At 41.9% G+C, this 144179-nt stretch overlaps 2 protein-coding genes and 1 pseudogene across 2 annotated transcripts; 2 read left to right on the forward strand and 1 right to left on the reverse strand.

The window, feature by feature from the left end:
* Positions 1-23582: 23582 nt before the first annotated feature.
* LOC147463799 (uncharacterized) lies at positions 23583-78899 on the reverse strand. The gene is made up of 2 exons (XM_086529552.1): positions 78196-78899; positions 23583-23781 (listed from the first exon to the last, which is right to left on the reverse strand). Exons 1-2 carry the CDS (start codon positions 78796-78798, stop codon positions 23713-23715), a joined length of 672 nt encoding a protein of 223 aa, XP_086385678.1. The 5' UTR covers positions 78799-78899; the 3' UTR covers positions 23583-23712.
* Positions 40119-42131, forward strand: LOC147463800 (uncharacterized). The gene is made up of 2 exons (XM_086483146.1): positions 40119-41626; positions 41732-42131. Exons 1-2 carry the CDS (start codon positions 40119-40121, stop codon positions 42129-42131), a joined length of 1908 nt encoding a protein of 635 aa, XP_086339272.1.
* LOC147463801 (uncharacterized) lies at positions 42258-42839 on the forward strand (annotated as a pseudogene).
* Positions 78900-144179: the final 65280 nt, after the last annotated feature.

Here is a 144179-nt window from a genome sequence, read left to right on the forward strand (position 1 = left end):
ACACTAATCAACATCTTCTTTACAACTTGGAGATCTCCGACGAGAAAAACCTTTTAGTTTACTAGGTCAAGAGAAGGGTTGTCAGAAACAAAGTAGTGCCAAATCCTCCAACTAACAACCAGCTCAACTCGATCAGATCAGTATTATTTTTTTAAGCTACATCGGATTTTTGTGCATCAGGACAGGTAGTTTACTCCACACTATCAAAAAACATCAGCTCATTGTTCAGTAACATAAAAAAACCATGATAATGTTATCGTAACTAGGGCCTTACGGGAAAGAGACCAAACATCTAAGGTGTTGCAACTCACCTAAAACCATTATTCTTACAGCCAGCACCCAAAAATTTCATCAGAAACCAACAAGACCCAAAGTTATCAAGAAGTTATCCGTCTCAAATGGTGTAACATACCTCACAATGCTTTCATCAAGATGCCAACCAATGAAGCCACCTTTATAAGGTGATGGTAAACAAAACCGTAGGCTTATTCTTATATAGAAGCTCCATTAAACCCATATGTGAAGACCAAAGTCATCAACAAAATGTCACGAGTTTTTAGTCAATAAATGATACCAACAGAACAGAGGTTTCTTTATCTCTTTCTTTAAAAAGACTTTTTAATCTTTCCAACACTATGTATCAGTTAGCAGTGAAAATTTATCCATAATAGTCGTAAAAAACTGTGTTAATGCCCCCATTATTTGAGCCAAAATAATCATCAATGGGAGCTAAACATCATCCCATAGCCTTTTTATTTATAAACCAAACTTTAATTGAAAAAACCACATGTCGAGGAACCATCATCAGTCGCCTATTCAAGACCAGACATCGAAAAAAAAACCTTCTGCTAGTCATACCTTATCACCACGCTAGGAATCACTAGCTAAATGCCCAAGCCACATCAAGTTATTATATGCGTAGTATACCCCAAATTGTCTTCCATATTAACATAATGCAAGAAAACAAACCTTCAAGTAAAAAAACTGAGTAAAACCAAAAGTAGTCACATTAGTTGAATGAACCTGAGAAGCATCATCTTTAACCACCAAATCCATGGCCAAATGAGTGAACACATTAAAAATGCCCTCAATACTCTCTTTCATAGCACACACAGTGCTCAAAGACAAAGCTAAGTGAGGGGCAAGGAGCCAACCTCACCTCCCTTTTATACTAGAAGATGTAATGAGTATGGGCAGTGGGGTGGGTCACTTCCTGATCTTTCCTATCCATTGCTTGATTCACCAAGCTAGATATGGAAGCTACCGAGGTAACTTCTCAAAGGGGAGAGAGAGGGGGGGAATCATCAGAGAGCATGAAGGTACAGAGAAAGCAAGCCATGGTTATGAGGTAGAGAGAGAGAGAGGTATTTGGAGTGATGTAGTTAAGAAGCACATTACCACGTCTAAGTTATTTGAGTGAATGTCACAGAAAACTAGGATAAAGGGTAGGCACCCCCGCAAGCATAGTTAGTAGAGGATCCCATAGGGTATCAAAGAAAATCATTGAACCTACTTGGGCCTATCTTTTATCAATAAAAGTACGTGTGTGTGTGTGTGTGTGTGTGTGTGTGTGTGTGTGTGTGTGTGTGTGTGTGTGTGTGTGTGTGTGTGTGTGTGTGTGTGTGTGTGTGTGTGTGTACCCACCCTATCCCAAGCACCATACACAATGGGTCGGTAGTAGGCCCATCGTGTACGGGCCTACTATCTAATCAAGGAGATAAGATTAGCATATTTTTATTTTGAGTTGGGCCAATCTTTTAGTGAGATGGCTTTAGTGATGGTGTCAATAAGTTCTAACCTTTTAAGTCCATTAAGATAGAATTTGTGAATAAGGAGCTTGATGTCTTCCCAAGCCACAAAGTAGTTAGAGGAGGAATAGAGGATCATATATAGCAGACTAATACATGTATTGAGGGTCGGTTAGACTTCTTTTTTATAAACTCAATGGAGAAGATTTTGAGCAGGCCCCTTTACCAAATGAAACGGTAATCATGATAACCATTATAGGGACTATGTAGCATAATTGAAAAGTTAAGGAAAATTGTATGGAAGTGGAAAAGAATCCAAAAACTCTCTCAAACCCGTCACCATAGGTTGGTTCAATTTTAAGACAGGGAGGGGAGGGTAAATATGGTTAATCTCAATGGGAAAAGTTATATTGTTGAGACTTAGGATATCATTCATGTATTTGTATGTATATTTAAACAGCAAGAGTTTACAACTGGTGTTACTATCTCCCATAGTTTTCCAAAACCATTTGTATTCAAAAAAGGCTAAATATAAATTACACATAAGAGTTGAGCATGAGAAGCCCATGGGGATGCCAAGGAATTGGTTAAAGCAGTGTGGCCACCAAAGTGGATTGAACAATTGTCTAGGAGCCAGGATATGTAACTAACCAAAATTTCCTCATCAAAGTGTGAGGAGTGAGAAGAGCTTGTCTTTTAATCCATCTAGGCTTGTTAAGGAGAGAAATGTAGGAAAATCTAGTTGACCTTGCATAGTTAAATGCAATCTTAGTCATTTCTCACTCCTCATCAAAGTGTGAGGAGTGAGAGCTTGTTTTTTAATACATCTAGGCTTGTTAAGGAGAGAATGTAGGAAAATTCAGTTGACCTTGCATCGTTAAATGCAATCTTAATCATTTTCCTCTGGAAAATTTTAAGTCCTACTTCCCCATTTAGAGGTATATTCTCATAACAGTGGGTGTTTTCAGCCGAAAAGAGATAAAAAATCTGATCTGGGAGGTTGAGAACAACCTTGGTAAAGTTCTTGACAAGCCAAAAGGGGTTATAGTGTGTCTTAAGAAAGTCATAACAAATTCATTGTTTGTCTGCACAAACAAATTTGAATTCAAAAAATATAAGGTCAAGGCATAAAGTGATGTCCTTAGTAAAGCTGGTAAGAATTCATTTGATGCATCAGTATCCATCGGAACTTGTGTTTATGATGTTTATATGTAGGAAAAAAAAATCTCCAAAATCATTACAAAAAGTGATATACTCGTCACAAGAACATCCATGGATAGTATTGTGGCGCAATAAATCATTACTGTAAACAAGACTTTCAATAGGTTGATGGTAAGTCCAGCCAATACAAACATTTCTCAATAATTCATGGTTGCCAAAAAGTAGGTCAAAACAGTCACAAAATATTGCTTTGGGTGTAAACCAGTCCAATAGTTCATTCTGGTATAAACAATGTATATAGATAGAATCTACTAAAGCGGTCTTCTTAGAGAGTTGTATCCTTCCACATGGGCCACAAGATCCCTGCATAAAATATATGTTTACAAGTCAAGGAGGTGCATGATGGGGGTATTTCTACCTCTACCTCTAGTAAAGCTGGTAAGAATTCCATTTGATGCATCAGTATCCATCGGAACTTGTGTTTATGATGTTTATATGTAGGAAAAAAAATCTCCAAAATCATTACAAAAAGTGATATACTCGTCACAAGAACATCCATGGATAGTATTGTGGCACAATAAATCATTACTGTAAACAAGACTTTCAATAGGTTGATGGTAAGTCCAGCCAATACAAACATTTCTCAATAATTCATGGTTGCCAAAAAGTAGGTCAAAACAGTCACAAAATATTGCTTTGGGTGTAAACCAGTCCAATAGTTCATTCTGGTATAAACAATGTATATAGATAGAATCTACTAAAGCGGTCTTCTTAGAGAGTCGTATCCTTCCACATGGGCCACAAGATCCCTGCATAAAATATATGTTTACAAGTCAAGGAGGTGTATGATGGGGGTATTTCTACCTCTGCCTCTAGTAAAGCTGCGAGATTTTCCTCTATTGAAGCTAGAGGAAGTACTTGGTGATAAAAAAGATGTGAAAGAGTTATTGGGGGTAGTTAATGAGTTAGGTCTTTTTAGAGATGGAGAATCCCCATCATCAATACATGGCTTAAGTAACCCAATAATGATTTTGACTCCCTTGTAATTAGCATGCGTAGTGAGGTAAGTGCCACATTCATCCAACTTGATCTCCTTAAGAATATCAAGTATCAGCCCCTAAAATATATTGAAAGCAATTTGAGCAATAACCAGCTACTTGGCTTGACCACCCAACTAGGAGTAGATGAGGGATAAATGAAATTCCATAGGTTTCTTTGGGAAGAGCTGATCCCAGTGATTAAGAATATACCAAATAGCATGGTCAAACCACATGATGTTGGATCCACAAGAGGCTTTAGTGTCAAGAAATTGGCAAGCATATTTAAGATATGGTCGGAACACATTCCAAATAGACTCAGTGTAAAAATCAGGATTTCTTTTTGCAAATTCCATGTTTCCCTTCGTACGGATATATAACCTTGCAACAATGGATGAGCACTTAGAATGGTCAACAAAGTTAAGGCTAAAGGGAGCCTTGATTAGTTCCCCTTTATCCAGGAACTATCCTCCTTTAAGAACTTTTAGTCTGCAATCCTCTATTGTGGAATCCAGGAGGTTGGCCAGATACACCCATATTTTGCTAAGAATAGGTGCCAAGAAGGCCTTGTTGGGGATCCAAAGCTGATAGTCCACACTAAGAGACTCAACCTCAATTTGTCTAATAGGTAGTAGAAATGGGAAAACTTTAGATACTTTGGGTACCATCTCTAACAAGTTAGAGTCACTAAGAGAACAGAGATTGCTTTGAAACTCCTTAAGAGCTTCCAAAGTGGCACTATCCCTACAAAATATGCCACCAGATTAAGGGATAGCAATGGTAGTGGGGTTACTAATAAAAGTTGGGTTAAGGATGCCTAATTTCTTAAGAAAATTAGATAGTTTTGCTCCAAAAGCAAAGAACTAAGCAACCTCTTGGTTATATTGTAATGAGAGTATAGGCAATTGAGCATTGTATTGGGAAATCATAGCAATACCATCCTTGTTGTCCCTGTGACCCAATCATTAAAAGAAAGCATGTGCAAGATAGAAAATTTTTTATCCAAAGCTAGAGCTCATTCATAGATAAGTTCTGAAGCTTTCAAACTGCTATTACATTTTAGGACGAGGGAAGTTTCCATAGAAACTGGTTCAGAAGCTAATTACAGGCCTTGAGAAAGAGCAAGGGCCTGTAATAAACAAAATGGTGTGCTAGACAACAACTACTTAGGGTAGGAAAATACAATGCTTTTGGCTTTACGAGCCAAGAAGGGTCCAGTTCTAAGGGTAAGGGTTTTTTTCTAGGGGTGGTCCTTTAAGTAAAGTTTGATTTGTTCTAAAATTCTTGGGCAGTCAACTTATAATGTGTGTGAACCTCAAAGGTCATAATAAAAATAGGGTTAGTGATGTTTGGATAAACCTACTCTTTCAATTGACAAGGTCCAAAGACTATGATAGTCATGAGTAGGTATCCAGAATTATTGTCTAAGAAAGACCACCTCAACCTATATAGGAATTGTAGACTTAGCTCAATGATTCAAACCAAATCTCTGAAGCGAGCACCCCAGGTTTCCTAGAGGACTAGGAAAGCCTTGTGTGTAGGATGTGTGTGTAGCTATATTATTCTAATAAATAAACACAAATGAACATGTAAGTTCAAAAGACAGCTGGCTTTAGACAACTGCCCAGGGGTAGGACAAAAATAACTCAGTCTTAGAATTATTTTTGTACATTGCTATACGAATGAGGTCTCATTAAAATATACAAGTAAACAAGAAGTTTTGTCTCATTTGTTCCATAGAGTAGTGAGCATCTTGTTGTGTCAAAGGTGGACAACAACTAAGCCCAAAAAAATCCCAAGAAAGGATAGAGTCATCACCTACATCCATTCAAACAAGACAACAGATGTGTTAGCCTTGAATGCATTTTATAGGTGTCAATGGACTTTATCAGTTGTTATCCATGTCCATCTTACAAACTTTTTAAACTTAAAACCATTGTCCAATCATTTTCTTCTATGTTTGGAAAAATTCTCAAGGTGTGAGTATTTTTTGATCCTTTTTAAACTTGTAATAAAAAAGGTCATCACTCGTTTAAGATACAAGTGTGTTAATATAGGTTATAGATAAGGTTATTACATACCCCTTTTTCTTAAAATAGCTTATTTAAATAACTAAAATTTTGATCGAAAGGCCACCACCCTTTCCGATCCAAGTGTCATAATCTCAGCTTTTGCTCATAAAGTATTTAGTATCATCAATTTTAAAAAAAACTTATAATATGCACAATTAAAACCAGTACGTCATCACCACGAGGTGTTGTCTACCCAAGAGCAAAAATAAACCAAGTCAAGTCCCAAAACCTACATGCTATTTTCATCCATGGCACCGGTTGTGTCCAGCGAGAAAAACCTTTTAGTTTACTAGGTCAAGAGAAAGGGTTGCCATAATGATAGCAGTGCCAAATCCTCCAACTAAACACCACCTCAGCTTGATCACATCAGTATTACATTTTTAAGCTACACCAGATTTTTGTGCAGGAAAATAGACATTTTACTCCACACCGTAAATAAAAACTTAGCTCATTGTTCAGTAACATAAAAAAACCACCAGAATGTTATCGTAATCAGGGCCTTACGGGCAAGAAACCAAACATTCAAGGTGTTGCAACTCACCTAAAACCATTATTCTTACAGTCAGTACCTAAAAATCTCATTAGAAACAAACTAGACCCAAAGTTATCCGCCTCAAATGGTGTAACATACCTCACGGTGCTTTCATCAAGATGCCAATCAATGAAGCCACCTTTCTAAGGTGATGGTAAACAGAACCGTAGGCTTATTCTTATATAGAAGCTCTATCAAACCCATATATGAAGATCAAGGTCATCAACAAAATGTCAGGAGCTTTTATTCAGTAAATGATATCGATAGAATAAAGGTTTCATTATCTCTTTTTTTTTAAAAACTTTTTAATCCTTCCAACACTCTGTATCAGTTAGCAGTGAAAATATCTCCATGACAATCTTAAAAATACCCTCAGTTATTGTGTTAGTGCCCCCATTATTTGAGCCAAAATAATCATCAGTGGGAGAAAAAAATCATCCCATACTCTTTTTATTTATAAACCAGACTTTAAATGCAAAGAACCACATGTGGAGGAACCATCATCAGTAGCCTGTTCGAGACTAGACATTGGAAAAAATCTTCTACTAGTCATACCTTATCACCACGCTAGGAATCACTAGCTAAATGCCCAAGCCACATCAAGTTATTATAATGCGATGTATACCCCAAATTGTCTTCCATATTAACATAATGTAGGAAAACAAACCTTTAGGTAAAACAACTGAGTAAAACTAGAAGTATTCACAATAGTTGATTGAACCTCAGAAGCGCCATCTTTAACCTCCAAATCCATGGCCAATCAGTGAACATGTTAAAATTTCCCTCAATAGTCTCTTTTATAGACACACATGGTACCCAAAGACAAAGCTAAGTGAGGGGCAAGGAGCCAGCCTCACCTCCTTTTTATACTGGAAGATGTAATGAGGATGGCCAATAGGGCGGGTCACTTCCTTATCTTTCATATCCATTGCTTGATTCACCAAGCTAGACATGGCAGCCACCAAGGTAACTCCTCAAAGGAGAGATACTGAGAAAGGGGGAATCATCAGAGAGCATGCAGGTACAGAGAACGCCCGCCATGGTTATGTGGTAGAGAGAGAGATATTTGGTGCGATGTAGTTAAGAAGCACATTACCACACCTAAGTTAATTGAGTGAATGTCACAAAAAACTAGGATAAAGGGTAGGCACCCCATTAGGGGTAGGATCACACAGTCCCCAAGTCGGGTTTAGCTCATAAACAATCCCCCAAACTTGAGGTGTAGGCATAGTTAGTAGAGGATCCCATAGGGTATCAAAGAAAAGCATCGAACCTACTTGGGCCTATCTTTTATTAGTAAAAGTACATATGTGTGTGTGTGTGTGTGTGTGTGTGTGTGTGTGTGTGTGTGTGTGTGTGTGTGTGTGTGTGTGTGTGTGAGAGAGAGAGAGAGAGAGAGAGAGAGAGAGAGAGAGAGAGAGAGATCCATAGCACATTACCACACCTAAGTTAATTGAGTGAATGTCACAAAAAACTAGGATAAAGGGTAGGCACCCCATTAGGGGTAGGATCACACAGTCCCCAAGTCGTAAACAATCCCCCAAACTTGAGGTGTAGGCATAGTTAGTAGAGGATCCCATAGGGTATCAAAGAAAAGCATCGAACCTACTTGGGCCTATCTTTTATTAGTAAAAGTACATATGTGTGTGTGTGTGTGTGTGTGTGTGTGTGTGTGTGTGTGTGTGTGTGTGTGTGTGTGTGTGTGTGTGTGTGTGTGTGTGTGTGTGAGAGAGAGAGAGAGAGATCCATTGCAGTCATCCTTCTCTGAGCTAGCATGCCGTATCCAGACCTCTTACTTCAAGTAGACATCATGGGTCAGATTTTAGTACTCTAAAGAATATTTTGATTCTTGCTTTGGTATTGTCAAGTTTTTGGAGGGTAGAGAATAGAGCAAGTAGAAAACAATAGATTTTGGGTCAAAAAATGATTGTAAGGGACAAATTTGTAGACCAAATCGCACCAAAATTGAACCATGGGTTCAGGGACAAAGTGCAATGAGTAAAGTCTCCACTACTCGAGCAGAGGAGGTATCCATATAAAATAAATTTAGTAGCTTTTTCACCTTTGATGGGCTATTGATGTAAAGATTGATGTAGGCCTCTAAAAAATGAAAGTTCAACTTCTTTGTAACTTTTGTCTAAAAATAGTAAGTTTTGAGTAGCTTAAAGCTATTGGAAGCAATCGTCTCATCCTAATCTACCCCGCCCTTAATTTTCATAAAAATAGGTACTAGCTCCAAAATTTGCTAATTATAGCTAGTACGTGTATTTGCTATGCTAGCTTGTCACCTACAAGCTCATCTCCTAAAAACAATTTTTGGAATTTAATTCTAATAAATGAAGCTCACCCAACTCAATTGATCCTTATCCTAATGCTACTAGAATTAATTCATAATTCAAACGTATGCATGTGTATGCACTTAGAATAGCAATAGGGGGAACCCTAGGAAGGTAAGGGCTAGCTTGGGAACCAAGGGCACAGCCTAAGCACAACCCCATCTTGTCATAGTCTTTTAAAAAGACCCTTCTCTCACTCATTTGGTAAACACAAACACACACACACACACACACACACACACACACACACACACTCTCCGAGGAGAAGAAGACTTTGTTGTTGCTAGTAACCTTGGTGATTACTTTTTCAAAGCTTTGAGAATTTAATTACTCCAAAGCATAATTAAGTAATGAAATCTTTTTTTTTCATACTATCATTATTCTCATTTCTCCTTCATTTGAAATCCTTTCCAAATATTTTTATACTACTCTTAGTTACTTATACCACTTGGAATCAGAAAATATTATACCTATACTATGATAATTCCTCTACATTACACTCTATGAAAGTAATGAACTTCCCCATCAATGTAATCAAGATGCTTGCAAAATAAGTTAACCTCGTTCAAATTCCTGGTTCAACTAAAGTGATGAAAGTGCTTAAAAGAAATTTATGTAAGCTAAACATGTGATTAGTATAAGTTGAAAAAATGGATGGTATGGATGTGAATGTCCTTTAGGGCTTATAAACATAATCAAATTTTTCCTACCATAAGTTTAAATTATTGAAAAGTAAGTATAAATTGATGTAATTATCATTGCCTCAAACTTATTGTCCAATGGGTTTTGTCAAAGTGGTTCTTACATAATTTCAAATTAAGTAAGTAGTGGTGAGATGGCCCCAAAAAGGACCCGTGTTAGCAAGACTCATGACGATGAGATTGGCACTAGTCGGGGCAATTGATAAGGAAAAAAGAATCACAATGGAGGACATGCCAACAAACTCGCTAGGGATCGATCGTGCACTAGACAAGGTTAGAATACTCTAATTAAGTATTGCATGCATTACATAGACAATAGAGTAGGAAAAGAAAAGAGAAAAAAATCCCAAATGGAACTAACTAAACCCATTACAAACTACGACATATGTTTTCATAATTTTCTTTGGTAGGAAAAGATTGTTTGAAAAATAGATTGTTTGGTCATATGAAAGAAATTTTTGCCTAGTAGGAAAACTCTCAAACCTTCTTCATTAAAAATCCTATAACGATATAGTCATAACTCCATTTGATATCCAGGGAGGAGGGCTTAGTCAAATGAACGCTAAAGCACTGCATATGGGTGCCCATATCTTGCAGGTTTGTGGCCAAATTGAAGGACAATCTTGCAGATTTGTGCCCAAGTTGCAAGATATTTTGGTTGTATGGGCAATCAAAGTCTCATCTAAAATACTCCCCCCTTTGTGATATCACTCCAAAAAATGGACATAGACCTATAGTAGTGATCTTTGCTTATTTTTCTTAAGGTAAAATAGAAGCACCATATCACCTTTCTTCAACTTTTGAGAGTGCAACTTCTTATCAAACCAGGCTTTGCATATTTGTTTCTTAATATACATCACATGTACCAATTTGAGCCTTGTCTCATCAATATTTTCAAGTTTGTCTACCCATTTGAGAAGACATGCGTCATCCATTCCAAAGAAACTCTAGTCTATAGTGGTAGGAGCAAGACTTCCAATGGAAGAACTATGTTAAGTCTATAGAGTATGTCAAATTATATGCTACTAGATATGATCATAGAACTCTAGGTAATTTTTCTTTCTATCTTTTCCTATTTCCTTGTACTATTTTAGTGAGGGATACACAAGACACGTTGTTAGTGCTCTTGGCTTGCTAGTTGCATTGAGGATGATAGGCCATAGAGCAGCTACAAGACACAAGGAATACACAAAAGGACTTTTACCACTTCATTCCAGAAATGGGAGCTCAGATCAATCACCGTCTCAATGGGAAGACAAAATCATACAAACATCTATTGATACAAGAATTTGCAGAGATTTTTATGTCAATCTTGATACTTGACATTGCTTTAGCCCATTTTGTTAAGCAAAGTCCAAATAATGTATTGAATTTTTCCCTTTAGGTTGGGAGTAGTGGTCCAATGAAATCAATCCAATCCCCACTCAACAAAATATATAGTGCTAATGATAGGTGAGAGAGGCATCACTCGATCTCTTTGACAATCATCACTCTAGCCACATTAAGCTTTGAGTCCATGTGAATAGGCCACAAAATTCTTGAGTTGAGAATAATTTTTGAAGTCACCTAAGCTAAAAAATACCTTGGTCCAATTCCTCCACGTACCCTCCATTTAAAACCTTAAGGTATTGGCTCCTTGGGACACACAATCTTAGGTTATTATGTGGGCCTAGCCAATAGAGATGATCTCCTAACACCATGAAACTACTATCATGTGGATTGATTCAAAATCATGCATTTATCCTTGATGTACCAACAGAGGTGATGACCATTGTTGGGCACTCCCATAAGGCGCTAGAATGTTGAATGTTTCTTGAACAAGGTCACGTGGCACTCATTGCAAGTGTGCACATATTGAGTAGCATCTGATCCAAGAGATGGCCACCAATGCCCTTTGCAACAAAAGGAGCTACATGTACCATCTAATCTAGGGCTAATATTTGTTTACAAGGAAACACATGAACCAACCTAAGAAGAGTTATATAGTCATCTAGACAAAGGATATGCTTCAAAACCAAATGGTTGTCCTTGTAATTGTGGTGTCCTACTATTAAGGCAACGTTATGACTACTCCTCATGAAATCACTAGCAAGTTCTTTAGAACTAGTTTGGTACCAAAAAGTACGCTCAACCAAAAGTACACTTAAGTGTCCTAATCCTCATGAAATCACTAGCAAGTTCTTTATAAAACTAGTTTGGTACCAAAAAAGACGCTCAACAAAAAGTACACTTAAGTGTCCCTTTTAAGTGATTTTGAATAAAGTGCTACGTGCAATTTAAATGAAGATCTCAAAGCTCAGCTAACTATCATTAAAAAGGCCAAGGATTTTAATATAAAAGGACATAGCTTCATTACAAACTCGTCTCCTGTCCACTCAAGAAACACTCGAAGGCCATTATTGCCCATAGCCCAAGAGAGTTGCACCAAAAAACCTCAACAAGCCTCTCAATCTCACAAGTGGAGGCCAATAGCTAGCCTGCAAGAAGATTTGTACTTGCCTTTTCCACGACAACGATTAGGAACAACACTATAAGTTCAAAACCATTGCAGAAATGTAGGAGGGAGTCACTCTTCAAAGCATTAGCTAAAAAGTCTCAAAATAAACTACAAAGAGGAAGGATCATTGCTAGCAAATCCATCACATGTAAAGGTTGCATGTCGACACGCAAATGATGGGAGGTGTTTGGGAAACTTGGGTCACCATTCCATATTGAAGTAGCATTCTTAGGCAAGGGGGATAGACAGGTACAGTATAGTGAGCATAACAATCTCTTTGTTGATCTTGAAGCATTGCAAAGGTATGCAATGTAGTTCACTTCTTTGACATGAGTCGAGAGGAGTGCGATGGGGTTCTCAAGTTTGCTTTGAAGCTCAACGAGTGCGAGGTCCTCAAGAACAAGAAGCTGGAGAGAGTCACCATTACCCTCATGAACAGAGCTTTGGATCCATCAATAACCAAAGAGGACCCATGATACTTCAGCGTGCAATCCACTTTTTTGTTTCCATTTTAGTTGGAGGTTGATAAGGAAGATTTTGAAATCCTCGATTGGATTTTAATTCAAACTCAAAGTCCTTCCATGATCAATGAACAAAGAAATTGAGGTGTGCTTTTAGTGCAAGGATTTTGTGACTATACAGTTGAATGGCACATGGCAGGTGACTTGAAGTCTCTTAAGTGCATGTACAACATAACACAGGGTGGTGGATCCATTTGGATGCCATCTTGAGAGATAATGTGACCTAAATACTGAATCTCTTGTAAGAAAAATTCACTTTTCTTTCAATCAATATAAAGTTTATTCTCTCGTAAATCTTGAAATATTACCCAGAGGTGTTGCTTGTGTTTGTCTAATGAATTAGAGTAGATGATTATATCATCAAAGAACACTCCAGTTTTGGTTCGGTGAGGTCTGAATAGCTTCTCCATCAAGCGGTTAAATGTGGCTGGTGCATTGATCAAGCCAAAAGGCATGACAATGTACTCGTAAAGACCAAACGTAGTGCGAAATGCAGTCTTTACAATGTCTTGATCAACTATTCGTGGAATGGGAAACCTATTCTTGATAGTGATTCTTTTTCCTTGAACCTAAAGTAGATTTGCCTTTCAGGGAATTTAACATTGGCAGCCATGCGATCAAACCATGGTGCCCCTAGGATTACATCCTTGTGCTTGAGAGGATAAATAAAGAAATCCTCCTTGTCCACATAGCTTTGGACATGGAGCCTCAATTTCCCAATTAAGGGAGTGACTAAGGCTTCTTGCCCCTTGAAAGCACCATTGGCAAGTAGGACATTTCCCATCTCATAGGCTTGGATGCCTAGCTTGGTGGCAACTCTGTGGATATGAAATTGTGAGTAGAACCAGGGTCAAAGAGAATAAAAGCATCATGTTCTCTTACCTTTCCCCAAGCATGGCATAGAGGAGATCCTTTGTGATGAGCATTCTCTTCTTGAATTTTGACCAAGGTAGCTCTAGGAGGCTCATTACATGTATTCTTGTGGCGGCAAGCACTTACAACAAAGGTTATCTTTCCAATAACGCTCTAGCTCTTCAAGAGAGAGTTTATTTTTGCCTTTATAAACTCCCTTCTCCTTAGCTTTGTTGTTGTTGGCGTTGCCTTTGGGAGACTTTTGGACATTGTCCTTCCCCTTAGGCTCGTTACGGTCCTTGTTTTTCGTGGGCTTAGATTTCTCTTAGCTCCTTGTTGGAAATTGATTCCTAAAGCCACCATGGTATGGTGTATGACCGCAGATATGGTGCGTGGCCTTTGGGAGTTGACATACTCCACCATACCCTCAATTAAACCAGCACAAAATTGTTGTTTTTGCTCTCCAAAATCCATCTTTTTGAAGACATTGGCTTTGAGATATAAATCCCAAAACTTTTCTACATATTTGTGAATAGATTCGTAGGGAGAGAGCTTCAATCTTCGCCATTTGGTGAGTACTTTGTCTTTGGCATCTGTAGCCAAAAACTGGTTTATGATGGAAGCTCTTAAATCTTTTCACGTTCGTGGAGCTTCACCATTTGCTTGTAGGCTAGACCACCATTGCCTAGTGAACTTTTGAAAATGCATAGCTACATGACGTAGCTTAGAGCACTCCGTGAAGCCCTCATCTCCAAAAGCCGCATCGAATTGTTGGATGAAGGCCAAGACTTTGTTCGTAGCACCAAAGGTGCCATCGTAGGTAAGGAAAGATATGTTCTTTCCTCCCTCTTTGAACTTTTTGAGCTTGGACGACCTCTTCCATGCGGCATAGGATTTCCTATGGCCTCTTCTTTTAGGTGGTTCAAGAGATGCACCTTCACTTTCTTCAGAAGAGGAAGAGTATGAGGAGGATGGAGAAGAGGGTGACCTCTTTCTCGCCTTTTTCTTCCCTGGTTCCTCCTTGTCTGCACAATCACTTTCTCCAAAGGATGAAGAGGATGGAGAAGAGGGGGACCTCTTTCTCGTCTTTTTCTTCTTCTGTTTTCTCTCGTCCCTCTTTGAATTATGGTATAGAGAAGTGTGCAATGGTCTTCTCCATTTAGGGGGTGTTGGAGAGCATTTTGTCCGCCGTCTTTGTAGAGTTATCTCCACTGAGGTGGCAGAGACTCACTTCTTTCTCGTTCTTTCAGTGGGGGATCTACCGTTGAAACTTGAGTTCTCCTTTGGGAAGGAGATGCATCATCGAGTACTAGATTTTTGCGCCCTTCATACGGATCCTCTTCTTCTTCCCTTATGGGAGAGAGGCCTCTTTTGGAAGTCTCACAAGGAGGCTTCCTAGGTACTCTCTCTTCTTGGTGTGGATTTTGGAGAATCCCATGAGTATGTAGCTACTGTAGTACTTCACCTTGGAGGGATGGATTGCCCATGGCTTGTTGAAGCCTAGAAACAAGATAGTTTACAAGCATAGGGGCATCATTATTTGCTCTTTCATTAGCAAAATCAAAGCTATCAACATTAATTTCACTCTCTTTACTATTGTTAGCCATTCTAACAGATTTTAGGTGTAAAATTATGAAGTGTACTTTGGCACTTCAAGCCCTAGTTGCTACTCCTCTTAAACCCTTTAGAAAAGCACTCAAGCTCCGATACCCGCAGCTCGAATATCATTAAATGCAATTAACAGAAGAGAGGGTCTTTCACCACCAAAACAACACTGATTCCTGTCAAGCTTCTAATAGCTCAATAGTGGTTAGCCATAGGCAAGCCCCATGGGACTCCACTATTAAGACCATAGCTCTCGACGGTGATGCCCCATTATCTGCACGAAGCAAACGCACTGCATGGCTGAAAAATCCCTATTCTACTTACTCAATTGTAATTAATAATACCAACCATTTATGGTCAACTTGAAGACCTCTCTTCTTGAGAAAGAAAAGAGAAACCTTGTGCTTTGATACCGATGTAACATTTAATGGGGTAGTAACTTATGTGTAGGGGAAATTAACATAGACATAGTGAGCATTTCATTAAGGATAGAATCTTAATGAGCATAACAAGAGTGCTTGGTTGGAGAGAGAGCAACAAAAGCATAACACCTTGTTAAAATTAGGCATGAACAATACTTCAAAAAGAGAGAGAAATTAAGCTATTGACAACAGTTGAGGACCGGATGTACATGGAGCCGGCGGTCCCCCCTCCAAAAGGCTTTGTGTTATAGGTTTTTCCCATCAAGGGAGACATTTTACAATACAATACTTTGTGTTCCTTCAATAACGTGCTGGTGCAATGAAGATGGAAGCTTCAATTCCCTCACGGTCTCACACCCAAGACCTCACACACCTTCGAAGTGGTGAGAGCTAGCGAGGTATGAGAGTAAAACTAGAGGAGCAAGAAGTATTCTTACGAGAAAGAAGTATTTCTCCTCACTTTATCACTCTTATTAGCTTAGCTTAGCTTAGTAATTAGCGTGGTAGAGGAGATGAGCATGCTTGAAGCTTGGCTCTTGGTTGGATTTGCATCACAAAGCCAAGAGTTGTTGAGCCTTCCGTTAAAGCTTGGAGAAGGAGAGAGAGTTCTTTTCTCCACATATGAGTTGTGTGAGTGTGTGTGTGTGTGTGTGTGTGTGTGATAATGCCTTTGTATAGGAATTAAGCAAGCCATTGGGCTGCTTAATTCTCATTGGACCCCTTGGCAGACTGTCCAATAGTCTTCCAGGGAACTTCATTGGTTCTTTTATCAAGTGTTTTTAAATTAATTAGACTAAATTTACTCTAGCCTAATTCTCATCGGTCCACCTCTTTGGCTAGGATTTGAATGGGGGTTTCGGGGTAGCTGGCCTAGGAGCCTGACAAGTGTTCACTATGCCCTTTGCGTAAAGGGAGCTTGGGAGTGTGTGTGTGTGTGTGTGTGTGTGTGTGTGTGTGTGTGTGTGTGTGTGTGTGTGTGTGTGTGTGTGTGTGTGTGTGTGTGTGTGTGTGTGTGTTTCTCTCACTTCTTCTCTCTCTTCGCCTACCTTTAGAGCTCGCCCTCTCCTTGATAGGGATGTGAGAAGACTTTTGAGTCTTCCCACGAGCATCCAAATTTCCTAAAATTGCCAATGGAATTTTTAATTGAAACTTTGAAAACTTAACTTTTGGAAGTCTTAATGGGCTGAGCCTTAGGGTCTTTATAGCACCATTCATGCACATTGCTCTTTTGTAGATGGTCCCTCTTTGGATCCCTATTTTCCCTCTTTCGGATCCCTATTGTGACCAGTCTGCTAGTCTTACCAATATTCTAGCTTTTTCTCCCCTGGTACTTCCCCATATTAAATGATCAATTTAACTTGAGAAAATCATTTAAGATAATTAGATATTAGTTATTATGACATGTAGATAGCAAACAGTAAAATCATGAGTGCTCTTTTGGCTCTTTTCGCATCCTCTTCTGCCTCTCTAGTGCTCCCATCCCGCCTAGCATTTCAACTCTACCCCCGTCGGTGTATGTAGTGAGCAACCCCCACTTGTGCTTCCTAACCCACTTTTTGCATCCTCTTTTGCCTCTCTAGTGCTCCCATCTCTCTTTCTGCTTCCTATTTTGTAGCACTTTGTTGACGCAGAACTCTACACATAGTGCAAAGGTATTCTATTATACTTTTGTGTAGTTCCATTTTGTGAGGTCAGTACCAACCGAATAAGCCTGGGAGAACTGTGTTCGGTGCTCCTCATCACTTGGTAATGACCATCATCGCTTGGAGCCCCTTCTTTGAAAGAGACATTCTCTCATAGAATGTGGTGCAGTTTTTATTTATGTTGTTTGTAGACATAGCTCATGAAAAGGCCAGGCCTAGGAGAGCGACAATGAGCAAACTAGAAGACCCTGTGACGAAGATCTCTACACACACTGCAGAGGTATGCTATTATACTTTTGTGTACTGTCATTTTGTGAGGTCAGTACCAAGAAAATAGGGGTGGGAGAACCGTGTTTGGTACTCTTTTTTGCTTGGTACTAACCTCCATCACTTGGGGCCCCTTGTGCAAAAGGGACATTCGCTCAGAATGTGGTGTGCTTTTTGTTTATGTTATTTGTAGAGATGGCTTGTGAAAAGGCCAGGCCTAGAAGAGTGACAGGTGATTCCTTGCATGCTCAAGCAAGAAGACGCTGATACGAGGGACACAAATGCGTCCTACAAGAGCTGTGAAGGATCGAAAGACACATGCAACCATCCATCCACGGCTTTCATTTCAATGAGTAGTGCGAGAGATTTGCGAGCATTGGAGAGTGGGCATGCGATGGGATAGCAGTGCACTTCGCAGCATGTAGGAGATTGCAAAAGACTACCTCGTTGTATTCTTCAACGATGGATATATCTTGGCTACCCATGCCCATTGCATCACAATTATTCCACGAGATTTTGACACACTTTGGAGGTTGCGTTTCGCTATGATGGGTTGCTTCAACCAGTCCCTATCTAGGACAGTAGAACCTTGGATATTCTTAACATCCCCCCTCTCCATCCTCGTGTGCGACACACAACGACTTCAAGGACTGAAAGCAGTAGAAGAACCCGATCACGGGTCGAGAGGAAAGATCAATCCTCATCCCATAAAGATGGGCAAGCAAATCCCGAGCCTGAGGGAGTACCCAAGCCAGGTACAACTCCACTCTAGAAGCCTGATCCAATCAGGGAGGGGCCTAGCCAGCTAGGGAGGAGCCTGAGCCAGTTAGGGGGAGGAGCAAGAAATAGCCAGGGAGGGGCGTGAGCCGGTAAGGGAGGAGCATGAGCCCGTGAGGGATGAGACTGAGCCAATCAAGGAGGATCCTGAGCGAGTCAGGGAGGAGCCGACACAAGAAGAGCCAAAGACAATGGCAGTGAGTGTCAGAACCAAGCGAATGGAGACCATAATGAACTTTTCAAGGGCCCGATTCGCTTGGTATTGACCCATGTCTTTGCTGTAATGAGAACCATAACCAAGCGAGGACCCTAATGAATTTTTCAAGGTCCCATTTCCCTTGGTTCTGACCTCCATCCATAAAGAAATTTAATTGCTAGCATTTATTCATGTTAGGCACGCTATCTCGCTTCTCCCCGTGGACATTCAAGACAAAATATACGTAATAGATCTGCTTATCTCGCCCATGCTTCAGAACAATCGAGTTTCATTTTTGGCATTGATTGGCTGGTTCAGTAGAGCAACTTGGGATCTAGCATGCTTTCTGGTCACTACATACAATCAATCGTGAGTTGCCTCTTGAAAAGTAAAAACTATGCTAGATTTAGGATCTTCTTTTTCCTCATCCTTGATTATTTTGGTGTTTTTTATAGTGAACAATAGAGTCTGTTGTTATCCGACATTGAAGATAAGATTGTCTGCTACAGAAACTCCGGGCAAAGCAGGGGGTTCCATGGGTGTGTAAAGACATAAGGCACATCTTTATGCGTTTGCTAGTAGTATCTGTTTGTAATGCCTTATTGAAGCAAGCACTTATGCCGCGAAAAAAATTATATGTTGTGTAGAGCACATTTTGTTAGAACATGATTTAGGGAGTGCCACTCAGCACCAATGGATCAGCATGCCCACGAAAATTGATGACTACAGTTGTGGCTGGCGTACATGTACGAATGCTATGCTCCTTGTTAGCTAAATTTTGGATGTACCAAAGGTAAGTACGCGTATTGTTTCAATGCTTGTATTGTTGCAATGTTTGTATTAAAAAAATTATTTACTTACTTTCTTATTATCACGCTTCTACAACACCTTCAATTACATAACTATAGCCCCTATGATATGCGCAAATTTTTTGTAATGGCCATTCAACATATTATAATCTCGGTGCACAAACAGTTAAGAGAGGAAAGCGTTCGAGCTAAGAAGTTTGAACAGGCCCGCATTGACGAAATGACACAGCCGCACCAACAGACCTAAGACGAGGTTCAAAACATACAAGAAACAATCAATCAATATTATGCGGACTCTGCAGAAGTAGAGGATTGGGTTACACGACGTCAACGGCAAGAGTGAGAAGAGAGGGAAGCTTCACAGGTGCAAGATGCATGGGAAGCCATGGAGGAGGCCCATGCATTCGAACACTACAATAACGTACCCGAGACCAGCGTCCCCCAAGGGAGAAGGAGCAGCAACTGGGGGAGGGCACAGAAAAGCAGTAGCAGGGGAAGGAAGAAGTAATTAGCACCCTTTTGTATACATTTTGAAAGAAACAATACAATTTGTAAAGTTTTGAAACAATGAAAAGTGTACATTTTTTAATTACATGGCATTAAAACTCATTGTGTGCACAATGTATGTGACCTAGCTTTCGGTGGAAGCAATCAAGTGAAGTGTATTTGAGAGGGACTCCTTGCACAATGATGTTTTCTCCTTGCGTCTTGGAATCTGAGAAAAAGAAAGAGTTAGTATCTATATCTTACTTCATTAAAGACAAATGAAATTTATCCATTTAATAAGTACCTTTCTATTGTTGAGATTGAATGCATACACTTCTGGCAGAAGTGGAAGGTCTTCATATGTAAGATCTACTCTAAACTAGCAAGAGTTGTACTTGACATTGTCTCCATCACAGTAAGTACGCTCTCTCGAAAGTAGATCTCCATTGATAAAGGTTTGTTCTCAGAGTTAGACTCTATATCTTGGTCAAGCGGAATAAATTGTCCACTAAAAAGATGATATCTAAAATAGTAAAATGACACTATGAAATTTTGAGAGATTATAAAGTACTTGCAAATTATGGACTTCTTGCAAAATACAGATTTTGCCGTGTGACTGTTTCCTATCCCAATTATCATCTAAAAAGTCCACACAACTCTTAAACTTGCAAATGAACATTGTTGTGGTAGTTATTATTTGCTCATCGAAGAAGAAATCTACAAACAGTTCAACATGCATAAATAGAGTGAGCCTAACAATCTTTGTAGCAATTGAATACTTGAAGGACTTTTGTGTATCCTGAAACAACCTATTCTTGAAACTTTTACTAGTTTGGGAAGCTGGCAAAGACCAATCTTTGTTGTCAAAGGATGGAGGTGGCAAAGGAGTTCACGACCCCAACCAGAGGATATTCTTGGTTTCAAATATGACATATCATAAAAGTATATTCCATTATCTGCAAGCTCCTTGTGTTGTCTTTCTCGGTACATTTGCTCACCAATAAATGCATGGAAAGCATAAAAAATCCCAACTATGCTCTCAATTGGTTGCGAGTCTGTTTTATTCAATGGATAAATATCTGCAACATACCAAACATGATATCAAGCCTAAACCTGCGAACATAATCATACACTAAATGAGATATGCTCAAAATAACTTACAGTTGGGTCGATGTCGTGGAAAATTAGGAGGAGATTTTTGCAACCTGAAGTCTGCATGTTGGAAAGCATATTGTATGAGGACCTCTTTCGTCCGCTTGCTTTGTGAACACACTTTAAACTCTTTAACCTGTACAACCCTTGAAAGTCTCCACAAAATCATTGTGTTCCCTCCTCTTCCTCCTCCTCGTTTGCAATAGTACCAAGCTCTGATAGTTATTCTAGATGGTATCCATGCATGATCATCTATAGTATAATTGTTAAAAATGCTAACAGAGTCAATGGTAGTGTTAGGCCTTTTCATGGTGTGCACTAGAACACAAAGTAGAGTTAGCGCAAATATGAAAAAGGGAAGACAATTTCGAGAGGGAAATAGACCTTCTCAAAGCAATATTTGGGCTGGAACATAGATACTAGAGTCTTCAATGCAAGTTCTAAAATACATCGGTACAAAGTTAGTACAACTTATGATATTTATGCTTTGAAAGTGTGACATTGTATAATTTGAAAAACAAAAGTATTATTTTCTTCATTTTTTATAAACAGTTTGGCTCCAAAATGTCGATTTTCAAACGTAACGTAAGCCTCTTCCTCATTGGTCGAACGTTACTCTCTCTCTAGAACTAAAAGGTTCGAAAGTGAGTCTAAATTTCTCTTAATGTGGTGCAAATGCAAGATAACCGGATATCCACTTGCATTTGAGAGCCATTATTTTAGACCTTTCGAATCATAATTCAATATATATAACAAAGAAATTAATTGATGTGGTGCATGCTTTAAAGATTTGGAAGCGTTAATTAATCGGTGTTGATTTGATAATCAAAACTCATCAATACAGTATCAAATATTTATTATCTCAACCCTTCATAGATGATATGCATATTAACTAAGGTACCTTCATTCAAAGTTTTTAGCCTAACATTTAATACCAACCCGAGAAAGAAAATGTTGCAGCTAATGCTTTGAGTCAAAGACCCTCTTTTAAGAATCTATCAACCATTATTGGTACCTTATTTGACTTTCACAAGATACTGATTTCAAAACCACATGGTTACATATGCTTGACAGTTCTATGCACACATTTTTAGAATACACTATACAAAAACATTTTCCTTATTTTAAACAAAAAAATGTGTCACAACCTTTTCGTCTTTTACTCATCAAAGAGTTGCACAAACCACCCTATGTTGAACATAGAGAAGTTGCTGCTACATTTCAAAATTTATGTCATCATGTTTATTGACCTGTATGAAAAATGATACTGCACTATGTTTGATTTTTCAAAAAATTAAATCGGTGACAAGTAAAAAATTGGGTCTTTTACATTCTCTCCATTCCTGAAAAACGTTGAGAACACAATTCTATGAATCAAGCTGCACATATCTTTCTTAAAGCTATTTCTCCGCATCATAGTTTGTCCAAGGTGATAATATCTTATTCCAAAGTTTGTGGTTCTTTTTGAACTACAGTTTTTAAAATCTTGGTACTACTATTATTTTGCGTTTCATCCTGAGTCTAATGGTCAAATGGAAGTAACTAATCGTGCCATCGTTGATTTACTGAAAGTTTATGTTTCTTCTCAACCCAAAAAAATGAAGAATCCTCGATGGACCCACCACAATGTGTTATTCCCCTTCTATTCAAAGCAAAAATATTGTTAACGAATTCTAATCATCAGTTCGAATAGTCACTTGCTTGGCTTGTAAGTGAAAGAGTTGAGCGCACATTCACACTCAAAATGAGGCTGCACATTTGAATAATGACACAGGTAGCACCAACAAGGTTCGACAAAAGGAGTAGAACAGCATAACTCAATCAATAGCATGGAGGGGCTTACAGTTCATCTTTGGGCGGACTGTTCCGGGGGGGGGGGGGGGGGGGGGGGGGGGTTTGAAAGGGAAAGAGGCGTCCGACAAGATGGTGGGATATACTCAATGCCCCCCTCTCATCTCTGGATAGGTCCTTGTGATATCGTTAACATACGGAATCCAAAAAGGTAAGCTAGCAGAAATGGATGGAATCCAAAAAGAAGCTCTCGTCTAATGGTGCTGAAAATTACAGAAACTGCCATGACAAGGTCCTCTTTTAAGCTCCCGAAAGGAATACTTGGTGACTTCAACATTTCAACCTTCAAACCTCTATGTAAGCTGCCTTAATGACAAGTGGAGAAAGGAACACACACACACACAGACCCACTCCACTCTCTCTCCCAACCTAACCGAGATGGCATAGGAGGGATCAACCCCCAAGAACGCTCTCGCTTGGCTAATGGTAAAGATACTACAAAAAAATGTGATGACAATGTCAACATTCATCTATGGGTGTAATTACATCAAACCTTGCAACAAAGTATGGGTGTCTCGAACAACAAAAAAAGGTGCCACAAACTGTCATTTCTGAACCCAGAGCCATCTGACAGGTAAATGTGGCATACTCCTCACAGAGGGGACCTAAATGACTGGACTTCTGCAGCGTGTGAAGCCAGTAAATGCTGAAGGCCATGGAGAGCAGCAGTAAGCCACATCAAAGTGTCAAAGAAAGAAAGCAACTGCAGTTTAGCTGTGACATTTGCAAAGCGCATACATATAACCCGTAATAAATACCAAAATGTGTCACATATTTAGGGCAACAGAATGTGCAAAGCCCTCAAAGTGAGACCACCAAGGGATATTCTTCAATTTAGTTATAAAAAAAAGGCTTGTGTATGTGCATGTGCATGTACATAACTAATTAACCTCAAACTGCAATTCATGCCTTTTGGATAGCAAGTAATGGATTCATAAATTGGCTTTATGTAACATTATCCCTAAAGACTGGGAAACAACACTTTTTCCTGTACAAGAAATATGATTTCCAGAGTTAGTTATCTATTGGAGGGTAATTGATTTTCCTTCATAGACAATCTTGACTGATTATGAGCTGGTCCTGTGGATTGACCACGAGATTGCATGTAACCTTGCCCTGTAAATGTATATATAACATTAATCTCTCTCTCTCTCTCTCTCTCTCTCTCTCTCTCTCTCTCTCTCTCTCTCCATATATATATAGATAGATATAGATATATACATATATGTACATATATATATACATAGAGATGTACACACACACACACACACACACACACACACACACACATATATATATACCTAGATGAATCCAAGATAAGCCCAAATTCACCCTTGAAGGAAATTGCAAGGTACAGACCCATGGTAGTCACCCACAAGACAATATAACCATCCGCTCCATCATGCATAGTATTGACTAAATACCACGACATCCCCACTAACATCGTCAGTGCCCAATACATATGCTCCCCAACACAACACACACCACACGCGTACACACATGAGCATACATCAACACAAAGTTCAACGTACTGAGTTTCTATCATGACTCTAGAGATCAAGGGCAAACTCATACATATATACATCTAGATATATGTATACGTATAAACATATATATGTACGTACATATATATATATATATATATATATATAAAGAGAGAGATGAGAGAGTGAAAAGAGACGACACAGAGATGTCGGGTCCCAACCCTCAAGAGCCCCTTTGCTCTGTTGCCAGAGCAAGTACTTTCTTTATTCTTGCACACATGCAACTACAATGACGCTAATGCTGAAGGGTATTGATGCTACTGAGATACTGAAGGGATCTATGTCGAAGACAATGATGTCGACGACGGGTTCTGTGGGTTCTGTGTCAAAGACGGGAAGGTCAGGTCTATGTCGAAGAAGATCAAGTCGACGACGACGTACTAAGGGTCTTTGTCGACAACAATGAAGTCGACGGTAGTATTGTGTCGAAGATGGTGAAGTCGAGGACGATTCTGTGTCGAAGACGGTGATGTCAACGACGGGATCTATGTCGAAGACGATGATGTCGACGACGGGTACTACTGGTCTATGTTGACGACGATCATGTCAACGACGACAACGACGACGATGGTGACTGTGACGATGACGATGATAGTGTCGTCGTCAAGATAGGGACTACGATGACGACGACGATGTTGACGATCGACAACGACGACGATAGTGTCGTCGTCAAGATAGGGACTACGATGACGACGACGATGTTGACGATCGTGTCTACGACGACGACGTTAATGCTGAAAACAGAAAACGCTAGATGTTCAGCTATGGATCTGCTACTGTCAGGAAGAAGATAAAGCCAGATCAGATGGCACGCTTGTTTATGAGCAACGATCGACAACGACGACGATAGTGTTGTCGTCAAGATAGGGACTACGATGACGACGACGATGTTGACGATCGTGTCTACGACGACGGCGTTAATGCTGAAAACAGAAAACGCTAGATGTTCAGCTATGGATCTGCTACTGTCAGGAAGAAGATAAAGCCAGATCAGATGGCACGCTTGTTTATGAGCAATATTTTCAAGTATCATGGCATGCCACAGTCGATTGTTAGCGACCGTGATCCACGCATGACAAGTTTGTTCTGAAGAGGCTTGTTTGAGAATATGGGCACAACGCTCAAATTCTCTTCGTCATTTCATCCTCAAACAGATGGGCAGTCAGAAGAGGCAAATTCTACTCTCCTAGATCTGCTGAAGTGCTATGTATCAGAGCATAAAGGAAAGTGGGAGCAGTATTTGCCATTGGTGGAGTATGCATACAATAATACAGTGCATTCATCAACTGGCAAGGCACCTTTCGAAATAGTTGAAGGTGGCAAGAAAGTTCCTCCCATACTGCATACAAAGGACAAGATATTTGAAGCAGATAAGTATGTTCAGGATATGGATGAAATGTACAAGAAGGTCAAAGTGGCCTTGGAAAAGACTCAAGCAAAGCAAAAGAAAGCAGCTGATCGTCACCGTCGTGAAGTGGTATTTTCACTTGGTGATTGGGTGCTTCTACGCTTTGAAAAGTCAAGGTTAAAGAAGATGAAGGGCAAGGAAAGACTGTTTCCAAAGCTCAGCATGCGTTACTATGGGCCTTTTCAAGTGTGCGACATAATCACTGATGTTGCATATAGGCTGAAATTGCCTGACAGTTGGAAGATTCACAATGCGTTTCATGTGAGTCTTCTCAGACCCTATGTGGGTGATGTGCCAGAAGATATGCTAGCTAAAGATCAGCCGGAAGTCAAGGAACTTGACGAGATCTTGGTCCCGGAACAGATTTTGGCACATAAAGAAATAAAAGTGAAAGGCAAGGTTGCTAGGCGTACTTGGTAAAGTTCAGAAACTATCCACCAATGGATGCTAAGTGGATGGAAGAAGGTGAACTTGCAGAGTCACCAACTGTCTTATCACTTTACCTTGAAGCCTTCGATTTGCAACCTACCTTGACCCCTTGAGTTTCAAAGCTACATGGATTGTCAGTGTGACAATGGCTTCTGAAACAAATGATGTACATCGTATCTAAAGTGAGCTCAAATCGATGTTACATCAATGTTAGAGCTGTACAGATTGTCAGTTTGGCAATTGCTCTTATGGAATGTCTATAGAAGTGAGTATTTCTTGTCAGTTTGTCAAGGATACAATAATTGCTTCTATTAAAGGATACATGTGTAACTGCATTCTTAAACTGTCGGTTTGGGTATGCTCGAAAGTGTTACTGGGCCCAACGTGTACTATAAGACAGTGGCAAAATGTGTAGCTACCATTTTGTCATTGGAAAGTTAGTGACTCAAAGCAATGGCAGAGTGCGAAGCTACCGCTACGTCATTGGGACAGGGTTCACACGCAGGCAATACATGTGTCGACAAGGTGTTGAATACACCAGGGTTGACAATGAGCATGTATGTGTCGTACATGTGTCGACAGGTGTTGAACACATCAGTGTTGACTGTGAGCATGTACGTCATAGATGCAAACGAGGATGTTTGAGATTTCAAGAGGGGGGTATGTCACCAGCGTGTGACTACCATCTATCCTTTTTGTTGATTTCTTTCTTATTATCTATTTACTTTCACTTTTTTTGGAAACACCCCTCGGGAAATCTAACTGCCCTGCATTGCATAGCTAGTGTGGAACTGTCCAGAGGGAGTCCAGGCCTGAGGGCAAGAGAGCACTAAGGTTGGACAAAGACTATGGTTAGCCAAAGTGGGGTCATTGACTAGCCAAAGTGGAATCCTTTGCTACAGAGGCTACATTTCAGTTTTGGGTGTGGCTGCACTGTACAAAGGGAGTCAGATGACCTAGAAAGATACAATGGCAGCATCTCCTAAAATTTAGGGAACTGCTATTTTGGGACCTGAAAATGTGTTTGCATCATTACCTCCAAAATGACAAGGGGAACATTTTCTTACTCTGCTGGGCAACCGGTTGGGAGATTTTTAGGCGGCAACCCCGAAACGGAAAAATGCTTGTAAATGTGCCAAGTGGCACCTTCTGGTGCACTTTCCTCATGCAACAAGAAGTGGCGCTGATTTTTAAGCTGGGAGAGGCTCATTTTCAGATTTTGTCACAGGTTAAGAGCTATGGAGTGCTTGCTTTCCCTCCTATGTACAGTGCGGTGCCAAGAGTGATGCCCTGCACGCTACGCACTACCCTCTCTCTCCCCTATGGCAGTATGTTATGCCCCGCTAGTGGGATTTTCATTTGACCAATGTACAGTTGTGTGGGTTCATGCGCGATTGCCGAGGCAAGAGCCTCTTGCACAAGTACTGGATTAGCTAGCGGCTAATCCCCCGCAGGTACAGGTGAATTCGGAGAGGCTTCACGCCAGAAATCTCGTCCGATTCAAAGGGCAAGTAGCCCTACAGGTGCGGGAGCTCGAGGACTTGCTACGGATGCGACCGGCACGCGAAACGAAGCCCGAAACAGTAAATTACAGCCTGCTGTGTATTTTTGCAGGTTTAGGGTTTTGGCCCTAAACGGTCCCTAATACCCCCAGGAGGTTCGGGGACGCGAGGGGACCGCTGTACAGGTGATCTGGCGCATTTTCGGGGCTGAAAACAGAGAATTCAGCATGCTGCAGATTCTCGCTTGGTTTTGCAAAGTGCCCGTATGCGTCAGGAAAGTCGGCCAATGCGTGGGAATACTGACTGTGAAGGGTTCTAGTACAGTTATGCTGCCGAAATCAAGCCAGAACAGTCAAAATTCAGCCAAGGTTGTGCGGGACAGCTTGGAAAGAACCACAGCGTATATTCCCTCTTTTAAACAATAAAGAAATACGGAAAGGGGCGCCTAAATTAGGGGCCAATCTGGTGTCGGTCTTCTCATACAGGTGCATTCTAGCATCTGTATCCCATTCCCCTCTCTTGTGTCACTATAGAGCAGGTATAATAGACGACTTATAATGGGTGAAAGCTAAATCAAGGTTTAAAGTAAAGTCTACCGCCCTTTTGGATTGAACAGGCCGATTTCATGGTTCCATCGACGGGATTAAATCACTTTTTACCATAGAAGTGAGCCTTGGTCAGTTTTGGGCTTGAAGACACAGGGGATCATAGACCAGACACAGGGAATTACAATTATGGCTGACAGACCAGATGATGTGACTGAAGAGGTTTCCTCTTCACAGGGTCAACAGACACATGAAGTGGGTGAGTCCTCAAGACAACCACAGACGGATGATGATATATTCAGGACCCAGTTGGCTACTGCTGTGGCTATGTTCACACAAGTAATGCAGAACCCGAGGTTTTTAGCCTTTCTGCAACCTCCTGTTCCGTCTCAGCAAGTTGGGTCACTGGATCGTATTCAAAAGCCTGTTAAGGCTCGAGCACAGGTGATTCATACCGCACAGTCAATGGAAACACCTGTACACTTGACGGAGAACATGCAGTCTCCACAACCTATGCCTAAGGTGCAAGAACAGGTGGCTGAGATGCCAGTCTTTCAAGCTGTACCAGTTCAGCCCGCCACCTTTCAACAGCCTATAGCTGGTTCTAATGGGCAGGGAAGCAACCTACAGGCTATGCTACAGGTCTTCCCACCACCTTCAGTACACCCTGGCTATTTTGGAGGTGGATCGATATTCCAGAGCATGGCTGGTCATGCACCTAGAAATCAGTTTTACACGCCAAGAACAGTGTTTGGGGGTGCTCAAACGATGATGCCTAACCCCATGTATGGTGTCACGGGTATGCTACCAGGATTTCAAAGCACTCAGGGCCAATTTGGGATGCCACAAGCAAATTTTGGTATGGCTGGAATTACAAATCAACAACCAAATATGGCATTTCCAGGTCAAGTTAATAGCGGCCAAGGAACACAGATGAACCCTAATAGTGTTCCCATGTTTCAGTCACTTCCATATGACAACTTAACGCCGTTGGAGAGGCCAACTCCGTACAAAGAAGGTGGCAAAGGTGTGACTTTCACGACCTTTACAGGGTTTGATGACAGGAAGAAGGCTCTCTCATTCCTCCAGCAGTTTGACAAGGCCTATGCAGGGGGAAACTTTACAGAGGCTTCAAAGGTCCGCAAGGCAGCCACTTTCTTGATAGGGAATGCGGGACAATGGTGGACAACTTTATTGCTTCAAGGGCAAGCTCCGTCCACATGGATTTACTTCAAGCAGATTTTCGCAGCAGCATGGTTATCTAATGACTTTGAAGCAGATGTCATGACAGAATGGCACCAGCTTAATGCTGCCACTTGCAGAAATCTGGATAATTACAATCGGAAGTTTTGGAAAGCTCTACTTCCAGTAACTTCCTATAGGTTTGTGCCATTGACAAAACAGATTGAAAAATACTGTTGTGGCCTACCTTAAGGATTGAGAAAGTACTGTACGAAGACAAAAGTCACTACTTTGACGCAGCTCATCGAGGTAGCAAACACTGGCAATGGTTTGCTCAAGGGAGAAGATTGTGAATTTAACACCGGTGTCAAGGCACGATCAGGCAAGAAAAATTCAGCCAAGAAGCATGTTCCCAATGAGGCTCCTAATGGGACTCAGGAGTCAGCCAACGTAGGGAAAGATAAAGCTACGGCTGAATCAGAAAAAGGACCAGCAAAGAAATGGAAAAGACGTTTTCCTCGCAAGTCAGAAGAGCAAAAGAAGGTCCTGAGGACAGAGAACAAATGCTTTATATGTGAGCAGCCTGGCCACATTGCTTACAATTGTCCTACAAAGAAAAGGCGAGCTGATTCTGATGACAAGGAAGACAAGAAAGGAAAGAAGCCCATGGCTGGTCTAGTGCCAGCTGATTCTGATGACAAGGAAGACAAGAAAGGAAAGAAGCCCATGGCTGGTCTAGTGCCAGATATGGTGGGCGACAAGCTAAATTCAGATGCAAGTGAGCTTTGCAGAGCATGGGGAAAGGTCAGGGATCAAACAGTGCTTATCTTCTTTGATCCAGGTGCCAAAGGCAACTTTAATTCCCCAGAATTGGCTTCAAAGTTGGGAATCAGACCTGAAGAGATGGGGTATAAAGCAGAGGCAGGTTTGGCATGTCCTGGCCATACAGAGGCTGTGACACCCATCATTGGAAAATTGTGCCTACATATCGACTCCTATGTAGATGCTAAAGAATTTTACATCATGCCACTGGACGGATGTGATGTGTTGTTAGGTATTCCTTGGTTGTTTCGTGTACAGGGAATCATGGATGCCTACAACAAAAAGATCATTGTACAGAGCAGGGGACAGACTCACATTCTGGATGTAAAGCTTAAAGGGTAGTCTATTCCCACTGTATCATCTTCTGCTATTACTTCTGTAATGAAAGCATCTTTTTGCGTACTTGGTTTTTCCACGTGAAGTGTCAGATTGTGATGAATCAAATTTATATGTGCTAGATAAAGAAAGGTCAATGTTTTTACAACAGTATAGTGACTGTTTTTCCCATTCATTACCGTCTCAATTACCGCCAGAGAAACCCGAGGACCATGCGATAGATTTGGTGCCAGGTAGTAGCCCACCAAACAAGCCTCCGTACAGGGTTAGTGCAGCTCAGCAGAAACAGATAATGGGCCAAGTACAGGAGCTGTTAGAAAAGGGGCTGATTCAGCCCAGTTCATCCCCATTCTTTTCTCCAGTGTTGTTGGTGCAGAAAAAGGATGGCTCATGGCGTATGTGCATCGACTACCGTGCACTGAACAAGAATACCATCAAGAATAGGTTCCCTATACCTAGAATTGATGATATTCTCGACAAATAAAGAGCAGCAGCTATGTTTAGTAGGATAGATCTAAAGAGTGGGTACCATCAGATCCGCACTAGATCAAAGGATGTGCACAAGTCTGCTTTTAGAACGACGTTTGGCCTTTATGAATTTTTAGTGATGCCCTTTGGTCTCACAAATGCTCTTGCTACGTTCAATAGGATGATGGACAGAATTTTCCGTCCACACCAGCAGTTTGTTGGTACATTCTTTGATGACATGATAGCCTACTCAAAGAATGAAGAGGAGCATAGGCATCACTTGGCCATTGTGTTCAAAGAGCTACGCAATCATAGATTGCTCATCAATGCAAAGAAAAGTGAATTTTTTCTGGAAAAGATTCATTTTCTCGGACACATTGTCTCAAAGGATGGTGTCAGAATGGATCCTTCAAGAGTTGAAGCGATCAATTCATGGCCAGATTTGAAGACGGTGCAGGATGTCCGAAGTTTCTTGGGACTATGCTCCTATTACAGAAGGTTTATCCGAAATTTCGTTGAGATTGCTTCACCTTTACATGCTCTTCAAAAGAAGGCAGTCACCTTTAAATGGACACAGAAAGAGATTTCAGCTTTTAATCTCTTAAAGGAAAAGATGACGTCAGATCCAGTCATTGTGTTGCCAGATCTTAGGAAGTCATTTGTGGTCCAGTGTGGCGCCTGTGGTAGTAGCATTGGTGCAGTGCTAATGCAAGATGGCAGGGTAGTAGCCTATGAGAGCAGAATTTTTAAAGGGCCAGAAATGACCATGCAGGTCTATGAGAAAGAGTTACTGGCTGTGATTCATGCGCTCTTAAGTTGGAAACACTACCTGCTAGGTGCAGACTTTGTTGTCCAAACGGACCATCAGACCTTGCGATACTTCTTGACACAGGCAAAGTTATATGAGAAGCATATGCGATGGGCAAATATCTTGTCCATGTTCTATTTTCAGATTGTGCATGTAGAAGGCAAGAAGAACGTTGTGGCTGATGCCTTGTCAAGGAAGCCACAAATTTTAGCTGTGTCAATTCCTTATCATCATGAACTTGATGATATGAGGGAACAGTATGCAAATGATGAAGATTTTGCAAGGGTCTTCGAGCGGCTAATGGATGGACAACGTCATGAACACTATCTTCTTAAAGACTGGTTCATGATGACGCATGGCAGATTGTGTGTCACAAAGCCATTGCGACGCAAAGTTATGGAAGAGAGTCATGTCCCACCGTATGCAGGGCATCGTGGTATCGATGCTACAGTTAAAGCGGTTGAGACATTCTTCTACTGGCCTACATTGAGAAGAGATGTGGATGCCTTTGTGCGAGAATGCCTAATATGCCAAAAGGTCAAGTTTGACAGGCAAAAGACACCAAGGTTATTGCAACCACTACCTATTCCAGATAAACCATGGGAAAGTATTGCTATGGATTTTATCTTTGATCTTCCGAGAACGCAGGCAAGAAACGATGGTTTATGGACCATCATTTGCAGATTCAGAACGCAGACTCAATTTATTCCTGTCAAGAAGAAGATAAAGCCAGATCAGATGGCACGCTTGTTTATGAGCAATATTTTCAAGTATCATGGCATGCCACAGTCGATTGTTAGCGACCGTGATCCACGCATGACAAGTTTGTTCTGAAGAGGCTTGTTTCAGAATATGGGCACAACGCTCAAATTCTCTTCGTCATTTCATCCTCAAACAGATGGGCAGTCAGAAGAGGCAAATTCTACTCTCCTAGATCTGCTGCAGTGCTATGTGTCAGAGCATAAAGGAAAGTGGGAGCAGTATTTGCCATTGGTGGAGTATGCATACAATAATACAGTGCATTCATCAACTGGCAAGGCACCTTTTGAGATAGTTGAAGGTGGCAAGAAAGTTCCTCCCATACTGCATACAAAGGACAAGATATTTGAAGCAGATAAGTATGTTCAGGACATGGATGAAATGTACAAGAAGGTCAAAGTGGCCTTGGAAAAGACTCGGGCAAAGCAAAAGAAAGCAGCTGATCGTCACCGTCGTAAAGTGGTATTTTCACTTGGTGATTGGATGTTGCATATAGGCTGAAATTGCCTGACAGTTGGAAGATTCACAATGCGTTTCATGTGAGTCTTCTCAGACCCTATGTGGGTGATGTGCCAGAAGACATGTCAGCTGAAGATAAGCCGAAAGTCGAGGAACTTGACGAGATCTTGGTCCCGGAACAGATTTTGGCACATAAAGAAAGAAAAGTGAAAGGCAAGGTTGCTAGGCGTTACTTGGTAAAGTTCAGAAACTATCCACCAATGGATGCTAAGAGGATGGAAGAAGGTGAACTTGCAGAGTCACCAACTGTCTTATCACTTTACCTTGAAGCCTTCGATTTGCAACCTACCTTGACCCCTTGAGTTTCAAAGCTACATGGATTGTCAGTGTGACAATGGCTTCTGAAACAAATGATGTACATCGTATCTAAAGTGAGCTCAAATCAAGTACATGTTACATCAATGTTAGAGTTGTAAAGATTGTCAGTTTGACAATTGCTCTTATCGAATGTCTATAGAAGTGAGTATTTCTTGTCAGTTTGTCAAGGATACAATAATTGCTTCTATTAAAGGCTACATGTGTAACTGCATTCTTAAACTGTCGGTTTGGGTATGCTCGAAAGTGTTATTGGGCCCAACGTGTACTATAAGACAGTGGCAAAATGTGTAGCTACCATTTTGTCATTGGAAAGTTAGTGACTCAAAGCAATGGCAAAGTGCGAAGCTACCACTATGTCATTGGGACAGGGTTCACACGCACGCAATACATGTGTCGACGAGGTGTTGAATACACCAAGGTTGACAATGAGCATGTATGTGTCGTACATGTGTCGACAGGTGTTGAACACATCAGTGTTGACTATGAGCATGTACGACATAGATGCAAACGAGGACGTTTGAGATTTCAAGAGGGGGGTATGTCACCAGCGTGTGACTACCATCTATTCTTTTTGTTGATTTCTTTCTTATTATCTATTTACTTTCACTTTTTTTGGAAACACCCCTCGGGAAATCTAACTGCCCTGCATTGCATAGCTAGTGTGGAACTGTCCAGAGGGAGTCCAGGCCTGAGGGCAAGAGAGCACTAAGGTTGGACAAAGACTATGGTTAGCCAAAGTGGGGTCATTGACTAGCCAAAGTGGAATCCTTTGCTACAGAGGCTACATTTCAGTTTTGGGTGTGGCTGCACTGTACAAAGGGAGTCAGATGACCTAGAAAGATACAATGGCAGCATCTCCTAAAATTTAGGGAACTGCTATTTTGGGACCTGAAAATGTGTTTGCATCATTACCTCCAAAATGACAAGGGGAACATTTTCTTACTCTGCTGGGCAACCGGTTGGGAGATTTTTAGGCGGCAACCCCGAAACGGAAAAATGCTTGTAAATGTGCCAAGTGGCACCTTCTGGTGCACTTTCCTCATGCAACAAGAAGTGGCGCTGATTTTTAAGCTGGGAGAGGCTCATTTTCAGATTTTGTCACAGGTTAAGAGCTATGGAGTGCTTGCTTTCCCTCCTATGTACAGTGCGGTGCCAGGAGTGATGCCCTGCACGCTACGCACTACCCTCTCTCTCCCCTATGGCAGTATGTTATGCCCCGCTAGTGGGATTTTCATTTGACCAATGTACAGTTGTGTGGGTTCATGCGCGATTGCCGAGGCAAGAGCCTCTTGCACAAGTACTGGATTAGCTAGCGGCTAATCCCCCGCAGGTACAGGTGAATTCGGAGAGGCTTCACGCCAGAAATCTCGTCCGATTCAAAGGGCAAGTAGCCCTACAGGTGCGGGAGCTCGAGGACTTGCTACGGATGCGACCGGCACGCGAAACGAAGCCCGAAACAGTAAATTACAGCCTGCTGTGTATTTTTGCAGGTTTAGGGTTTTGGCCCTAAACGGTCCCTAATACCCCCAGGAGGTTCGGGGACGCGAGGGGACCGCTGTACAAGTGATCTGGCGCATTTTTGGGGGCTGAAAACAGAGAATTCAGCGTGCTGCAGATTCTCGCCAGGTTTTGCAAAGTGCCCGTATGTGTCCGGAAAGTCATTCAATGCGTGGAAATACTGACTGCGAAGGGTCCTAGTATAGTTATGCTGCCGAAATCGGGCCGGAACAGTTGAAATTCAGGCAAGTTTGTGCGGGGCAGCTTGTAGGGAACCATAGCGTGTATTCCCTCTTTTAAATAATAAAGAAATACCGAAAGGAGCGCCTAAGTTAGGGGCCAATCTGGTGTCGGTCTACTTATACAGGTGCAATCTACCAGCCTGTATCCCTCTCCCCTTTGTTGTGTCTTGAAAATACAGGTAAAGTGGGCGACAAATTAAATGGGTGAAAGCAAATAAGGTTTAAGTCTAAAGTCTACCGCCCTTTTTGAAAGTACGGGCCGGTTTCAACATCAGCTTTAAAAGGTTTCAAGAGACTCACATGAAATGCATTGGATCCTCCAAGTATCTGGCAGTTTCAATCGGAAGGAGACATCATTTATCTTTTCAGTAATCCGGAAAGGGCCGTAGTATCGCATACTAAGCTTTGGAAAAAGCCTCTCCTTTCCCTTTTTCTTTTGTAGGCGTACCTTCTCAAAACATAAGAGCACCCAATCATCCTTCTTCAATTTCATGTCGCGACGATGGCGATCCGCTACCTTTTTCTGTCGTTATTGAGACTTCTGCAAAGTCTCCCGAACCTTGGCAAAAGCCGTATCCAGATCTGGCGTATATTCATCCGCTTCAAAGATCTTATCTTTCGTGCTCAGGAAGGGTGGAACCTTCGCAGCGCCTGCAACGATCTCAAATGGCGCCTTCCCCGTCGAAGAGTATATCTTGTTATTATAGGCAAATCCCACCAAAGGTAAGTTCTTTTCCCATTGAGTCTTCTGATCCGAGATACAAGACTTCAATAAATCTAAAACCATTGAATTGGCAATCTCAAATTGCCCGTGAGTCTGCGAGTGGAACAATGACGAGAACTGCAACCGCGTGCCAATGTTCTCCCAAATTGCCTTCCAAAACAAACTCATAAATCCGGGGTCTCTGTCGGAGACAATCGTCTCAGGCGTGCCATGTAATTGGAAAATCATCGTGATCATTTTGTGTTCTCGGGAGATCAAAAATGAAATCCATTTCAGTATTTTCCCAGGCGCGGGTGGGTATGGGTAAAGGCTGTAAGAATTCCTGTGCCTTATGCCTGTCAAACGTGACCTTCTGGCATACTGCGCACAACTCTTCCACGTCCTTTTTGAGTCTGGGCCAAAAGAAGTGTCTCTCTACCCCCCTTCATGGTGGTAGCAATGCCGCGGTGACCCATAAAAGGTGGACAATGACATTCAGTTATAACCTTTTCCCTCAACGACTGTGTAACGCACAACATAGTCTTTCTCATCAAGTAGCCTTCCCGAAGGGAGTATCGAGCTACTATCTCCCCATCCTGTATCCGTGTGAAAAATATCTGCAAAATTTGTATCTGTGGCATATTGATCGACAATATCCTCGAAGCTCCTATAATGTATCGCGGAAATAGCCAGAACCAACGGCTTCCGAGACAAAGCATCTGCCACCACATTCTTATGTCCCTGCACATGGACAATCTGGAAGTGGAACTGTGACAAGATGTTCGCCCACCGCATCTGCTTTTCCGAAAGTTGCTTCTGTGACAAGAAGTAGCGCAAACGCTCCGAGTAGGTAATGCCGCCACTGAGTAAGAGCATGGATAACCGCCAAAAGCTCTTTCTCATAAATCTGTGTTGTCATCTCCGGCCTAGAGAACAAACGGCTCTCGTAAGCTATGACATGACCTTCTTGCATCAAGACCGCACCCAGACTACGACCACAAGCATCACAATATACTTCAAATGACTTGTGCAAGTCCGGCAAAGTCAAAATAGGTCATGTAGTCAAATTCTCTTTCAATGTTTGAAAACCAGTCACCTCTGTGGGTCCCCACGAAAAAGGTACTCCTTTCTGTGTCAAGATATGCAAAGGGGAAGCAACCACTGCAAACTTTCGTATGAACCGCCTGTAGTACAAACACAGTCCCAAGAAGCTTCTAACTTCATGGACATTCCTCAAGTCGGGCCAATCACGGATAGTCTCTATCTTGGCCGGATCCATTTGCACTCCTGCTGCTGATACAATGTGTCCCAAAAAGTGTATCTCTCGTAGGAAAAATTCACTTTTCTTTGCATTAATCACTAACTTGTGATCTCGTAATGCCTGAAAGACCTGAAGCAGATGATCTCTGTGTTCTGCCTCATTCTTGGAGAAAACAATGATGTCGTCAAAGAAAGTGCCAACAAATAGCCTGTACTCTCGAAAAATCCTGTCCATCATCCGGTTAAATGTCGCAGGAGCATTGGTTAAGCCAAAAGGCATCACCAAAAACTCAAATAACCCAAAAGTCGTCCGAAAAGCTATCTTGTAGACGTCTCCCGGCACTATCCTGATCTGATGATATCCATGGACTCTTCAAGTCAATCCTACTAAAGCACGAGGATCCCTGTAACCTATCGAGTATATCATTGATCCTAGGAATCGGAAATCTGTTCTTGATGGTGATTTTGTTGAGAGCTCTATAATCGATGCACATTCTCCAAGATCCGTCTTTCTTCAAAACCAACAACACTCGAGAGCAATACGGTGAAGTGCTAGGCTGGACAAGACCCTTTTCCAAGAGGTCTTTCACTTGGTTCATAATCTCTTCATTCTGTGCTCGGCTCACACGGTAGGGTGGCCGGTTCGGTGGTGTACTACCTGGTATCAAATCAATGGTATGATCTTCAGGACGAGCAAGTGGTAACTCTCCTGGTAGGCCTTCTGAGAAGCAATCGGCGTGAGAGTATAGAAAATCTTGGCGTTCTTTTGATCAAGTCAAAACATATTCAACCTTTATCCATCTTTCAGTTCTCTCCCAAAAGAATGAGTAAGAAACTAAAGTTCATTAAGTACAATCTCTAAGCCCTTCATTTATCAAAGTCGCTTTCTCGGCCCGATAGTCAACCACGGCGTAGTTCTTGTGGTACCAAGGGATCCTGAGTAGAACGTGATGAGCGCGCGGCGGTGTGTACAAGTGAAAGAGCACGCGAGAGTGTGCGGGGTGTGTGCAAGGAGAGGTGGCGAAGACCAGCAAGAAGGAGGGCGCTAGCAGATCGAAAGAGGGAGAGAGAGAGCACGTAAGTTTTTGTAAGGGGATAAGTAAGTGAGTTGTGAAAACTCACTATCCCTTTATTATTTGTATAAAGACCAATTTAATAAGTTAGTGGCCAAGTTCAATGTGAACTTGGCCAAAGGTTAGTACCTTTAAAATATACATTAAAAGGGGGCCACTTGGGCCTTTAACCCAACAACCTCCCACTTAAAGGCATAAATGGCGCCTTTAAGCTACGTGACTCCCACCATCTCTATGCATACATGATGTTGTGCTTTGGGTAAGCACTTAGTGAGAGCATTGGCTGGATTTTGTGATGTATTGACCTTAACCAATGTAATAAGGCCATCCTCAAGCACTTCTCGTATGAAGTGATACCGCACATCAATATGCTTTGTGCGTGCATGAAACATGGCGTTTTTTGCCAGACATATAGCACTCTGGCTATCACAATCAAGCATAGGTGCCTTGGCAGGCAAACCAAACTCACTGCATAGACGTGCTAACCAAATAGCTTCTTTGGAAGCCTTAGTGGCTGAAATATATTCAGCCTCTGTCGTAGACAATGCAACAATCTTTTGCAATGTAGAACAGCACCTTGCGCAAGAGTAAATACATAGCCACTTGTGGATTTCCGTGTATCCACATCACCACCCATGTCAGAGTCACAAAATCTCTTCAACTCCACTGGTCCTTTACCATAGCAGAGGCATTTGTTTTTAGTCCCTTTCAAGTACCTCATGATGGACTTCGCTGCATCCCAATGCAACCTGCCTGGATTAGCCATAAACCGGCTCACAACTCCCAATGCATGGGCTATGTCAGGCCTAGTAGCAACCATAGCATACATAAGTGAACCACAAGATGAAGCATAAGGCACACTTTGCATGTCATTGGCTTCTTCCTTTGACTTGGGACAATCATCCTTGGAGATTTTAACATATGGCTGTAATGGCACACCAAGAGGCTTTGCTTTAGCCATGTTAAATCTGTCCAGCACCTTTTCAATGTACTTTTCTTGCGACAAATACAATAGGTGCTTGTCTCTTTGGCGTGTAAAACGCACTCCAAGTATATGTTCCGCTGCCCCAAGATCTTTTATTGAAAACGCAGATTTCAGCTGCCCTTTAAGAGCATCAACAGTGCTTCTTTTCTTTGCAGCTATCAACATATCATCTACATAGAGAGTACAAGAATGATAGGGCTGCCATCCTCATCACGTTTGGTATACAAGCAATGGTCTACATGGCTTCGTTTGTAACCATGTTTAAGCATGAAGCGATCAAACTTCGTGTACCATTAATGGTTTACATGATTGTTTCAGCCCATACAAGCTTCTATTGAGCATACATACCAAATGTTCCTTGCCAGGGATAACAAAACCCTCGGGTTGCTTCATGTAAAGCTCTTCTTCCACATCACCATGCAAGGAAGCGGTATGTCATTCCATTTGGTCCATTTCCAAATCAAGAGCAGCCACAATGGCAAACAATACACGCAAAGTGGTCATCTTCACAACAGGAGAGAACACTTCCTGACAGTCTATGCCCTTGGTTTGAACATATCCCTGTGCAACAAGCCTTGCCTTATACTTGGGTTTTGCATCAACAGTCTTGATTTTATACACCCATTTGTTAGGAATGGCCTTCCTTCCTTTGGGCAATTCAACCAAATCCCAAGTATGATAAGCATGCAAAGCTTTAATCTCTTCCTGCATAGCAAGCTCCCACTTGTCGCTGTGCTCACATGTCTTTGCCTCTTTATACATAAGAGGCTCTCCCTCATCTGTCAACATAATGCATTGTAGTACCGTACGTACGTACGGATGCAATCCGTACGGTACGTCTGTACAGTACGGATCCGTACCGTACGGATTGCATCCGTACGGTGCAGTATTTTTTTAAAAAAAATTTGGCCAGCGCATGTGGCGTCCGTTGCAGCGATAGGGTAGCGTTTTATTTTTTCAGTAAAGCTCTTTACAGAGAGTGTGCGCTTCTGTAAAAGTTGCAGAGCAAGTGCAGAGCAGGTCTGTGAGCGCCTTTCTTGCAAAGAAAACACCATGCCTCGTGAAGCCAACCCCCTCTGGAACATTCACACTAATGTCATTGAGATTGTGAAGACTCCAGGGCAATCCGGATCAGGTACACGACGTTGGCAATGCAAGTATTGTGGGATGCAGAAGACCAGTACGGTCACTTGTGTCGTCAGACACTTGACGGCAATAGGATGTACAGCCAATTGTGGAGCATGCAAGAAGGTGCCGCCTACTGTAAAAGATCAACTGATTGCAGAAAAATTTCCAGCAATGGCAGGAGTAAACAAAGGTAGGGGAAAACAATCTACACAAGATGCTCTTCATGATGCCCTTCTCGGAGACCTTGGGGAGACGGACACTCAAGATCAAACGGTGGGAAGTAGTGAACCTAGTGCACAGGCTCAGTCTAACAGGAAGAGGGCTCGTGTCATGCAAGATGTTGAGGATGTGTTTTCTGAGGATGTTAATGATACGGAGGATGTCACAGGGCCTAGGCAGACCACCTTGCCCTCGCGTGTGCATACTCAATCTTGGATCAAGGAGCGACAAAAGGTGGCGGAGATGGAGATTGCTCGCACTCTTATTGAGTGCAACATCTCCTTCAATGTATTGAGGACTGACCAATGGAAAAGGATGGTGAAGGCTATTGCTGAGGTTGGTCCCACAGATACATGGATTGGCTTAGAGTACAAGAAAATGCGCACGACAATGCTTGATGAGCAAAAGGCTTTGATTGACAGGGCTTTGGTTCCAGTGAAGGCAGGATGGAAACAATTTGGGTGCACAATCATTTCAGATGGTTGGAGTGACATACGTCGACGACACATCAACATTCTTGTGTCATCTTGCCTTGGCACATATTTTTTGCGAGCCGTGGATGCAGGGAAGGCAGGGGAACATATCACAGGTCAGTTCATTTACACGCACATTCGGCAGGCCATTAGAGACGTTGGCACAGAGAATGTGGTACAAGTTGTCACTGATAATGCATCAAATTGCAAAGCAATGGGTGACTTGATTTCAGCAGAGTTTCCATCCATAGTTTGGACCCCCTGTGCTGCACATTGCCTTGATTTACTCATGGAGGGGATAGGGAAACTCCCTTGGGTGCTGCCTATTGTGTCTGATGCAACAAAGATCACCACTTTCTTCCGCAAGAAGCACCAAGCACTTGCCATATTTAGGAGCCACAGCCAGTTGGATATGGTACGGCCTTCAAAAACCAGGTTTTCCTATATGTATTTGGTGCTCCATAGGCTCTTCAAGCTAAGGGATTCCCTGATGCAAACAGTGGTGGATCCCAAATGGAGAGACATGCACAATTCCCAACAGGAGATCACTAAGTACATCCAGAGGCGTGTTCTTGATGAGAGCTTTTGGACAGAGGTGCAGTCTCTCACAGTGGCTTTGCAGCCTGTTCACGTGTTGCTGCGTGTCACGGATATGGAGGGGTCCACACTAGGGCTGGTTTACCATCTATTCTTGCAGATGAAGAGCCACATTAGAGAGTGTCCTTCTTTGTCTCAGCAGCGGTATGTTTCCTTGATTGCATCATTGACAATTGTTGGCAACTGTTTTTTTTTAGATAGCTCGGACCTGCTACACTGAGATGCTTCTTTTTTGATGGATGTGTGCAGACGAGATGACATACTGGCTATTGTGGAGAGTCGGTGGACGTTCATGAGCCGTCCTATACATGGAATGGCTGCATGTCTCCATCCTCTCTACAAAAAGCCAGAACTATTCCATGATAGAGATTTGCTTGCACTACGGGATTCATACATCTCGTTGAGGTATGACGAGGATACACAACTGGAGATTGATGCTGAGATGACGAGCTTCATCAACAGCTTAGGTCCTTCCTTTGTGCGGCCTGTGGCACTGAGACAGGAGGCCACCAAGTTTCCTTTGAATTGGTGGCAGAGCTATGGGAGACAGGGTCTTCCCAAGCTTACGGATCTTGCATTACGCCTACTTTCGCAGGTAAATACGAAACCTAAACCATTGCCACTTTTGCAGGTAAATACTGAACCCTAAATCATTGTAATTTCCCAATTGAAGGATTGCTCTACGGGTGCTTGTGAGCGCAACTGGAGTGCCTACTCATTGATCCACACCAAAATACGCAATAGGCTAAGCACTGCGCAACTAGAGAGGTTGGTTTACTGTAGAGCCAACATGAAGCTTGTGCGAGCCTACCATGCTTTGGGGACACCAAAGCAGGTAATATTAAATATGTGGTTTTGTTAACTCGTCGATTTTACTTATGATGATATGATCAAACTCTTTGTAACGTACGTTAAGTTTTTTCTATGAGCAGGTAGATCCCACGCAGGTTAAGATAGTGCCTGATTCCACTATAGAGAACATTGAGCAGCAGACGAGAGATGAGCAGGAGGAGATTCTTCGACTACTTCATAGAGAGTTGGAGAGTGTGGATCGACGAGTGACCAGATCGCGAGCACGGGCATACAACATTCCACTCCAAGAGCGAGCTCCAGATCCAGATATTGCACGACGTGAGAGCATTCGCAAAGGAAAGCTTCCTGTCCGCAAAGCACAAGTACGTGCAAATGAGGCGGTTCGTCTCATTCACGCCATAGAGGAGATCTTGAGGATGTTGCAGAGCAGCCACAGGTGTCTATGGTTGTGGAGCCAGAGTATGACGACGAGGGCAATGTCTTGTCACATGGAGACATTCTCTCCTCTGCAGAGAGCTCATCTTCATCCGACGATGAGTTCTAAGCTAGTTGTCTTGGGAGAGAGAGACTTGAGTCTCTTGACTGAGGACTCCATTGGGTTTTTTCTAGTATTATTCATGCTATGTATTAGTTTTAACTTTTGGCATTTGCACCTTGCTAGTTTATGAGCTTTTGTAGTTGGCATCAGACATTGGTCATGATTGCTATGTCATTCTCATTGGTCATGATTGATATGCCATTTTCATGCCGGGATGATTGTAGTGTTGAGTTTTGTATTTGCAGTATTCATCATTAGTCAATCTTTGGATCTTCACCCTTGTATGATCATTGATGTACATTGTCTCCTACCTTACAATGCTATGTTGCTTTTGAGATTATGGTATCGAGTCTGTCATACTATTACTGAAATCGGGTATTGTGTCCCATGTTCGTATATGGACCATGGTAGGTCACTTGATTGATGTTTAATGCAGGAAGGCCTTTTCATTTAGCCATATAGATTGATAGTTTATATATTTGTGGGCTTCTTTTATGAAATTTCAAATGTTTTTCCCAATTTTTAAGGGTTTTTTACCAATAGTGCGTATTTTTACGTACCTTTAACCTCAATCCATACAGGACTGCGTACCGAATACGTACAGTATTTTACGTTTGGTTCCACCTTGACATAATGTAATGCAAAGAGGGGTCATATCGACTCACAGGCCGTCTTTGACGAGTAGACCGCCTCACCCAATGATCCACATTATCCGGCAATGGGTTTACATCAGGTGGCACGACAAAATCATCGACAATGGGCTGATGTACATCATTTTCAGCACCATTTTCAACATTGTTTCTTGGCTGCAAATGCCCTTCAAGACCCTCAATTTGTTGTCCAACATCATCTGGCTAAAACACCACTCGATCATCTACATTTTCAGCCATTTGTGGTGCATCCTGAGGGTCAAAAATAGGCCTAACAGGTTGCTGGTCATGCTGAAATTTCACCCTTTTATGGTCATGCTTTGAGGCACAATTGTTTTGAAGAAGCCTTGCCTCATTAAAAACAACATCCCGGCTGCGTACAACCCTTTTGAGCTGAGGTAACCAAATCCTGTAGCCCATTTCGCCTTCTTCACCATATCCCATGAAGAGGCTTTTAATGGACTTCGCATCTAGTTTACTCCTCAACTCAGGTCTAACATGCACAAAAGCTTCGCAACCAAAAATGCGTAAGTGATCATATGAAGCAGGTTTGCCAGACGAAACCTCTTTAGGGATGTCACCTTTCAAAGACATGTGAGGGGATCGATTACATATATGCACTGCAGTTTTCAAAGCTTCTCCCCAAAATCCATGAGAGAGATTAGTTGTGGACAGCATGCATCTCACCCTCTTACAAAGTGTCCTATTGAATCTTTCAACCACACCATTAGAAGAGGGGCTGTATGGTACAGTAAGCTCCCTCTTAATGCCCAAATTTTCACAAAACTTGTTAAATTCAGCACTTGTGTACTCCCCCCCATTGTCAGTACGCAAGCATTTTAGCTTTCTACCTGTTTAGGTGGTCACAAATGCATGAAATCTCTTAAACGCAGCAAAGGCTTCATCCTTAGACTTGGGCAAATAAACCAAAATTTTCCTAGAATGATCATCAACAAAGGAGACGAAATAACATGCACCACCCATAGACTTAGTAGGCATGCTACATACATCAAAATGTACAAGATCAAGCACACAAGATTTACGAGAGACACCAGAGTAATAAGAACGCTTTACTTGCTTGCCATATTGACATTCATTACAAAAGTCAAGCTTTGTGCCTTTAGCATCAAGCTTGTTCAAAGTACAAAGCTTAGAAAGGCCCTTTTGGCTCATACAACCAAGCCTCTTGTGCCACAACTCCATGTGAGAGTTAATTTCAACCAATGCAATAAACTTGCCCAACACGGCCTTTCCATGCATGCAGTAAAGTGTCCCTTTCTTTGTGCCCTTTACAATCAGCCTTGAGCCTTTAGTCATTTTCCATGACCCTCTCTCAAACAAGATGCTGTAATCATGCATATCCATCTGAGCAACAGAAAGCAGACTCTTCTTGATTCCCGGCACATATCTAACATCATGCAAGACAAGCTCATTCGTAACATCTATGGAGAGATGCACAGTGCCAATACCCTCAATGGAACATGCATGATTGTTTCCAAGGTATACATGGCCACGCTTACCTACATCAAAAGTAGAGAAACACTCCTTGATAGGAGTCACATAAAATGAAGTATCGGAATCAACAATCCAAGTTTGGGACAATGCATCATTGCCAGTCAACAAAGCATCAATAAGATCACTCTTGGTGATTTGCATGTCCTGTGAATGAACATTTAGAGAGGCATCAAAGTCATAAGCATCATCATCTGACAAAGTGGCACACAAGATGTCCTCTACATCTGACAGCTCCTCAATCACGACACTAGAAGCCACATTGGCCTTCTCTTTGTCCTTTGAGCTATCCTGTGCATCTGCCTTGACTTCCTTCTTCTCTTTCTTTTTGTCTCCGCCATTCTTTTTCCTTTCTAACTCAGCTTTATAGTACCTGCAATCGGGTTTCTTGTGACCTTTTCTGCCACATTGATAACAAGTCACATCACCCTTGCCTTTGCTTGCATTTCCCCTTTCTTTACTCTTACTCTTACTCCTTTGTGCATAAGCATTCTTCTTTTCTGTCCTGCCTCTAACCATGTTGGCAGAGGTGCCTCCCTCTCTACTTGCTTTCCTCCTGATTTCTTCATTCAAGATAGAACCCCTAACACCATCAAAGGTCAAATTGGGGTTATTGGACAACGAAACCACCAAAGTTTCCCATATGACTCAGGTAAGGTCATAAGCAAGAAGACAGCTTTCAGCTTATCAGCAAAAGGGGGCAAGCCAGAATCCTGTAACTGTGACAAAGTACCTGCGAATAATGACAAGTGCTCTGCCGCGCTCTTGGACTCATCTAGTTGCATGCCAACAAGTTTTCGCATCAAGTGTACCTGGTTGACAGACGTATTTTCATACATTCCCTTTAACTTCTCCCACACATCAAAAGCAGTCGTGAGACCTTTCACATCAATGACGGTCTCATCAGTCATGGCCATTTTAATGTATGTAACGGCCTTCCTGTTCATGCTAACCCATGCTTCATCCGTCATATTCTCTGGCTTCACCTGTTCAAGTGCCCCTTCACAATCCTTAAGAAATAGGATTCCCTGAATCCTGTCTTTACAAAGATCAAAACCTGTTCCATCGAACCTCCTAATCTCGAAGAGATTCTTCACATCCGAAGAAGATGAGGCCATAGTTGCACGAAAGAAGAGGGATAATACGCTGAATTTTTGGGCAAAATGCGCAAAAATCGGAGTATATCCTCACAGAGATGTGCACTACAGCTCCAGATGGTCACAGGAGCAATTTGGGGCAAAATAGGTCGATTTGGCCACAAAATTCAATTTCTGAAATTTATGCGCAAGAAATTTCAGCGAGCGAATTTGTGCTTGAAAACAATAAATTTAGTTGTTTTTAGCCTTAGAAGACATACACAAGGCTAATACGTAGCCTTTAGAAGCATGTAAGAGCAAAAGCCCTAATTTGCAGCATCAAAATTGCATAAAATTGAGCCACAAATGGTCGTACATAAACAAAATTTGTCAAACGTGCGTAGATTGCATCAATTTGCACTTTCCCAATGTAATCGCACCATAAAAATACTTATAAAAACCTGCGCAAATCTGAAATTTGCTTAAAACACCTGTTTTAGGGCTTGTTTTTCGGCAATTTCAGTGTTTTCGGGTAGCCGAGACTTAGCAAATGTATTCCCACACCTTAATACATCATTTGCAAAACCTGTATTTTTCTGTCATAACCTGTAATTTGCTGTTTTTGACCTAATTTCAGCCTGTTTTGGATCAATTTGGGTTGCCAGGAGCTCTCCAGTGTCCAGGGACGAGTCCTTTGGCGACGAAATTGCAAAAGCTCGCGTGAAAGTTGACCTTCTTGGCTCAAATTCAGCGTTTTCAGGTTTAGGGACAAACCCTAATTGGGCTCTGATACCAGTTAATGAGCGCGCGACAGTGTGTGCAAGTGAAAGAGCATGCGAGAGTGTGCGGGATGTGTGCTAGGAGAGGTGGCGAAGACCAGCAAGAAGGAGGGCGCTAGCAGATCGAAAGTGGGAGAGAGAGAGCACGTAAGTTTTGTAAGGGGATAAGTAAGTGAGTTGTGAAAACTCACTATCCCTTTATTATTTGTATAAGGACCAATTTAATAAGTTAGTGGCCAAAGGTTAGTACCTTATATACATTAAAAGGGCCATTTGGGCCTTTAACCCAACAGAACGTCACTCGCGTGCCCTGAACACCCCTGTCATTGCAAACGAAGTTTGCCAATGCTCAATGTAATGGCAACATCCTATCCGGGTGCCAGTCGAACTACCTCTGCCTGTGGCGTCAGTCTATCGGGCGTAATTCCAAATCGAGCCGCCAATTCCAAGTGAAAAGAAGTTGGCCTTGGCTCCTTCAAAAGAGCTTCCTGATCCTTCACTTTGCCCCAAAAGCGCCAAAGTTTGTACTTTCATTCATTAGATTCGGTGCAGGTCCCATGCCATGTGGTACCAGTTCTGCTTTTCTATCTACCTTTTCTACCACATTCCTCAGCTGCTCTCGAACTCTCAGGCCTGTCGTCATCTTTATCATTTTGTTCTTTCTGTGCCTTTTTAGGGCACTTCGCGGAGATATGTCCATGTTCCCCGCATCCAAAGCACTTCCCCTCTCTGATGAAGCGAGCTCTCTCCTCGGGAGTAAGCTTGGGTCGTGCATCCTTTTTCTCTGGGTTGCTCTTTTTCTTTCTACTTTCATTCCCAGAAGTCTGTTTGGCTCGTTGTGTCATGACGTCATCTGTGGGGTAGGTCAGACTGCCAGAGAGAATGGCAAAAGCCCCGCTTCGCATGACTCATCAACTCCTGAATAGAAGCTTACTTCTGTTCCAAGCAGTGATCTCGGATCTCTCTAGGTAGACCCAAGGTGAACCGCTCAATCTATTCTCTGAACGAGATCTTCTTGAATGAAGAGGCGGGTAGAAAGGAGCTCTAGAATCTTTCACATTAAGCATTGATTGTATCTTTCTTGGTCATCCGAAGATGGTTCCAAGCAGCTCGTGTATCTCGTTCAAACTCTTGAGTCAACCAAGAAGAAATAAAAAGCCTCTTGAATTTCAGCCATGTAACTGGCACAGTCTTGCTTAATAGAAGTGTGGACCACCAAGTGCGAGCATTCCCCTTACAATAAGAGGCAGCTCTCCGAATCTTGGAGTGCTCTGAATAGCGTCCTCCCGCGAAAGCGATGTCAACCACCTCTTGTTGTTGGCACTTTCTTTGACGACATCATTGTTTTCTCCAAGAATGAGGCAAAACACAGAGATTATCTGCTTCAGGTCTTTCAGGTATTACGAGATCACAAGTTAGTGATTGATGCAAAGAAAAGTGAATTTTTCCTACCAGAGATACACTTTCTGGGACACATTGTCTGAACAACTGGAGTGCAAATAGACCCGGCCAAGATAGAGACTATACGTGATTGGCCCGATTTAAAGAATGTCCATGAAGTTAGAAGCTTCTTGGGACTGTGTTCGTACTACAGGCGGTTCATACGAAAGTTTGCAGAGGTTGCTTCCCCTTTGCATGTCTTGACACAAAAAGGAGTCCCTTTCTCGTGGGGATCCACAGAGGTGATTGCCTTTCGGACATTGAAAGAGAAATTGACTACGTGCCCAGTTTTGACTTGCACAAGTCATTTGAAGTATATTGTGATGCTTGTGGTCGTAGTTTGGGTGCGGTCTTGATGCAAGAAAGTCATGTCATAGCTTACGAGAGCCGTTTGTTCTCTAGGCCGGAGATGACAGCACAGATTTATGAGAAAGAGCTTTTGGCGGTTATCCATGCTCTTACTCAGTGGCGGCATTACCTACTCGGAGCGGATTTTACTGTCTTTACAGACCATCAGAGTTTTCGCTACTTCTTGTCACAGAAGCAGCTTTCGGAAAAGCAGATGCGATGGACGAACATCTTGTCACAGTTTCACTTCCAGATTGTCCATGTGCAGGGACAAAAGAATGTGGTGGCAAATGCTTTGTCTCGGAAGCCGTTGGTTCTGGCTATTTCCGCGATACATTATAGGAGCTTCGACAATATGGTCGATCAGTATGCCACAGATACAGATTTGCAGATATTTTCACACGGATACGGGATGGGGAGACAGTAGCAGGATACTCCCTTCGGGAAGGCTACTTGATGAGAAAAACCATGTTGTGCGTTACACAGCCATTGAGGGAAAAGGTTATGATTGAATGCCACTGTCTACCTTTTACGCGTCACCGACACATTGCTACCACCATGAAAGGGGTAGAGAGATACTTCTTTTGGCCGAGACTCAAAAAGGATGTGGAAGAGTTTGTGCGCAGTATGCCAAAAGGTCAAGTTTGACAGGCATAAGACACAGGGATTGTTACAGCCTTTACCCACCCACCCCTGGGAAAGTATTGCAATGGATTTCATTTTTGATCTCCCGGGAACACAAAATGATCACGACAATTTTCCGATTACATGGCACGTCCGAGACGATTGTCTCCGACAGAGACCCCAGAATTATGAGTTTGTTTTGAAAGGCAATTTGGGAGAACATTGGCACGCGGTTGCAATTCTCGTCATCGTTCCACTTGCACACTGACGGGCAATCAGAGATTGCAAATTCAGTGGTTTTAGATTTATTGAAGTCTTGTATCTCGGATCAGAAGACTCAATGGGAAAAGAACTTACCTTTGGTGGAATTTGCCTACAATAACACGATACACTCTTCGACGGGGAAGACACCATTTGAGATTGTGATAAGTGCAGCGAAGGTTCCATCCTTCCGGAGCACAAAAGATTAGATATTTGAAGCGGATGAATATTCGCGAGATTTGAATACGGCTTTTGCCAAGGTTCGCGGGACTTTGCAGAAGTCTCAAGAACGACAGAAAAAGGCAACGGATCGCCATCGTCGCGATTTGAAATTGACGAAGGATGATTGAGTGCTCTTACGTTTTGAGAAGGCACGCCTGAGAAAGAAAAAGAGAAAGGAGAAGCTTTTTCCAAAGCTTAGTATGCAATACTACGAATCTTTCTAAATTACTGAAAAGATAAATGATGTCTCCTTCCGATTGAAACTGCCAGATACTTGGAGGATTCACAATGCATTGCATGTGAGTCTCTTGAAACCTTTTAGGGGTGATGTGCCTGATGATGGGGAGCGTGATGAGCAACCCGAAGTGGAAGAAAACAAGGAGACCTTTGTTCATGAACAGATTTTGGCACATAGGGATACGAAGAAAGGTTAAGTCCGAAGGCGGTTCTTGGTTAAGTTCAAGAACTATCCTGCATTTGGTGCGAAGTGGCTGGAGGAGGAGGACCTAGCAGATACTCCTCGGATTGTGAAACTTTATCTCGATGCTTTTGGTTTAGCATAGTCTATTCCAAACGGAACCCAGATTTCAACTTGGCCAGAGATCTGGTGCAGTGGGATGCACAAGAGGGGAGTCGCTCCGCTCCTTTGTCAACAGATGCCTTGATTTTGATACTAAAGTCATTGATGTCTCTTTGAGCTTCGGGGATACTAAGAGCTGACAGTATTCTGTTGGATGACTTTATAAAATGGAATTCTTGATAAACATATTGATTTGTTCTTGACTTCTTTTGAGTGCAGGAACTGATAGACGAAATGACTGCAGCATTTTGGTCTGATTGATCTCGAATAGACATGGTTGCAATAGAGGTTAGTCAATCGGACATCGATGAGGTCCCGATTGGACCTAGATGTGATTGCTAGCTACATTGCCGATAAATCATGCTCTAAGATCCGAATGAATGTTGAATGTCATGTGATGTCCTGTGATGTTTGGTGATGTCCTGTGATGTCATGTGATGTGACTGTCGATTTGGTACATGTACTAGATGTGTGTTCCTAGTACGTATGTACTAACAATCAGTGTCTGCTAAGACGGTTTATGGCTTTTGTCGGTTTTGCAAGCGTAATCGCGGTCGATTACAATGCTTCCAAGAGGGGGGCATGTCGCAAAGTGATGACGTGGCTACCGACACCAAAAACCCTAAATTCTGCCAGGAATCCCAAATCCTAATTTCTGCCAGAAACCCTAATTTTTGGAAACCCTAACCCTAACTGCTGACTGGGAACCCTAATCAGGCTGCGAATGCCACGTGGCAACAAGAACGGATTTTCGGGATTTACGGAAGCAAAAAGCATCTGCAAGGGCAACGCAAATTTGCTTTTCTCTACGCTTGGCGAGAGAGAGAGAGAGAGAGAGAGAGAGAGAGAGAGAGAGAGAGAGAGAGAGAGAGAGAGAGAGAGAGAGAGAGAGAGAGAGAGAGAGAAGGTTTATTTGCTTTATTTTACTCTCATGGAGAGAGAGAGAGAGAGAGAGAGAGAGAGAGAGAGAGAGAGAGAGAGAGAGAGAGAGAGAGAGAGAGAGAGAAACTGCTTTTGATTTCAAGCTTTTGGGGCTCTGCTTTTGAGCCTTGTAACATTTAAATACGCGGATTAGGGCTCACTTCTCAAAGCATCTGGACGAGAGTCTGAGAGTGAAACCCTAACCGCTCTTTGTACTTTTGACATTGATTAATACAAGGTTCCTTTTTCTTAGGGAAGGGAGAGCCTTCCGTGCTTTAATGAGAGAGTACAAGTGATCACAAACGAAATGAATAGACACTGTGCGTGAGGATGCTGAGACTGAGAGAGAGAGAGAGAGAGAGAGAGAGAGAGAGAGAGAGAGAGAGAGAGAAGTGAATACGACACCAGAAAGTTGTAAAACCCTCCTCCAAGGGCCCCACTCTCGATGGCGAGAGTGGTCTACTATTGATTGCACAATCCGGTACAATGGCTGATGCAATGAGTCTAAATGCTTGCTATGTCGATGCCGACGGAGTGGACGACGAGGACGATGCTAAGGCTGAAAACTGAGTGCTTTGAATCTGCAACTGCTTGCTGCATTTCTATGGCTGAAACCACTATTTCGTATGGCTTGAAAACGTTGGACAACCTGTGCAAAAACGCTGCCCTGCTCTATTTCCAAAACGCTAGACTGCTGGCTGAAATGCTGTTGTAGGAAAACGCCACTTGCTGGCTGATTTACTTGCTGAAATCGCCCAAGGCACAAGGCTGAAAATGCTATGAAGCAAGGCTGAAAACGCTGAACAAAAACGCTGGCCTTCTGAGGTGAAATCGCTGATCTTGCTGGGCACTTGCTTGCTGAAGGGCCTCGCTGGAAACGCCAAGCTAAGGGCTGATCCAAACGCTGATATGCTGCTAAAATTCGCAAAGGACTGAGGGAAAAACACTAGCATGAAGGGGAGGTTGTCTTGCTGAGAAGGGTTCTTGTTCTTGTTCTTGTTGAGACTTGGCTTGTTGAGCACTGCTCCTACTACCTCATCTACCAGAAAGTGCTAGCTTTGGTTTGCTTATATATTATCTTAGCACAATTTCCCTACCTAGTTCCCAACAAAAGTCACTTAATAAATAAGTGAAAAATGTCAAAAATAGGGAAAATAGGTTTAATGCACTAAAAAATGCCCCCGATGGATTCTGATGGGAATGCTGATGATCATGTTGTGTGCAACCGGAGGATATGCATCTACTCTAAGTGTCTGGACATGCATGGTTTACAAACAGACTCACAAAAGTGCCAGATCACTTCCTATTCTAGACTGACTTGATGGAACTCAACCTTGGTCATGTTGTAGCTTGTCCACGGACACATAGGGCTGGATGTGTCACGTGACATCCCCTCCTTTTCAAAGTGAGGTACTGGTACCGAACTATATGGCGTCGAGGGAGATAGCCAATAGCAACCGGAATCCTCGAAAGGACTCTTTGTCGGCCCACTCTGAGATGTGGGTCGTGCGATACTTGAACTTCATAAAGGTCTGCAAAGTCTTTTTCTTTGGGCCGCGCCGAAAACGACACAAAGTCTTATAAGTCTCCTTCAATGCTTCAACTTTGTATATGGATGTAGGTCATCTTCTTCAAGAATCTCGAAGGCTGAAAATTCATGAAACCACTTCCAACACAAAAACATGAACATACCTATTCCATGTAAAGTGACTGGAAAAAATCTCATCCATCAAACAAATTGTGCATGCAATATAGATGAACAAATAGACGGAGTGCCAAACTATTCACCACACACACGCAAACAATGAGATCGAATCTTCTCTTGCTGATCTAAATCAATCAACTGTGGCAATTCACAACGGAACTGCCCATGCTTGGTGCTCATACTTTCATGTACTCTTTCTACAACTGTGTCGTGCCAAGGAAGAGACATGGAATGTGACTTCCTTGAATGCATACTTTTCAGCTTTTCATGAATAATCCGCATACATCCGTGCTCATTCATGAGTGAAACGTGCTTGACGTACAATATGTCATGCTTAGGAAAAGGGATCACATAAAGACGCTGACTAAAGAAACGATCACGAATGAAACACTCGAACAATGCGTGCTGGCAAATCATTCGAACACATAGTAGTTCCTGTAAGGGTTCTTTGGACCTAGGCTCGAGAGCCAAGATTGATTCTTCGGGATCTATCGAATCTTCTTGTGGGGGTTCTGTGGACCTCGACTCGAAAGCCAAGATCGATTCTTCGTGATCGATCGAATCTGCAACGAGGTTAGCTTCGCTAGAAAAAGCATCAACTAACCCATCATCCTTGTGAATAATCACGTCTTGATCATACAAATCATCATGCTCGTGAGAAATCACATCGTGATCATCATGCTTATCATCATGCAAATCTCGCAAAGAAGAGACTGAGAGATTCTCCTTCTCCTGAATCCGTTCAATCTTCGCCTGCACATTACAAATGAGAGATGGAGAATGAACAACTTGCTCTCCACGAATGACAATGGGAGAGTCACTTTTGGCATTGAAAGTGAACGTATTTTCCACCCAATCAATGAGAGGGTTATGCTCACGAAACCATCAAATGCCCAAAATCATATCACATCCTGAGAGAGAAGAGACAAAAAAAATTCTACGGAAAGCAGCTTGTTGGACTGTAAACAACACATCAAAGCACTCTTTCGTGATGAGAGAATCCATACCTGGAGCGAAACCAGAAACCTCGAGAGGAGATTTCTGACTAACCTCTAGGCGGGGGACTAATCACATCATGCATACTGCCTGGGTCAAACAATATGACAAAACGTTGTCCCGTCATATGACCATAACATTTAATGAGAGACTCATCAATGGGAGGATCATGAGAAACATGGGACACACTCGTGTTGTCATTTATTGCATTGACAGAGGAAATGGGTTCTGTGGATTCTTTGATTTCATTCGATGCAAGCTTAGGACATGTTCTTTTTATGTGACCCTTAATGTGACAATGAAAACAACGACCTTCCTTAGAATAATTGCTTTGCTCTTCCGACATGATGTATCCTCCTAAAATTCCTTGTGCTACCTTTTCATCTGGAGGGAGTTTAGGTTTAGCAATAGTGTTAGCTTTACCCTTAGGTTCATTGGAAGAGTACTTGTCTAAGAGACTATTGGAAGATTGGTTGGCAGAGTTACCGTTCTTACCATCCGGAGGGTTCTACGAAGTCTGTGAGGTACTTGTGCATGTCTTGTTTTCCTTAGGCTTTCCCTTGTTGTGCTTCATCTCCTGTGCGAGAGCAATCGCTACCGCCTTGTTGAGATCGATTCGATCGAGCACCTTGACATTATACTTGATGTACTCGTCCAATCCATAAAGGAATGCCTCCTTGCGCTCCGCATCCGATTTGCGTAATTGAGGCCAAGCTGCAAAACACAATTAGAGAAAGACATAACTGGCATACCATTTTGCTTGAGACCGCGCCAATCGTGCGAGATACTGAGGTGGCATAAACCGCGCCTTGAGCTTGTCTTGAAAATCAGCCCAACTGAAGAGAGGGGCGTGAATTTGTCGGCTTCTCTAGGTGCGCCGCTAACTGTGCCTCTTGCCATGCGTGGTACCAGTTGATGGCATCACCGGCAAGGTACATAGCTGCCGTCAAAACCTTGCTATTTCATGTCTTCTTAGTTGTCGCAAAATAAGCATTAAATTGATGCAACCAAGAATGAATAACCGTAGCATCCATCTTACCATCATACTAACTGAACTGGATCTTCTCTGTGACTAGGTTGTTGGAGTCCGAATCTCGGCTTGCGCCACTTGATGAACTACCAACAGTTTTGGTTGGCTCGGACTTCGAGGCAAGAACCTGTCGAACCAATTCTTGCATGCGTAGGTCTCTCTCAACCTCACGATCGGCCTCCAAGGCCGCTCGTCTTTCTGCGGCTACCTCCTTTCTTTGTGCTTTTCTTTCTTTTCGTGCATCTTGCTCACATTCCAAAGTAATGCGAGTCGCTTCTTGTTGTGCCAGCGCAACGCGATTTGCTTCTTGTTGTTGTGCCATCATATCCATCATCGACTTGATCAAAGCGTCCATAGGATTTGGTGCAATCCCTGGCGTAGATGGTGAAGGGGGAGGGTCAGGAAAACCTCCATGGTGAGGAAATTCTTCTTCACTACTTTCATGCCCATCACCTCCATGCGAAGTATCCATTCGGCTTCGGGTGATGACTATACACTGTGATCTTTGGTTCTTAAGTTCACGAGGAAGTTGGGGTCTTGTGGGTCTTGGGGGTCTTGAATTCTTGGGAGTCTTGAGGGTCTTGAGGTTCTTCCTTCGCTTGCGATCTGTGTTAAAGAAGGATCTTCTCTTCAACCGAGTTCTGGTTTTTTTTGCGGACGCACCCCTTGGCGACCTTGCGCTCACACCAAGGTTGCTTTTTCCCACCTCACGTCCATTGGCCGGCCGCTAAGTGCAAGGTCCGCTCTCAATGAGTGAAAAGAGGCACAAGGGGAGGCTGGACAAGCCCTTCTTTCTTGGGTTTCCTGTCACACTTCACAAACACGATTAGGAATCGACACGCCCAAGTGAACTTGGGTTCGTGAGACCGCAACAAGCAAAAAAAATTCTTGTGGTTCTTTCCTTGAGTGATACACAACACTGTCAAAGCTCTGATACCAATGTAAGATACAGCGGAATGAATGTTGAACTTTGCTCAAGATGAGTCCTCTGAATTGTGCTCAAGGTTCCTTTTTCTTAGGGAAGGGAGAGCCTTCCGTGCTTTAATGAGAGAGTACAAGTGATCACAAACGAAATGAATAGACACTGTGCGTGAGGATGCTGAGACTGAGAGAGAGAGAGAGAGAGAGAGAGAGAGAGAGAGAGAGAGAGAGAAGTGAATACGACACCAGAAAGTTGTAAAACCCTCCTCCAAGGGCCCCACTCTCGATGGCGAGAGTGGTCTACTATTGATTGCACAATCCGGTACAATGGCTGATGCAATGAGTCTAAATGCTTGCTATGTCGATGCCGACGGAGTGGACGACGAGGACGATGCTAAGGCTGAAAACTGAGTGCTTTGAATCTGCAACTGCTTGCTGCATTTCTATGGCTGAAACCACTATTTCGTATGGCTTGAAAACGTTGGACAACCTGTGCAAAAACGCTGCCCTGCTCTGTTTCCAAAACGCTAGACTGCTGGCTGAAATGCTGTTGTAGGAAAACGCCACTTGCTGGCTGATTTACCTGCTGAAATCGCCCAAGGCACAAGGCTGAAAACGCTATGAAGCAAGGCTGAAAACGCTGAACAAAAACGCTGGCCTTCTGAGGTGAAATCGCTGATCTTGCTGGGCACTTGCTTGCTGAAGGGCCTTGCTGGAAACGCCAGGCTAAGGGCTGATCCAAACGTTGATATGCTGCTGAAATTGGCCAAGGGCTGAGGAAAAAACGCTAGCATGAAGGGGAGGTTGTCTTGCTGAGAAGGATTCTTGTTCTTGTTCTTGTTCTTGTTCTTGTTCTTGTTGAGACTTGGCCTGTTGAGCACTGCTCCTGCTGCCTAATCTGCCAGAAAGTGTTAGCTTTGGTTTGCTTATATATTATCTTAGCACAATTGCCCTACCTAGTTCCCAACAAAAGTCACTTAATAAATAAGTGAAAAATGTCAAAACTAGGGAAAATAGGTTTAATGCACTGGAAAATTCCCCTGATGGATTCTCATGGGAATGCTGATGATCATGCTGTATGCAACCGGAGGATATGCATCTACTCTAAGTGTCTGGACATGCACGGTCTGCGAACGGACTCACAAAAGTGCCAGATCACTTCCTATTCTAGACTGGCTTGACGGAACTGAACCCTGCTCATGTTGTAGCTTGTCCACGGACACATAGGGTTTTTTCGCGTGAAAACTCGTCCGATTTACAAGGGAACTATCCCATTGCGTATGGGAGCACCTGAGACGTGTAGGCATGCTCGCTCCGCTTGAAACGGTCCAAAACAGAGAAATACAGCGTGCTGTGGTTTTTTGCAGGTTTAGGGTTTCGCACCTAAACTGCAGGCAATCCCCAGAGGAGCCTCGAAAAGAATTGGGATGCGTGTACAGGGTAGTAGGCACCTAACAATGCGAAAACAGAAAATTACAGCATGCTGAAAATGACCTGCAGCTCACTGGAAAGCTTCCATACCGCAAGGAAAAGTGTCCTTGACGTGTACTTTTGACCTACAAGGATATTTGCACCCTTATTCTAGCGAAATTGGATCAAAAACCTGCAACTACAGCCATAAACAAGTTTGGACAGCTTGGTGAGGGTTAGGTGGAAGCGTTCAGATCGTTTATTTGCCAGGGGAGCCTCGGGAAAGCATTGGGTGCTTGTACAGGACAATTTAGAGATATTTTGAAACCGGCCCGTGGGGCGGTAGGCGTTGGCTTTCACCCAATATTCTTACTTTAGACACACACACAGAGCACTTTGCAAAGGAGACCTGTAACGGGAATGAACACTTAATCACACACACGGCTCGGAAGCTAGAATGCTCCGAGCAGACGCCGACAACCTGTAGGCCCCAAAATTGACGCCCCTTTCGGTATTTCTTTATTCTTTAGGAGGGTAAAGTACAAAGAAGAGTCTTGGGAATCGTTTGACTGTATCCCACTAGATACCGCCTGTTTTGGCCAAATTTCGATAGCATAACAGCCCCTAAACTTGCGCGAAACCAATTCCCCTGCTGGAACTCGCTTCTACTGGCGTATACCCTCTGATTCCTGCCCAAAAACAGTAAATTCAGCACGCTGTATTTTCTGGTTTTTGCCCTGTTTTCAGCCCCAAACAGTCCCCTAACTATCCTCTGCCAGTGGGGCGCGATTCCCAAAAGTTCTGGCGTCCGTATGGCTAAAAAACAGTAAAATTACAACGCATACACAGCGCTGATTTTGCACCTGTATGGTGAGGTTATGACCCTCACCAGTGCCTGCTTTGGAGTAGCAGCTAGCTACCCCTGTTCCTGCTCAAGGAGGCTCTTGCCTCAGCACAAAAGCATGAACCCACACAGCTGTACATCAGTCAAATGAGGAGCCCTCTTGTGGGGCATCACATAACTGCACGTAGGGGGGAGAGAGAGCAGTGTGTAGTGTGCAGGGCATCACTCCTAGCACCACACTGTACATGAGAGGGAAAGGAAGCACTCCATAGCTCTTAACCTGTGACAAATGCAAATGAAGGCCTTCCCAGCTTAAAAATTCAGCGCCCATTTTTCTGGAAGAGGCAAGTGCATGAGAATTTGCCACTTGGCGCATTTACAAGCATTTTCCCGTTTCGGGTTCGCCGCTTTAAAATATCCTGACCGGTTGCCCAGTTGACTTCGCGGCAGAGTTGTAAAATGTTCCCCTAGTCATACTGGAGGTAATGACGCGAACACATTTCACGGCCCAAAATAGCAGTTCCCTAAATTTTAGGAGATGCTTCCGTAGGGCTCCCACTGGTCGTCTGACCATCTATCCTCATTGGGACCACATCCAAAAGTGCAATGTGGCCCAAGTATTGGATACTTTCTGTTGATAGTCACACCTTGACTTTAGGCCTTTATTGAGTTCACTTCCTAGTATCCACCAACTTGCTAAGTGCGACGGGGGGACCTATATGATCTTGCTCTGAGCCTAGACATCCTCTTACCATACGAATTCCAGTGCCGACCACTTCCCGCCTGCGGGTGAATCTACCGTTCACATTGGCCATACAATGTCCGACCGTTTGCTACTTCAAAAAGAGGGTCTCAAAACAAATAAAATAAACCCCATTGGAAAGAAACCAACAACCAAGGTTAATAACTGCCACGTCCTCGTGACATATTTCCCGCGAGGAATCTTGTCTAATTCAAGGGGCAACTGACCCTACAGGTGTGAGAGCTCAAGGGCTATCCAGAGAAGTGATTGGCACGCAAATCGGAGCACAAAACAAAGAATTCAGTGTGCTGGAATTTCTCGCCACGTTTTGCGAAGTGCTCTAAAGTGCATGGAAAGTCACCGTGTACTTGAGATTTTGTCCGTGGAGACTTCCACTCTGGTTATGTTGTCGAAATCGGGTTAGAGTAGAGGAATTTAAACCCGATAAAAGTGGGACAGCTTGTAGAAGTTTACAGGTTTTTCTCAAGTGTAATAAGAATAAAGAAATACCGAAACGGACGCCAGTCTTTGGGGCCAACTAGGTGTCGTTGTCTGCTTGGTAGCGCTCTAGCTGCCAGGCCATGGTCTGTCTTGAAGTATTGAATTCCAGTTACACGTAACGGTGGTAGACTAGCCACTAGATCTCCTGCAGGAGTGATGTTGGTCTGTCAGGTGGCACGTTGCTCGTCGATTCTCTGAGGCAATTGCTTAGATTCTTTGACGCATTGGTAAATCATCTTGAAATTTAGGCTTACTTGGTCGTGGGTAGTACCCTAGAGTGTTGTGGGATTAAGCTCGTTTGCAGAGGCAAGAGCCTCTAGCACATGTAAAAGTTAAGGGACAGGTTGCAAGATGCTATTTGGTGAAGTTCAAGAACTATCCACCTATGGATGCATAGTGGATGGAAGAGCGTGAACTGTCAGAGTCACCAAATGTATTGCAGATTTACCTTGAGGCCTTTGGGTTACAACCTACGTATGCCCCAACCCAACATCTGCAAAGGAGGGGTAATGATAGAACTAGCACATCAAATGTACTCATGGATTCAGTGCAATGGCAGTGTACATTGTTTGACAAAAAGTATGAAGGTCTCATTAAGTCATTTATACACATGTTTTGACAGTCTTTCTTAAGGATACAAGCGATGATAAAAGGGTGCTTACCACACTAAAATCATCTATGGCATGTATATATGGCATGTATATATGGCACGCAATCAAGGACGTTTCTGATTTTAAGAGGGCGGTATGTATAACCGGCCAGTACAACGTAGAGGGCGGTACTATTTCAATTACCTGTTAACTTTACACAGAGCACAGAGAAGGGAAGAGAACACAGTTGCGTCCAGCGACTAGAATGTCACTGCGCACACGAGACCGACACCCTGTAGGCCCCAAAGACTGGCGCCCCTTTCTGTATTTCTTTATTCAAATTAAGGTAGACGATCCGACCACTTAGCACAAGCTTTCACAAAGCTGTCCAAACCTGGCGAGGGCTGAAAACGCAGGTTTTCGACCAGATTTCGACAACATAACGGCGCAAAAACCCCTGTAGGTCAAAAACACATGTCTAGGACAGATTCCCTCGATATCTGGAAGCTTTCTGGTGAGCTGTCACAGAAATTCAGCGGGCTGTAATTCTCTGTTTTTCACTGCCGGGAGCCCGAAAGCCTGTACACGCATCCTAAGGCTCTCACGAGGCTCCCCCGATGTTCCCTTGCAGTTTAGGTGCAAAACCCTAAACCTGCAGAAAAACACAGCAGGCTGTAATTCCCTGTTTCGGATCGTTTTTAGCAGAGCGAACACACCTACGCGTGTCCCAAGGGCTCCCGCACGCAATGGGACAATTCACCTGTGAATTGGACGAGTTTTCACGCGAGAAAACTCTCCAAACTCGCAATCTTTCGTGACGGAACTGTCCGTACCTATGGGGGATTAGCAATTAGCTAATCCGGTTCCTGTTCAGAAGGCTCTTGACTTGGCAAACGCGCATAAACCCCCAGAACTATACATAGGTCAAATGAGAAGCCCACTAGTGGGGCATAACATATTGTACGTAGGGGAGAAAGAGAGCAGTATGTAGCGTGCGGGGCATCACTCCCGTCACCATACTGTGCATAGAGGGCAAGGTAAGCATTCCATAGCTTCTGTACCTGCTACAATCCACCTGAGGCTGAGAATGGCGCCCCCTTTGTTGATATGCAGCTCGTTTTTGCCTCCCAGAGTGGCAGAATCGCTCACAGGCTGACACGTCGCCCAGTTTCCGAGTTTGGGCTTTCCTTGCTAAAAATATCTCAACTGGTGCGTCAGTTGACTTGGCAGCAGAGCAATAAAATGTTCCCCTTGTCATTCCAGAGCTAATGATGCGAACACATTTTCCGGTCAAAAATAGCAGTTCCCTAAATTTTAGGAGATGCTTCCATGGCGTCCCTATCGGTCTCCTGACCATCATTGAAGACTACCATTTGACCAACATCTACAATGTGGGTTAATTTACTAGCGCCTTTCAACTTATAAAGTTGCAGTGACTTGACGAGTGGCCCAAATTCCAGTTTGGCGCACACAAGCTTCCATAACTCATCAGAATTCAGTGCTAACTGGCCCGGGCAATCCCTGTCTGACCGACCTAGATCCCCGATGTGAGAAACCCATTTGGCTGCAGCCGTCTCACACTAGCCATGCAATGTCCACTTGCACCATTTCAAGGGTTTTGGGACAAACAAGTAAAAATAAAATAAATATATCTAATACTTATTTACGGAAGGCAACAGGAAAAATACACCTCCTGGTGACACACCCAACCCTTGAAATACTGCAAGCGACCTCGCTTGCATGCCAATAATACATGCAGATATCTCCTGATATCACATATATTCTATGATGGGAATCCAAGATATACATGCTTCCGAAAATGTAGCGTTGGACGATTAAACAATCCCACCAACCTGGCTACGACACATATATCAAGCATAGAAGTCTTCTAGCGTACTCTTGAGCACAAACTTCTCTAGCTAAATTCTGTATGGAAAGAGTAGATACAATTGCTTAACTACTCTCTTGAGCATCATGAACCATGCTCTTGCCTTGCTCCAAAAAAGGCTGCATCAAGTCACTGTGGGTTCCATTTGAATGGCTTCAAGATACAATTGCAATAGCTGAGGTGAATCAAGCAATTCAGACTCTTCCATCCATTTGGCATCTAATGATGGATAGTTCTTGAACTTCACCAAATAGCGTCTTGCAACCTTTCCTCTAACCTTTCTTTCTTTATGTGCCAATATTTGTTCAGGAACAAGGATTTCATCCAATTCTTCCACTTCGGGTTGTTCCTCATCAAGCATATTCTCTGGCACATCACCAACAAAGGGCCTTAGAAGGCTGACATGAAAAGCATTATGTATTTTCCAGCCTTCTGGTAGCTTTAACCTGTAAGCTACATCGCTGATCTTTCCTGAAATCTGAAAAGGAGCATAATATCACATACTGAGCTTAGGAAACAAGCGTTCCTTGCCTTTCCTTTTCCTTAACCTGGCCTTTTCAAAGCGCAAAAGTACCCAATCACCAAGTGAAAATACAAGTTCACGACGGTGACGATCAACAGCTTTCTTTTGCTTAGCCTGAGTTTTCTCAAGAGCAATCTTTATCTTCCTGTATGTTTCATCCATATCTTGCACATACTTGTCTGCCTCAAATATCTTGTCCTTAGTCTGCAAAATGGGTGGGACTTTCTTTCCTCCTTCCACTATCTCAAATGGTGCCTTACCTGTTGATGTATGCACAGTGTTATTGTAAGCATATTCAACCAATGGGAGATGGTGTTCCCAAGTTGCCTTGTGATCTGAGACATAACATTTGAGTAGGTCCAAGACAGTAGAATTTGCCTCTTCTGACTGTCCATCAATTTGCGGATGAAACGAAGAAGAGAACTTGAGCGTAGTGCCCATGTTCTCAAACAATGCCTTCCAGAAAAGACTCGTCATACGTGGATCCCTGTCACTGACAATTGACTGAGGCATCCCATGATATTTAAAGATATTGCTCATGAATATCTTGACCATGTGTTCCGGCTTTATCTTCTTCCTAACAGGTGAAATGGGCCTGCTTACTGAACCTACAAATGATAGTCCAAATCCCATCATTTCCTGTTTGCGTCCTTGGAAGATCAAAGATAAAGTCCATTGCTATACTTTCCCATGGCCTATCAGGGATCGGCAATGGCTGCAACAATCCCGATTGCTTTTGTCTGTCAAATTTGACTTTTTGGCATACTAAGCATGATCTTACAAATGTGTCAACATCTTGACGCAAAGCTGGCCAATAGAAGAATGCCTCAACCCCTTTCACTGTCGCATCAATTACACGATGCCCAGCATAAGGTGGAGCATGACTTTCCATCAAAATCTTTGGCCGTAACTGTTTAGTAACGCATAACTTTCCATGCATCATGAGAAAGTCATTCTTAAGCATATAGTGCTCATGATGTTGCCCATCAACAAGCTGGTCATAGATCCTTGCAAAATCTGAATCTTCAGCATATTGTGTCTTCATTTCGTCTAGTTCACAATGGTACAAAATTGACACTGCTGAAATTTGGGGCTTTCGTGACAACGCATCAGCCACCACGTTCTTTTTCCCTTGCACATGCACAATCTAAAAATGGAACATTGACAAGATGTTTGCCCATCGCATGTGCTTCTCAGACAACTTCGTCTGTGTAAGAAAATATCGCAAGGTTTGATGATCCGTTTGGACAACAAAATCCGCCCCTAGCAAATAGTGTTTCCAACTAGTGAGAGCATGAATTACTGCCACCAATTCTTTCTCATAGACTTGCAAGTTCCTTTCAGTCTTCAAAAGAATTCTGCTCTCATATGCGACTACTCGGCCATTCTGCATTAAAACTGCACCAAGACTATAGCCACACGCATCACATTGAACCACAAAAGGTTTAGAAAGATCTGGCAAAATAATTACCGGATCTGAAGTCAGCTTCTCTTTCCAAGTGTTTGAACGCTAAAATTTCCTTGGTTGTCCACTTGAAAGTAACTCCTTTTCCTTGCAGTGCATGGAGTGGAGAAGCAATCTCAGCAAAATTTTGGATCAACCTCCTGTAATAGGAACATAAGCCTAGAAAGCTTCGAATGTCATGTACGGACTTCAAGTCTGGCCATGACCTAATTGCTTCCACTTTAGCGGGATCCATGCGTACCCCATCCTTTGCAACAATGTGCCCAAGGAAGTGAATTTCTTGCAAAAAGAACTCACTTTTCTTCGCATTGATGAGTAGCCTATTCTTGCGTAGCTCATTGAAAACTGCGGTCAAGTGATCCCTATGCTCCTCTTCAGACTTTGAGTAGACAATCATGTCATCAAAGAAGGTACCCACGAAGTTTCTATGTGGTCTAAAAATTATGTCCATCATTCTATTAAATGTGGAAGGAGCATTTGTGAGACCAAATGGCATGACAAGAAACTCATAGAGACCAAATGTTGTCCTTAACGCAGTCTTATGGACATCTTTTGGTCTAATGCGTATCTGATGATACCCGCTCTTTAGGTCTATTCTTGTAAACAATGACGCTCCCTCAAGCCGATCAAGAATGTCATCTATCCTCGGTATGGGGAACCTGTTCTTGATAGTATTCTTATTCAAGGCGCGATAGTCAATGCACATGCGCCATGAACCATCCTTCTTCTGCACTAAGAGTACAGGCGAACAAAAAGGGGATGAACTGGGCTGAATCAGCCCTTTCTCTAAAAGCTCGTTGACCTGACCCATAATCTCTTTCTGCTGGGCTGCACTAACCCTGTATGGTGGTCTATTCGGTGGACTAGAACCTGGCACAAGATCTATAGTATGATCCTCAGATCTCTCAGGAGGTAACTCCCCTGGCAAAGAGTCCGAAAAACAATCACTGAAACCACTGAAACCAATTCTGGTGATATGAAATTTGCACGGGCTCCTGGATCAAAGAAAACCAGCACTGTCTGGTCTCTAACTTTGCCCCAAGCTCTGCAGAGCTCCGTGGCATCTGTGTTTGACTGATCTCCAACAAAATCTGGAACAAGTCCTACACTCGGCTTTGGCTTCTTCCCTTTATGGTCTGACTTGTCATCCTTATCCTGTGACTTCTTTTGTGGGCACTCATTTGCAAAGTGTCCTTCCTGTTCACAAATGTAGCATTTCTTGGCCTCCCTAAGAGCTTTCCTTTCTTGAAAAGTTTTGCCAGAAAAATGCCTATTTTGTCCTTGTCCTCGTTCCGAATCAGCTTCTTGAGTGGAGGGCTTCTTTGCAGGAGACTCAGAAGGCTTTGCTGCAACATTGCCCTTGGCTGAAAACTGTTTGCCCTGGGCCCCTTTCTTGTGGCTATTAAATCCATCGGAATCTCCCTTCGACAGATTGTTGGCCACTCTTGCATTCTCTATCAATTGAAACATATTCATGACAGTAGTCTTTGTGCAGTAGTCCCTGATTTTCTTGGGCAATCCGCAACAGTACTTCTCAATTTGTTCTGACAAAGGAACAAACCTGTAAGAGGTGACTAGCAACAGTGCGGCCCAAAACCGTTTATTGTACTCTTCCAGATCCGCACACTGTTTAGCATTCAACTCGTGCCATTCCGTCATTACATCCACTTCAAAAGTGTTTGTCAACCATGCAGGCGCAAAAAGTTGTTTGAATTGGACCCATGTTGTTGAGGATTGACCTTGGTTCAACAATGCGGTCCACCATTGAAGCGCATTCCCTTTCAAGAAAGTGGCAGCCTTGCGTATCTTTGAAGATTCCGTGAAGTTGCCTCCAGCATAAGCTACATCGAACTGCTATATGAAGGTCAAAGTCTTTAATTGGTCCTCAGTTCCTCTGAAAGTTTCAAACTTCACTCCCTGCCCACCTTCCTTGTAATCCTTAGGCTGACTCAAAGGAGCCACATTATCATAAACAAGTGCCTGTAACAGTGGTGCTCCATGAGTGTTCATTCCAGCACTCGCATCAACTGTTTTCCCTGTCATATCTGCATTTTGTACGTATGGCTGCGAAAAACCAGCCATACCAAATTGTGTTCCAGGCACTCGAAACTGGCCATAGGCACCCTGAAAACCTGGTTGGACACCCATGTTCGCGTACATAGGGTTACCCATGCCTGTTTGCATTGTCTCGAACACATACCCTGGCATATAACCTGTGGAAGGTCCACCCTTAGCTTGAAACACTGAACCACCTCCAAAATAACCAGGATAAGTATTAGGTAATGGAAGGGTCTGACGCATAGCCTGTTCATTGCTCCCTTGACCATTCACAAACGGTTCCTGTCCAGCTAAAGCAAGTTGCTTTGGATCATTGGACACCGCTAGTTGCTCAACCACATGGGCTTTCCCTCGAGCATCATGAGTCCTCTGCGCATTGGAAATCTCCTTTTCTTGCAACAGTTCAGTCATGCCCTGTGTAGGAGGCTGAAAACCCTGTGTCGGAGCCTATAAGAATTCCTGCATCCTTGGGTTGTTAGCCAACTACTGAAACATGTCCATGCAACAACGCAGTTGAGTTCTAAACAACCTGTCCTCTTCTTGAAGAGTTGAAGGAATTTTCTCTGTGCCATGTGAGGAAGATCCCTCTTCAGGTACTTGGTCTCTCTTCTCTGCCATATCGACAAGCTCTGTGTTGCTTTCACCCACAACAATCCACGCTGCACTTTTTGAAGAAAAAGTGACTATCCCGTCGATGGAACCATATAACCGGCCAGTACAACGCAGAGGGCGATACTATTTTAATAACCTGTTAACTTTACACAAGGCACTGAGAAGGGAAGAGAACACAGTTGCGTCCAGCGACTAGAATGTCACTGCGCACACGAGACCGACACCCTGTAGGCCCCAAAGACTAGCGCCCCTTTCGGTATTTCTTTATTTAAATTAAGGTAGACGATCCAACCACTTAGCACAAGCTTTCACAAAGCTGTCCAATCCTGGCGAGGGCTGAAAACGCAGGTTTTCGACCGGATTTCGACAACATAACGGCGCAAAAACCCCTGTAGGTCAAAAACACCTGTCTAGGACGGATTCCCTCGATATCTGGAAGCTTTCTGGTGAGCTGTCACAGAAATTCAGCGGGCTGTAATTCTCTGTTTTTCACTGCCGGGAGCCCAAAAGCCTGTACACGCATCCCAAGGCTCTCACGAGGCTCCCCCGATGTTCCCTTGCAGTTTAGGTGTGAAACCCTAAACCTGCAGAAAAACACAGCAGGCTGTAATTCCCTGTTTCGGATCGTTTTTAGCGGAGCGAACACGCCTACGCGTGTCCCAAGGGCTCCCGCACGCAATGGGACAATTCCCCTGTGAATTGGACGAGTTTTCACGCGAGAAAACTCTCCAAACTCGCAATCTTTCGTGACGGAACTGTCCGTACCTATGGGGGATTAGCAATTAGCTAATCCGGTTCCTGTTCAGAAGGCTCTTGACTTGGCAAACGCGCATAAACCCCCAGAACTGTACATAGGTCAAATGAGAAGCCCACTAGTGGGGCATAACATACTGTACGTAGGGGAGAAAGAGAGCAGTATGTAGCGTGCCGGGCATCACTCTCGTCACCATACTGTGCATAGAGGGCAAGGTAAGCATTCCATAGCTTCTGTACCTGCTACAATCCACCTGAGGCTGAGAATGGCGCCCCCTTTGTTGATATGCAGCTCGTTTTTGCCTCCCAGAGTGGCAGAATCGCTCACAGGCTGACACGTCGCCCAGTTTCCGAGTTTGGGCTTTCCTTGCTAAAAATATCTCAACTGGTGCGTCAGTTGACTTGGCAGCAGAGCAATAAAATGTTCCCCTTGTCATTCCAGAGCTAATGATGCGAACACATTTTCCGGTCAAAAATAGCAGTTCCCTAAATTTTAGGAGATGCTTCCATGGCGTCCCTATCGGTCTCCTGACCATCATTGAAGACTACCATTTGACCAACATCTACAATGTGGGTTAATTTACTAGCGCCTTTCAACTTATAAAGTTGCAGTGACTTGACGAGTGGCCCAAATTCCAGTTTGGCGCACACAAGCTTCCATAACTCATCAGAATTCAGTGCTAACTGGCCCGGGCAATCCCTGTCTGACCGACCTAGATCCCCGATGTGAGAAACCCATTTGGCTGCAGCCGTCTCACACTGGCCATGCAATGTCCACTTGCACCATTTCAAGGGTTTTGGGACAAACAAGTAAAAATAAAATAAATATATCTAATACTTATTTACGGAAGGCAACAGGAAAAATACACCTCCTGGTGACAGTATGTTACGAGGACGTGGAAATTTCTAACTTGAGGTGTTGGTTTCTTTCCGATGATTTTTGTTTAATTTTTGGGACCCTCTTTTATAGTTGCAAATGGCCGAACATTGTATGGCTAGTGTGAAACAGCCGACGGCCAAGAGTTTCACCCGCAGTCAGGAAGGGTAGGTCACCACGAGTTGCTCGGGCCAATCGGCACAGGAATCCGAGCAGTAAAAGGGTGTCAAGGCGCATTTCAAAGTCATATAGGCCCCTCGCGACACTTATATAAGTTGGTGGATACTAGGAAATTAACTCAAAAGAGGCACTGGACACATGGCAGCTCCAGATGCAAATGCCACAAGCATCAGCAAGAGGGGGCGCCCATTTCAAGAGGGCTGATTTCAGCTCATAAGAAATGTGCTACAGTGTGTGTGAGTAGTGGGTGCAGATTCTCACAGCTTTAATGGAAAGCTTGCCTTATCCCTTGCTCTATGTGGCACGATCATTTGCTCTCATGCATCTCTGTCTCCCCTTTGCACATATGGTAATGCCCCACTAGTTGGGCTTCTCAGATGACCATGTACAGTAACACAGTTCTGGGGTTTTATGCGTGTTTGGCAAGCCAAGAGCCTTCTGTACAGGAACCGGATTAGCTAATTGCTAATCCCCTTCAAGTATGCACAACTCCATCGCGAAGGAATGCAAAAACGGAGAGTTTTCTTGCGTGAAAACTCGTCCGATTTACAGGGGAACTGTCGGAGCGCATGAGACACGCGTAGGTGTGCTCCCTCCGCTCCAAACGGTCCAAAACAGAGAATTACAGCCTGCTGTGTTTTTCTGCAGGTTTAGGGTTTCGCACCTAAACTGCAGGGAATCGTCGGGGGAGCCTCGGAAAGGCCTTGGATGCGTGTACAGGGCAGTATGCACCTAACAATGGCAAAACAGAAAATTACAGCATGTTGAAATTGACCTGCAACTCACTAGAAAGCTTCCATAACGCAAGGGAAAGTGTCCTTGACGTGTACTTTTGACCTACAAGGATATTCCTACCGTTATGCTGGCAAAATTGGTCCAAATCCTGCAATTACAGCCATGGACAGGTTTGGACAGCTTGGTGAGGGTTAAGTGGAAGCATTCGGATCGTTTATTTGCCAGGGGAGCCTTGGAAAAGCATTGGGTACTTGTATAGGACAATTTAAAGAGATTTTTCCTGCGAGGAATCTCGTTTAATTCAAGGGGCAAGTGACCCTACAGGTGGGAGAGCTCGAGGGCTATCCACATAAGTGAGATTGGCGCGCAAATCGGAGCACAATACAGAGAATTCAACGTGCTGCAATTTCTCGCCAGGTTTTGCAAAGTGTTTGGAAAGTCACCGTGTACTTGGGATTTTGTCCGTGGAGACTTCTGCAGCGGTTATGTTGCCGAAATCGGGTTAGAGTAGAGGAATTTTAACCCGATAAAAGTAGAAATTTACAAGTTTTTCTCAAGTGTAATAAGAATAAAGAAATATCGAAAGGGGCGCCAGTCTTTGGGGCCAACTGGGTGTCGTTGTCTGCTTGGTAGTGCTCTAGCTGCCAAGCCGTGGTTTGTCTTGAAGTGGTGAATTACAGTCACAGGTTTATTCGTGAAGTTCCTTTGTGTCCTAAAGTTGTTTAAGTAAAGAATTGGGTGAAGCCTACGTCTACCGCCCTACGGGCCGGTTTCATACTGCCAGCAATTCTTTCTCATAAACTTGCAAGTTCCTTTTGGTCTTCAAAAGAATTCTGCTCTCATATGCGACTATTCGGCCATTCTGCATTAGAGTTGCACCAAGACTGTGGCCACATGCATCACATTGAACCACAAAAGGTTTCGAAAGATCTGGCAAAATGATTACTGGATGTGAAGGCAGCTTTTCTTTCAAGTGTTTGAAGGCTAAAATTTCCTTGGTTGTTGTCACAAACTGCTGACGTGTCAAAGCCTATAGAATGGAGCCAACTTACAGATGTCGGCCGAGGGGCCTAAACCCTAAGAAGAACAAGTAGCAGAAGAAGAAGAAGTCCTACCAACTTATGGGGTCCCCGTCCGATGGGACCCCAAGTGACGTAAAGAATTAAAATAAAGCAACACACACACACAAAAAAAAAATTGCGAAGTTGGCTGATGACGTGGCAAATTTTCAAGAATCACGATGGCTTATGACGTGGTATGTGGTACGGATTTTCGCATTTTGCGCTGATTGCTGACGTGGTAGGTTGTACGGATTTCCGTGATTTACGCTGGCAACTTTTTGGCTTTGCTTTTGGCCCAGATGCTTTTGAGTTTGAAGGCTTTTTACTCTAAACTGTTTTTATGGCCTACGGCCTTTAAATATGAGGTTAGGGCTCATTCTCTGGTATGCTTCCTGGAGAAGGAGCAGAGTCTGGAGTACCGGCTTGTACTGTGTTGATGCAATATAAAGAAATACCGAAAGGGGCGCCAAGGTTACTTTTGTTGGGAATTGGGTAGGGCAAATTAGCAGAGCAAGTATATAAGAAAACCTAGCGCTAGCACTTTTGGGCAAAAGAGGCAGCAGGAACTTCGCGTTCAACAAGCACCTTCTCAGTAGGACCCCTGCAAGGGACCCTAGCGTTTACTGCATCAGCAGTAAGGCCTAGTGTTTTTGCATGACAGACCAGCCTTGGCGTTTTGCAATACAGATCAGCCCCGACAGTTGCAGAACAGCACATCAGCCCTAGCGTTAACAATTCTCCACAGCAGGACAATTTTCAGCCCTAGCATTTTTGCATCAGCATAACCATCCAGCGTTTTGCAGATCTACCACGACGAAACCCACATCTAGACCAGCGTTTTCAGTTTTCAGCAATCAGACACCGCCGTAGAACCCTCAAACCTCGCAGATCTCACCTTCCCGCAGCAGATCCTCGCCGCACGGTCAGATCCAACAAAGTTTGCAGATTCAGCCGGGAAAAAGCAGATTTCAGCATCTGCGTTTTCAGCGCGTCGTCGTCGCATCGTCGCCATCGACATCGTCACCGACATAGAGTCAGAATTTAGCAGATACAAGATTTGCAGATTTCAGCCATTAGCATTTTCATATTTCAGCTCGTCTCGTCGTCCTCCTCATCGTCGTCGACATTGTCGGCAAGTTTAAAGCATTGTAGAGATTTGTGCAATCATAAGTAGACCGCTCTCGCCGTAGAGAGTGGGGCCTTCGGAGGAGGGTTTGACAACATTCTGGTGTCGTATTCTTCTCTCTCTGTCTCTCAGTCTCAGCACCTTCATTCACAGTGTTCACCACTTTGTTTGTGTCCATTTACACTCTCTCACTAAAGGAACGGAAGGCTCTCCCTTCCGTGAGTAAAAGGAACCTTGAGCACAGTTCGGAGCACTCGTCTTGAGCAAAGTTGAACATTCACTTCCGCTGCACCTTACAAGGACACCAGAAGGTATACATCGAGAAACCTTTGGTTATAGTCGTCCATGGTTTCGGTGGCAAGCATTTTCAAGTTGCCCCACTCTACCAAAATCCGGACTTCAAACATTGAAGTCATGTAATTATGTGCAAAAATTGTCTTGAAAGCTTGCCAGGTCCTTGGAGCATGCGGTTGTGTCGCAATTGAACTCCACCATTGCATAGCATTATCTTTAAGAAATCCCGCTGCTCGAGAAATCTTGGATTCTTCTATATAGTTTCCCAAAGCATATAGATGATGTCGACTTGTTGTAGGAACTGCGATGCTTTCTTGCGATCTTTCACCCCGGAAAAAGTGAAAAATTTGACTATCGTACCACCATCTTTGAAATCTTTGGGTTGGTTAGGTGCATAACCCGGGTATGGATAATAAGGGTATCCATATGGGCTCCAACCATTGTAGCCTGGTGGAGGTGGAGGTGGTGGTAGTCCAGGGCAACCTGACAGCCCAAGTAGTTTTCCTTGAGGGGGCACTTCTTTCTCTTTAAGTTGGAAGGAGGAAGGGGGGGGGGGGGGGGGGGGGGGGAGGGGGGGGGGCAATGGCGGTTGCACTGGATCAGGGTCAGATGGTTGCACCATATTCCTGAAAACGCCCCCGATCGGAACAGACGGCTCTCGTACTTTTTGATGCCGAAGGAGGAGGTACCACCTGAGGCATCAAAGGGGGTAACATGTAGTTCAAAAATTGTTGAAAACTTTGCAGCATCGAAAGATTCTGTTGAGGATGCCACGAAAGAATGTCATGAAGCTCGTTGAGAAGAAACTGCAAATATTCTGTTGAATCCATGCATTTCATGTCTTGGGTTCTTTATGGCTTATGCCATGTAAGACAGAGCGATAAAGAGGAGAGCGCGCACGATGCACGATGAAGTAAGGGTGGGAGTGGCTAATAAGTCTGGGGTCAGGACCCGAAGATAATTCAAGTAAAATTCCAATAGCTCTGTCTGCTCTTTTGTACGACCGGTATGGTTTCAGAAAAGCGCACGCTTGATGCTCTAATACCACTGTCACAAGACGGGCACCACGTGCCAATAAAAAAGAACAGATTGAACAGACTTTTAACACTTCAATAACAACTGAACTGAGAGAGAGAGAGAGAGAGAGAGAGAGAGAGAGACAAGGAGTGGCGGAATTCCACCCCAGAGAGTATTGGCCCCAAACCTTGGCGCCTTTCAGTATTTCTTTATATTGCATCAACACAGTACAAGCCGGTACTCCAGACTTTGCACCTTCTCCAGGAAGTCTCCAGGAAGCATGCCAGAGAATGAGCCCTAACCTCATATTTAAGGGCCCTTGGCCTATGAAAAGCAGTTTACATGAAAAGCCTTGAAACTCAAAAAGCTTCTGGTCCAAAAACAATGCCAAAAAGCTACCAGCGTAACTCACGGAATTCCGTACAACTGCCACTTCAACAGTCAGCGCAAAACGCATAGCGTCTGTACAATTGCCACGTCATCAGCTTTTGCATAATTCTTAGTGTTTGTGTGTGTGGGTCCTGCCTTTTTTTATTCCCTTATGTCACTTGGGCCCCATCGGACGGGGTCCCATAAGTTGGTAGGTCTTCTTAGATTCAAAACAGATACCATCCATTTCAAACAAATTCCAAACAGGATCACCAAACAAGATCAAACAGAACTCAAACTTAAAAAAGCAATCTCGACATCGGTCGAGCTCGAAAAGTCGACTGACTTTCCATCCTGAATTAGGTTTCTTCCATACGGTCGTAGCTGAGGACAGCATGGTCTATCAGCTCTTAAACAAACAGTGTTTCTTTGGCGGCAATGGTAGTCCCAAGATAGCAGTCACACTGAACCTCCAAGGTTATCTGATCGTGAAGAGACATCTACTGAGGGATGTTGAGAAATTTCAAGTTATAAACTGTTAGGGTTTCCATGGCAAGCATTTCAGGATACCCCACTCTGCCAGAAGTTGCACTCCGAAGGAAGATGTCAGAAACCATATAACTTCGGGCAAAAATTTTCTTGAAAGCTTGCCAAGTACTTGGAGTATGCTGCTTGGTAGCTGTAGACATCAACATCTGCATGGCACTGCTTCTGAGAAAAAAAAACAGTGACTTGAAACAAATATGGATCCTTCTCTTGCAAGTGATCTTAATTGGCTTATGCCCTGTAAGACACTGCGGTGAAGATGAGAGTGCGCCCGATGCACGATGAAGGGTGGGAGTGGCTAGTAAGTCCGGGTTGGATGGCGAGATACCTTGAATCAAATTCCAATAGCTCTCTCTGCTCTTTTGTAGGACCGGTATTCTTTTAGAAAAGCACACGCCTGATGCTCTGATACCACTGTCACAAGGCCGGCACCACGTGCCAATAGAAAAAGAACAGACTGAAACAGACTTCAATAACAATTGAACTGAGAGAGAGAGAGAGAGAGAGAGACGACACGCGACACGGAGTGGCGGAATTCCACCCCAGAGAGTATTGGCCCCAAACCTTGGCGCCCCTTTCGGTATTTCTTTATATTACTGCCGATTCACAAAGTACAACAGCCGAGGAGCACCTACTCTACAGTCTGCGCGCTAAAAAGTGCCAGAGAGTGCCCCCAAGGCTCATATTTAAAGGCCCAAAGCCTAAAAGCATCCATCAAATATGAAAAGCTGACCCCAAAAAATCACTTTCCTAAAATTTTGGGATTTCCCTAAAAATCCGCCGCGAATTCCGGCACGTCCGTACAGGTGCCACATCATCATATTTTGATGTGCAAAGTCTTTAGAGTGTGTTCTGCTTTATTTTTAATGCCTTTATGTCACTTGGGGCCCCATCGGACAAGGTCCCCATAAGTTGGTAGGACTTCTTCTTCTGTTGCTTGTTCTTCTTAGGGTTTTTAGAATTAGGGTTTTCATGTTTTAGGGTTAGGGTTTCTAGAATTAGGGTTTGCAAGTTTTAGGGTTAGGTTTTCCAAAATTAGGGTTTCAACAGTTAGGGTTTTTGGAATTAGGGTTTCAGCAATTAGGGTTTTTGGCAAAAATTAGGGTTAGGGGTTTTTGCTCTCGGGCAACCACGTCATCACTTTATGACACTTCTTCTATTACTTGCTCTTCTTAGGGTTGTAGGCTCCTCGGCCACATCTGTAAGTTGGCTCCTTTCTTTAGGCTTTGACACGTCAGCAGTTTGTTACACGATGTGTCCCAAGAAATGTATCTCGGGTAAGAAAAACTCGCTCTTTTTCGCTTTTATAACCAACTTATGCTTCCGCAATGCCTGGAAAACTTGCAACAGGTGGTGTCTGTGTTCTGCTTCATTCTTGGAGAAGACGATATTGTTGTCAAAGAAAGTGCCCACAAATGATCGGTACTCTCTGAAAATCCTATCCATCAAGCGGTTGAATGTAGCCGGAGCAATCATAAGACCAAATGGCATCACCAAATATTCGAACAAACCAAAAGTCGTCTTGAAAGCTGTCTTGTAGACGTCTCCAAGAGCAATTCGGACCTGATGATTAACATTCTTCAAATCGATTTTGCTAAAGCAAGTAGACCCCTGAAGTCTGTCAAGTATATCATCGATCCTTGGGATAGGGAATCCGTTCTGGATAGTGAGTTTATTGAGAGTCTATAATCAATGCACATTCTTCAAGGTCTATCTTCCTAGTTCATCTTTTCTTTATTTTGGGCTCGGCTAGCTCTGTAAGGTGGCCTGTTCAGTGTACTACCGAGAATCAAATCAATTGTGTGATCTTCAAGACGTGAAGGAGACAACTCGCCTCCAGTCATCATTCAGATTGGGTAAACAAAACTAGATTTCATCAAGTGGGACGGACTCGCCTTTCAGTTTTCCATCAAGTACAATCTCTTTGCCCTTCTCATTCTTCTAGATGGCTTTCCCTACCCTGAAATCGACCACGGCACTGTTCTTGGGGAACCAAGGGATTCCTCAAAGAACGTCACACCCTTCCAAAGGCATGATGAAAAAGTCCTCGTGCCCTACATACCCCTGACACTGCAAACATAGTTTGACAATGACCGGTGTAATGGCAACATCCCATTCGGGTTCTGCTAGAATAGCCTCGGCCTGTGGCCCCATTTCCTTGGACGTAATTCCGAATCGAGCCGCCAATTCGGTTGAAGTTGGCCTTGGCTACTCCATCAAAGAAAATAAGGGTTTCCTGGTCTCGCACTTCGCCCCATGCTGGGCAAAGTTCGATATTTTCGTTCGTCTGATCAAGGTCGGTGGTCCCCGCAACATATGGTAGCAGTCCTGCTTTCATCTTTTCTTCCGCGCTTGACAGCTGTTCTGTAACTCTCTAGCGTATCTTCTGGTGGTCCTCTGGTTCATCTTCTTTTCAAGAGTTTTGTCCAGCTCCTTCTACAAGTAGAGGTTCCGCTTGTCTGCACTCGTCTGTCCATTCCGCTTCTCTCCTAACCTGAGAGGAGAATCAATGGCCTCATGCCATCTCAAGTGAATCTTATCCATCGGGTAATTCTTCCGGTGTTACTCAAATCTCGGGTCTCTGTAGTACTTGATCAATCTTCACACGTGTCAACCCGCAGTTGACGCTTGTACTTCGCTCTAACAAACTTCTCCGCTAAAAAATTTGCCCAAACCTTCAATCTTATCTTCAGTCTCCGCGCCGGATTTCAACTTTTCTTTGCCTTCCTGTTGAGGGGTGTTATCTCTGTCAGATTCTCCACAAGAACCCATGCGTAATCTGGGATTCTTTATGACTTATGCCCTGCAAGACAGAGCGATGAAGATGGGAGCGCGCCCGATGCGTGATGAAGTAAGGGTGGGAGTGGCTAATAAGTCCGAGGTCGGGACACGAAGATTCTTTCACAAAAATCTTGCGTGTTGTAGAAAGGATCGGATCCTCCGTAGAAGAAGAATCTTTCTAAGCTCTGATACCACTATAACAGGCTTGGACACTCCAAGCGAGAAATCAATAGCAACACACGAACAGAAACTTCATGATCATTGAACTTTGATAGAGAGAGAGAGAGAGAGAGAGAGAGAGCCGACACGGCCAGACGTAGTTCCGTGCCCAGAGGTATTGGCCCCAAAGTTTGGCGCCCCTTTCGGTATTTCTTTTTCATTAATCATCGCAAAGTACAACTCCCGAGGGACCTCTGCTCTCAGACGCTGCGTCCAGATGCTCTGTAGAGAGGCCCAAGGGCTCTTATAAACTTACAAGGGATGCCAAAAGCAGAGTCCCAAAAGCAATTTGTCCCAAGAACTGCCAAAAAGCAGCCAGCGCAAATTACAGAATTCTGTACAGCCTGCCATGTTAGCTGATGTAAACGCAAAACGTGGAAATCCGGACTATGCCCCGTCAGCATGTCAACCCAAATTCCGGGGGTTCCGTACGGTTCTACCACGTCATCAACTGGCCCGAGATTGCCACGTCATCAGTTTGTGACACAAGTTGTTCTTCTAATTGTCATCTAGCTTTATTGTAAGCATGCCAGTTGTACTTTCCTTCATTATTTGAATATGTCAACTCCAGTACTTTGCATCTAGTATCTGACTTTGTACTTTCAATTCAGTTCATATCTGATTTCCTTTGCTTATCTGAAATCTAAATCTAATTTTGCATCTAATATGACATCTAACTCTAAATCTCTAGCCTGGAATAGCTGTCAGAAGTCACCAGCTCATTCCCACCATCACTCTGACTTTGTGGATGATTGAGAGAGGGTGTGTGGACTTCGACAGTTGTAACTTTGACTTCAGTCAATGAATAAAGAAATACCACAAGGGGCCCCCAGCTGAGGGCTCAATGCTTCTTTGGAAGTGGAACTCCACTCAGTGTCACAAAGTGAATAAGTGGTACTACCTGACCTGACCAGAAAAGAGGAGCAGAAGACGAGTTGGAGCTAGACCAAAATGGAGATCCTAAGTCCAAGTCTAGTCACACATGAAACGCAGCGCCATTTGCGAGTTGCTGATGTGGCAGTCCATACAAACGTGGTGACGTGATATTTCGACACAAGCGCAGCTTTTTAGCCTCAGATTTTAAAAGCATTGACTTTCAAGCTTTTGGTGCCACCTTTCTTACAGTAGTTGCTTTTTAGACCCCGTGCCTTGAAATATGAGGCCTTGAGGGAGCTTCTGCAGTTCAGTTCAAGTTTGCACATGCAAAGAGGCACCTCTTGCATTTTTCTCTCTCTCGTGTCTCCATTCCTTCCACTACACGGTATTTTCACCAGAAAACACACCGGTGTGTACGCCCCCAATCATCAAGTTCGCAACAGGGACATTACAAGTACTACAGCAGCCGGTGCAGACTCAGAAAACAGGGTCAAAGCTGCACCATAAACTCTCAAAATCTTCCTGATGTTGCTGCAAACACTACTTGAGTAGCTGACACCTTGTGATTTTCAAATATAAGAGGAAAAAACAGGCAGCACTTCCTAGATCAAAGTTGCAATTCACAGTCTTCTGGATGACTGGAACCAAATTGTGGCACCTCATCCCCGACTGATCACTCATGAAATCCCAATTGAGTGGCTGATTACACCCACATTCAAATATTTTTCTAAGCCTTCACTTTAACGTGCACAAAGTGAGTGAAACCAATCAATTTCATGCCCATAACTAAATATCCTTCTAGTGCCCACAAACAAAAGTAGAAAGCATACCTCCAGTGGAAGTTTAAGAATGTATAAATTGATATTGCCCCTGCACATTGTGATGGTCTGCAAGGGCAATGCTTTATTTGCTACGTCAGCAAGCAGCTTAAGCACATTACTGGCAATGCAATAGCTGTGAAGTTCAAGAGTGGCATCAGCATAAGAGGTGCTGAGGGCATCAAGCTTGGCTCCATAAGACTCTACCTGGGCAATCTCATCACCTTCAAACAAGATGCTCACTGTGACATTCTCATAAGTAACACCGAAGAAATTAGGGTTCCGGGCTCGGAGGCGAACATCAAGAGATAGGTCAAGAAAGACCTGCGGAATAAGAGAATCTCCTTTCTTGACATTGAAGTGGATGTTCCTGAGCGTAATATCTGTGACAGTTATCTCAAGAGTGCGGGGCCACACAAAGAAGGATACCACAGAAGCTAGAGACAGGAGGAGGATGGGGGCGCAGGCGCTGCGGTAGGGCCGCCGTCGTATGGGGATGTATGCATAGATGGGATGTCCATCGACCGTAGTGGTTAAAACGGGGTAGCCCACAAGTGGCTCCTCCGCTTCTGATGCGTTCCTCGCCCAAGTGCTCGAAGAACACGTTGCAGTCATTGTGTTATCGAACTACAGTTCAAAATCAAGAAAAAATTTGTTGTTTAGGTTTCGCGGCAATGGAGCTGCCGTCAGTCCTGTACAGCCAAGGGGTTTTAACGTTGATTACCAGTTTTGAGGAGAAATTAACTAGTTTTGCTCGGTGGGTCTTGCTATATAACATCTATAAAATATAACAAGACATATGCAAATTGACATTTAGCATTTAGAACGAAAGATCTGAAAAATGCTATAATGTTTATGGAGGAGACAAATTTAAGTGCATCAATTATTAAAGATTGTTAACAGCAAGGTAACACAGATATCAGGGATACTATTTTTCAGAGTTCTCGTTGTAAAAATATTTATTATTTCGATAAATCGAGAATATTGTAACTTTTAATTTTCGAATAAACTTTGTAATTGATAAGTCGAAGCTACAAGCTTCTAAATTGTATGAACCTGTCGTTATCCTGATTTGGTAGAACTCTCAAATTATTAGTTTTGACCATCAAAAATCTTGGCTAAGGTATAAAAACCAATTTTTGTAAGTAATTATTAAATTTTTGATAATAAAATACACAACATGAGCTAACGGCGTTCACTCTTCTCCTTCTCGCGCTTCCAGTTGTTACATTGCAGTCGCGTTTGTTGCATTGCAACCGCAGTAAGAGCTCTACGCATTGACCTAAACACATCACGGTATTTCGTAGCTTTTGGCGTCACCGACTCGCAGATTAATTTCATCATAACTAAAAATTTACATATTCAAATCAAAAACTAATCATAGGCGAGATATTGGGACATCATTGCTAAAGCATTTAGATGCATTATAGGTCGAAAACGACTAAGTCAAAAATCCACTTCTGTTAATAATCACGATTTTGGCACTTGACTTAAAGTGAGATTTGAGACCATAAGCATGTGTGCTTAGGTCTTATAAACATGTCCTAAAAGTTTCATTACGTTTGGATGTCATTTGATGCTACAACGGATGTGATTTGTTTGTCGATGAGCGATTGGCTCTTGGTGATTTCTATCACTTGAGTGTAGCATGAGTTAAATGCGAGTTGTTAGTTGTTTTTCGAGAGATTGACACCCTTTTGTAACTTCTATGCACTAGTCGAGTTAGCTCATCCCATGGATTGATAATTTAATCGTGGTTCTTGCTAATACTGCGATAAAATAGGATAGTGAAGTTTAACACGCGTCTCACATTTGGCGCCGATGCCGGCGATCAAAATGACCTAAACTAAGGAAAAACACGAGCGTCTTGTGAAATTATCCTTTAACTTCCTTTAGGATTGCTTAGAGTTCAAAACTTTCTTTTAAAAACCGCATAGCCTTGTTGGAATTAGGGTTGCAGAGAAACACACACAGCTTGGAGAAGACAAAGGAAGCTCAAGGCACACAATGGAGAGTGTGTAACTTAGTGTGCAATGAAAAGATAGATAGCCCTAAAGTGATGGACGTATATACAATACTCGGGGGGGAAAACCTCCTAAAGAGGGAAAAAATGCCCCGGCGGTCCTAGTGTGTTCACACACATCACTACCACATGTATATGGTAACAAATCCCCCCCTGGAGTGATGCGGTGAACGAGAGCTGACACATGAGTAAAGGGAAGTGCCATGCCCTAAGGACATGATCAGTCCACAAAGGGGAGTAGCCCAAAGCTTTGCGGAAAGCTTCAAGCTTCTCACGAGACAATGCCTTTGTGAAAAGATCTGCAAGGTTGTCTTGTTGTTGGCACATAAGCCAAGCTGATCTCTCCTACTGAGAGCCTCTCCCTGACATAGTGGTAATGCACCTCAATGTGCTTTGTGCGAGCATGAAAAACTGGGTTCCTCGCAACTGCCAATGCGCTCTGACTGTCAGTGTAGATAATGTTGGCAGTGTCCTGTCCAACACCCAAATCAACCATAAGGCGTCTGAGCCATACACACTCAACCATAGCTGTGAAGACTACCATGTACTCAGCCTCACAACTCGAAGTGGCCACAGTAGGTTGCTTCTTGCTCAACCATGATATACATGAACTGCCAAGCATGAAACAAAAACCACTTGTGGACACTCTCGTGTCAAAACAACCAGCCCAATCTGAGTCCGAAAAAGCATGTAAGTATGGCAGCAATGATCCCCCCTTGGGATAAAACAAGCCAAGATGTAAAGTGCCACTAAGGTAGCGAAAAATCCTCTTGACAGCCTGCCAATGCTTAGACCCTGGGCTATGCATAAATCTGCTGACCTGTGAGACTGCAAACTGAATATCCGGCCTCGTGTTGCATACATAAATGAGACAGCCAACAACAGTTTGGTAGAGAGTGACATCAGCAGGATCGAAAGCATCATGTAGACTTAACTTCAAACCTGTTTCCATGGGAGTGGCAATAGGTTTGCAATCCTCAAGTCCAAACTTACATAGCAATGTCTCTACGTAACTTTTATGACACAAGGCAATACCATCATCACACTGCTTAAATTGTATACCCAAGTAATTATGCAACAGCCCCAAATCTTTCATCTTGAAAGTAGCATTCAAATCAGCCTTAAATTCAGCAATATGTCTCTCATTTGGTCCAGTGATCAGCAAATCATCAACATAAAGAACCACAATGAGAAGTACATCACCCTCACGCTTTACATACAATGTGCTTTCTGTTGGACTGTTACGAAAGCCTCGTTTAACCAAATGAGTGTCAGCTTTCTCATACCAAGCACGACGAGATTGCTTCAACCCATTCAAAGCCTTCTTACATCTACACACTTTGTTCTCTTGTCCTTTTATGACAAAACCGCGAGGCTGCGTTACATAAACTTCCTCAAATATGTCACCATTCAAGAAAGCAGTAACAATGTCTGATTGATGTACATCCCAACCAAAATGAGCTGCCAATGCACAAAGAAAACGTACAGTAGTCATACGACAAGTGGGAGCAAAAGTCTCTTCATAGTCTATGCCTTTTTGCTGTGCATAACCTTTTGCAACAAGTCGAACCTTATGGCGATCGATCTCACCATCCGGCTTGCGTTTCAACTTATAAACCCACTTCGTACCAATGGCCTTTTTGCCAGGAGGCAAATCACATAAAGTCCATGTGTCATTTTCTATAAGTGCATCATATTCTGATTGCATGGCAGCCATCCAATTTTCTGAATTCTGTGCTTCATCAAAAGACAGAGGCTCCTCAACATCATGTAAGCTAGACACAGCCAAAGCATAACAATCTGATGCATAAGATGCATGGCGAGAGTCTAAACGAGTACGACTAGACAAAGGTGCATCCAATTTACTGTCACGCAAAGTTTGCACCAGCCATTTTGGCATACCTCTAGCCTGCTCATTTTCAGCCCTTTCCTCATCAAGTACATCATGTACATCTGCATCAATAATAGGCTGATCTAAAACATTTTCAGAAACCCCCATAGGTTGTACATTTGCCTCATTGGAACTTATATTCGTATTTCCACCACTGAAAAGAGGCAACAAAGTGTCATAAATGTCCTGTGAGCTTACATTACTGTCTCTAGTACATGACAGCAAGGGCTAAACAGAATCTTCCACAAACACTACATCCCGAGAAACCAGAATACGTTTTGTTTACGGATGATACAACCTGTAACCTTTGCTTTCTGCACTATAACCAACAAAAATACATTTGACAGCCTTATCATCCAATTTTCTGCGATGCACTTGTGGCACCAAAGCATATGCCAAACAGTCGAAAACATGCATGTGCTCAATAGAAGGCTTTCTATCATGCCATGCTTCATATGGAGTAATAGACTGCAAAGCTTTCGTAGGACACATGTTAAGTACATAAGTGGCACACATGATGGCCTCAAGCCAAAAAGAATGCGGCAAAGCTTGACTTTTGACCATACATCGTGCCATTTCCGTAAGTGACCTGTTTTTCCTCTCAGCAACACCATTTTGCTGAGGTGTATAAGGCACTGAACATTGGTGTTTTATCCCACGACTAGCCAGAAATGCATTAAATTCATGAAACATATACTCCCCCCCTCGATCGGAACGGAGGGTGCCCATAGTACATTTCGAGACATTTTCAGCCATAGCCAAAAATTGTTTGAAGCACATAAAAACTTCAGACTTCGCTTTAAGCGGAAATACCCATGCATGCCTGGAGTAATCATCAATGAAAGTCACGAAGTACAGGTAATTGCCCAAGGACGGAGTTTGCATGGGCCCACAAACATCACTATGCACAAGCTGCAACCTGCATGTGGCCCGGACTGAACCATCCTTTGGAAACTTAGAACGCTGCATCTTACCCAAAATACAGCCTTCACAAACATGTTTGACATGTGCTTCAAGAGGTGGCAAAGAAGCAACCATATTAGATTTCTGCAAACGTAGCAAACTGGCAAAATTCAGATGACCAAAACGTGCATGCCAAAGTTTTGCATCTGAAATAGCCCTAGAATCTGCAACAGCATTTGCAAAATTTTGTCCACACTTGTCATACAAAGTGAGCTTATACAGCCCACGGCACAAAAGGCCAGATGCAACAATTTCATCACCAAAACTGAGATCATGAATTGTACATCTGTCATCCACAAATTTGACTACAAGTCCAAGTCTAGCAAGTGCGGATACAGACAAGAGATTCTTCTTGATCCTAGGTACATAAAGTGCATCAACAAGTGTGAAGGAACTGCCATTAGCAACAGTAAGCACAATCTTTCCAACTCCCTGAACCGGATAGGAGGCATTGTTGGCACAAGTGACAGAATTCCCATGAGGGAGAGACTCGAGAGAGGTAAACAATTCACGATGTGAGGTAATGTGCTTTGTAGCACCACTGTCAAAATACCACACATGTGAATCTGCAACAAACTAACAAGCATGCATCATGGACAGCAGGATTGTAAGTGCATTCTGCGCTAAAAGCCCATTCTGCATCAACATCAGCATCACAGTCTCCTTTCACAGAAGACTCAACAATGGCTGCATTTGTAGTGGAACCAGCATTTGCAGTGGAACCACCCTCTTTCTTCTTAGCCTCTTTGGCCTTCAACTCGAGACACGACTTGATCAAGTGATCATTAGCTTTACAATAATGGCAACGCATCTTCTTTTTGCCCTTATCACCAGAATTGCCAGACGAAGTGCTGCCAACAGAAGCATTAGGAACAGAATTTTTGCCACTCGCAGCAAAACCATAAGAAGTGGTTGCATTGTTGTTACCACCCTTTCTTTGAGAAGCAATAAAAGCCTGTTCAACTGCACGCTGTCTAGTCCTGTTTTTTCTAGAAAGTGACTCTTGCAACATCAATGTGCATAATGCATCAAACTTGACAACTTATGGATTCCTTGGGTCATAAGTCTCCAAGTACTAGCAAAAGTCTGGTAAGGCATCAAGAATAGTCTGCACAAGGGAACTGCCTGAAATAACTTCACCTGCAGAAATAAGTTGCTCATTGATATCCTTGACACTAGCAAGGAAAGTTTCCATATCATCTTCCTCATGCATAATCTTCGACTCCAGCTCTTTACGTAGTAAAGCAAATTTTGCCTCCTTGCGGCTTGCATAAAGACTTGCTAGAATTTCCCAAGCCTGTTTTGCAGATTTTGTTGAACGGATGTGAGGAACAATGGTGCGCTTCACAGACAATGCAATCAATGCATGAGCCTGCGCATCCTTAACATCCCAACGAGCTTGTTTTGCCGTAGGCAAAACAACTCTAACAGCAGCAATCCTTGCAACAAGACCTGCAACATCCTCAACATCGCCTACATCCTCAGAACCAGGACGTACATCAATGCCCTGCACAATGTTCCAGACGCCCTTTGACACAAGAACATGTTGCATCATATAAGCCCACATAGGGTAATTGTCCCCATCCAACCTATCCTCAGTAGCAAACATCTTGAACACATCTGTGTTGTTGTTGTTAGCCATGGTAAATGCTGCACCTGATGTGAAAACTGCCCGAAAATAGGAGAAACGGAGCGGGAACAACACGTGCTATATAGCACAAACCGTAGAAGACTGTAAGGCACCTGTTATGCAGAAAACGGCACTGACAGAAATTCTGCACAAAATGATGAAATAGCCTGTGCAGTACTGCATGTAGTGGAAACGGAGGCCGAAATGAGCCCAAATCAAAAATTTGAGCAGACCAAGCTCTATGAGCTTGCCCGAAATATTTATCGACTTGCGAACGCTCGCCAAAGCTCACTGAAATCGAAGAAAGTGAGCAGGATTGTGCTGGAGCAGATGGCGACTAAGCCCGGGAGGACGCAACCTGCTCTGATACCAATTGTTGGAATTAGGGTTGCAGAGAAACGCACACAGCTTGGAGAAGACGAAGGAAGCTCAAGGCACACAATAGAGAGTATGTAACTTAGTGTGCAATGGAAAGATAGATAGCCCTAGAGTGATGGGCGTATATACAATGCTCGGGGGGAAAAACCTCCTAAGGAGGGAAAAAATGCCCCGGTGGTCCTAGTGTGTTCACACACATCATTACCACATGTATATGGTAACAAGCTTAAGATTGTCGTCTTTTGTTGCGTAGAGGTAGCTTGGAAGTAATCGTACTTGCTGAGTTCCTTTAGGATTGTAGGAATATATTAGGGTTTTGAGGATGATTGATGACGAGACAAGTCTTGAGATCAATGCTCAAAAAACCATAAAAGACAAGAAAAGGAGTGTTAGTAGACACTTTCCACAACCCCATTGCATGAGAATCTGGGAGTAGGGTAAGTAGGATCCGAAGTGGATTTCAGAACATTGCTCTCTCTGAAAGAATCATTGTGAGTTGTTATTGGAAGTTGCAAAATTTCAGGTCTACGAATAAAAATAGTACGAAAAGACTCCAAACCACTCAATCCGACTGGAGAGTAAGCTTAAAAGTTGTATGAACCAGTGGGTAAGCTCAAGGACACTTCGACGTAAAAATTCCAAGAGTTGGCCAAAACTCAAATTATTTACTTTTTCTTGATATTTTAGGCCAAATTGATTTTTGACTTGATTCATAGGCTTAAAATAGCTCATAAAAAGACTATTAATTGAAAATTTGCAAAAATTGGTTCATTTCAAGCCTGAAGTTAATAAGCGCGATTATAACTTTTAGCTCAAGTTTGACCAAGGTTCATACCATTGACTCATTGCATGTGTACAAACACTTTTATAAAGGCACAAAAGATTTGGATCACCAAAATGGCAAAAAACAGGGTAAAAACTAAAGTTTGTACTGACTTTCTGAATCTTGAGTGTAAATTGAGAAAAATTTTGTCCAAACTTGTTGAAATTTGATTCATAATCTTATATTGATGTGATAAACATGTATACATGCTCAATTGATAAAAAAGATGCAAAAAGTTTCCAGTAGTAAATAATCACCAGTAGTAAATAATCACGATTATTTACATCTTTTCCATTTTTCAACTTTTTTGACCAAGTTGGCATACCATTAGCTTTACCATGTTGTAATAAACCCCCAAACCAAATTTAGTAAGATTTGGATCATTGAATTGAAAATTGAGACCAAATTTGCAAAGATAGTCTACGGATAGAAAATTGATGACCATTTGACCAAAACTTGTCGAAACTTGATGAAACTTTGCTAGAGACCTTCACTTGAGGTGCTTAACAGATCTGTGTCAAAGTTGAGACAAAAATTTGCAAAAATATAGTTAGAGTAAATAATCGCGATTATTTATATCTATTTCAAAAATTGACAAATTTGCAAATTTAAGTATACTACAAGGTCAAGCATGTCAACTAAACCCCACAAATCAATTTTGGTGAAATTTGGATCATAAAAGTCGACTTAAGCCAGATTCTTGAAATCAAGGTCTGCGGACACAAAACAATTGATAAACTTGAACAGAATTTGTCCAAACTTGTTGAAACTTGTACAGGGACTTTAACAGGTTGTATACTTACCAAACCAAGCCAAAAAGTGAAAAAAAACTAGCAAAAGTAAATAATTGTGATTATTTACTAATGCAACCCGGGGACACCCGTTTTGACTTTTGAACTTCTACAATGCTAGACTAGCATAATACAAAGTCACCGGACAATTTTAGGTTCAATCGGATCCAAATTGGTACATGTTCACTCAGTTTCCAAATTGCAAATTAATCCTTTGATTATTTGCCAAAGTTGAATCTGAAAGTCAATTGCTAACTCCCATAGCTAGATTTGAAGTGATACACATAGACCAATCACGACAGTTAGCAAAAACTCTACCGTCTTTATAGAAGAATAGCTAACTTGATCAACATTGTACAGGAATCGGTTTGCAGACGAGGAATCGGTAGCTTGACAGAAAGTTGCAATCGAATCAAGTGGAAATTGACAACAAGTCAATCCAAAGGTAAGTACTCTATCCAGGGATTCATAAGTTTATAAGAACCTTAGATCTGGTCGTGTACTAGGAAATCAGGGCATACTCGGAGAAACCTCCAGTAGAGTATCCACTGAAGAAAGCGTGAATCAAGGCAATTCCTTGCACGTTATTCTTGAAGAAGTCTCAGACACTTTTTCAGATTCAACCTCTGAAATGTCTTCTTACTTGACTCACTCAAAAATCGGAACGACAATGAGCTATAAGCATATATTCTTATTTATAAAACTAATCGCCATGGAGCTTAGGTTTACCTGGATCTTAACGAAGAGTATGCTATTCACATTGATGACCATGAAATTGAATTCGAAGAAGAAGTCAGGGCAAACAAACAAGGAAAAATGTACATGGACAGAAACGGAACTCAATATGTGCAAGCCGAAAACTCTGACGTGATAGACAAATGTGGTAAGTATGGAGCCTGATTTACCCCTTGTAATTTTTTGTGCTAAAAACGCACATTTACAAGCCCTTTATTATGAGGAGAAGCCATCGTGCGTGAAGAAAAATAACTCGTTGAAAAATAAAATCACTCGCCGAAAACCAAAAATTTTAACGCCCAGAAGCAAGGTGGGAGCTCCAAAAGGGCATAATCCCTTTGTAACCTACTTCTTGTTTTGAAGTACTAAAGCCATTGAGTGGCTGCTTTCCTGTGGACATAGCCCACATTGGGTGAACCATGTATATCGTGTGTACTCTCTCTCTCTCTCTCTCTCTCTACTCTATAATCTCTTGTGTGTGTAGATTATCTCTCTCCATTAAGTAATCTACTCAATTATCTACTTAGCTATGTCATATTTCCTAACAACTGGTATCAGAGCAAAGTTTGCTCGTAGCTAAAGTATCTCAAGGAAAGGATTCCTTGAATTGAGTGGGAGTTATGTGGAGGAGGGGAAGCTCAAGATTGAGAAGTTCAACGGCAAAAACTACCAACATTGGAAGATGTTGATTGAAGAGTATCTCTACCAGAGAAGGACCTCTATTTGCCACTAGGCGGTCTTGCGAAGAAGCCCCCAACAATGGTAGATGAAGCATGGATTGTCCTTGATCGAAAGGCACTGGGAATAATCCGGTTAAGCTTGGCGTCAATGGTGGCCTTCAATGTTTTGGAGATGAAGACCACGGAGGACTTGATGACTTCTATGAGAAACCATCGGTATCCAATAAGTATTTCTTATGAAGAGCTTGTTCATCTAAAGATGGCAGAGAATGGTTCAGTTGTAGAACACCTAAATGACTTTAACACAAACATAAGTCAACTTCGATCGATGAAAATCAATTTTGATGATGAAGTGCGAGCTCTCCTTATACTATCATCTCTATCGATTAGTTGGGACAGCCTTGTGATGGCTGTAAGTAATTCTATTTCTGGCACAAATACTCTTAAGTTTGATGATGTTGTGGGTGTTCTCCTAAGCGAGGAAATACGAAGGAGAAGCACATTAGAATCATCAAGTGTTGCACTATCAGTGGAAACAAGAGGAAGGCCTAAGGAGAGGTTCAAAAACCAAAAGGGTCGTGATTGCTAAAGACGGAGCAAGTCACGCACAAAGTCAGTTCTTGAATGTTGGAACTACAGCAAGAAGGGCCATGTCAAGAAGGATTGTTGGTCTAAGAAGAAGGAGGAGACTGAGTCTCAAGACAACAAGCCAACATCGGAGGCCAATGTGGCAGGTAAAGTAGAGTAAAATGCTCTAATTCTCTCATTAGACAATGTGTCTAATTCCTGGATAGTAGATTCTGGGGCTTCATTCCATGCGACACCACGCAAGCAACATTTCTAAGATTACACCAAAGGTCATTTTGGGTATGTATACTTGGGAGATGATGAAGCTTGTGAGATTGTCGGCAAAGGTACAGTTTCTATCAAAACTGCTAACATAAATGAATGGAAGCTTAAAGATGTTAGGCATGTTCCTTCTCTTCGAAAAAATTTGATCTCTACAGGACAATTGGACAATAAAGGTCACAACATTGCATTCGGAAACAAATGGTGGAAGATCTCAAAGGGATCTTTGGTGGTTGCCAAGGGAGAAAAGGTCGGTACACTTTACTTGTGTACTATCAACACGCAACCTTTAGCTTGTGCAACAACTACAGAAGTTGACAGTGTGGTGTGGCACTGCCGGCTTGGGCATATGAGTGCCCAAGGAATGCAAATCCTTCAAACAAAGAAGCTTCTACCAAGCTTGAAAGAAGTGGACTTAGAGTTCAGTGAAGATTGTGTTCATAGTAAACAAAAGAGGGTAAAATTTCAAAAATCAGGAAATGAAAGAAAAAATTAAAAACTTGAGTTGATTCATTCTGATGTTTTGGGTCCTGCAAGTACACCATCACTTGGTGACTCATTGTACTATGTAACATTCATAAACGACGCGACTAGAAAAACATCGGTTTATGTCATGAAGAATAAGTCCGATGTATTTTCCATATTTAGAAGGTGGAAAGCTTTTGTGGAGAATGAAACAGGTACCGAGGTTAAATGCCTCAGATCCGACAATGGAGGCGAATATTGCAGCCAAGCTTTTGAAATATTTTGTGCTAGCAATGGCATTCGGAGGCAAAGGACAACCCCAAGGACACCTCAACAAAATGGGATTTTGGAAAGGATGAATAGGACAATCATGGAGCGAGCACGAAGCATGTGGCTACATGCATGCCTACCGCTTGAGCTTTGGGTGAAAGCTGTAAGTACGTCTGTGTACTTAATCAACCGGTCACCCTCAACAGCATTGGATGGGGGAGTTCCAGAAGAGGCATGGACAAGTAAACCGGTGAATTATGCATTTCTCAAAGTGTTTGGGTGTGAGGCTTTCATGCACATAGATAGAAGACTAAGATCAAAGGTAAATGCAAAGTCCAAAAAGTGTTTCTTCATTGGCTATGGAGAAGGTGACTTTGGGTATCGCTTATGGAATCCTGAAGATGGTAAAATCTTAAGGAGTACGGATGTAATTTTTAACGAACAAAATATGTACAAATACTACTTGGAAAGAAAAAAAACAAAAGAAACAGGTGATGAGTACATGGAGCTTGAGGACGGTGAAGACTCAAGGACTGCAAACGGTGACAAAGTGCAACAATGTCAACCAAATGAGGAGCCTCAACCTATTCCCCGAATATCTACAAGAGCAAGTAGACCTCCAGAAAGGTTTGTTCCTTCCTTCAAACATCTCTTGATCTCAGATTCTGGACAGCCGGAATCATACGAAGGAGCTATGCGACACGAATCCAAAGAAGAATAGACAAAGAGCATGCAAGTGGATCTGGACTCACTACATCGTAACCAAACATGGGAGTTGGTTGAGTTGCCTAAAAGTAAGCGGGCTTTTCAAAACAAATGGGTGTACAAGCTGAAGGAAGAAGAAGGTGGAAAGAAAAGGTACAAGTCTAGGCTTGTGGTAAAAGGGTTTTCTCAAAAGTAAGGTATTGACTTCAATGAAATATTTTCTCTTGTTGTAAAAATGAACTCAATTAGGCTTATCTTAAGCCTTGTGGCTGCTCATGATCTAAATCTTGAGCAAATGGATGTAAGTACAACATTCCCTCACAGTGACTTAGAGGAGGAAATTTACATGCTTTAACCAAAGGGGTATGAAGTAAAAGGTAATGAGAAAATGGTTTGCAGATTAAAGAAAATCTTGTATGGTTTAAAGCAAGCATAAAGACAATGGTACTTGAAGTTTGATCGATGGATGTTAGATCATGGATTCGGTAGATGCAACTCAGAGAATTACGTCTACACGAAGAATTTGGGAGATGGGAAGTTCATCATCCTAATGTTGTATGTTGATGACATGCTGATTGCAAGTGCTAACATGCAGGACATCAAAGACCTAAAAGAGGAGCTGTCTAAATCTTTTTCAATGAAAGACTTAGGTGTTGCAAAGAGGATACTTGGCATGAAGATATCAAGGGAAAGGACGAAGAAGACAATGAAGCTATCTCAAGAGGATTACATCAAGAAGTTACTAGAAAGGTTTGCAATGCAAAATGCAAAAACGGTTTTTACACCTTTGGCTAGTCACTTGAAACTAAACAAGGATATGTGTCCAAAGACACAAGAGGAGATAGCCTATATGTCTAAAGTTCCATATGTTGCAACGATAGGTTCTCTTATGCATGCTATGGTCTGGACAAGGCCAGACATTGCCCATGCAGTGGGAGTTGTAAGTAGGTTCATGGACAACCCAGGTAAAGAGCACTGGAAAGCTGTGAAATAGATACTTAGGTATCTAAAAGGGACAACAACAAATGCTTTGTATTTTGGAGGAAGTGATATTTTTCTAGAAGGGTATACTGATGCAGATATGGCAGGTGACAAAGATACTTGAAGGAGCACTACTGGCTATGTCTTCACGGTTGGAGGCACAGCAGTAAGTTGGGCTTCAAAGCTACAGAAAGTGATCTCACTTTCTACCACGGAAGCAGAGTATGTAGCAATGACGGAGGCAAGCAAAGAAATTATGTGGCTTCACAGATTCTTAGAAGAGATTGGATTCAAACAACAAATGCTTTGTATTTTGGAGGAAGTGATATTTTTCTAGAAGGGTATACTGATGCAGATATGGCAGGTGACAAAGATACTTGAAGGAGCACTACTGGCTATGTCTTCACGGTTGGAGGCACAGCAGTAAGTTGGGCTTCAAAGCTACAGAAAGTGATCTCACTTTCTACCACGGAAGCAGAGTATGTAGCAATGACGGAGGCAAGCAAAGAAATTATGTGGCTTCACAGATTCTTAGAAGAGATTGGATTCAAACAAGACAATTGTGTCTTGTACAGTGATAGCCAAAGCGCTATCCATCTTGCAAAGAACTCAGTCTTTCATTCAAGGACAAAGCACATTGAGGTGAGATATCACTTCATACGCACTCTTTTGAAAGAGGGATAGCTAAAGCTAGGAAAGGTGCATACAAGTGAAAATCCTGCAGACATGTTTACAAAAATAGTCAAAAAGGAGAAGTTGAGCTTTTGTGCACCTTCAATTGGCATTCAAGGATAAGAATCCAGGATGGAAATCAGTCACAGGTTTGGTTTGGAGATCAGTCTCCAAGTGGGAAATTGTTAAGTATGGAGCCTGATTTACCCCTTGTAAATTTTTGTGTTAAAAACGCACATTTGTAAGGCCCCCATTATGAGGAGAAGCCATCGTGCGTGAAGAAAAATAACTCGTTGGAAAATAAAATCACTTGCAAAAAACCAAAAATTTTAACACCCAGTCTCGAGCTTAGGCTCGAGACTGGCTTCGCCGGAATATTATGGACGAAATGGCGGCCGAAAAGTGGTCGGAAAACGATCGTCGGTTGGCCGGTGGCCGATAGTCAATGGCCGGTGGCCGGCAGCCACACATGGACGGATTGGAGGGTCCGATTTGGACTTATCTACACAAGGGCGACTACACATGGCTGCCTCTCATGAGAGAGGGTAGCCCTATTGGCCTATAAAAGGAGGCCATTTCTACACACATTTCATAGTGTAAAGTTGATGCAACAAGGTGGGTGTGAGGTGGTGAGAGTGAAGCAAGGCGGGAGCTCCAAAAGGGTATAATCCCTTTGTAACCTACTTCTTGTTTTGAAGTACTAAAGCCATTGAGTGGTTGCTTTCCCGTGGATGTAGCCCACATTGGGTGAACCACGTATATCATGTGTACTCTCTCTCTCTTTCTCTCTACTCTATAATCTCTTGTGTGTGTAAATTATCTCTCTCCATTATCTACTTAGCTACGTCATATTTCCTAACACCACCAAGGTCAATCGTGGACTTGAACACATTAGCTCAAGGATTTGTAGGTGCTTGTTCCAAAACGGGGATCAAACATAATACGGAAGCTCAAATCTACACCTTTAAACAGAAACATGGTGAGTCTGTTAGGGATTGTGTAACTCGAATGAAATAATACATTGCCAGATTTCCAGGGCTAGGGATACCTGCAGAAGAACGACTTGTATATTTGTTTCTAGAGGGACTGCTAAAAAAAGAACTTCATGCTATACTCTATAGCAAGAAGCATATAACCCTAGAAGAGTGTGTGTCAGATGCTATTGACCTAGGAGACAATTATGATATTCTCAACGAAGAAGATGTCCCTAAGGATAACCAAAGCGAGAAAACAACATCCACTAAACCAACACAAGTGGGAACGGCGGCTACAACACCACTTTCAGCCATAGAAGATATGCTCAAAAGGATGAACGACATGATGAACAACATGCAAAAAGCACCTATGAGGGGACCAAGACAAGGTATACCTCAACAGGGACAGCCAATTGAGCCAAAAAAAATGGTGTGAAATCGAGGATAAATGGACCAATGAGACCCATAAGTGCTACTTCCGACCAAAGTATGATGGGAATGTTCAGTATGTGTCTATGAGGCCACAAGGACAACCCATGTACATATATCAGCGTAATATGGCCCAAGCTCAAAAACCACTGATAGGTATGGAAAGACCTCAACCTGTGTTGGGTTAGCAACAGCCGTATCCAGGACATAATGCAGTGCCTGTAAAGTACATGCATTCCGAAGGAGTCATAGATGAACAAGCATTAGTGCATTTTACACCCTATGTGGAGCCTAGTCCATCTATAGTAATGGTAGAAGGAGATTGGTATAATTCACATCCACCACCAATGGAAGAACCCGTGACTTATGCTCCACCAGAGCTCACACCAATGTATTATGTAGCTAATCAAGGTGTCAAACCTCCCATGGTAAGACCCCTGATTAAGCCAAGAACATGAAATTGTCATAACTGTGGTGTAGGTGATCATTGGAAAAATGAATGCCCAGAGCCTGAGAAAAACCTCAAGCCAATTGAAGCCTATTGTATACAATGTTGCAAAAAGGGAGAACACTTTCTGAAAGATTGTTCTAAAAATCCTTTAAACAAGGGTAAAATAGTAGTAAACGTAGTCCAAGCGATACCTAGTAGCTCATCTGAGAGTGAATCGATTGTTCCAATCAAGGTAATCACTAGAGCCCAGGCTAAGAAAAAGAAACACAACTCCTCTGATGATTCGAAAAATACGAAAGTTTCCTCTCAAAGGATCAAAAGAAGTAGAAGCAAAAGATATGAGATAAGAAAACAAAAACAACGGGCTGAAATCGAGGAGAAAACAAAAAAGCTATTCCAGGAAAAGGTGAAAGAAACTGGACGTGAAATCAAGGAGACTACCAAGCAGGACTTAAAGCATGCCAAAACATGGAAAATAAATGGAAAAACTATCCTTCTCAAGACATGGAAGCAACTAAGCTTGAAGCTTATCAAAATTTGGTAAGAACCATGCAAGAAATGCTGGAAAAACAAAACCTAAGCTTGAAAGTATAGCAAAACTGGAAAAGCTTGTGGTAAGAGACACTAAAGAAAAATCCGAAGTGGTGGTAGAGCCTCAGCTTGAAACAAAAGAACTAGAACTTATAGTGTAGAAAGCGAAGATGCCTTAAACGGAATTCCATTCGTAGAGGACGACTGGCCAGGACACTTATGGGAAAAATTTAGAGAGATCAATGATGGGATCCTAACTTTAAAGTCAGCTCTATAGAGGAAGTTTGGTTGGACAATCTATCTTCTGATATGAACATGGATGTACAATCCTTGTACGGGGATTGCGGATCTGAAGCTTTAGGAATGTCTAAACCATGGACCTTGAAAACAATACCATCTTACTTGGGAGATAACGAAGATGAATCCATAGTGTGTAAGACCACTCAAATAAAAAGAGCTGAACAGACCCTAGAAGTAGACAACATTCATTCAATCATGTCTACACCCATCCAATGCACTCTTACCTTGGGAGAACTGTTAAAACTCATACCATATTTATGGAATGATCTATAGAAAATCTTAGAGAAGGTGGGGATAATGGGGCTAATCTCAAAAAAAATTGAAAATTTGAAAAACGAAATGGACAACAAAGAGATTCGATTTGGTCCAATGAACAAAGTTGGAGAATATTACAAAGGAGAAGAAGGAAACACACCCCTTTCAGTGAAATATAATGACATTGAAACCATGACAATACTGGATAGTGGAGCAGGCATAGCCATAGCCACGAAAGCATTATGGGAATCCTGGGGACAACCAGCCATTAGACAAACTCGAATGAAATTGCAATTGGCTGACGGGCACATTGAGAGACCGTTAGGGCTGCTTGAAAAAGTGATAGTCAATTCCTGTGGAATTGAATATCAACACACTTTTGCCATAGTAGACTTTGGAAAAAAACTCAAGTACGAAATCATACTGGGAAGACCTTTTATGCGACAGGTACAACTTATTCAAGATTGGGGAAACAATTATCTGTACTTGAAGCAAGTGGGATCTATAACAAGGGTAAAAGATCACACTTATAGAGATGTCTTGAAAACACCCATACAAGAGTTTGATTTAATCTCTTCGGCTGAAACTAAGCTTCCATCCTGGTTAAACAAAGATACTCCTATTTGGATGTGTGGAGCTTCAAAAAATGGGAGTTTAAAACGAGAAGAATGTATTCTAGAAAGGGATTGAACAGACGAAGCCTATGTACCTGAACCCTTTCCAGAGCATTTGTTTGAGCCATTTGAGTAGACTCAAATTTTAGCGACAATGGATGTATGCATGAATACATCTATGCCTACTCAATTTTGCAATGAGGATGGCTACGACATAATTCCCATCCAAATGATTTCAACCCTCAACATTGAAGATGAAAATGAGTAACCCAAGGACTTGATGAAATCTCAACAAGTCTTTTCAGACCTCTACTACGATGCAACAGATGAGTTAGATGAACACTCAGCTACCTCATAAGATTTGGGGTCAGAAAAAGAACATATGAGAGCTAAGCTACTCTTGAAAGGAGGGGAGGAAAAGTTTTTTGACTTTCCTAACTAGAAATCAAGAAGATAAAAATGGTATAGACAAAAAAGAGACACCAAAAAAGTGAAAACACGAACTATGCCATCAGTCTCCAGTAGAACACAATTCTTGATGCAGATAGAGGCCCATGATTGTGTCAAGGACAAAATCACTGGCAAGTATCCTTCAAACGCAAATCTAGAAATGTAAAAAACATCGAGAAAAACAAAGAAGGATACTCAAGCAAAGCCAAACAAACAGGATAAGGAGCCAATCATGACACGAGTTGAGCGATAAAAGAAATATCAAGAGTTGAAAAAAGCTCTAAATGAGATATATACGACCGAAATGGAAACCACGGAAGAGGATGGTAAGGATGTAATGAGTGTTTCCTCCCATTACAAAAAGTACACTCTCCAAGATTGAAAAATCATAGTCGAACAACCTGTTAGGGAATTACGGAAACAAGGCGAGTCCTACGAAGGGCTTGAGAACATGAAAAAGATAGACTTGGCTGAACCAGGGGAAGAACCTAGGCCTGCCTACATTGCAAACGACCTAACAGAGGAAGAAGAAGAGCTTTTTCTAAGCTCGCTAAAAGAATACCAAGATAACTTTGCTTGGTCTTACAAGGATCTCAACGGTGTTGATCCAGAAATTTGTCAACATACCATACCAATGAGAGATGATGCGAAACCAAATAGACAAAGGCCATATACATATAATGAAACATTTGCAAGGAAAATCAAAGAAGAGATTGAGAAACTAAAGGAAGCCGAATTCATTTACATGTACGCTATAATTGCAAAACCCATGTATAGCTTGATTACACACTTTGAATGGACCGAGGCATGTCAAGAATCCTTCATGAAGCTTAAGCAAGCTCTCACCTACGCTCCAATATTGAAAGCACCAGATTGGAATAAGATATTCCACATACATGTAGATGCTTCCAATTTTGCCATAGGTTGTATACTAGCTCAACCAGGAGACGAGAAAATTGACTTTCCTATTTCTTACGCTAGCCGACAGTTGAACATGGCAGAAAAGAATTACACTACCGCTAAAAGAGAAGGGTCAAGAATGATCTATGGCGTTAAAAAGTATAGACATTACATGTTTGCCAACAAGTTTGTGTTCTTTGTAGGCCATCGAGCTTTGTTGTATTTGGTCAACAAGCCATGCAACACAGGAAGAATAGTGCGATGGTTCATCATTCTTTTAGAATTTGATTTCATTGTGGTTGTAAAAAAGGGTACTACACATCAAAGAACAGATTATTTGTTAAGGATTATTTCAGAAGAATCACCTAAAGGGGTAAACAATGATCTATCAGATGCGTATTTGTTCTTCGTGGATATGATACCTCGATGGTCGAAAAACATGGTATCATTGATGACAATAGCTCAAGTGGATTTACAAATACCACTTCCTCTTACAATCGGATTAATCGAGCAATCGGCTATGTATCAATTACTAGCTGGTAGGCTATACAAAAGAAATCAAGATGGAATATTGCTCTTATGCATCAATCCTGAGGAGAAAAACCAGTACCTAAGTCAAGCACGTATAACCATAGTAGGACTTCACTTTGCGGAAGACCAAACTATACAAAGAATCTTGAGACTTGGAGTATTTTGGCCGACTATGAGGAGTGATGTTCAATCTTTTGTAAAGGATTGTCCTCAATGTCAAAAACAGACACCCATACCTCATGTAACTTTGTTCCAAATGTCGTATGTTCCCAAGTGGAGTAACTATCTGGTTACTTACTTACCAAGCCGAACATTTTGTGAGGATATGAGTAAACGCCGTTAAAGAGCAATTGAAACTTAAGCAAGAGACTATGCTCTTATTGGGAACCAATTGTATCGGAGAGGTAAAGATCAACATTTACGTCTTTATGCAAATGAAGATGACTATATTCCGATTATAGAACAAGCACATGCTGGATTAGCTTGAGGTCACTTTCCTAGTGAGACCACCACACGAGCAATCTTGATGGCAGGCATATGGAGGCCAACACTTTTTGCAGATGCAAAGAATATGTTTGAAGGTGTGATGCTTGTCAACGAGCAAAAATGCCAACACGTGTAGATAGCATGCCCTTAAGACCAATGATGGGGGCTAGAGATTTCGCAAAGTGGGGTATAGATTTTGTTGGGCTGATACAGCCACCTGCTTATAGAACCCATGCTCAATATATGATTGTAGCTACGGACTATTTGACCAAGTGGGCTGAGGCTAAAGCAACTCAAAAGAATGATGCCAGGACCACTGTCGCATTCTTATATGAGTATGTATTCATGAGATATGGATTGCCAATAGAACTTGTCAGTGATCGGGGAACTCATTTCCTCAATGGGGTAATCGAGTATTTGCTTAATGAGTTTATGGTCATCCATAACAAATCAGCTTCCTATCACCCACAAGCAAACCGACAAGCTAAGCATATGAACAAAATTCTTAGCTCGATATTGATTAAAGTGGTTAGTTCAGGAAGGACAGACTGAGAAATGAATCTCCGTGCAGCTCTATGGGCTTATCGAGTTTCATTCAAAACAGCTTTAAATGCTACATCCTTTAACCTTGTTTATGGTCTCGATCCCATACTGCCAATAGAATTTCTATTGCCGACATTAAGGGTAGCTAAGGATCCTGAGTGGACTGGACATGAATTGTCAAAAAGACTTGAAGACTTAGAAAAGCTAGATGAGCAAAAGCTAACTGCTGTAGCTCACATCTATGCACAAAAGCGGAAACAAAAACAGTTTTTTGATTCCCATCTAATAACAAAAATCTTCAAGAAAGGGAACTTAGTTTTAGTCTATTACCTTAAGCAACACATCCCCAAGTTTAAGAAAAAGGGAAACAAACCGTTTATCATTGAAGATGTATCTCTAAGTGGAGCAATAAAATTGTCCACCCTAGATGGTGAACCAATGGCTAATTGGATTAGTGGATGCCGTTTAAAGAGATACAATTTTCCGATAACCAATGAATTGCTAGAAAGAATGCATGCAGCCAAGCAAAGAAGGATTAAACGACAACAGGTTATTCATGAAGCCCAAGAGGAAGCTTTGCTTTGAGTACTCAAACGGAAAGCTGCTCTTAGGAATCAACAGATATCGATTCCCATCAACCTCTGAAAATAGATGACCGACAATCGGAATTGCCTAAAGATGCAGTTTCAATGTATGATGATTGGTTAGACGGAATGGACTTGCGCATCAAAGTACAACTCAACAATCATAGCATAAATGTTTTTTGGTCGACATAGGAGCTAGAATAGATGCAGTCAGTTATTCCACGTACAAGAAAGCAACAAGTCAGTCTTTGACAACAGGAATAGCGACAATCAAAGGATGCAACAAGAATCCAACACCAACATTGGGAGTAGTCAACTTGAACGTGATAGTACATGGATGTTCATGTCCTCATCAGTTTGTATGCTTACCAGATGAACACATGAATGAGACGATGATTCTTGGAATTCCCTCGATGCGGACATACAAAGCAGTGCCAGATTGGGATACAAATGAGCTCAAGCTATCACCTAAAGGCGGGCAACTCATTGTTCCAATTGCACCAAGCAAGGAGGAATGGAAAGGAAGCAATCAATAGACCAAACCATGAAGTAATCAATCTTCTCCATCCTCTCCACGAGCAAATGGTACAAGTAGCATGCAAGGAGTCAGGAAAATCTGAGTACCAAAAGCACAGCTTAAGGACAAACCAATTCAAATATGGGTGCCAAAAACATCATCGACAAAACCAAAGAAAGGTCCAAGGGTCAAAACACAGAGACGAGTATCTCCGAGCAAGGAAACTAACTTGAAATGGATTTGACAGAAAAAGAGCACTTATCTTCTCCACAGACCGTAAAACCAATCAAGCAATGGAGAGTTAAGTCTCAGAAGACTCCACCACACCATTCCACACCAAGTAAACCAACCTACCAATGGCGAGAAAAAGCTCAACAACAGTCAAAAGTGCTACCAACAGCTCAGGCAATCAGCGCGCTGAAGCATCCTAATGGTACAATCAAACAGAGAGTACACAAGCTACAAAAATTGCTCTTTGGAAGACAACATCAGAAAGCCTCGACATCAAAAACCTTTAAGTTAATTACTCAAGATCCAACTCTTGCACAACATAGTGGTTTGAATTGCATTGATCTTCAAAGCATGATAGAGCCAACCACGACTATGCATAGACAAAATTGTTCAACCATTGTACACAGTCGTCCCGGAGTACGTCATCTAGGAGGGGTGGAAGGGCACTAAGTAATTAAGGGCAATGTTTGAAGAGGGAGGAAAAAGTTCGATGTTGACGTGTGATTTTTTTTGCAAAATTACCTAATTATGCCCTTATAGTTCATCATCAAGGAAAAATTCACTGATAATATCTTCCCGATGAGTGTAAATAGTTTATATACTATCAGAAAATCATTAAAAAATAGTCCTTTTTGGTTATTTTTCATCATTTTTCTTGATAAGGAGACTTAAAAATGCAGAAATCCAACAAAAAACAATAAAGCTGTGCTTTTCAATGGATTTCCTTATTTATTGGATTTTCACTTTGCTTTTTTAGCGTATTTTGTTATTTTCTTTGATTTTTTTCAATAAACAGGTCAAAAATTAACAATAAATAGCAAAGGTGCTTAGATGGAAAAATGGAAGACAAGGTGGTGATAAAAAAAGAGAAGGCGAACAAGCACAAAAAATTTCAATGAAAGCGGAAGATGGAAGCGGGAAGCCTAAATTAAGCAGCCATACTTACTTTTGCAAAATTCTTGCAAAATGAGCTACAAGAATCCGATCGGGGAAATTTTTGAGTCTAACATAGATTTCACGGTCTAGTAGGACTAACGGGGGAATCTGGGGGAAAATGGTTTGCGAAGTCCGGGTATAGATATCCCAGGTAGGCTAAAACAACCTCATTTCCACTTGTCACCTGTGTAGAGAGAGCTTTTCGATCTCTTTCGCGCATACTTTCCGGAGTACAGTTGCCCGTTTTTAGCGCCGTCTCACACGAGACATGAATGGTAAGTTCTTTACTCATCAATGATCCATTTTGTATGATCGGTAGCTAGTCTAAACCCCTAGAAAACACCTTAGAATCCGAGCAGTGCACGAAGACCTACGATCAAAAACTGACCATAGCGGTCTGTCGGTTCAACCAAATCAGATGGGATTTGAACTGTAGCATGCCCTAACATAATAGAACCTTTCTATATCATTAGTTGACCATTTAGCAAGGCTCGAGGGGGTCCCCAGTAGAAAAGCTAGGTTTTTGGCAGATGCCAGAATTTGGTTCTGACTCCATAGACAGCATTGCCTACGAGGTTTCTATACAATGTATATGATTGGTTTCGTGAAATCAATCAAGCAGAGCCCTCGAAAAGCAAAAAACGGCTTGAAGACTACAAAGCGTCAAATTCGACATACGAAGTCAAACTGACTCCAAATGAGCCAGAATTGGATGAGTTGCTTCACGACTATGTTGCGGACAAGTCCAAAGCCTCACAAGTGACAAACCAACTCAAAAGGCAGTGTAGTCACAGAAATCCGTAATTTCAGAGTCGACAAAGCACAAAGTGATGCCAACAAGACCAAACTTGGCCAAATTCAATTTAGGACTTGTTTTAGGTATATAGAATGTGTTTAGGTCAAAATTTTTAAGTTTTGCAAGAAAATTGTGACTGCTGTAAATAATTGCGATTATTTACTTTTGCACTATTTTTGCTTGGAAATTGTATTGTCACCTCACCTATCATGTGTACACACCTATTACGTGCCAAAAATCAAGTATGAGCCAAAATGAGCACCTATAACTTGTAAAATTGCCAAAAAACGCAAAGAAGTCTTTGCAAGTCAAAATTTGAGTTATGGACCACTTTTTTTTAATCCAAATCACCTCATATCACATACACAGGGCCTATACAATGCGTAGAACCAATTTGTACCAAAAAATATTGATTTTGGTAGAAAAGTAAATAATCGCGATTACTTACTTTCTAGCCAAAATGGGGGAATTTTGCTATTTTGCCATCATACATCCAAAGTACATGATGTGTTAAGCCCACTAGCCAAGTTTAAACCAATTTGAAGCTCAAAATCTCAACTTTCCATTATATCTACTGTTTCAGAGACCTAAAGCCAAAATCTGGTACCATTTTCACCCCATGCATCCAAATGAGCCCATATTTCACTCAGAGTATGTATTTGGTATATACTTCAAGCCTGTGATGCCAAGTTTGCAAAAAGTTGGAGAAATTACTCAGCTGTAAATAATCGCGATTACTTACTTTGGTTGCAAATTTTTGTTTGAACTTTACAATTTTGTCCTTGCATGTTTTTATGCATCTATGCTTGTTCAAAAATTGATTTGAAGCAAATTGGACCAAAATTGTCAGTATTTTAGACTAAAGGACATTTCGGAGAAAAATCCGTCAAATCTGCTAACTTTGACACTCTATTCACTGAACAGGAGCCATGCAAGCAGCAGAGAGAGCCAAGAAGAAGCTCAACTAGAAATAAAAGTTGCAAGAACTACTAGCATACCAACTGGACCCCAATTCAGTCAAAACCGCCAAGGCAACCTATCTCTCAAAGGAACAGCTTGAGGAGCATCACACCACAGTGTTCACTGGCAGATTCAAGAGTGAGGAGGGACATTAGGTAGAGTTGCAACTCCTACCAAACTAAGTGTATGATGTCGTCGCAAAATTCAAAACCAAAGATGCCAACCAACGGCTAGGACTCAGAGATTTTTACGAACAAGAGCCGTGCGGAGTGGACTTCAAAAAAGCTTACGAGCTTTTGTCCACGATCAAGGAAGATGGAACTGCATAGATTTTTGACGCACAAGGGAACAAAGTTGAAGTGGTGGTCACCAAGGAAATAGTGGTAGAGGCACTCAGATTGCCCACAGAAGGAATGACAATGAGGGCAAGGGATAGGAAAACGACCAGAACTTTCACAAAAGAAACCGCCGTGACCACCTTTGCTGACCTTATTCACAAACAGGTTGAAGAGCCAACAAGGTTATACCACCAACATTTCCACTTCCTGGCTAAGAGGCCACACCATGCGGTTGCCACCACCTTCACGCAAGTCCTCAAGTCAACAACCAGTGGACCATGCTCAATATGTCTTGACCACTTTGAAAGGAATAAAGAAAGAAGGAAAGATTACATACCTGGGTGCACCAAGGTGTTGACAAGGATTGCATACCATGCCATCGGCATGGCCAACAACGTACCACTTGCCCCATATCAAAACACTTGGATAGTGTCAGCTCAACCATCTCCTCGAGCTACAAGATCGGCCAAGAGATCCTACAAATCTAATGAAGAATCGGCTGAGAGCTCGTCAAAACCGCACAGCAGTGAGAGCTCGGATAATGAAGAAAAAAGAGCACGACGGGAGGAAATGAAGAAAAAAGCCGTGGTAGCACACCAAGAAGAGCCAGTTCAAAAGCAAGGCCGGTTTGAAAGAGAGAAACACGCACACTAACATAGCCGCCAAGCACAAGGAAAGGACCCAGAAAAGTGGGTGCCTAGTGGGCTTAAGGGACCAAGATCCAAGCATCACACTAGGAAGCAGACTGAAGAACACACTGAAGTACTGGAACGAATGTACAAAGAGACAGAAGCTTTAAAGCTGAAAGAAGCTGAAGAAGCGACGAGAAAAGCGAAAGAGGTGGCAGAACATCAAGAGCATGTAGAGGAAGCCACTGCACAAGGAGAAGCACAACATGCCCAAGGTGATGTGTCTCCCTGCATCTCTTCTCCTGTCTCTGAACACCAAGAGCAACCAATGCCGAGCCCACCACCATCACTGGCAGTTAGAACTACAACAAATGAGCCAACAAAAGAAGCAAAGCCTGAACAGGAAAAAACTGTTGAAACTACACAAGAATTTGAACAGCAAGAAGCAGCGGAAACAACACAACAGGCAGCTGTCTCTACTCAAGAGAAGCAAATAGAGAAAGAGCCAGAGACAAAAAAGGCAGCCAATCCTACATCAAAAGAGGACTCCACAAAATTTGAGCACACAAGAGAACAAGAGGCTGAGGAAACACCCTCAACCTCAACACAACAAGATAAGGCCAAGGCACAACTCTCTACCTCAATAAAAAAAGATCAGCCGACACAAGGGTAACAGCAACAACCAGTAGCCTTGATGCAGCCAGAGGTAAAAGAATCTGCAGAAACATCAAGGCAACTAACACAAAGTGAAGATTGGCAATCGAATGATGAAGTCATCCTGCAAGTGAACAAATATGCTAAGCAAATGCAGGAGATGACAGAAAGACTTCGCTCAGCAGCACTTGGCACATGGGCCAAAAAGTTAGAGATGGTGATCGACGCACTCCAAGGGGAGTTAGACGACAGACTTAATGTCATCATCGATCTACAAAGGCAAGTGCAGAAGTTGAGAGCGGAAGCTGAACAACATCAGCTCGCAAGAGATAAGCAACAGAAAGAAATGGAAGAACTGGGTGAGCTGCTTACCAAACTGTCAGATGCATGTAAAGCCAAGGATGATCAGCTGACGGAAGTTACAAACGAACTTCTAACAACCCTATCAGCTCAAAAGATCCAGGTACAGTTAGATGTGACAAGTGCGTCCCTATAGTACTTAGAAGACGAGCTGCTGAAGGAGATAACTGAACTCAAACAAGTTAACCAACTACTGAGAGAGGGAAGAATAGAAACGCAAGAAGAGGCAGGCACTTCGGAGCAACCTCAGATAGAAATACCCTTAGTATCATTTGCTGACATGGAGACACAGGCCGCAATAGAGCTGAGCGGCGAGGAAGAATTTCAAGTACCAATTATCGAAGCAGACACAGTACCCATGGTCCAGCTCTCAAAGGCTAAAGAAGATGCACTGAAGGAAAAATTTACACAAGAGGTAGATGAGCAGTGGAAGGCAGTAATGGATTGGGAGCTGAGAGTACTTCATTCTGTCAATGTCACACAACTCACTCCCAATCAAATAAATGCGCAATGGCACCAACAATCCCTACCCTACCCTTTGATTAAAGTTGAGTTGCTATAAGTAAAAGAAAGACTTTACACAGACATGCAAGTCGAGGGCACAGATAAAGACCACCTGAAGTGGAGGTTAAGATGGCTGAATTAGAATCCAAGGTATTTGATTCTATTCACGAGAGCACCTGCGCCCCTTGGATGTCATGCCTCGAGGGTAACAAAGGTTTGTGCTATGATCTTAGTGGCCAACCTTCCGAAGAAGTCCTCTATGGATTTTACGCCAGATGCATGTTTCTACCTTCTCACAATATGTTGGCATTCGAGGAAGCGTTCTACACGGGATTCTTCACTTGGCGAACAAAGATATTTGTGCCAGTGATCAACAACCTGACCTCAAGGTTTGTAGGCTACTCAGTAGTGGAGCTGAAAAATAGAGTAACTATGCAGTTCTTGCAAGTGCCAGATAAGGAACAAAAAATCAAATATCAAAAGGCTCTAATAGCGTTTAAAGACCGCCTCGCCAGCTGCCAGCCCGAAGACTACTTCAGCCCATAAAGTTGTGTCAAGGGACGACACATGTGAGGAGGGGGGAAATGTTAGCAGCAAGCTAACACAGATACCACGGATACCATTTTTGGAGTTTTCATTGTAAAAACACTTATTATTTTGATAAATCGGGAATATTGTAACTCCTAATTTTTGGATAAACCTTGTAATTGATGAGCCAGGGCTACAAGCTTCCAGATTGTATCAACCTGTCATTACCCATTTTTGGTGGAACTCCCAGATTATTAGTTTTGAGCACCAAAAACCTTGGCTAAGGTACAAAAACCAATTTTTGTAAGTTATTATTAAGTTTGGATAATGAAATACACAACGTGAGCTAACGGCGCTCACTCCTCTCCTTCTCGCGCTTCCTACTCCCTCCCCGGTTGTCACATTGCAGTCGCGTTTGTTGCATTGCAAAAGCCGCAGGTAAGAGCTCTACGCATTGACGTAAACACATCACGGTATTTCGTAGCTTTTGGCATCGCCGACCTGCAGTCTAATTTCATCATAGCTAGCAATTTACATATTCAAATAAAAAGCTAAGCATAGGCGGGGTATTGGGGCATCATTGCTAAGCATTTAGATGCATTCTGGGTCAAAAACAACTTGGCGAAAAATCCACTACTGTTAATAATCGCGATTTTGGCACTTGACCTAAAGTGGGATTTAAGACCATAAGCATGTGTGCTTAGGTCTTATAAACATGTCCTAGAAGTTTCATTACGTTTGGATGTCATTTGATGCTGCAATGGATGTGATTTGTTTGCCGATGAGCGATTGGCTTTTGGTGATTTTTGTCACTTGAGTGTAGCATGAGTTAGATGCGAGTCATTAGTTGTTTTTCGAGAGATTGACACCCTCTTGTAGCCTCTATGCACTAGTCGAGTCAGCTTCATCCCATGGATTGACAATCTAATCGTGGTTCTTATAGGATAGTGAGGTTAGACACGCATCCCACAGAGATTATAGGGATAGTTACAATTGAGATTATATCAAGCTAGGTTGTACTACTATGTCTAATGATGAATGTTTTTTCTAGTATACGTGCTACATGTAAATCCTTGCAAACCAAATGTTTTTTCTAGTATACGTGCTACATGTAAATCCTTGCAAACCAAATGTTTTTTCTAGTATACGTGCTACATGTAAATCCTTGCAAACCAAAGTATTTCAAAAAGAAAAAATTCATCGAATGATGCCACATACCCTGTAAGGCCGAGGGGAGACTGATTCCCGGATCCTTCTCCCAGCCAACCTATTATAGGAGGGCCCATGGCCCTTTGCCGTAATTGGATCCCTTGTCCACACCTTTAGTCCGTCCCTTGGCCTAAGTCCCTGACTCCCCTAGGTCGGGCCCTGCCCTCTAGCCCTTGGCCTGACATACCCTATTGGTTGCGCCTGATTTTGGATGCTATCGCAATGTGAGCTCCATCCTCGCCCAACAATGGACAGGGGAGTCCGGTTGTTCCTCATCTTGGGCACTCCTCTTTTTGTGTAGCCACTTAAATCATGTCAACTTAAAGAGATGCAAGAAGCAGGTGTGTGTATTATGTATGTTTGAAGGCGATGCAATGTTTGGACACGAGCCAAGAGTAAGTGCTTAGTGGATGCAAACTGGTGCACCAAACGGTGAAAAAAAAAGAAGCTTTTGTGAGAACAACCTCTTAAACCCTCTGAAGCAAATTGGTAGCTTGAAGCACTCTGGCCACTAATAAAAAAGAAAGTGGGTTACAACTAAGGGCGGGTTCAAACTGCGCAACAGCCTGCAGTCTTTCGCCCTTTCCACAAACGCTCAGCTCACACCAATAGTGCACAAGGTAAAAATTAATTATTTTCCAATGCATTATCAACCAATCACGTCGGGGCTTGTGGCTAGAACATTTGTCTCCTTGTAGTGGGATCGCGGGTTCAAAGCTCACGCCACATTTTGCACCAAAAAGGCGGAGGATGCAATGGGTGTCCGGGGGTATGATCAAAGGTGGATCCAAAAATAACTTCTTCACAAATATCTCCCAACCATTTTACTCCACAAAGGATGCGTGATCAAAGAACAATTGCTTGTCCCAACAGTGTGAACTCATCCTAACTCTAGTGCATGAAAGGACAGAGATCTCTTATGTCAAAAAAGCGATGATTAAAAAGTTTTTATTAGAAGACGTTTTTCTTATTAGTTGGATCCTACATCGTTTGGAAAATATTTCTTTTTTTTGCTTTCAAAGTTTTTTTAAGGTATAGGATTCTAGGAGGGAGCTCTAAGATGCGAGACCCCATTGTACACCTTTTTGGATTCAATCAAAAGCTACCGTAGCTAGTGTTGTTTCAATTTTCTTCTCTACCTCATCTATTGTCCCTTGTGCTTTTATTGAGATGTGTGTATGTGTGTGTACGACCACCTCAGGTTGTATTCACACACACACACACACACACACACACACACACACACACACACACACACACACACACACACAGAGCTTGAAATTGTGGCTATGGTGATGTGCATCAGGGGGATTTACAATCAATGAGCAAAGAAAACCGAGCGAAGCCAATTTCCGAGCAAATAGGAGCAATACCCTTCACAAATTGATGCAAGAACAAGGTATATTAAGGAAAATAATATTGTCATGTTGAATTCAACCAACATCTAGGGTCATACATCTGAAAGAGCCAAGGCATTTTTCTTGTGGGCTGGTGATATTAGTTGACGTCGAGGGAGCTTGGACGAGCATCCAACATCCAACTTCCTTTTACTCTTTCTGGGCTTGCAAAATGCAACTTTAATGTACTTGTCGTACATGCACCCGCACACCCCCCCAACACACACACACACACACACAAAGAGAGAGAGAGAGAGAGAGAGAGAGAGAGAGAGAGAGAGAGAGAGAGAGAGAGAGAGAGAGAGAGAGAGAGAGAGAGAGAGAGAGAGAGGCGCCTTCTCCCTAAGCATGGGCGACTTTGGCTGCAGGTAAACGACATAGAGACATAGCTCGAGGACGTTCCACAGAGCAAGTTAGGCAGCTACAGGTGTTTTGGTTTTGGCGGTCATGAGGGTACCGTGGAGCAAGGCATTGTGTAGATGCTCATGTCCCAATCAAACACCAACCTGTTGGAAACGGTCCCGTCCTGGTAAAGAGTCTCGACAGTTTCATGGTCTGCTTGGGCAGCTCAGGCGCGAGCAGTCCCTTGCCTTTGCGGCACCTCTCTATGTGTAACTGCACTCCTGGAGTCGGCGACGAAGGCATGCTTGCTGCAGGCCGCGTTTGCCCTGGCTTGCTAACGCTGAGCTAAACTGCCAGCTAGGATCTTCCACCGTCATTACAGACATGGGGCTTGAAAATTTGCTGAGCCAGTACGTACTGCCTGGGGCTGCAGAAGCTGTGAGTCACAGACACCGAGGAGATTCATGGGTGGGGCGTGCGCCACGTGCATCCTCTTGGAGACCCTTATGAAACCTGTCGAAACCAGTCCGCGCCGGCGCGGACTGGTTCCAACAGGTTTACCTCGATATTTTATAAGCTTCTCAACAAGCTATACAAAGCAATTTTTTTTGTGTTTTTTTATAATAAAATCAGCTCCAACCCGCCCCATTGCCACATATGGCCTTGGCAGTGTTAGAAATTATGAAATCCCAGTAGGATTTTGAGCTTGTTTTTTAGAAAATTGAGAAATTTACAGAAGTTTCAATGTAATTATCAACAAAACTTCAATTTTTGACCTAAAAACCGAGAGAATTTCAAGTTTGCCTTCAGTTAGGGAAAATGCATTTTTCTAGCCCTCAACCTTAGTGAAACTAATCCAAACCAATCCGTGCCAACGCAGATCGTCAAGACGGGGTGGACACCATTATCGACGGTGACAGAATCGAGCAACGTTCTGACGGGACTAGCGCGCGGTGCAACAACATGTTTTTTTGTATTTTTTTATAAAATCGTCTTCTTGGTTAAATTGGATCTCATTTATATGAAAAGAAAAGCCCCTGGTCATGTTGGAGAAGTCAAACAGCTATCGAAACTATAGGTTGCCGTAAATTCAAAAAGCTCTCATGTGGCCTTCATTCAAAACAATCCAAAAGCTTCCTTGGCCACTCCTTGGAGGAACTTTTGTCCTAAAATTGAAATCGATAATAATGAACTTAGAGGGAGAGAGTTGCACTACATTTGCAAAAATGCCTCGTAGTTCCCTAGACCTACTTTTGTTGTCCTACCTTGCATTTATGCAATTTCAACTGCAACAGACCGCATCCTATGCATGAGACTCTTTGTAAACACATTGCATAAGCTCAAGTCACTAGATACTTTGTTAAGCACAACTATCTATTTCACCAACATGTTGCTAACAATGCCATCTTCACCATTCTTATGCACTCAAGGTAAAGATGGCATTCTCTCTCTCTCTCTCTCTCTCTCTCTCTCTCTCTCTCTCTCTCTCAAGGTGTTCTGCGATTGTCATGCCATCATACACACGATTGTCTCTCTCTTCAACCCAGTTCAATAAAAAAAAGCATGTAAACAACACATGTCACAATCGGTATCAACATCAATAAAACCGACCAATCTCTGATCGCATAAGGGCATCAGTGTCATAAGCCAACTAGGCTGTAATGAGCACCTATAATCACTATCATACACAGCCCATGACAGAGCTTCAGGATCTTTGATCCTAAACATGTGCATCTTCTACAATACAAGTTTTCTCCCATGAAGATGGATGTGGCTACATTTTCAGCCTTGGTGGGATCCCTCTTTGAAACAAAATGCATGATCAATATCCCTCCCACCAACTTCTTTGGTTGAAACTGTGTTTCTTCGCTCGGAATAGTCGCTTGCTCGAAAATAGTCGCTCGCCTTATGGTAAGACTCTGCATCAGGAGGGGCATGTGTGTGTGTGTGTGGAAGCCGAGATTTGTGTATATGAGCGTATGTGAGTGAGATTTGCTAAATTGACAAGTATTGTTAGTAGATTGGGGTGTTATGGATACCCTGAGCTATAGGGAGGCAATTGTTTGTGTTAAGTGTGTTCCATCTACTCCCTCTTTCCATCTTCTAGTGCACCCACAGGGAAGCATTGTTGGCTCCCTTGTAGCATAGCTCCAATAAATCAACAAAAATGTCAATCTGGAAATGGTAGCAACTTTAATGAAAAGCAAGCAAGAAGCAAGAGGACTCAACTTCAATGCATGCATTAACCGATTTGTGAAGCAAGTACATGTGGCTCCAAGCTTCTACCTCCATAGCCTCCTTCTTCGCCTTCTTTACTCTAGGTTATCCTCACAAAATGATCTCTCTCCTTTCACATGACCTACACTTCACTTATAAGCCTAAGGTTTAAAAAATAAATGGCCATCTGTCCAAAGCACATAGAGTAAATAGCAGATACAAATTGGAACTTATAGAGAGGCTGTAATGGAAATGGCCCATGAACTTTGAGAATAGCGGAATTAAGAGAATTAGAGTGAGTATTTTTGTGAGACTACTTTGAGAACATAGAGGGTGAACTTTATTTAGCGGTAGCAACATAACCATAAGAACAATACTTTTGCAAGAGAGAGAGTTTAGAGAACTTGACAACAGTTGAGGACCGGATTTATGTGGAGCCGGTCCCCCCTCCAATAGGCTTTTGTATTATAGATTCTCCCATCAAGGGAGACTTGGTACAATAGAATCTTTGTGTTCCTTGTGACGTAGGTGATGCAATGAAGATGGAAAGCTTCATGCATCACGAGCATAACATAGACCTATAAAAAGCATTAACCATCCCCAACCTCAGTCCCAAGGCCTCAAACACCTTCAAAGGTGAAGAGAGCTAGCGTGGAATGAGGGTAGGGAAATGGAATAAGAAACATTCATAGGAGAAAGAAATAGTTCCTCACTTATCATCACTCTTCTTGCTAGCATACATAATAGCATAGTAATGAAGATGGAGAAGTTGGAAAGCTTAAGCATTGAAGCATGGCTCTTGGTTGGATTTGCATTCCATATCCAAGATGTTGGTATAGGCTCTCAATTTCTCTACTAGCTTGGAGAAAGAGATGGAGCTCTTGCACTTTGCACTTCACACACTGAGAGAGAGAGAGAGAGAGAGAGAGAGAGAGAGAGAGAGAGAGAGAGAGAGAGAGAGAGAGAGAGAGAGAGAGAGAGAGAGAGTCCCCAAGCTAGCCCCCTCCTTGCTTTGGTCAACACCCTCTTCTAGCACTATCTTGTACTTGATTGGACCTCCTCAAGCCTAGCCAACCACATGCTTAGTGCATATCAAGCAATAGGGGTAGCCCTGTGACAAGTGTCTCCCTTTCCCCTTTGAGAGAGAGGACTTGATAAATGCATAAACAATTAATTAAATCAACTACACTATCATTGGACCCCTTGGGAGGCCAACCAATAGCCTTTAGGCACGCTATGAGGGCAACATGAAGAGGAGCTTGATAAGTGTCCTATTTGCTTTCTTTGAACCAAGCTTGCCTTGTGTGAGGGTGTGTGTGTTCTCTCTATAGCTCTTACAAAGAGGGCTCGCCCCCTCATGAGTAGGGAGCATGTTGACTTTGTGGAACACCTTACCCTCAAGCACCTTAGTCATGGAGCACTTTAGCACCTTAGACATTAAGCACATCAAGTACCTTAGTCAGCAAGCACCTCAAGCACCTTAGTCAGCAAGCACGACAAGCACCTCAAGCTTGGGCCGGGTTCTCACCTCCTCAAGCACAACCCTAGATTGCCTAAGGTCAAAGGACTTTTAACACTAACCATTGGAGGTCTTTAATGAATCTAACCCTAAGGTCTTTAAGCTCCATTAGTTAGACTTTCTCTTCAATAGACCATCTCTCATTTGGACCCCTTTACCATTGGCCCTACGTCGAGATAGATCTGTAAGCACATGTCTATATTCTAACCCTTGTTTTCATTTATTCCCCCACATTAAATGATCAGTTTAATATGAGAAAAGCATTTGGGTTGGTTAGATATTAGATTTTATGACATTACCTCTCTCTTGAAATCATAGTCGTCCTCGACTATGAGGTAGAAGAGATAAAGCCTTAGTCATTAGTCAATGTTTCTTAGCGGGTAGAGGATCCCCTTTTACCCTACGACATCATTCCAAGGTGGATGATCAATCCATTTGGTGCTTGGGAGATGTAGCTGTCGCAAGCATGTCTAGTCTTTAGTCCATTTCATTCTCCCAAGTAGAGTGACAAATTCTACTTGGTGTTTGAGAGACGTTGTTATCACAAACATGATTCTAAGCATGCATACTACTTAAATTTGTGCACAATAAAAAGAGAATTAGTCTTATAAGACAAAAACATTGGCCATTTGAAAGAAATATGTACATTTGCTTACTCTGATGTAGCATTGTAAGCATTGACAAGGTTCATACTATCCTTAAGCTGTACTTATTGCATCCATCTAGCATCTTCAAAAGGATAATTTTTGAACTTAATAAGATACCGTCGGATAATCTTACCATGTCATAGTACCTTGTCTTCATGCCAAAGGATAGCTTTGGGTTGTAGCACCTCTTCTTGGTCTTCGACTTTGGGAGGGTCTTCAATAGGTTCACTCCTTTGTAGGGCTTAAGTAGCCTCACATGAAAAACATTATATATGAGCCAATGGTTGGTCAACTTGAGTTGAGAAGCCATCTTATTGATTGGCTTCAAAATTTGAAAAGGACTATAGTATCTTTTTGCTATTTTAGCATAATACTTTTGATGGCCATTAGGATTTTTGCCGGTCGTTTGCCTCAATCGAGCCTTGGGAAACTTAAGTAAGACCCAATCATTTTCTTTAAACGTTAAGGCCCTATTGTGCTTGTCAGCAACAGCTTTTTTCCTTTGTTGAGAATGGATATAGCCTCCTTAATCTTTTGGAAAGATTCTTGTAGGTCACGGCTATACTCATCGGCAACGAAGATATTCCCATGTACTTTAAGTAGCAAGGGACTTTTAGATCTTCCCTCTATGATTTCAAAAGGTGCTTTTTTTGTAGAAGTATGGACAATATTATTGTACGCATACTCTACAAGGGGTAAGTATTGTTCCCATTGTGAGCGTTGATCTACTTTTGTAACAAAAGTTTTTAGTAGATCGAGTATCGTAAGATTGGATATCTCACTTTGGCCATCCGTTTGTGGGTGATAGGCTGAAGAGAAATTCAATTTTGTACCTTGATTTTCAAAGAGACCTTTCTAAAAATTACCGATTATTCTAGGATCTCTATCTGACACAATGTATGTTGGCAATCCATGGTGTTTGAAAATTTGAGATATGAAGAGAGTTGCCATTTGGTGAGTCTTTTTGATAGGAATCAAGTGTGATTGCTTGCTAAACCTGTCGACTATTGTCCATATTCTCGTATTTCCATGGATAGACTTGGATAATCCAAATATAAAATCCATGGATATATGGTGAATTAGGGATTGGCAATGCCTGGATTAATCCAGGTTGCTTCCCTCTATCATAGTCTTTTGGCATACCACACATTTTGAAACACACTCTTGCATATCTACTTGTATGGTGGGCCAATAGAAGTACGTCTCTACGCCTTGAAGAGTAGGTTGAATGCCTCTATGCTCCACATAGGGAGGAGCATGGGATTCATACATGACTTTCTCACGAAGGGAGTGGGTAACACATAGCCTATTGCCATGGAGAAGAGAACCATCCTGCAAGGTGAATGGTTCCTCTTTCTTCCCCAAAGAGAGGGTTGACATTATGTCTTTAAAGTCAGGGTCAATAGCATACTCATCTATCATGTAAGATAGATCATTGTGAGTTTCTATAGACACCGCATTAACTTTTGGTCATCGTGAAACTGGATTGGCCACTTGATTGTACTTACCAGCAATGTGAGCACTATGAAAATAAAGTTGCGAAAGAAAAATTTCCCACCTCATTTTTTTGTCGGAAAGCTTGGTTTTGTCTTGAAGTACTCGAGACTTTGGTGGTCTGTTTGTAAAATAAATGGAGTCCCCAATAGATAGTGCTTCCATATGTCTAGGACATGTAAAACAACTAAAAGATCTTTTTCATATATGCCCAAGACTCGCTCATTGGTATTGAGCCTTTGGCTCTCATATGCTATGGCATGCCCTTCTTGAAGCAAGAGTGATCCAAGGCAATCACCACAAGCATCACATTGGACCTCAAATGGCTTTGAGAGATCCAAGAGCATAAGGACTGGTTAGGGAGGTAAGCTTCTCTTTGAGCTTATCAAAAGCATTTTGCTCCTTAGCAGTCCATGAATACTTAACATTCTTCTTTGTTAAGTCATATAATGGTGCTGCTATTTGAGAGAACTTTGTTATGAAGCGTTTATAGTATGCACATATACCAACAATAAAGCTTCTTAGCTCATGTAGATTCCTTGGATTAGATCCATGCTTTTATTACCTACGACTTTGATGGATCCATACAGATACCATCTTGAGAGATAATATGACCTAAGTATTGAATCTCTTGAAGGAAAAATTTGCTTTTTCTTTTGATTGATAAAAAGCTTGTTCTCCCTCAATGCTTGAAAAATCACATGGAGATGTTGCTTGTGTTCCTCCAAGGACTTGGAGTAGATGATGGATAGTGAATTTGCGGTAGGGTCTAAAGATTTTCTCCATTAGACGATTGAACGTGCATAAAGATCAAACGTCGTACGAAACACGGTCTTTAGGATATCTTCATTCACTATCCTTATTTAATGATAGCCACTCTTAAGGTCAATCCTATTGAAGTAGGTAGAGCCTTGTAGCTTATCAAATGGACCTTCTACCCGAGGTATGAAAAATCTATTTTTGATATTGATACAGTTTAGTGCTCGATAGTACACACACATGTGGTATGTACCATCTTTCTTTTGCACTAAAAGGATTGGAGAACAAAAGGGAGAGGAGCTAGGCCTCACCATCCCTTTGTCTACCAATTCTTGTACTTGCCTCATGATCTCCTCTTGTTGAGTTGAGAAAATCGATAAGGAGGCTTGTTAGGCGGTGAACTTCTTGGTAGGACCTCAATTCAATTTGTCATCATCCCCTCGTTTTGGAGGTAAGTCCATAGGGATATCATCGATGAACACATCTTGGAATCCTTCAATTTTTATTAGACAAGTCCAACTCTTCTTGATTCCTACCATTTACATTTGATGAAACATTAAGAACTTTTAGGGACTCTTTGACAAAAATCATGTAGCAGAAGCTGAGCTTTTCATTGATTTATCAAAAGCAGGAGAATTTACAAGTGGTATAGTATGACCAGACTCACTAGCATCTATATACATGTTCTTTTCCCTATAGGTGAAGTAGATTCTCCTTTTAGGAAACTTCATGTTGGCAGCCATGCGGTTGAACCATGGTGCCCCTAGGATAACATCCTCATGTTGGAGAGGAGAGATGAAAAAGTCTTCTTTGTCGATGTAGCTTTGGGCATGAAGCCTCAACTTCCCAATCAAGGGAGTAATGGAGGCTTGTTGTCCCTTGAAAGTTGTATCGACAGTTACAATATCTCCCATCTCAAAGGCTTGAATGCCCAACTTGGTGGCCAACTCCGTTGTTATGAAGTTGTGAGTAGAGATAGGGTCAAACAAGATGAACGCATCATGCTCCCTTATCTTTCCCCAAGCATAGGAGAGAGGTGAACCTTTGCAATGAGCATCTTCTTTTGGAGCTTCGATAGTGGAAGCTCTAGAGTCTCATTGCGGGCATTTCTCTTGGGGCAAGAACGATAGCCATGTCCTTGCTCCCCACACTTAAAACATTTGTGGTCCTTGCAAAAAGCTTCAAGCCCTTCAGGAGGGAGTTTATTTTTACCTTTGTACACTCCCTTCTCCTTGGACCGATTGTTGTGGTTGTTGTTGTTGGAATTGCCTTGGGAAGAATTTTGGGCATGGCCTTTCCCTTTTGCATCACTTTTGTCTTTGCTTTCCATGGGCTTGAAATTACTTCTAGCCCCTTGTTGGAAATTGATGCGCGAAGCAACCATAGTGTGGTGGATTACTTCGGTGATAGAACCAGGCCATTGGGAGTTGACGTACTCGGCCATCTCTTCAATAATCCGGCACAGAATTGTTGCTTTTGCTCTGCAAAGTCTATCTTTTGAAAGACAATAGCCTTGAGATGTAAATCCCAAAACTTGTCCGCATATTTATGGATAGACTCATGGGAGAGAAGCTTCAAACTCCACCATTTGGTAAGCACTTTGTCCTTTGTATCGCTTGCAAGGAATTGCTTCATGATGGAAACTCAGAGTTTTCCATGTCTTTGGGGCTTCACCATTTCCACAAAGGCTAGCCCACCATTGACAAGCTGATTTTGGAAGTGCATAGCTACATGGCATAGCTTGAAGGACTCCGTGAAGCCCTCGTATCCAAAGGCCGCATCAAATTGTTGGATGAAGGCCAATACTTTGTCAATAGCACCAAAGGTGCCATCATAGGTGAGAAAAGATATCGATACTCTTTCCTCCCTCTTTGAACTTCTTGAGCTTCTGGGACCTTCGCCAAGCAGGGTAAGATTTGTGATGTCCTCCCCTCTTGTATTCTCTAGGAGAATAGCTGTAGTTTTTATCGAAAGAGGAGGAAGGTGAAGAAGAAGGAGAAGAGGGTAACCTCTTTCTTACCCCTTTCTTCCTTTGTTTCCTCTCTCCCTTTTGGAGTGACAAGGAGAAGGAGTGTGGGTTGACCGTTTCCTCTTGGGAGGAGTTGGAGATCGTCTAGACCGCTGTCTTCATGGAGCCACATCTTCAGAGGAACTTAGGGATTCATTACTTTCTTGTTCTTTGGATTCCTCCTCTTGTATGGGAGAGAGTCTTCTTTTGGGGGTCTCATCAAGAGGCCTCCTAAGCTCTCTATCCTCTTGGAGAGGAAGGGAAATCCCATAAGCATGAAGTTGTTGAGTAACTTTGGCTTGCAAAGAAGGGTTGCCCATAGCTTGCTGCAACCTAGTAACAAGATAATTGACAAACATGGGGACATCATCATTAGCACCTTCATGTGCAAAATCAAAGTTATCAATGTTTATTTTACTCTCTTGGTTATTGTCAGCCATGCTAATTATACTTATGTAGAGAATTACTTTGTGCTTTGGTACGCCAAAAACCTTAGTCACTACTCTTCTTTACCTTTGAAAATCAGTTCTCAAGCAGCCACATCCGTGGTTTAGACAGTGTTGATTGCAAAGACTAGTGGAGAGGGTCTAGTATTGCTTGATTGATTATGGTTCCTATTGAGCTTGCTCATAGCTCAATAATGATTAAGCCAAAGGCAAGCCCTAAGAGGCTCCATTATTAAGACTATAGTTCCCAACGGTGTACCTCGAACTAAGTCCTTCTCAACCAAGATAATAGATCCTTGTCCCACTTACCCTATTGCAATAAACATGCCCAACCTTTCATGGACAAATTAAGGACCTGTCTTTTTAAGTAAGAAAAGAGAAACCAATAGCTCTAATACCAATGTAATGGAAATGGCCTATGAACTTTGAGAATAGCAGAATTAAGAGAAGTAGAGTGAGCATTTTTGTGAGACTACCTTGAGAACACAGAGGGTGAACTTTATTAGCGGTAGCAACATAACCATAATACTTAATTAACTTGGCATGAACAATACTTTTGCAAGAGAGAGAGTTTAGAGAACTTCACAACAGTTGATGACCGAATTTATGTGGAGCCGATCCCCCCTCCAATAGGCTTTTGTATTATAGATTCTCCCATCAAGAGAGACTTGGTATAATAGAATCTTTGTGTTCGTTGTGACCTAGGTGATGCAATGAAGATGGAAAGCTTCATGCATCACGAGCATAACATAGACTTGTAAAAAGCATTAACCATACCCAGCCTCAGTCCCAAGGCTTCAAACACCTTCAAAGGTGGAGAGAGCTAGCGGGGAATGAGGGTAGGGAAGAGGAAGAAGAAACATTCATAGGAGAAAGAAATAGTTCCTCACTTATCATCACTCTTCTTGCTAGCATACTTAATAGAGTAGTAATGAAGATGGCAAGCTTAAGCATTGAAACATGGCTCTCGGTTGGATTTGCATTCCATAGCCAAGAGTGTTGGTGTAGGATCTTGCACTTTTCACTTCACACACTGAGTGTGTGTGTGTGTGTGTGTGTGTGTGTGTGTGTGTGTGTGTGTGTACCCCCCAAGCTAGACCCCTCCTTGCTTTGGTCGACCCCTCTTCTAGCACTATCTTGCACTTGATTGGATCTCCTCAAGCCTAGCCAATCACATGCTTAGTGCGTATCAAGCAACAAGGGTAGCCTGGGGACAAGTGGCCCCCTTTCCCCTTTGAGAGAGAGGACTTGATAAATGCATACACAATTAATTGAATCAACTAAATTATCATTGGACCCCTTGGGAGGCCAACCAATAGTCTTTAGGCACACTATGAGGGAAACATGAAGAGCTTGACAAGTGTCCTATTTGATTTCTTTACCAAGCTTGCCTTTTGTGAGGTGCGTGTGCTCTTTCTCTAGCTCCTACAAAGAGGGCTTACCCCCTCATGAGTAGGGATCATGTTGACTTTGTGGAGCACCTTACCCTCAAGCACCTTAGCACCTTAGTCATTAAGCACCTCAAGCACCCTAGTCAGTAATCATGACAAGCACCTTAGTCAGCAAGCACGACAAGCACCTTCTTCAGCAAGCACGATAAGCACCTTAGTCAGCAAGCACAACAAGCACCTCAAGCTTGGGCTGGGTTCCCATCTCAAGCACATCCCTAGCTTGCCTAAGGTCAAAGGAATTTTAACACTAACCATTAGGTCTTTAATGAACCTAACCCTAAGGTTTTTTAGCTCCATTAGCTAGCCTTGCTCTTTGACAGACCATCTCTCATTTGGATCCCTTTACCATTGGCCCATGTTGAGATAGATATGTAAGCACATGTCTATATTCTAACCTTTGTTCCCGTTTATTCTCCCACATTAAATGATGAGTTTAATATGAAAAAATCATTTGGGTTGGTTAGATATTAGATTTTATAATAGAGCCCCTCTATCTATACATAGTAAATGGAAAATGTGTGCATGGAGAAGATAAAATTATTAGTGGTGATGGATGCTTCCAATAAGCATCTGATTGCTTTGAAGTGAAGAGTTTGTGATTGAAGATGCTGTAGAATTTTGGTCCAGTGTTTATTGATGATGAAGATACCGATGATTGGTTGATGGATTACAAGCTATTTATGCTCTTGTTCTGGATGGCAACAAATAAAGAAAAGCTACAAACAATGCACTTTGTCAAGTGAGGCAAAGTGAAGGCTTGGTTCGATGGTGCAAAAGCTGCATACAAGTAAGATTAGCATGGGATTCCAGAGCAATTCCTACACAAATTTAGGAAGGTGGTTTTGGTTGTTGAAGTGGATGCTAAGATCAAAGGCCTAAGGCCCAAAGTAAGTGAAGAATTTTCATTTATTTATTTTTGCAAAATTTGAAGCATACTAGAGAGATCTAGCTATTGTAACCCAAGTGGCCAATGCAAAATATTTCAAGCTATTCAAATTCCTAACTTGCCTCCATCCTTGTGTTTGAAAAAGGTGGGATATGAAGATATGAAAAGCTATAACAAAGTTGTCAGAATTTCCAGATCAAAGAGTCAAAAAATGAAGAAGAAAATGGATATATAAGTGTTGCAGCTTACAGATGCAACTGGTGTACCTAGTTCAGAACAAATAGATGAGTTTGAAGAGGCAAATGTCTTTCCTTATTCTGATATGGATTTGATAAAAAGCCAATAGAAGTTATGGAAAATTAGAGGAGGTACATTGTGCACATATGAGGCCTCAACAATTGCAATGAGGCATGTTCAAGGTGCTACTCAATTTGTTTGTTTAGGAGGATTCGAGCACAGAGTTGGTGGAAGATTTTGAAGAGAAGGTACATATTCCAGATGAGGCAATTTGGAAGGTGGTTGAGGTGACAAAAGAGACGAATTTCTGAGGAGGAAACGACACTTTATCAAGCTCGAGCAATGTTTCGGACACAGATAGCACGTGGGAGACAAGGTCTATGTCGTCAAGGCATGATATTTATGATGTATTGCATGTGCATAAAATGGTAGCTGTTATATACACAATGCATGCAATCGAGTTGGAGGTTGAAGATGAGTATGATGCAAATGTGAAGGTATCTTATGTGGACCAAAGGGGTAGGTGATGCTGATATGCAAGCGAAAGAGGTATGGTGTGATTTCATGCAGGGCTTGATCGACAAAGTAACTTATAAGTAGATATTTGAAGTTGTTTAAAATTGCTATTGGAAACTCATTCATAGAAAACCCACAACCATCCACGATCGCTTCTCACAAGAGATAAACGAAGGCTCCATCAATCCCTACTACAATCGTATGACCTATTTCACGAAGCTGTATTGACATACGACAAACAAATCAAGAGGAGCAAAAGTATGCCAACCTGCTAGACAAAATGGTGGCATCCAAAGACCAAAACAATGAGAGAGGCCTAAATCTCAAGAACTTATGGAATCGGGGTTTTGGCCTTGAATTGGTACGTCCAAGTCACCATAAAAAATACATTGCATAAGAGTCAGAGTCAGGTAGCTAAGCCACTAAATGAGCGAGGTGTTAGTCCCAAAGGCTTCAAGTAATATTCTTTGTGGTCTAAGCATCTTAGATATTCTGAGTATTGTTCAAGAAGCTATAAGAGTTGAGCATATTTATATTTTGTCACTCATGCTGGTATAGGTGAGCATAAAAGTTGAAGTCTATGTTTAGATAGTGACTATGGTTATCGAGGAAGAGCCCATTCAAGTTGAAGAGACTCTTAAAGGAGGAGATTTTGTTTTCAGCAATAGCAGTGAAGTCAAGAAGCTAGATGAGTAGGGGATTGGGAAACCCTCTCTTGTGCATTGTGATGGTGAGGACCTATCAGATAAGGAGGTATGGTTTGATTGTGTGTTCAGTTTGTGCATTGATGAAAATCGCCAAGATACAGGTGTTATGGACCCAAAATAAGAGGTTGCCACTACGGTGTTGGGGTATAGGCATCTGCGCCTTGCCCGACAGCTATGGGCGCTCTCCCACTGATACCTTATTCTAGTGTACATATACATAGAATAAAGGGCATCTCATAGTAGAGTCTTGCTCCACCCACACACCGTGTACTCTCTCCTTCTCTCCTTCCCACATGCACACTGCACTGCGCACACACACATCCATGCACGCGCACTCACAATTGGTATCAAAGCTTCCACAAGAGCATACATCACTCTCAGCTGAGCTGATAAGCTCCCATTGCATTCTCACAAAGCTTTTGAGCTTTCTTGATCTCTCCACTGATGAGAGCGAGCAAGCTATCTCCTTGAAGCTCTCAAAGCTGTCGTGCTGGTGCAACCCCTCGGGAAGTAGTGAGTGAGGTGCTCCTTATTCATATATGTATAATGAATAAGGGCATGTACACAAGTGGATGGGCGATCGGACACTGGACGTCCGGCTTGGGCAAAAGGCATAGCGCATTTACCCCAATAAACTCCCACTTAAAGGTGATGAGTTGATAAGTGAGGCCTACTAGCTAAACTACTAATATGTGCAAGAAAACTATGTGAGAGACTCTCTCAACCTATGCCCACTCACTCACCTTGTTGATCTACACGCAGTCGTATTGGCTCTAGTGGTAGGCAAGCGTGAGTACCCACGCAAGAGCCTGCATGTAAATCTTGTAGACTACTGTGTATGGTCTTCAAAACTCCACTATGCATCATGCTAGTGTCAGCCATCGAACGACTGACAACCCCTGCTACAAATGCTCCCACTGTAGCTGCTAGATCGGGCCTCGACACTAACAAGTCGAACATGAGATGCTCAAATGCTAACAAAATCTACACAATCCTGGCTGTACTTGCCTCCCCTGTGCTATCTGCAATCATTGCATCATCAAGACTACCCATTGTGTATGGATGTGTCAACACCGACAATGGGAAAGCTACGTCCCTCTCACCCATAGGCAAAATTGTGCGTCCTGGTACCAACTCATTAGCCTCTAACAAAAGCATATCAAAGAACCCCATGTATGTCATCTATGTCTGTGTCTCTAGGGAGTAGACCTCCTCTACCTCTGCCTGCACAAACTCGCAAGGCAGAGAGAGAATCAAGGGCATAGCCAAGTAGCAGGCAAAGCGCGTGCGCGCACACACACACACACACACACACACACACACACACACACACACACACACACACACACACACACACATACTTGAGTAGCTTTTGGGAGCTTGGTAGGTAGTCAAGCGAGCACAATCGGCTATTTCATTTGGTGCTTCAAGGACCTGAGTGCAATAGGCAGCGTTGCCAGCTGAGATAGGATGAACTTGATGGTGTGTCAGGCTCGTCAGATCCTTTTCTTGCAGCAGTCCGACACCTCAATAATGAATTGATTTAAAAAAAATAAAACATCATGCCTTTACACACTTAGTGTGTGCAAGGGGGTATTAGCACTAAAGCTCTTGACCCCCCCAACCCCCCCGACTCGTCGACCCCGTACCCGGTCCCCTCACGACTCTTTGACTTCGGTTCTCACACCCCGACTCACACACATGCCCAAGAATGAGAGAGAGCTTGAGATAGAAAGCTATGAGAGAGAGAGCGAGCAAGTGGAGAGAGAGCGAGAGCAAGGACTTGCGGTTTTGACGAACGCGTTTTTGGCGAGTAAGCACGAGCATCACCTTGCATCTGTCCAATTTCCTTGGCGTTGTCCTCGGCATTGGAGACTCCCACCCGACGATGGGAGGAGACATCAACATCGATTTCGACACCGATTTTGACGATTTTCTCGGCATTCCTCCTTTACGGCTTCGAGCATCAGCTATCAAGGTCAATTTTCAACACTGATTTAGTTGCCCAACTTTAGCGTTCTTCTTTATGTTTTGCATCCGCTATCGGCCTTGGCTTTGAGCGTCGGCGATTAGTCGTTCTGACATCGGTTTTGACACCGATTTTGGCAGTTTGACATTTTCCTCTACGGTTTCGTGTTGATGGCTTGGTGCATTGGTTTCGACACCAATTAGGCGGCTATTTGTCTAGTTTACTTTTGCTCATGGTGGAAGATGGCATCGACGACGGTTTTCCTCGGCATATTCGCCTTTAAGTGGGAGATTGTTGGAGTATAGGCATCTGTGCCTTGCTCGACCGCCCAGGCTATGGATGCTCGCCCACTAATACCTTATTCTTGTGTACATATACAAAGAATAAGGGGCAGCTCATAGTAGAGTCTTGCTCCACCCACACACTATGTACTCTCTCCTTCTCTCCTTCCCACATGCACACCGAACTCCGCACGCACGCATCCATGCACGCGCACTCACATACAACTGCTATAGGTGCTTTCGAAGTGGATGATGCATTGTTAGATTTGGAGTTGTGATACATGGCAATTGGGATTTTCATAAAGAGGTCGCTTTCCATGGTGAAGTGATGCAACAAGAGGTATTGGAGGACTGGGGCAAGCTGGCATGCAACAAGAGTTATTGGAGGACTTGGGCAAGCTAGCATGCAAAAATTTGTTGATGGGTATGCTATTAAGAAGTTCTATCCAATTGCTTTTATGGCATGAATAAAGCTCTTTTGAGATGCATTATGGTGTGAAGGTTTCCCTAGAAGATGGCCATGTAGTTGCATGGGATAAAAAGTACAAATACGGGGTAAAGCAAGGAGATATGATAAAAGACTATAGATGTGGCCTTTGCATGATGTGATGGATACATAGAGCCGACAATTTATACATGTTCTACGGGTGGGTGGATATGGTCATCGTTATGTTTTTGATCGAGAAGTTAACAAGTGTTTTTCATGAGAGTTGATGGTGTTAAGTTTTTATCTAGGTGGAGTACAACATGGTTTTATGCTTCATAATTGTCTCTTTCAAAGGGTTATGTGAGTTGGGATTTGTGTATGTGGGCATATGTGAGTGAGATTTTCATAATTGACAAGTATTGCTAGGGTATTGCGGTGTTGTGGATACCATGGGCTACAGGGAGGTAGTTGTTTGTGTTGGGTGTGTTCTATCTATTCCTCCTTTGCAATGATGGAAAAAGGCTTAGTGCACACATCTTTGGAGAAGAACAAAAAATGGCATTTCCACCTCTTTTAACCTGCTGTTTGAACTAATCTCAAGACGCCAACGTAGTCGTTGTGTTTTTAGGGATCTTTGTGTGAGGGGGCTTTTAAAGGCTCACATTTTCTTCCTCTAAAGGGAGAGAAAGTATTTGAATTCATGCACATATTCGAACTTACGCACTACTTATATAAGTTGTACAAGTGTCGACCTTACTAGTCTAGCAAACTCGTGAGCTGGCAACTGAATGGATTATTGATTTTAAAAGAATGCCACGTCAATAGATCTTGATCACTCCCACTCCCACTTCAAACAACGTGCCCTTGGCAAGGCTACCCCTATGTATACGTATATGCCCCTAGGGCCTACATCATTGCACCCACATCTTTGAAGATTCTACATGTTTTTCCAATAAAAATCAACAGGGGGTCCAACTATTTACTCTCTACTATCTATTAGAGGCTTCATCTCCACATGTCGCAAATTGCAAGTATGGAGAGTTAAAAAAAAAACTCAAGTCCTCGCCTACTCCAGACTTCCCTAGCTAAGAACTATGCATTTGCTTGCTCGTCACCAGCTCCTCTGCATGTAGTCGGTGCTCCTTGCCTACATGTCATTCTTGGTAGCTCCTTCATTTATAAGCTTCCACCTCCTATAGTAATCTAAGCGACCCCGCTATATATATATATATATATATATATATATATATATATAGAGAGAGAGAGAGAGAGAGAGAGAGAGGGAGAGAGGCGACCTCCATTTGTTGCACCATCTATAGATGAGTGGCCATGTGTCTATATGACACACACACACACACACACACACACACATTATGTGTGCTGCTAACACTGCTTTTTTACTTTTTTTTGTTACCGAAAGTGTATTTTGATAAGAGTCCCATTCAAATTCAATTTTTGGAATTCTATAACGTTTCAAGGAAGTTAGAATATAGTTTGTGGCTTAAAACATGATATATGGAGAAATCCCTTAATCAAAGATGCAAATGTAATGGGGATGGTCATACCAAACTTTAGATGAGCTATATGTTTCTAGAACATTCAAAAGCCATTAATACACATCTATTTGATTTAAATTTAATTTAACTTGAAGGATTAAATGTAAGTAGTTAATGCTTACAATTAAATGCATGAAAAGTAATCATCATCGTAAATGTTGCAAAAGGAAATGAATGAAAAGGTTTTTTCTTGTTTGAGTTGTTCGTCTAAATTCTCTTCATTTATGTTTCAAAGTGTATTCATACAAAAAGACACACTTGTGGTAGCTATGTCTCCCAAGTATGGAGTAAACTTGCTGAGTCTACTGCAAAATGGTATGCTAGCTAGAATGATTAGACACAACAACCTTGCCTTCCAACCACCAAGTAGAATTGTTATCTATTGCAAAATGGTGTCAATAAGCTATGTTGAATACCAACGGATCTAATTCACCTTCTCTTGTATATGTGCATAGTCGAGGACGACTACAATTTCAAGGAAGGGGTAATGTCACCAAATTTAATTTGGTCTACTTAACTGATTTTCTCCCTCTAGAATTGGCCATTTCAAAGAGAGAAAATAAAAAGAATGAAAGGGTTAAGATTACAAAGATGGTTGTAAGGTGCATTCCGAGCCTTAGGCTGCCAAAAAGTGAAGCAACCTTCAATAGTGCCAATGCAACTAGTCTAAGGTGCATTTTAACACCTTAGGGTGCCAAAAAATTGATGCACCCTTTAGAAGTACTAATGGAATTCTTTTCGGAATAAAATTTGTTTTTACGGGTCTAAAATGAATTAAAAACGGGCCTTGAATGCTCCAAAATCAAGTATGCTTTTACGGGACTAAAATGAATTAAAAACGGGTCCTGCATGCTTTAAAAAATGTGCAAGAATGATAGCTAAAAGAAAGATGTGGGTTAGCTTGAACATGGCTTAAAGACCCTTAATTATCCATGCACATACAACTCTTAAGGAGGAGTAGTGGATACTCCTCAAGAAGAAAGTAGTAGGTAAAGAACTAAAGGAAAGGTATAAAAATGACTGAACTATCAAAAGGAGACTTAGTGGTACTATTTTCAAGATAGATAGCCAATCTCAAAGAACATCTGACAATCTAAACCAGAAATGGCAAGATCTACAACTTTCATGTTAAACACTTTTGGATAGAGGAGTGGAAGAGGGTGAAAGATGTGAATTATTGGTACACAAAAGGAGGCTAATCACAACCTGCAGAGCAAGGCTTTTTCCTCTCAAAAGGCTCACTCTTCTCTCTCTCTCCCATAAAGATCTCCATAGATACTATGCTTTGGTATGGCTCTCTTTGAGCTCTATGCATCTATTGTATCACTCTCCGTCTTTAAATTTCTATTCATGGTTATGTGATTGTGTTATAAATCTCTTATTTTGATTATATTCAAGTGATGCTGACAGTCAATTACTCCCAGATTTCATTACTTTGGTATCAAAAATCAAGCAGGCTTCTTCTTCTATGGAGTAGCCCGATCTAAGAGACTCCACCATCTCAAGGCGAGATTCAAAAATGTCAAAGGTTTCTCTCTTTCTCAATAAAGAGATGATTTGAGTTATGAAAGAAAAGTTGATGACCAATGGGAAAAAAAAAGATGTGTCAATTTCAACGAATAGTTATCAATTGCAAGAAGCACATTGAGATAAAGTTTCCAAGGAATTGTTGTTAATTAAGATTGAAAAAATAATGTTCTAGTTTTTCTACTAAGTGTAGAAGAGCTCTTCTACTCTTCTACTAAGAGTAGGGGAGCTCTCATTTTTAGATTTACAAAGTAATCTTGAATATCATGAGTAGCTCAAAGAACACATATAGGTTTCTCTCAAAGGGAAGAAGTCCCATTGAGGTTCCCAAGAGTTGTTATGAAGCCAGTAAAGAGATTTAAACTATTCATGTCATCATGAATCTCTTCCCAAAAGAGCATCTACTTCCTCTTTGAATGTTATGTTTAAGCAATCAAAAGACGAGAGTAGCAACATAAACACCAAGAGATTGTGAGGCAAAGCATTTTTACTAGCACGATGGAATCTAAGGAAGAGAACTATAAAAATCAACTTGACTATCTCATCAATAAATTGCTCACAAAGAGTTGGATGTTGTCTTTGGATGAAGATTAAATATCAAGGAGACAAATGAAGCAATCATACTTGCTCTTATTTTAAGAAGGAAGAATTTTTGGAGAGATATTTACTTCCACTAAATAAGGTACACTCATTTTCTATTATGTATTTGATTGTTCATCTGCTTACAATTTGCAAGCAAAGCTATGTAAATTGCGTTGTCTCATAATGCACAAGGAATATATCCATGGCTACCTAACATGGTAGATATTGTAAATGCTACTACTATAATTGACACATGAGGTTTTATCTCACATGAATGATGAGAGAGAAGGTTGTGCTTAAAGCCCATGTCTCTCTTGCTAAAGGACACTGTGGCATATAAGCTACATTTAATTTTATGATAAATTTTCAACTACCAAGGTTCCTCAAGTATGTGGATAAGCTACCACCCAAAGGTAAGAAACTCTATATGTATATACTTTGATTCAAAAAATAATAATGACTATTGCTAAGTAATGAATTGTAGCTAGATGATCCAATGACCAATGTAAATGAAACAAGGATCCAAAAGCACCATGTGCTTGTTTTCCTTCAGATGACTCATGACTGGGGACAATTATGATGTAAGGGAAGGGTAAATTGTGAGAGCTATGGTGGGTAAACCATTGTGGAATTCATCATTGTGTAAGAACCATAGCAATAGAGAATAGCTAAATTAGGTAAAGTGTACTCAATGATATGGAAATTTGCTTGATTGATTAGAGAACTGACAGAGAGATTGATGCAAGCTTGAATAGTGACTTTATAGGCTCAAGATGAAAGGTGGGAAATAAAGGTGAGATCCTAGAGGGATATGCACCACATATGGTAGAGGGCAAGTAGCATGTAGGTTACAATGTGTAGCATGTGTATGTATAGCATGAGTAGCATGTGTTAGGGAACTATGTATCCATGCACATAAAGGTGCATGCATGTATGCTTGGCTTTAGGGATTAGTCACACTAGTATATTAATAAGAGCCCCATTCAAATTCTAACATCCTATAATGTTTCAAAGAAGTTATAGTAAAGTTTGAAACTTAAAACATGATCTTGCCATTTCAAAGAGAGAAAATAAAAAGAGTGAAAGGACCAAGATTATGAAGATGGTTGCAAGGTTTGTTTCAGGCCTTAGGGTCCCAAAAAAGGTGAAGCAACCTTTAACAGTGCCAACACAATTAGTTTAAGGTATATCTAAAGACCTTAGGCTGCCAAAAGAATGATGCAATCTTTCAAAGCATTAGTGGAATTCTTTCCAAAATCAAATGTGCTTTTTTGAAATCAAATGTGCATTCATAGGACCAAAATGAATTAAAAACCGGTCTTGAATGCTTTCAAAAGTGTAGAAGATTGCCAGCCAAAAGGAAGACGTGGGCTAGCTTGAACATGGCTTAAGGACCCTTAATTATCCATCCACACATAGATCTTAAGGAGGAGTAGTGGATAATGCTCAAGAGGAAAGTAGTAGGTAAAGAACTTAAGGAAATGTCTAAAAGTGATTGAACTGTCAAAAGGAGATTTAGTGAGACTATTTTAAAAATATCTCATGATAGATAGCCAATCTCAAGGAACAACTAGCAATCCAAATAAAAAATGGTGAGATCTACAAGTTTCATGTTCAACACTTTTTGAATAGAGGAATGGAAGAGGGTAAAAATTGTGAATTACTATTGCACAAGAGGCTAGTCACACCCTATAGAACAAGGCTTTTTCCTCTCAAAGGCTAACTCTTCTCTCTCTGGTAGACTATGTCCCTCAAGCACCACATAGACATCTACTATGGAAAGGTGTGTAAGCTAGATGTATGGAAACATGCTTGTGATAGACCATGTTTCCCAAGCACGGAGTGAATCTTGAATGATTTCAAAAGTGTGCAGTAATGCTAGTTAAAAGGGAGATAGTCAGCTTGAACATGGCTTGAGGACCCTTAATCATCCATGCACACACAGGCTAACTAGGGTCTTCATTAGTTGCATGGTTAGCCAAGTTAGCTATGGTAGATACATTAATGAGCCATCATAGCTTACCCATAGTTAATGTAGAGTTTATCTAGTGACTAATCAAGAGCTTGATATACAAAGGGGATACCTACAAATTAGAATTAATTCATTAAGTGTAAAGTACCTCAATATAGGCACAATCTCATAAAATTAGTTGATGTGAAACATCAAATCACAAAAAAGAGAAAAAGCATATATAGCGCACATACAAAGGTGCAACCTATTGACACATATTTCATGCATGTGGCTGTCCATGCACAATTTAAAGGGCTTGGTACTTGTAAGAGAAAGTTCACACACACTGGAATATCACATAGTTTCTTTACATGGCTTGACACATCACAATCCTAGGTGGAGAGGTTGTTCTCACAAGAGATGCAACAAAATCCCTAATCCCAACAACCCTTCTTTATGCGGTTTTTGTTGCATTTCACTCACACAATATTTTCCTCCCTCAAAACACACTAGGGTGAGGCACACAAGACACGAGCCTCCCATTGGGCACAAGTAGGATTCACAATTCTCTCCTACACACCCATAGAGTGTAAGGTACACGAGTGTTATGATCATAATATGTCATCATATATTAGACCAACAATGTTGTCATCGCCATCAATGTCTTCAGTGGCATTAGATTTTCCTTTTTCTTTGAATCTGCAATACTTTGTAGCATGGTTCTCCTTGCCACCACAAATGCAATATAGGAGCAATCCTTGGAAAGATGATTGTTCCTACTATAGCGTGTGCACTTCAAGTTTCTTTTGGTGTTGCAATTGCAGTGATTGGATGTGACAACTAGAGCACCTACTGTTTGTGGTTGATGTCCTTTAAGCTTTTTCTCTCATGCTTTTGAAGAGAGTTTATTACATCTTCAAGTTCAGGGATTGGATCTTTCTCTTTGAACACTGTGACAATTTGCCCAAAATTAGCATCAGGTAAACTGTGAAAAGCATGATAGGCTTGGTGCTCATCATCCACAGAGCATTTGAAATATGTTAACTGGATACATATACTTTTGAGCCTATTGATAAGAGAAGATAGAGCTTCTCCGAGCTCCCTAAGCAATCCATATAGATGAATCTTTAATGCAACCTCAAAATGTTTAGCAACAATGCTAAAGAGTTGCTCTAAGGTTATCCATGCCTCGTGGAGTGGTGCAATCATCAAGATAATGCACAAAAATATCATTAAGTGAAGAGAGTGAAATGCCAAGATCTTGCTCATCTTTAGCTACAAATTGCACTAGCCTTTGCTGGGTTTCATCTCTGTCACCTCAGCCAGTGCCTTAATAACCAGTGCCTTAAGGCACCTCAGCCAGTGCCTTAACAACATAAAACAACTGCTATTGTATTAAGTAACCCTTCATCTTTTCTTGCCATGCGTGAAAGCCTTGGCCGCTAAATTTTTCAAGATTCATATTTCCCCCCATGATAGTGCCCCTTGGTGAAGTGTGAGGAAGGTCTTATCCAAATGGTGAGCAGTGCCTAGTCCTCAAAATTAAAAATTAATGTCTCTTATTTAGAGTGTAAGGTTGAGATGTACTAAAGAGCAAGGCATACATTTTATATACAAAGTGCGCATACTTGAATAGAGAGATTTTAGATTTAAGCAAGCTTTTTTTCTTTGAAAATGTTGCTTTAGCCTCACAAAAAATGCCTTAAGGCTTGAAATTTATCGAGGTCAAAACTAATTGGAATATCCATGCCAAAGGGGGGTGGCTATGAGAATAGTCTCTTGAAAAAGGCTTATGTGAGGCTTCACTTAAATATTTTTGTTTTACCATAGGTAAAAGTGATGGTGTGGCAAATGCACTTGACATTAATTAGTCATTGGTGAATTGATAAGGTAGCTCTAGGTGGGGCATGTCAGGTACTCAACACTGGTTTGATAGGTGAGACAAGTCAGCACATCATGTGATGTCTAGCAACAAACAGTTCTCTCATCGACAACACAATTTGCATTTCCAAAAGATTCTACAATAGCTACACTGGTAGTATACCCAACCTCTTTCTTCTTGGCCTCTTTTGCCTTCAACTTAGGACATTGCTTTGTCAAGTGATCGTTAGCCTTGCAATAATGGCAACACATCTTCTTCTTGCCTTTTTGATAGAATTCCCAAATGAGTTGCTGCCAGTAGAATTCCCAAATGAGTTCCCAAATCAATGCATGAGCATGCGCATCTCTAACATCCCAACAAGATTGCTTAGCCATAGGCAAAACAACTCTAGCAACAACACACTTGCTAGAACCTGCAACACCCTCAACAGAGTTTGTATCCACAATACCCTGCACAACATTCCATATGCCCTTTGACGTAAGAACATGCATCATTATATAAGCCCAAAATTGGTAGTTATCCCCATCCAACTTGTCCTCAACAAAAATAAACATCTTGAAAATAGCTGTGCTGTTGTCAATTGTGGTGGCAAGTGACTGCACTTGATGTAAAAGATGCTCTAAGAGAGGACTTGTCATGAAAATTAATTTCCAACCTTCTGAAAGCTTTTTCCATCTTAATTTGGCCATTGAAGTCCATGAAAAATAAAAGAGGACAAGCAAAGTTGATTTAAGTGCTTATGGACCAGCTCCATCAAAGTCTTGGGACCAAAAGAGGAGAGAAGTCCATAAAAGAGCAAGGCTAATTGATGTTTAGTTATCTCAATCACAGGTATGGATCAAGGAAGGATGAATATATCCCAAGCAGCCTTGATCAAATGTACAAGACAAAGGAGATTACCTAGAGCAATTATATGAGTCTAAAAATAGAAAGTATTTATGCTAAGTTCAAGTAATTAAAATAACTCTTTAGACTCTAAGTATGAAGTCTAAAAAGCCTTAGGATAAATTTATAGCTTATCACAAAGAGTCTAAATTTAGCAGGTTTGAGATCAACTTGATGGCACCTCAAAAGTACCGTGCAAAGGTTTTCCACAAGAGGTGAAGCTTTAAAGCCCAAGCGTGAGTTTTATTTTTACCAAAGTATGTCCTAATTTAGTAGGTCCTAAATTAGCAAGTAGGCTCTAGTCCGGATCAACTTCATAAAGCCTCCAAATGTTTGTGCAAAGGTCTTGCACCCAAGCTAGTTAAATTAAAGGGAAAGTTTATGGTTTTTAATAAGTGAAAGAGAAAATCTAAAGTCTAAGGTTAGATCAGATCTTCCTTATTTACAAAGTTGACTCTAGTCCTTCTTTTCTAAGCTTGGCAGGCCTCATGTCCAAAATAGCTCCTACTTGCTTTATGTGACGTTAGCAAGTGTGTGTGAGTGTGCATGGTGTATACACTTGCCAAGAAAAGTCCAAGGAAAGGGGGGGGGGGGGGGTGAGTTGTTCAATCTTAGCAGATGAGGACAAGTGTTTGAACATGCATAAGTTGCATTTTTTAGTGTTCACTTCTCATTAATGCATGTGTTAAGCATTCCATTTGAAGATTCTTAGCAATTTTGCATGAATACAAAAGAAAGGGCTCGTTGGATTTTGCTATTGCTCACCCTCATTCTCATTCTCTCAAGTGTCAAGAAACTCTCTCCTTTCATAAGTTAGAATTCTATTGAATCTAAAGTAAGTACTAGATTCTGTGACAATGGAATTAGAGCTAAGGTTTCTCTTTTCTTGCCTAAGAAGAGAGGCCCTTGGGTAATCTATGAAAGGTTGGAGTTGTTCATTGCAATAGGGTAAGTGGGATCTGGATTCATTATTTTGATTGGCATGCCTGTTTATAGTGTACACGGGACACCATCAAGAACTATGGTCTTAATAATGGACTCTTTTGAGACTTGCCTATGCTTAACCATTATTGAGCTATTAGCAAGCTTGATAGGAATTGGTGCCAACTTAGCACTTTTAAACGCACTTCACTACTCTTTGTAATTAGCAATATTATAAACCATGGGTGTAGTTGCTCGAGTGCTAATTTTCAACGGATAGGAGGAGTAGCAGCCAAAGTTTTGGAATTGCCAAAGAAAGATCTAGCATACACATACAAGGAAATTTAATCATGGCATAATATATTCAAGAGAATGTAAATAATATTGATAACTTAGATCTAGCTCATGGTGTACCATTTGATGATCGTCGCAAAGTTTTCAACTATCTTGTTGGTAAGCTACAAGAAGCAATGGGAAATCCTACTTTGCAAGCGAAGGTTTAAAGTCAAATTCAAGCCCTTCAAGTTTCCCCAAGTACCCAAGAAGAGAGAGCTCCTGCAAGGCCTCCTAGTGAGACCTCTAAAAGAGGAATCTCTTTGGGTAATGAAGAGGAGATACTGGAAGGACCTCCAAAGGCAAACTATTTCGAGAAGAAGAAGATAGTGGCAAGCATAAATATCAGCAAAGGGCAGCGTCCAAAAAGGCTATCATAGCGATTTAAAAAAAAAACCAATCCACACACTATGCGAGGTGCTCTTTGAAATATCTACTCTTGGTCAGTGGCGAGAGGATCTAACTCCACAATGTTTGGATGCGGCTCCAACAAAGATGCTGCCTCTAGGGCACGATCCACCTCCTTTGTAAGTTTCTTATCTTGCTCCTGAATCTCTCTTAGCTGATGGGGTTGCATTTTAAGAATAGAGCACAGTTTGTTGGAGAATTCCTTGTTTTTCTCGAATATTGTCATCATTTAGTCCATCTGGCTCCCCAACAAAGCCATCACTCCACAGTCACCTTCGTATTGGACGACAACATTGTTCTCATTTGTATACTGGGCAAGCAGTTACCGAACAAACCAATGCCCATGTTCCATGCCACTTGCACATCAAAGATAGTTAGAGAAAGTGGCGGTGAAGTGTACCTTGCATAGGTGTCCCATCCACCTCTTTCGTCTTATCACTCTCCTCTAGCAAGTCGAACGATGCGTCGTCCAACTGTATGTCAATGGCCTTTGATGTCCATGTGTGCTCTTTTCTCACTGTGGACACCAATGTTGTGAGCACATTCCTACTTTCCTTCTTGCATATTGGTGTCTTACAGACAACCACATTTACATGGCCTTCACGCCATCCAACAACAACAACGATATCATGCACCATTCCATAATTATTTGATTGGCATACGACTACAAAAATACCTCTATCATTAGCTGTTGACAACACTAGATGGGCAAGCTGTCCAAACCTGCATACTTTCATTATGTTCCAATCTGGCACATCAGAATCAGACAACCCATACATAGATGCATTGTTTGGCAAAAACAGAATGGAAGTGTTCACTACTATAGAATCCACGGCTGCCCCATCAGGCAACAGACGAAGACATTTCTCCATGAGTCTGGCCTCAAAGAGCTTAACAAGGCATTCTTCAATTCATCCTCTGTCTTGTCTAAACCAGAATGCACAATTTGAATATGGTCGCCACCGCCATCTGCAAAAACCCTCAAACAAATTAAGCTAGATTTTGAAACACACTACAACTCCCATTCAAATTTTCCACTTACCAGTTGATGGGTATGTAACCAATGGCAGATTCAAGACATGCAATATTTTTGTTTCTACAATGGTTGCAAAGTCTATCACCTCCTTTGCTAACATTCCACTTCTCTTTCTTGATCACCAAAAAGGCACAAATTATAAAGCGAATGAAGAATGCTAACCATGTGGACATTCGTCAACAAACTCACATTTCTCCCTTTTAAAAGACACTCCTTGCGAACCTAATGCCTCCTCAGATTGATCCATCTGCAAAGCAGTATCATATAGGTTATTTAAAATTAACTTGAGTGATGGGGATAGGTAATAGGTCCCATTGAAGGTATCGATTTTGATATTTGAGATGTTGTCTCAAACCCCTCTAGCTGAGGCCTTTGGACATTGGACTCTGTGACTATGGGTATTTGTGTACCTCAATGTGCTCTTTCCTCTCTATCCTTCACATCATCGTTGTGTGCCTTATCCTCGTTTGGAGGGAAGTATCCCTCACCATACTCCAAGAATTAGGGTAAATCTTGGTAAACTTTGCTCTTAAAGTTGCGAGCTATTTGCATTGGGTTAAAAATATGCTCCACTTTTTCAATTTTGAGCATTGACTGCAAGCTCTTGATCCCTTTTATGTTAAACTTGCACTTCCACAACCATCAAGTCTTACCATACACCGAGCAACATTTTTTGAGTGAACCAAAATTCGAGTGAATATTTATATAGCATGGGCCCATGTTGTCCTATATGTAGCAATTTAAGCTAGGCCACTTCTCTACTCAGCATTTTACAGGGTCCCATCCTCAACATCAAGGATGAAGTAGAGGGAAGCATGCCACCTATGGACCATGTCTATAGTTTTCTTATGTATTCTCTCCCTCTCTCTCTCTCTCTCTCTCTCTCTCTCTCTCTCTCTCTCTCCCCCCCCCCCCCCCAGCATATGAAAAACCACCTTCGAAGCCTAATAGAGCAGTCTCCTGTCTAATAGAGAAACCTAATAAAGCCTAATAACATACAAGTCACATGCTCTTTGTCTCTTCTCTCACATGCCCTCGCTCTTCCATTCCTGCTACAAAAGCGCTCTCCTTCTCTCTCTGATTATAGTTAAAAAGACTACGTATCCTCTCTCTCTTTCTCATATTGCACATGTGCTTGTGAAATAGACTTAGGTGGAAGTTACTAGGGGAGTAGGCCAAGGCCCAAGGTGAAATGCTACACAAACTAGGCAAGGTGTATGTGTGGGTGAGGGTTATTTGTTGAGAAAAAAATTGAGGAGGAGAGAATCTTTATAATATGTATAGTAGCTAACTCTTCTAAATGAGAGAGATAGGTAATGAGGGCATTGAGAAGAGGGAGAATGAGGGCTTGAGAAGCGCCATGTGTCAGAAGCCTAACTATTGAGCCCATTTCATTTGTAGATTCTAACTCAAACGAAATGGGTTGAACCCATTTTATTTGAGCCAGAATCTACAAAGATTCTTCTACAAGCTTAGTGGATGAAAAAAAAGTGAAAGAAAAGGGAAAAGAGAACCAAGAACGTTTTCATGAATTTTAGAGCCAAGAATTTTTTCACTACAACGTTTTCATGGGTTTTAGAACCAAGACTATTTTCAATATAATGGCCATTGTGTCTCTTCTTTTGCAGGTCCCTTTTTTTGGAACCAAGGTTGCTTGGCAACCTCCTCCTATTGGGAGGGAAACCTTATGCATCTCAGAGTGAGCTAATGCACAGAGAGCTAGGCAAGCTCTAGTTCTGCGTGGAAGAGATGTGGATGGTGCAAGAAATTTCCATGGGGAGTTTATTACAAAGGGGAATATTTCCATCTACACCCCCATTCTCTCAGACACGGCACATCTCCAACATGCCTCTACTCACTGGCCATGGGTAAAGTTCTCCATAGGGTGTAGGGCCTCACAAAGCCAGTAGAAGGCCCCTATGGCCGATTGCTCACATAGGGTAGTTTTATGGGGGTGCGAGCAACTGGCCCCTATGACCAATTGCTCTCACATGGTAGTTTGATGGAGGGTTTGATATCTATTGATGGGAGTCATGTGCATCTTCTAGTCAGGCGCAAGGATCTGTGTCAGTTTTTTTTTGTGTCCCTTCTGATGATCAGGATCTTCTCAACATTGTCAATCGGCGGACGTTCTAGGGTGGGGTGACAACATTCCTAGCTCATTGGCATCCTTTGCTCAACTTTTCTTTTTGTTGTGTGCTCTCTACGGGTGGCTCCTATATCAACCAATCTTTTCTCAGTAAGGGTCTCCCTTATTAGCCCTTGGTTGTGGTTGTTGATGTGGCAAGGTAGCTCCCTTGTCAGCAATCTCTTGTGATGTGGTCTTTAGTTGCCTTGGCTTGGGTCGATCAGGGATTCTCTTGTAAATTTTTTGATTATCAATACCTTCTCCACTTCTCCACTCACTATTTGTATGGGAAAAACAAACATAAAACAATTTCACACAAATGATTCCCCAAAGTTTAGTCAAGTATCTTTGTTCGGGAAAAGTGTGCATTAGCTTAGCCTTGAGCCAGTTGAAAATTCAAAACAATTGGTTGAAGGGTGGGGGAAAAGGAGAAAATCCACTTGGAAAATATACCAGTTATTTTAGAAAATCTCCTATTTGAATCTACAGTGGCTTGAAAAGTTTTTGACTAAAATCATGAACTAATTTCAATAGCAGCCCCACTTTAACGAAATGGGTGCTTCCATCAAAGCTTTAAAGAGGTCATCTGATAGTCCTTTATCAGGTTTTTCCTTGGAACTATCTACTTGTTGGAGAGAATCTAATTGCTCAGATTCTTTTGACCTAGTTATTGCTAGTATTTCCACTTCCAAAGGTTTCTCCTCGACCTCTTCAATCTTGATACATTTAGGGCAGTCACATTGAAAACATTGCAAGGTGTCATTTCTTGCTTTTATCATTCCTGCATGGATAGGCCATGTCCACATTTCCTCTATTGATTGATTTGTAATCTCAATTGCAAGGGATATCTCCTCCAAAAGAACTGCATTTACCTGATTAGGTGCCTTCATCCTCCCATCATTGGAGGAATTACCTCATGTGTTTGCAGGTGTATAATTAACATTGGAATTTCCCTCTCATTCTTATGTTTACACCACAGTTCACATGCAAGTCCCTGCTTGTGTTGTAGAGTCCCACAATGTTGCATTGTATTATTTTGTTGTTGATATCTCTGTGCATTCTGCCAATTCCCTTGCTGAAATATCCTTGGTGGACTTGTATTATGAAATCTGGTCCTCAAGGGTTGTGGTGCCACCACATTTGCCCATGATTCCATTTTTGCAAGACTATGTGCCGGTCTCCTTCCCCTAAAATTAGGATTATAATAACAATTTTCATAACCATGCCTAGATCTTTGGCATACCTAGAAAAATGGTGGTTTGGAGGGACTTGCAAATGGTGAAGGTTGGGTCTCTTTTAACTTTTCCAAAATCATTCTATTGATGTTGGTCTCTTCAAAATCTACTTTACCATTGCTCTTCTTTCCTTTACTCTACTGCTTCTTTGTCTTAACATCCTTCTTCTTCTTTGATCTCTTTTTCTTCTTTGCATTCCATGTATCTTCTTCATCCTCATTAGTGTTTGACTCCTGATCTAAATCAGGTCTTGAATCTTCATGTTGATCTTCATCTGAATCTTCTTTTTTTGAATTTGAATTTTGCTTGTATTTCTTCTTCTTACTCTTCTTTTGCTCAATGGTTCAATATCTTCTTTAAGCTCTCATTGCTACATCCACCAAATTACCAGAGGTACATGGTCTGCAACAACACTCTTAAGTTGCTTCTTCAAACCTCTACAAAAGTAATCACCCAGCTGCTCACGGGATGGTGGTCTCTGATTTCCCTGCAATTTTTTCATCAGGTTCTTGAGTTGTTGTGCATAATCTTCTACTAGTAAATACTTTTGTTTGATTTTCTTGATCTTCTTAAGGACATCTTCAAAGGTCTTTTCTGCCTTGAATCTTGCCAGAAATCTGGTCTTCAGATTATCATAATCTAGGAAAGCTGCAATTCCATACTACATGGACCATGTCATGGCTTTCCCCTGCAAGGTGGTTGCAAAATTTTCCTTCTTTATTGCATCATTATATAAAAAATCATACCCACTTGCAGACCACCTAGTCCCAAACTGCTCCACATGGCTGTCAGCATCCTGGGATTCTTTTCCACTGAATTTTGTTGTCCCTACTTTAGGGTTGGGTGGTGGGAGTTGAGCCAATACTAGTGGTTGAAGAGGTGGTTGAACCCACAATGGGTTAAATGTGTGGTGGTAATGGAGGTAAGTGAAATTGGGGTGATTGAAACCTCCACTGCAAATGTATAAAAGTAGATAGAAGATAACTGCCTTTCAATAATCTAAATAGTTTAGGGTCAATCACCTTGATTATCTCACTAGAGTTTTGCCTCTCATAGTAGCTAGAGAGGCTTTTTGATAGGGTCTCTAAATGTAAGAGAGTTTTTGAGATTCGATGACTTTTTATAGGGTTTTTTGGCAAGCTACAATGAGCTTAAGTAGCCTCCTAGATTTTGCAAGCACCCTCTATTGCTATTTCCACTTTGCACATGCCCTATAATCACTCCCCAACACTTTTCTAGCTTCAAAATGAGGCTATGCTATCTTGGTTGCATTCTTTGCTTTACCAAGAAATATATGCCCATATGGTTATGCCACGGGACACTTTGTTTAGTCCCATGTGATATAATATCTATTGGGGTCTCCAATTATTTATTCATTTTAAATAATTGTGTAAACTTCGGGGGTGGGGGGGGGGGGGGGGGGGGGGTGATTCATGGGTCGGTTTACATTCGATTTCAATTGAGAAATTTTTTGTATGATGTGATGTTGTGCTTAAGCTTCTAAAAGTACCAAGACCAACTAATTTTATGATAAGGGTATATCAATTTTTAAACCTAAAGTTCTTAAATAAAATCAAGACACAATTTTGTTATTATGTAAAGGTCGAAACTTTACATTCACTCTAGCTTGAATAATTTGAGATGTTCTCATCTCAACCAAAGTTAAGGAAGTCTTCACAAAAGGAGAGTTCATCCTCCCCTATAACATCTTAAGTGAGATGATCTTTCCATTTGACAAGGTAACCTCTAATCACTCTATTTCTAAGGGTTCTTTCTCTAATTTTGAGAGTACAGTCAATTTTTTAAGCTTCCAAACACTGTCAAAAAGCTATGACGATTATATAAAAATTCTCTTTATAATTTTGATAATTTTTAGAGTAAAAATAATCTAGTTTTAGCCTTAAAATTAACAAAAAATATAGAAACATAATCTAAAAATTGATGAGGTAATTATCAGATATTCCATACAATGCTACTAAATTGTGGTAATTATTTCAAAGTTAAGTCAATAATTTTGATAGTTATAAGGCTCAAAATCTTGTGAGAGTAAATTGTTTGCATCATTCACTCTTGTGTTGTGTTTGGTAGATCCCTGTTCTACACAAGTGCTCACAAAGGGGACATGTAAAGCACACGGATTTTCTTTCTATTTGTTTAAAAACCACAACCTAACTGCCATGCCTTGGTATTTTTTTTCTTGAATCTCATGGTCCCTCATCAAATTCAATTTGTTGCTGTATTTATCCCTAAATGATTTTATTGGGAACAATATTCCTACATCCAACTTGAAAACATAGATGATCTTATTATCTTTGAGAGTTCTTGGCTTAGCATTCCAAGCCATCAGATTTTTAGTTGAACTTATGTTGTTTCATTTATATTTTCCTAAGTTTTTATCACATATGATTTGATTTTTGAATGTTCCTAAAGTTGACAACACATAACCTACTAATTCAATGGGAAGAGGAGCTTCCTTGACTTCTTTGTAGGTCCAATCTCTGTTCTTGTTGGATGCTATCACTTGTCCCCAATTGTTGACATTCTTGTAGTCTTCTATTCTCACAAATCTATTACCATTAGTGTCCATGAAATAGTCTCCCCGCTGTCACGTCAAGGAGTGATTTTGAAACTCAAGTGCAATTCTGACCACATATGCGCTCAAAGGACCTATGTAGATTTGAGCCCCATGTTTAAAAGTTAAGGACACTCAAAGATCTACTCCTAGTATTAGGTCCGGAGTTGTTTGGCTAATAATCCATCTTTGAGCTGGTATCAGAGTATAACTCAAGGCTTCCCTCAAGGATTGTTTCCAACTTATTCCCTTGATTCACATTTTCCTTAGTTGATGTGCATCTCTTAGAATCTCTGATCAACCCTAGGTGTCCTAGTACCTAGCTTGATCTAAGGTTCATAATTTTAAAATTAATCACTCAACTATAATGTTAACTTAGATATCTTTGATTATCAAGTGCTTGTCAATCTGTAACTATAGCTAAGGTCCAATCTATTTCCAGGCACCACCATCTCCAACAATGCTCCAAATCTATTGATATAAATGCAAGTTATTCATATTGAAGTTTTATAGGTGCTCCCTATATAGAGTCTAATTTTGGGCAAGAATTTTCCACATCAGGTTTTGAAATCTGCAGCAATACCTTTTTGACCTAGAATCTTGTTTTGACTGCAACTTGAATTTTGGTGAGTATTTTTGGCTCAACTTCTAGAAGATCTCGAGAGCACTCAAGAAGCCCTACAACCCTATCAAGTCAGATAGCCCCCTTTCAAACAATAGTCTAGTATTGCTATGGAGTTGTGGACCTCTTGTGAGAGTTTTAACTTGACATAATTGTTCCTTATGTAAAGCATAGTACCCTGGTCAAGTTTGGTCAAATTTGGATAATTGTAAGTTACCCAAAAGTATAAAGTTCAAGCTTGCAAATCGCTTGATTTAAATTTTTGGTCTTTGTTAGTGGTCAAAATATCCAAATTTGATTTTGAATTTAACTTTGGGATTTCCTCAACATGTAAATTCTCTTTGTACTCAAATCTTGGTCAAAAAGTTGGATTTCAGCTCCCAAATTTGGTATCGCAATATTGGATTTGTGTCCCAAATTTTAGCCAAACTTAACGGTTTGATTCTTCTCTACTTTACATGCCTAATGATACCCTTTGAACGAAATTTGGATGCCTAATTCCAATCATCAAGAAAGAGGCTACAAATCGTCTAGCAAGAGTATGAAGATTTGTGACACTCCCTGTCCCCAAAGCCTAAAACCAAGTCAGAACCTTCCCTTCTAGATTCATTCCATAAACCTCATACTGAATGTGGAAGACATAAATTCTTATCTCTTGCAATACTTGGTTAAAGCTAATTTATCATATAGATCCCCATTCCCATTCTACTTCTTCATCTATTTCTAAAAGTCGAGGAACCTAACTCTCCTTGCATGGTCCACTCCACTCCTTCAAGGAACCACATTTCCCATTCCCAAGCATTGAAACAATGTATTATGAAGTTGTGACTCCCTTGACCCCCTATTGGTCTAATAGTCACCTTGCCTATTCTAATTAGAGTTGTTGTTTTGTAATGGAAATGGCCTATGAACATTGAGAATAGTGGAATTAAGAGAACTATAGTGAGCATTTGTATGAGACTACTTTGAGAACATAGAGGGTGAACTTAATTGGTGGTAGCAACATAACCATTATAATTAATTAACTTGCCATGAACAATGCTTTTACAAGAGAGAGAATTAGAGAACATGACAACAGTTGAGGTTTGGATTTATGTGGAGCCGGTCCCCCCTCCATAAGGCTTTTGTATTATAATTTCTCCCTTAAAGAGAGACTTGATACAATACAAGATTTGTGTTCCTTAAGACCTTGATGGTGCAATGAAGATAGAGAGCTTCATGCACCACAATTATGCCCGTCACTTAGCTAGATGAAAGCATTAACATATCCTCAGCCTAAGACCCAAGACCTCAAACACCTTTGAAGGTGGAGAGAGCTAGCAAGGAATGAGGGTAGGGAAGAGGAAGAAGAAACATTCATATGAGAAATAAATAGTTTCTCACTTATCATCACTCTTCTTGCTTATCATAGCATAATATCATAGTAAATAAAGATGGAGAATAAGGCAAGCTTAAGCATTGAAGCATGGATCTTGGTTGGATTTTCATTCCATAGCCGAGAGTGTTGGTGTAGGCTCTCAACTTCTCAACAAGCTTGGAGAAGGAGATGCAACTCTTGCACTTGGCACTTCACACAATGAGAGAGAGAGAGAGAGAGAGAGAGAGAGAGAGAGAGGATACCCCTCAAGAAATACCTCTACTTGCATGGTCGACCCCCTCTTCTAGATCATGCTTGTGGCTCATTGGCTCTCTCAAGCCTAGCCAATCACAAGCCTTGGTCACAACTAGCAATAGAGGTAGCCTTTGGACAAGTTTCCTCCTTTCCCCTTTGAGAGAGAGGACTTGATAAATGCTTATAAAATTAATTTAATTAGCTAAAATCTTATTGGACTCCTTTAGAGGCCAACCAATAGGCTTTAGGCAACTTATGAGGGCAACATGAAGAGGAGCTTGACATGTGTCCTATGTGTAGGGATCCTTGTTGAATTTTGGAACGCTTCAACCCCTCAAGCACCTTAGTCATGAAGCACCTTAAGCACCTTAATCATTAAGCATGACAAGCACCTCTAGCACCTTAGTCAGCAAGCATGACAAGCACCTCAAGCTTGGGCCGGGTTCCCACCTCAAGCACAGTCCTAGCTTGCCTAAGGTCCTAAGTCTAAGAAATTTTAACACTAACCTTTGGAGGTCTTTAATGAAGCTAACCATAAGGTCTTTCAAGCTCCATTAGCTAGCATTGCTCTTTGACTGACCATCTATTATTTGGACCCATTGACTTGTTAGGAAATATGACGTAGCTAAATAGATATTTGAGTAGATTACTCAATGGAGAGAGATAGATTTCACACACAAGAGAGAGAGAGAGAGAGAGAGAGAGAGAGAGAGAGAGAGAGAGAGAGAGAGAGAGAGAGAGAGAGAGAGAGAGAGAGTACACATGATATACGTGGTTCACCCAATGTGAGCTACGTCCATGGGAAAGCATTCACTCAATGGCTTTAGTACTTCAAAACAAGAAGTAGTTTACAAAGGGTTTATACCCTTAATAGAGC

This window comes from Adiantum capillus-veneris, chromosome 2, assembly GCF_014529385.1.
Source record: "Adiantum capillus-veneris isolate H3 chromosome 2, ASM1452938v2, whole genome shotgun sequence".
Classification (NCBI taxonomy): domain Eukaryota; kingdom Viridiplantae; phylum Streptophyta; class Polypodiopsida; order Polypodiales; family Pteridaceae; genus Adiantum; species Adiantum capillus-veneris.

Bases quoted from the DNA above. Each gene is read 5' to 3' on its own strand.
- LOC147463799 (XM_086529552.1), bottom strand. From the start codon at position 78,798: ATGACTGCAACGTGTTCTTCGAGCACTTGGGCGAGGAACGCATCAGAA. The intron at 23,782-78,195 runs GTATGCTTTCTA...ATACATTTACAG, and splicing joins TTCTTAAACTTCCACTGGAG to GGCAAGGTTACATGCAATCT.
- LOC147463800 (XM_086483146.1), top strand. From the start codon at position 40,119: ATGCCTCGTGAAGCCAACCCCCTCTGGAACATTCACACTAATGTCATT. The intron at 41,627-41,731 runs GTATGTTTCCTT...GGATGTGTGCAG, and splicing joins CCTTCTTTGTCTCAGCAGCG to ACGAGATGACATACTGGCTA.